Consider the following 144179-nt stretch of genomic DNA (forward strand, 5'->3'; position numbering starts at 1 on the left):
GGAGCAGTCACAGATGCCTAAAAAAACAATAATAAGAACAAATAACCTTGTTCTTACTATGGGAATTATGATCTCCTTTTTGTTATGGAAGTGTTATGGACAGTAAAATGATACAGTTAATGACTAGTAAGTGAAAAATCAAAACCTCTTGAGCAAGAGCTTGGGTGTTAGCTTGCTATCATTTGGTTGCTAGCTCGCTCTGTCGCTTGTAGATGCTCTTCTAAGGCTCTGTGATGGTTGGGACTTAGATGGATAACACCGACGCTTTATAGGCACTAGATATGTAGTTCCTTGTGTGTCATTTTATTAACATTGTGTGTCATTGTATTGCCTGAAGTCTGTGTGTTTTGTCATCTGATCTGTTTTAATATCACATTTGATTTGTGTTCTGCAGGCTGTGTGACCTGAACAGCTCTAACTAGGGAGATTTCCAGGGCTTGCAGCAGCTTAGGAAGACCGTGATTTGGTGTATTTTTATTCGCCTGACTCAAGGATATATATATATATATATATATATATATATATATATACTGTTATTTTTTTGTTCATTTTCGACATAAAAATCTTTTGCAGCTAAAGCAAGACTCCTCATAAAATCACAGACATCTCAGATTGCTGTAATATACTAGAGTGAAAAGCTTCCTTTCTGAGAGTTTACTCTCCAAATCACTTCAGCAAGTCCCTCAGAAACATAACATATTAACAGTCCACCGGTTTCAACCTTATTAGTGAAAGAAATTCCAGTAACTACAAAGTTGGCCAGCACAAAAAAAATGTAATTATTTTGAAACTCTTTATTAATAATCCTCTAGCAGCTAAAGGACACAGATTTGAAAAAGTTTTCATCCTGTTATAAATGATCGTTCTTAGTAAATGAGCAATCCCATGACTCCAACGTTAAACTATGTTGCACAGCTGGATCTGGAGCACCTCTGCGTCTTCTTGCCAGCTTAGCCTAGCATCTGCCCTTCATGCTTCTGAACAAGCGCTCTGAATCCCTGGCTGTAAATGATGACAGATTGTTTTCATCTAACACATGACTGCAGTGATTCTCCGAAAAACATTATCTTGGATCTTCGCAAACGGCGGATTCACCGAGCTAGGGCTGCTCGGAAACTTTCAAGGTGATTTAGAGTTCATGTAAATTTGACAGCACAAATATTAGGGTTGGGTTTATGGAACACTTCAGTGTTTTGCTTTGGGTTTTGGGTTTTTTTTTTTTGTTTTTTTTTTTCAATCTAATATCAGTCTGTAGTCTGTGTGTGATTTGCATGAAAATGAATTTCACTGGCGGTCGATGGGGTTAGTCACAGTATCACATTATTGTAGAAATCATTTATTGGGTTGACAATTAGAGAGATTTTTTCATTTAGCTCTAACTCTGTAGAGGCATTTATACAGTAGTTCATCCATTATAGAGAATTTGTGTTTAATTTTTTTTACAGGTAAACATGGAAGTGCTTCTGTTTCCACCTGCACATTAAACCTTCTGGAAAATATCAAACAAAACCATATATACTATTTTTTAACTATATATACTGTATACATTCTCTATTGTCTGTCTCATCTGAAGATTGTGTTACAAGGTAATTGTTGAGATGCTGTATTTGCTGGTTAAGTCTCTGGGTTGCTGATTAGAAGATCAGGGTTCAAGCCTCAGCACCACCAAGCTGCCACTGTTGGACCCTTGAGCAAGGTCCTCAACCCCTCCTGCTCCAGGGGTGCTGCATCATAGCTGACCCTGCACTCTGACCCTAAACATCCAAGGATGGGATATGCAGAAGTAAGAATTTCACTATGCAGTAATGTATATGTGACAAAAAGGCCACTTAACTGCTTAACATCTTATATTTAAGGGGGCAGTGGTAGCTCAAGTGGTTAAGGCTCTGGGTTGTTGAGAGGAAGATCGGCGTTCAAGCCCCAGCACCGCCAAGCTGCTGGGTAATTGAGCAAGGACCTTAACCCTCTCTGCTCCAGGGGCGCTGCATCATAGCTCCTGTGCTCTGACCCCAATTTCCTTAGCTGGTATATACGAATAAATCTCTGCTGTAATGTATGTGTAGCGATAATAATAATAAAAAAGGAATTTATTGTAAACACATTTCAAGTAAATAGTTCTTCTGTTCTTATCTCAGCACTATTCCTTTAAAGGTCCTGACATCAATTCACGTATTGATTAATGTAATTGATTAATCAATTGATGAATGTGTTTATGGAGGTAAGGGAAGTGGAAGCTTGATGGCTAAAACGTCAGACTTCTGATTTAAAGGTGAGTTCAAAATCCCTGAAGCACCAAGCTGCCACTCCTCAGCCCTTGATCAAAGCCCTTAACCCTCAACTGCTCAGCTGTATAAATGAGATAAATGCACGCTGCTCTGGATAAGGATGCCTGCCAAATGCTTTAAGAAAATAAAATGCAAATGTGGCAAATTAAAGGACAAACCACTAAGACAAGTGTTGTCATGTTTTAGTAAGATCTTATTTTACAAATTGCTGGTGCTGAATGAGTGGATGAGTGGGCGGTCATCCTGGAAGAGACCACACCCACCAGAGTAGAAGTACATGATGCATCAGAGGATACAGGTGATCATTCAGAGGACTTTTGTATTCATTTGTGAGAGAAAAGTTAGGCTGAAACTGATGCAAATGCAGATGGAGAGAGAGAGAGAGAAGCAAATAAATCCAAATCTAAGGCAAAACAACAGGCAAAGATCAGGTGATGTACAAAAGACATATTATGGGCAAATTCAAAAGAGCAAAACCCAGAGTGAGAACAAAAACAGAAAAACAACTCTGGATCAAAAGGCATTGCAAGTTCAGGTAAGCGTCAATTTGCAGCCAGATTAGGTCTCTTTATGAAGGCTGTGTGTCTGTACGGATATTAGGAACAGGTTTGCAGATTAAAAGTCCTTTAACTGAGAGTTTTAGTGTTCTGGAAAATGTAGTCCAGAGCGGCCATGTGTGTAGGCAGTGGCATGTTATGGAAAACAATTTGTTTGCTGACAATTTGCAGTGAGACTTCGCTATAAGGGGATGTGTGGACTCAAACCATACCAGCTAAGGCTCATCGACTAACGCCGGACCCGTCTGGTCCGATCTCACAGAAGAGCTCCTGTAGCACAAATTGCAGAAAAGGTTAATGCCGGCTGTGATAGAAAGGTGTCAGAACACACAGTGCATCACAGCTTGGTGCGTACGAGGCTGTGTAATTACAGACCCGTCCACTGCGGAAAGAAGAAGCAAGTGAGCATCAGAACTGGATCATGGAGTGATGGAAGAAGGTGGCCTGGTGTGAGAAACCATGCTTTCTTTTAGATCATGCTCTGACACAAAATATATTGTTAAATATTGTTTTAGCCCATGTACACCCTTTCATGGTAACGATATTCCCTGATGGCAGTGGCCTCTTTCAATCTGACCGAGCATCTGTGGGATGTGCTGGACAGACGAGTCCGGTCCATGGAGGCTCATCCTCACGACTTACAGGACATTAAGGATCTGCTGCTAATGAGTGCCAGAGAGGTGTGTCAGTGAGGTCTTGTGGAGTCCATGCCTCCGTGGTTTTAATATTATGGCTTAACAGTTTATATACTTTTCTTAATTCTCTTATATCACTGCTGCTCTGAGGTAGTAATTTAAGCGAGTTTAAGTAAGTAACAATGTAGCATGTAATTGCTTGTTATTTGCATTTTATCCGCAATATCTATGCAGATAAAGTTACTTAATGCACCTGGAAGCACTAAAGAAGCCTGGCCTAGTCATCTATGGCACACTCATGATTTTGATATACATGGCTCAGTAATGAAAACCACATCTAATAAAAAAAAACAAAGAGAAGAAGAAAAGAAAAGAAAACCACATTATTCAAGTCTTGCTGAGGCTTGTTATATCTCCGTGATGAGACATGAAGAGGTTTCGCTTACTCAGCGACTCCGTGAGACCTCCTACATTCATAAATATTCACATTCTACAGTAAGGCTCTGGCTTCAAACTACAAACGAGCGCCTAATGCACTCCATTACCCAGAAGTCCACACGAGAAGCAGGTCCGTGTCAATGAATCCGTGTCTCTAATTGGTCCTGGGTGTGAGCGCGTGTCATGGGCCAACGTGGGTTACTGAAGCTGTTATTGGTCGAGATGTGTTTGAGTGTAGCCAATCAGAAAGGGGCTGGGATACTGAGCGAGGTGACGAAAAGGTGGTGTGTTAAGGTCGCATGTTGTAAATGGGGTTTTGGGGGGAAAAATGGGTATTTTTAGGAGTTCACTTTTTTATGGGGGGGTGAAAACGCAAGGGCGTGGGTGGGTTGCACGTGAAATGCTTTAAGTACAGGTTTTCTGTATGGGGCTGCAGGCTTGTGACGTTGTGGTTAGGGAAAGATCAATGAGGAACCGTAGTGGTCGACCTTAAAAGCAGCTTTCGCTCTTCGCCAAGTTAATGTCAAGCCTACAGGCGCAATAATGCAGCCCGGGGTCTGCTGCTGGGAAGCCTAGTGGATCATCTGCTGACCTGCTGTTTCTCTCTCTCTCTCTCTCTCTATATATATATATATATATACATAATCTCACTCCTGCGTCTTTACTCTAGTTACATTTCCGCTCACTTTAACTACACCCGCACTTTTTTTGCCACTCCGTCAGCTCACAGTAGTGTGTGTGTGTGTGTGCGCGCGTGTGGGTGGGTGGTTGGCGGCGGTGCGCGTGCAGGTCAGTGATGTTTACGTTTTCATAGCACGGGCGGCGGAGACACGGAGCGCGCGCGCGCGCAGCGAGGCTACGGACGCACGGGCAGAGAGTTAAACACACACGCACGCACGCACTCAAGCGCGCGCGCAAATCTCGATCAGGCGACACCGCGAGGCGGCGCGTAACCGACACCAACACCGACACCACCACCACCGAGACGAGAAGAGAGTGAGTGAGTGTGTGTGTGTGTGTGTGTGCGTGCGCCTTGTTTTTGTTTTCGCGTGCTTTCGAGGAACGCGCGTGACGTTCGTTCGCGCCATTTGGGAGCGGAGAAGCGAAGGAGCGTTTCCGGTCTTGGGACGCGTCGGCTGAGAAGTGCGCACATCATGTACCCGCATGGAAGACCGCAGGTGAGTGATTATTAGTGCCAAAACCAAACTGTCTGATGACTTTGCGACTGGTTTTTTTTCGCAGTGCACGGGGAAAAAAAAAACCCGTTGGGTTACGACGAGGTTAAGGGCAAGAGGTTAAAGAGAAGGAATGTAAAGGTCAAGGTCAGGGTTAAAGGTCGGATTAAGGGGTTAATATTCGCGTCACTGTGGTTCGAACTCATGCACTTCACCAGGGGTTGAACCGATCTGATCCTACAGCATGCACCGACTCGATCCGACACAAGTCTGATCTTTTTTTCTTAGAGGAAAGGGTCCTACACTGTAGCTTTCCTTGTCGCTGGGGTGGTACCCTTATTTTTTTTGTTGCCTTGATATTTCATAAATCTACTGTGTATCCACAGGGGAAGGAGGAGTTTAGTGAAAGGTCAGATCTTTGATCAGCATCTGAATACCTTTTCTTGTGTCTGAAATGCTATCCTTATCTTAGGTGCATTTACTTGGAAATGTGTGTGTGTGTGTGTGTGTAATATATATAGTGTAGCTTTCTAAAAGATCCAAGGCACCGTGTTTAAGACCATACTTGCCTTTTGAGAGGAAGCACCTCATGCACTGTTCTGGCTAAAGAAACTACGCTTGAGGGTACCGATTTGGTACCTTGTTTGATGTACAGTATGGCGTAAAGGTGTGTGATGTATGCTGATGCATGACAGATAAACATAAACACACACATAAGGCGCACACAGCTTGCCTTATTAGCCATGAGGTGCACCAGTAGAAAATTTATACCCCCTGACTGGTTAATGCACCCGAGCTCATTAGCCTTGATGATTTTTTGTTATCTTTGGTCCCCTTGAGGCGCTCGTCCACTCACGGACATTAGGATCCTTTTCACTTTTACCTCAGTACAGCACGCCTGTGCCTCTGATTTCACATAAAGTCAGCATCAGTAGCTTGGCTTGTTTACTGTATCAGGTATCATATAGATATGGGAAAACCTGGTGTTAATGCATCTCTAACTATAATATATTACTGTAAGTACAGGCACAAGTGATAGCAGTAGTACTAATGCAGCCGTCTCGTGTGTGTGTGTGTGTGTGTGTGTGTGTTTGTGTTTAAAAGGACAATGTGTGTATGAGTGCTGTTTTAAGAAAACCTGATATGGTTTATGTGTCTTAATATTTGGATGATGTCAGTGAGCCAGCAGAGGGGGTGTTGCATGAAAAGTGACAGATTGTGTAGGTATCCATGGAGAAAATGAGTGTGTGTACATGTGTGTGTTCATGTGTGTATGTGTGTGTGTGTGTGTGTGTGTGTGTGTGTGGCAATAACTGCATATGGATCCAGGCCACTTCATTCTCCATCGCAAATGTCATGTTATATTACCTTCAAAGGGAAACACGATATTACACACACACACACACATTCACACTCTGCCAAAGCTGTACTTATGATGGCATGTTATTACAGGCCTACAGAGACATGCAGATCAAACAGGTGTGTGTGTGTGTGTGTGTGTTTGTGTATGCACAAGTGTGAGAGAGGGAAAGAGAATGAGAGATTATAATCTGAGAGCTCTGTTGCTCTGTAAATATGATGTGGAGGTGTTGGGTGTACACACACAGGTGTGTTTGTGGCACTGTGGGTGTTGTGTGTGCATAAATACTTACTGCCTCATGCTATTCCTATTGTCATGTGCATGTTTAATACATGTGGAATCTTTTATTTATACTGGCTTATCATACTGTTTTAAAATAGACTCCCTGCAAAAAAAAGTCACCTGCATACAGCTTATGCAATCTAGAGCAAAAAAAAAAAAAACAAGTACACAAAGCATACCTGCTGGTCCAAAAAAAGAGTAGACACTTACATCATTTTTTTCCTGAGACTTTCAGTGGTATGATTTGACATTTCGATAGAAATGCATTTTTAATGGATGGAAAATAATGGATTTAAATGATCCCCTCAGTTGCTTCAGAAATGTTAGAAAAGTACCTCCAGTAATTGGGACTACTTAATAACAATAATAATAATAATAATAATAATAATAATAATAATATAATAATAATAATAATAATAAGAAGAAGAAGAAAAACAACAATAATAATAATTATTATTATTATTATTATTTTTATTTATTTATTTATTTATTTATTTATTTATTTATTTATTTATTTATTTATTTATTTATTATTCTCCAGGCATATCCTCCAGGGTTCTCTGGCAGTCACAATAAACAATTTTAAGTAACAAATAAAACACACCAGGTCCCTAAGTGTGTTTTTTTTTTTATTCCTCTTATACCACAACCTTTGGTAATCATAATTTAAAAACAAAATTAAGACACCATAGACCATTTATACTTGCATTGAATATTATGGAACATCCATAAAGCATGTTATTTCCATGTTCATCATTGCAGATTTCTTTGTCACACTTAATACAAGATTAATAATACAAGTTAATAAAAGAAACAATTGGTGAAATACTGACACTGGAGACTCCTTCCATAAATATTAAATATCCATCTTTATACAGACAAGAAATCTTTATCTTTATCAGAAAGCTAATTATATCAACCGTGATATGCTTTCTTTGTTAAATAACACGTTTCTAATACAAGAGAGTCTTTTCTGTAAAAGAGATGTTACTGTAGGAAGGCTGAAAGAGATTTGTGTTGGTCAAGAGCTGTTGCTTGACCATTCCGCTTCAAGAATTTAACAGCACTCTGGTTTAGAAAACATTAACGCCTTTTGTGGGAATTCTTTTCACTGAGCAGACTGGGTATAATGTGAAGCACTGTTAAAAAGGGTGTTTTTTTTTTTTACCAGCATCACAAAATATAAAAGCCAGTAGTGTGTGATGCAGGTTGTGAATCACGAGTTAACCAGAAGCCCTGGTTGTAATGACCAGACTAAACTGTTTTCCATTTCCATAGTCTTGGAAAAAAATCTCTCTAAATCCCTGACTAGAAACGAACTTGACATCTTCTCTACATCCACCAGGAAGGATGTTGTAATAAACAGAGACCACACTAGGTAACTCTTGGACAGTGAAGAGCTCGAACCCTATCATGTGATCTCAGCTCAATCTAATTTAATTCCCTCTAGTGTATTTAATCTGCAGGATAGTCATTTCAGTCCTGCGGCTGTTATAAAAGGGAAGAGGTAATAGAGATGAGGTCATCACGGTTAAGAGCAGGCCGAGCCGGAGGTTCACACACCGCAAAGTGTGTGTGTGTGTGTGTGTGTGTGTGTGTTTGTTAATACCTACAGTGGGCACGGAGATCACAACACTGAGTGTGTGTACAGTGTACAGTAGTACATCCATGGAGGATGCTTAGAGTTTTGAGCCGTGTATACGTGTATAAATATGTAAAAAATATGTCGTAAAAAAGCAGCATAAACGTTTGAAGAAGATGTGGACAGAAATGTCGCTGTGGCTTTAGGTAAAGACTAATAGTATGTTTTTAATACAGTGCTTATAGCTACAGTTATATAACACTACGCTATTTTCATTTAAAGCAGCAGGTTCATTAAACATATATAAATGAATTAAAGGGGAAAGGGCATAAACACACACACACACACCAATGACCAATTAATTCAGGTGTCATGGTTTGTTAGCCAATTGGAAGCAAGCGGGTGGAGCTATGGTGTGTTAAAAATGGAGTAGCTGCTATTTATTACATGGTGCTCACATCTGACATTTGTCTTGCTGTCTGAAAACAAAGAAAGGGTGAATGGATTGAGCAATCACAGTTTACTCGCATCACAACACAAGCGAAAAGCATTTCAGCGTTGTCCAGAGATTGAGAGTTGAAATGCTGACCATTTCACTGAAATACTTTTCCAGCAGTGAAGCGAGTAAAACTGACTGTGGGAGGAACGGTGTACACTCTGAACCTGTCCATCACAGCGAGACTACCCGATTTTGGGGCGTCTGTGAGCACTTGTATGCGGAAGAGAGCTGATAAGCGCTTTCCTCTGAGTGTTACACTGTCCTGTGATGCAGCAGGAGCAGCAGTTGGCTGGTGGGTGGGAATTAACAAGTGACCAAATCAGGGATCGAGTGTTCTCTAGTTGTCTCTTGATAACAATCTTGGCTTTTAATTTGCTTCATTTTTGTGCACATTTGTGTGGTATAACTCTATTACAAATTACAGTATTAACTGCCTTTTCCTTTTTTTTGTCAGAGTCCTCTTACTTATTTCTCTCATCCTGACTTGGTGATTGTTGTATACTAAACCTGTATGTTACTCCAATAATATCCTGTACGTAAACAAAACTACTTCATCCAGCTACTAGCTCAATTCTGTACTGAATTTCTTATGCACAAAAATAAGATCAAGCGGTCACTAAACACGAATCAGATACGACACATGACATAATTAACAGAATAAATCCAATGACTGGCAAAGCTTATTCAATACAAGAGCATGCAAATGACAAATCTTAGCACAAATGTGCCGGTATAAAATAGAAATGAGGATTTAGTCGATATGAAACACTGTCCTGGTGTCTGATGGCGTGAAAGATTTGATGGCGTGAAAAGGACAGAAAAATTTAGAAAGCATTTTAAAAAAAAAGTATATTCTGTCAGCTAGCTTGTTATTTCTATCATATCTCTAAAATATCTATAAATTGAACTATATCTCATGTCATTATGAAAATGTCACGGCACACACACACACACACACAAACACACTGGTCCTTAAAGAAACAAGAGGCATGTGTGTTCTTATGTGTCATAAAGGATAAATGGTTTGTATTGTGCCCTGTGTGTGTGTGTGTGTGTGTGACAGAGAGAGAGAGAGAGAGAGAAAGAGAAAGAGAGAGAAAGAGGGAGACGCTCTCTTAGTATGTAGTACATTAGTTACATGGATGTGCATGTGATTTTGAATGTTTAGCTAGTTTACTACACTGATGCTAAACACTTGCTGCTTAGCATGTGCCCAGTGTGACTACTCTGACAACGTTCTAGCTAGTTCTAGTTAGGCTACGCTAACCTGAGCATGCTAGGAAAATGTAGCTAGCGAACATTCAAAGTTAGCTTGATAATAGGAATTTCCGTAGATCATGGAAACTTGTGGTGATGTTTGCAAACGTGGAAAGTGTCTGCTTTTGTCTGGGAATCCCATACGCTTCACCTTTAGCCACTCTAATGGCTATTTTTGTAGCCTGAATTTGAATCTTTGACCCCCAAAACCCCCCCAAAATGTGTAAAAATGAAAATATTTTATGATGTTTTTCAGATGCTACAGTTTTGTTTTGTCTCAGTTTGAGTCAAATCAAGTAAAAGAAAATGGCTATTTTAGGATTTGAGTGTGATTAAAATTTCTTTTCTTTTCTTTTGAGGAGTTGTGAATGTGTTTAAAGACAAATCTTCGCCCTAGCACGAACCATCTGTTCTGTGTTTAAAGTGCATACTTTCAGTGTTCATCACTAAATCAGCACTGTGGCCTTTACACTGCATTAAAACACAGAGCACGTGCGCACACACACACATACACACACACACACACGAAACGAGTCCACAAAAACAAAACAACAAAAAGTCCTTCGCGACATTATTTCATATGCTGAAATGACACTCATGATGTGTAGGGTATAATAATAAAAGGAATTCATATACTGACTTCCTAATAACCGCAAAGACGTCTGGACGTTCGTGTGTTACGTGGTGTTTATCATTTCCACTGCAACTTGCTTTGTAGCCAACGTTTAATAAAAAAGGCGTACAGAGGCGACACTGAGACCCCGCTCAGCTGCGGTATTAACATCCATCTCGGTGCGATGTGATGACAAGTGGCTCGCTCTAACACAAGTGTGAAAGGGGTTTCGAAGACACGTCGTGTTCCAGTCCCTCAAACGACATTCAGGGCTTGTCCGAGATGTATATAGACACGTACCCTTCCTAGCCTGAACAGGAAATTTTTCTCAGCTTTATTTTTGGTTTGTCTTTAATTTTTTTAAACACTTTAAACACACAAATACTGGGGAATTGAGATGGGTTTAAAATCACTGTACATGTACACTGTATAGGGGATGATAGTAGGGTACATGATGGTAAGCTAGAACCTACAGAGTACATAGTATCTGCAAGGTAGGAAGTCTTTGACATACAAATGCTGAAAAAAGCAAGTGTAAGTAAAGAGCTTTATTTAACCCACTTCTTCCAGTATCTATCTATCTATCTATCTGTCTGTCTGTCTGTCTGTCTGTCTGTCTGTCTGTCTGTCTGTCTGTCTGTCTGTGTATCTGTCTGTTTACTTAACTATGTCTTTCTGTTTATCTTTTTTTGTTTGTATACAATAAACATCTATCTATCTATCTATCTATCTATCTATCTATCTATCTATCTATCTATCTATCTATCTATCTATCTATCTATCTATCTATCTATCTATCTATCTATCTATCTATGCATAATTACTTGAAATGGGGATTATCTATTAGGAGACATTTAGTCAACATTAGCTAGCAGGAGTCTCCAGTGCCAGTGTTCTGTATTTTATAAATTTCAGTTATTCAGTAATAAGCTGCATTTATTTACTTATTTATTATCTGCTCAAGAGAGAAAAAATTACAGGCTGCTAAAGGAGTATCACTATTCTACTATTACTATAAGTGAAAACGGGAACAAATTTGGCAGGTTGTTGTGATATAAGAGGAATAAAACACTACAGGATTTGGTGTTACAGGAACATAACCACATTCTTGGCATTAACAGTATCTTCAGTTTGCGTTGGTTCACAGCACACCTTCATGTCATGGATTTATTTTGTATAACAGCATGCCCTGTCATGTTTTATTGCTTCAGGTCAGGTTAGATCATGTAAGCTACCCGGATATAAAGATTTAAAGTAAAAGTAAAAGTATTTATGAATGTCACTGACTTCGGTCCCTGGAGGAACGGGATGGTCCGCTGTGGCGACCGCCGAAAAAACAGGGAGCAGCCAAGAGAATCAGAATCAGGTTTAATAGCCAAGTATGGTTTTACACAAACGAGGAATTTGGTGTCGGCTGTTCGTGACACTCAGAAATATGGATATAAAATAATTACACTATACATTTAATTTACAAACAATGCTATTCAGAAAAATGTCACATTATACAGATTATGAGACAAAGAGAAAAATAAATATATATGAATGGCACTGTTTTGCTTTTTCTTACTTGAGAACCTTTTTATGTGATCTCACACCCATTTTTGGTTCTAAAGCCTCTCTCACTCTGAGTCTGTTTACCTAACTATCTGTCTTTCTGTTTATCTTTTCTGTTTGCATAGAGTAAACATCTATCTATCTATCTATCTATCTATCTATCTATCTATCTATCTATCTATCTATCTATCTATCTATCTATCTATCTATCTATCTATCTATCTATCTATCTATCTATCTATCTATCTATCTTGTCCCTCTGTCTGTCTGTTTATCTCTATATAAGGACTAAACATCATGCTAACATTTCCATGTAGGCACAGCCGTATGTCCTATAAGGAATTAGAAATGCTTTTATAATCACAAAAAGTTGAAATATCTGCACATTGTTCCTGTGTTTTTCCTGTGTTGCCTTGCTAGATACATTTTTTTTTTCAGCCAATCAGAGCAAGCCTGGAGCCTGAAACGCTTGTTACAACCAGTGAAAATAGAGAGTAGGAGGGACCACCGGTTAGCTGAAGAACTAGTGACTGTTTGCTAGTGACTCTTTTTTTTTTTTTAAGAAATGAAAAATAAAAATAATAAAAAATTAATTAATACAATTTTTTGTGTGAAACATGATCATATATATATATATATATATATATATATATATATATATATATATATATAATATTTTTATTATTTATTTTTATCATTTATTTAATGGCTTCCTACACAACAGGAAAGCTTGGATAATTCACTTTTAATTATTCTATAAATGTCTTAACAGATATTTTGCTAAAATATTGTGTATCTCCTTTTCGAAACCCATCTCTTGTAAGATTGGTTGCTGCTGTATCTGTGGCCCGTGTAGTGAATATTTCAGCAGCGCCTTATTCACGGCCCTGTGATCCACCCGCCCCCCTTTCTCTCTTTCTCTCCCATCTCGCTCTCTCTCTCTCTCTCTCTCTCTCTCTCTCTCTCTCTCTCTCTCTCTCCTGACACAGTAAAACATTGAGATAGATGGCTGTATTCCTGCAGGATGGCAGTGTGTGCAGTAGCCTGGCCGATAATGCAGTGCTTTGTCATACTGTCTGTAGCGTGTGTGTAATGACCTCTTATTTTTCAGCAGCTGTATCTCCACCACGCTGCCTGCACAGCTGCTCCCAGCCTAAACTACGCACTCTTCACCCCCATTACTCTTTATTTTATCAGGATTATGTACACACGCTATCTTTGTATTAAAGGTTACCTGGCACAGCAAGGCAGGACGTCATGTTACACCGCTTTTTTCTTCACTCAGAAGGAAATGGGTATTTGCCAGCGGCTGTTCTCGGTCACATATTAGTTTACATAACGCTAGAAGAATAAGAGCTGAAATCTGAAGGTAAAAAGTTAATGCTGGGCTATATCTCTGATATCGACTGGTGGATATGAGGCTGCCTAGAAATGAATAAAGGCTGCTTGAGCAAGCATGAGCAATCCATCTGGTGTCCACAAGCTTTCCTTCATGAGGCGTGATCGTGTTGGATGACGTGCCTCGGCGGTAGGGTATAGGACCGCAGGCCTGTGTGCTAGCATGTGAGGAGTTTCATGAAACAAAGCATTTACTGTTCAGGCTGAGATTTTGCAAGCGCCGTTATTCGCAATCCAGAGCGAATAGAATAAAGCAGTATTTATGGATGGAAAAGGGAATTTGTCCTGCACAGACAAGAGCCTTGGCAAGTTCAGCATGAGTTTGTAGACAAAATTAGGCTGTGCCACATAAAATACACTCCTAATATCAATCAAGTGTGCACTAAATACTGTGCTGAAATGTCTAATCATATGTCCTATTATGAGATATTATGTATTATTAAATTGCTTCTGTATAAAAATAATCCATTTGCATTGTGTGTGTATTTAGAAATATACTTAAACATACTTAAGTCACAAAAGAGCTTCCTTATATAGTTATACACACTCACTATATAGAGTATAAACATAACATTGAGACAAAATTATACGGAATTCTACACCGTCTTACAATTTGAAATGTTATTATAATATGGATTCATACTGTATATATCTATGTAAGATCATATTCAAGTGTAACACTGGACTTCTCTATAGTTTTCTCTATAGTTGTGTGTTCTTACTCATTCCTGTAGCACATCTCTTATTCTGGTCTTTTTTCGACCTCATTCTTGTAGGTGAACTAGAGCTATTTGTAGACTGGTACCAGTAAGATTAGAAATGGGTCTGCTGTCCTTTTTCCAGTCATTCAGACATAATATGAGTGTCTTGGATTTAATGTTTGTGTTTGATTGGTCTTAGGCTCCGTTGGTGCCGGGCCATGCGGGCATGAAGTTCACAGTTCTGGAGACGTTGGACCATATCAAAGAGGAGTTCCAGCTCTTCCAGGCTCAGTACCACAGGTGAGGATAACGGTTAAGACTGCGGTCCGAATCTGAGTGCGATTATTTCTGGTTTTAGACTGTCAAACCCTGGTGCACTTGCGTTCGTCTTGCATCATGGGGAACACAACACGACTCAGATTTTTTGTTCTTTTATTATTTTGCCGGTGTGCAGAAAGTCTGATCACGTCTATCTTCTTGCTTGTTTTCAAGTGTGTTGTGGAAATCATAAAAAACACACACGCAGGTTACTTTACTTCCTGAACCTGAAGTTGCATTTATGTTCATACGAATAACAGCTCAGTTCCAGTGCAACTGAATTCACGCTACCTCCAACAGGAAGTCTCGGGTTCGGTACCTCGGCACGCTTCCGGCTCCACATTCCCAGTGAACTGTCCGAGTGAACCGTGCTCTGTTTTAGACTCAGCAGTCAGTGTCAAAGCCTACTTACATCTATATGTTTGCTTTTTGGCACTTTCCCTGTAAAGTTTTTAACAATTTCTAGAATATTCTATTCAGAGATTATTATTTTTTTCAGTGACACAAAAAGAGAAACCTAAGTTAGAGTTTTCTGTTTTTCTCTCAGTCTGAAGTTGGAATGTGAGAAATTGGCCACGGAGAAGACGGAGATGCACAGGCATTACATCATGGTGAGTGCCCTGTTTTGTTTTTGTTTTTTGTTTTGTTTTTTTATGGCAGATTACTCCTAAATGCAGTTTGGAGAGGAAGTCAATAAAAGACTGAAAGCCAATTGAGAAAACGTAGGGCTTCCTTCATTTCCCCTCGTCTCTTTCCACATGGAATAGTCCATGTTATAGGGGTGTACAGTTGGTTATTAATAAATGATGCAGTTTCATTTCTGGTTCTACTTTATAAATCATTAGCGAGCTCATTAGGCACGGTTTCCTCGAAAAAACAGCAGTTAATTTATCTTTGTCACGCAAGCTGAGTAGTTCATTTCATTCGGATTGGAATCAGCACCGGAGCCTGTTTTTACAATCACCTAATTATCTACCTTCACTTCTGTTTTCCGCCCTAGTACTACGAGATGTCGTATGGGCTGAATATCGAGATGCAGAAGCAGGTAAGAAACCCGTAACCTGAGTTATGAGCTCTTTCTTCGAAGACTTAATGCTGTTTTCTGTAACCAACAGGAACAGCAAGCTGAATGTGAATCAGAGTTGACACATTATTATGCAGGGAACATCACATGATAAAGTGATCAATAAAAATGCTAACATAACTCATTAAATGCCAGACTGACTGAATTTATTGCTATAACAGAGGTGGAAAATTAGACAGTATAAACTGTTGTGTCTCAAACCTTTACGTAAATCCTCACAAAAGCACACAGAAAAACCATATGGTGTTATTACTAAACTGCTGTTATAGGAAAATAACTTCACCTTGGAGTCATTATTTTCCAATAATTGCACATCCCAAATTGTGCCTCTCACCTTTTACAATTCAGCGACTTGATACCAATTGTAATTTTCAAACGTTTTAATGAGCACCGTGTCACATTTAGTTTTTAACCTTTTTATTAGTTGCATTTAATGTTGTATAACCTCTGAGAAACAAGTTTCTTCCTGTTATCACTTATGTTATAGCAGCTATAAATAGAAGTTGCTTCATCACCCACTTTATTTAGGGATAAAAACAAATAAATTTAAATCTAATTTTTTGTCTAATATTAATCTTGAACTTTTTATCGGATATTAATCTTTAACTTTTTGTCGAATATTAATCTTGAACCTTTTGTCTAATATTAATCTTGAATTTTTTTTGTCAAATATTAATCTTAAACTTTTTGTCTAATATTTATCTTGAACTTTTTGTCTAATGTTAATCTTGATTTTTTTGTCAAATATTAATCTTGAACTTTTTATCGGATATTAATCTTGAACTTTTTGTCTAATATTAATCTTGAACCTTTTGTCTAATATTAATCTTGAATTTTTTGTCAAATATTAATCTTAAACTTTTTGTCTAATATTTATCTTGAACTTTTTGTCTAATATTTATCTTGAACTTTTTGTTTTATATTTCTTATGTTCTGTAAAGCTGCTTTGAGACAAAGCTCTACACAAATACAATTGAAGAGAATTTCTCTAAAAAAAAAAAAAAGAAGCAGATTGTCATGTTACTGAGAAACTTTAATAGATATAACGTCTGTTTTGATTTTCCCCTAGTGGAAAATGTGTTACAAAAACACTGGAGACTTACACATCCATGCATCCATCCATTTTCTATAGAGCTTATACTACACAGGGTCACCGGAAGACTCTCTCCCCTATCTGGATGAGATATCAGACAGCCCATGTCTTAGGACTGCAGGAGGAAGCCATAGAACCCAGAGGAAACCCCTGAAACATGGGGAGAACTTAGGGAGGAGGCAGGAATCAAACCCTCAACCCTGGAGGTGTGAGGCAAATGTGATAACCGACATGTTTTATATGGGAAAAAAAACCCCTGCATATTATTTACTTTGGAACGAGGGGGCAAGGGGCAAGATGCCTTTATTATCGCCACACATACATTACAGCACAGTTCTTGTCTTTGCATATCCTGAGCTGAGGAAGTTGGGGTCAGGGCGCTGGGCCAGCTATGATGCAGCACCCCTGGAGCTGGGGGGTTAAGGGCCTTGCTCAATTGCCCAGCAGTGGAGCTTGTTGGTGCTGGGACTTGAACCCCGATCCTCCAATCAACAACCCAGAGCCTTATTGATTGTATGGAACATCCACTATTCTTGACATGCTTTGGAAAATTATGAAATATAATCCTATCATTAGGACGAAGTCACTGCTGTGTCATATTTACGCTGCAGAAAATTAGAGCATGTCTTAAATATTAGAAGCCATTTTATACTAATATGCAATAATATTAATGATGAGTATATACCAGACAAAAAAATGCTGCTGATAATGATGATGCTATGCCTCCCCAAAAAACTCTCATTGTCTTATTTTATTACGAAATAATATTTTATTGTTGGAGTATATAGTTATATAGTGAGTATATAGTTTTATTTTACTATAGTTATTTTACTATAGTTATTTACTTTTTATTTTACTCTTTATTTTACTATAGTTACTATAGTATATAGTTTTATTTTACTAAATAAAACTAAACACAAAACACTTGTATGTTTTAGATGCTATTAAACCTGAAATCTGACTTTGATAACATTTTAATTTCTTAAGTTCCTGAACAGAATTTTTCATGATTTTAGGATATCAAATAAATATTTTTCGCACCAGGTTTCGGTTATGAACACCAAAATGTTATCGATCTCTTTTAAAATAACTTTAAAACTGTAATAGTACATCAGTATTACAGTATTAGGCTGCAGACCGCTTACTCCATAGATTGTGCTTTATAAGGAGCACAGATAAGATTCCTTCATCATTCCTCATCATCAGGCTCATAAACCTTTCACCTATATCATGTGTCTACTTAAATAGACTCAAAATTGTTATTGAACACTTTGAGTAACACTGTTCAGAGTTTTTTTGGATTGGGGTTTTTATTTCTCCCAAAAGCTGTGAGATTGTGTGTGTGTGTGTACATACGTAAATACACACCACGTACATACACACATGCAAAGTAGGCTAATCCTGATAAGACCTCTGGTGCTGTTCTCCTTTTCTTTTTTTCTTTTTTTTAGGCCAGTCGGGTTTTAGAGTTTACTGTAAAACGAGCTGACACCGTTAAAGTAGCACTAATACCACAGCGTACTTGGATTCTCCATTCTGATTGGTCAGAAGGTGTTCATTCATTTTCTATAACAGCAGCTCCGACTATAGCTCTTTCTGTAAGTCGACTCACTCGTCCATATTAATCCGATCATTTCCATGTTTCCATAGCAACAGCTTACACCCGGGACAGGCCACATAAACAGGTGTTTGTTTGTTTGTTTTTTGGAATGAATCTCCGGCGTCAGAGGTAACGCTGTGATGAGTTTTGTGACACAGGAATGTCTTAGCAGTTCTTTGGTAAACATCAGCTGCAATTTTTTGGCATTTTAGCTTCAGGTAAAGGAAAATTTGGTTAGTTTATAGCCTGGGAGGCAACAGGAAGTAACTTTGTTCCACTATCTTTTCTCCGAATGTAACTATATAGTGATAAAAATAAATATTAGTCAGTCATTTAAATGAGAGTTGACTAATTGCTGTGGAATAAGGAACTAAAACCTGTCTGGACACGTTGTCTTTAATTCCTTAAACAAATGAGCATGTCAGTCACCGCTTGAGGGTAGCAAAGATATTTTTGGACCTTAAAAGCTTGTTGTGCTTTAAATATTTGCATATATGACGCAGTATTCCTTCTCCAGAAAGACATGAAACACAGACTGGAGCAGGAGCTGTACTGGCTGCCCTCGATTGTCATGTTTAATATGTCCTCTGCTGCTTGATAGGATTTTCTCTGAGCTGTGTGTGTGTGTGTGTATGTGTGTGTGTATGTGTGTGTGTGTGGGTGCATGCGTGTTTCCCTGCAGGCGGAGATTGTGAAGCGGCTCAGCGCTATATGCACTCAGATTATCCCTCTCCTGTCCCAAGAGGTGAGCGAAATTAATGGCACACACACACACACAGACACACACACACACAGCCTTTCACCACCCAACATTAAAGTGTTACTTACTACAGAAGGCCCTTATTCTTCCTCTCACAGCTATTTAGACATTAATTATTTACAACAGAGGTGGTCATCAACACAGCCTAATCTCCCATCCCTTTCATCTATCAATATTTTATACAGCTTTTTTTTTTTTTTTTTACCAAGCAAACAGAGAGCATGCTGGGGATGTTTGAGCCATAATACCCTAAATGAGTCCGGTAGGAGCAATAACAGGAAATAAGCTTGTTTGGCTGAACTGAGCCAAATAGACAGCATTTCTAAAGTGATGTGTCCACTACAGACTTGCTCACTGGATGGCTTGTGTATTAATTAAAGCTTTAAAGATTCCAGCAGTTCAAACTGGCCCAGTGGACTTTATGTTTATGGTGCAGCTGTACCAATACAAACGAGCAAAAACCCAGCGTATATAGACTAATAAAGACGTTACATCATGCACATTTATTTGCGTTATAAACATTAGAACATTAGTGACGGACCAAAATGGGTAATTTTTTTTGGATTTGTTGCATAAATTGTGGGTTTGTATGCTTTGGAACATTTTATTAAAAATCACAACACCAAAAAAAAAAATTATAATGTAATTGTAAAAAAAATATAATTAATTTTTTATTTGCTTGAATTCCACAATTTAAAAAAAATAAAAAAATATTATAAAATATTTTTAACCCATACATTCACCAAGCTGACAATAAATAAATAAAATTTTACATTTTATTAAATGATAGTATCTTGAATATGTAGTCGAATTGATCCAATATTTCTCATTATGAGCTGACGATAAAACAGATACACTTAGTGAGACGCTTTCAGACATTTATTCTCATTTCAAGCTTCTCGTTCTCACTGACCTGTTAAATCAGCGATTGTTTTTCCCAGCGTCCCGACGTGTCAGCACATGAATTTTCTTGTGTACTGTGTGTTTTTTCTCCATCCTGTCATCCTTCTCTGTGCCGGTCCCAGGAAATGAGGCGTGGCCTCTCACACTTTTTTTTTTTTTCCTAATAAAATCAAACACTGTATTAAACTGTTATATGTGTCTTTTATATCAATGATACAAGACCTCTCAGAAAGATAAAAAGTACTCAGACAACTACACCTATCTAAGTGAATAGATAAGGCTATGATAGATAAGAGATAATGTGATTGTTTTCTTTTATACCCTTTTGCTGGAAAGATTTAAAGTGGATCTTTTTATAATTTTGTAGCATCAGCACCAGGTGGCTCAAGCTGTTGAAAGATCCAAGCATGTGAGCATGGCTGACCTAAATGCTATCATAGGGGTGAGTATGTGGATTTTTTCCACTTTCACCTCACTAATCGCACATTATTACAGCACTAACATGACCAGACACTAGCATTACACTGTGTACGTCCTATCATTATGTTCTCACTACAATTTCACAATTTCTGCATTCTCTATGACTTTACATTCTTAGCATCGCTATTACATAGATCCCATTCACACGCACGTTATAACTATCGGGTATATCGGTTATTTGAGCCGTTAGTGACTTCTTTCTTCGCCTGCCTCTTTAGCAACAGCAGCTCCAGCACCTGTCCCATCATGCTCCAGGCTTCCCCCTGACGCCACACCAGTCAGGCTTGTCTCTCGGAGCAGGAGTCGGTCTCATGGCCCTCCCGGGGGCGTTCCCCTTCCCTCCACATCTGGTGCCTAAAGACGACGTCGCTCACCCCGAATCTGTGGATCCTAGAGGTACGAAAGAAATATCTTTTCAAAACTCTGTTTAGGCTTCACTTTGTGTGTCTTGATGATTAGATTGAGATTACAATATAAAAACAGAAGTGTAGTGTAAATGCACTAAGATAGGTGACATCTTCCCCTGCTTGTGCTCTCTGTAGCCAAACGTGTGTTCTGAGATGATTTTCTGCACACACCGGTAAAAGAGAGCTAATTTGAGCTACTGAATCTTTCCCCTCAGCTAGAAATATCACCTCTTACATCAACAAGTTTTCTGTCCACAAAACCTACTCCTAATTTTTCTGCCTAAAGTCTAGAGACTGTATGCTGCCTGAAAATCCCAGGAGATCAGAAGTTTCTGAAAGACTCAAACCACCCCATCTGGCACCAATAGCCATGCCACTGAGAACAAATCTTTTCTAAAGTTTAATGTGGACACTGAAGCGCTTGCTCTGTATCTTCATGGGTTTTTTTTTTTGCATTGTAGTGCTTCCACATGATTGGCTGATAAGCCGGGATAATTGCATGAATGTGTAGATTTACAGGTGGCAACAAAGTGATAGCGGTGGATAGCGAGTGCGTATGGATACTGTATTTGGGGGTGAAGTCAATGGAAACTCCCATAATGACTTGGGATTGATAAACATGCTGCAGGAGGGAGGGAGTTCTTCCAAATTGTTTGTAGGAAGCAGTTCTATAATGTTTAGATTTGTTTTATACAATTTTTCAAACACAACACAGCAACCAGAATTGAATCTGTCTCAGCAGAGATGACTTAAAAAAGTGTAAATGCTGTAAAAGTAGAAAAATCCGATACAACATTCAGGACCAGGTGTGAACAGAATCAGAATTTAGTCGGCTATTGTCAGAAAAAATAATGCTTAATGCTTCAATGATTGACATTTTAATAAAGTGTTTTCAGTGTTGTGAAACTGGATCATAAACGACTCCTACTCCAGTGTTTCACTACGACATGACGTGACTGTATTGCTGAATAACTCTTTTTTATTTTTATTTCTTTATTCTTCTAGATGGTGCTCCGAACAGGGTGAGTACATACCATAGTCATGTATATCAGTCAGGGTTGGAAATGAATAGGGGCTCGGGGCAAAAAAAAAAGGCCCACTGAAAATGACCAAAACACTCCAGATATTTTAAATGTATGAGCAGAAAAATAACCAGTAATAAATTCCTATTTTTTATTAGCAACATTTAGTATCGCGGATAATTCACTCCATATTTCTGAAATCTCTGCACGTCCGTCTGCGTACTGTGACTCACGAGGTTGGGTGCAACAAAAATAAATAATAGAAATGATAATAAAGATTTTAACCTACTCAAAAATGCCCTCATGAAACTAATAAATGCCTCTGAGAATCAACTCCAGAGAGCGAATAGGATGCGTCACTTTCAGACCCTGATATCAATATGAGCAGATGAGTGACTAACATTAGAGAAATTTTATAATAATCTGTCACGTAAATTGTTTCATCTACTGCAGGCGAGTCTTATTGATTTTGTGTTCTATGCATATGAGGAGCTGCTGCTGGGCTGAGTCCGATGTCTCACAGGATCATCAGTCAGGGGGATAAATGGAGTTTGTGTAGCTTTAGTGTTCAGTGCAGCATAAAGCTGCTTGTTTATTTCTCTCCGGTTTCCCATTGGCTAGTACAGTGAAGTGCTGAACATGCTGCAGGCGCTCGTGTGTTATATATCTTACTGCAGAGCAAGCACACCAAACTTTATTATTAGTATAGTTTAATACATAATTATACGTATTCCGTAGTATAATTATCAACACAGTGTTTGTCAGTAATGATGATATAACGCTGACAAATCCTGTGTCATATCCTGGTATAATTAGCTAAGGAATAACACACGCCAGGACATTATACGGAATTAATCAGCGATGGTGCGGCCGACACGAAGAGTTACCGTTACCACCCTGAACTTGATTGTTTTTTTAATGGCATCACATCCTGAAGCCATTTGTCAACCATTCACTAATGAACGTGATGTACTTCTTTTAAAAATCCATTTATAGTTTCATTTAATGTTGTGGAACGTCGATGAAACAAGTGCCTGTTATGGCTTACATTACAGCATAAGTAGCTATAAAGCTATAAACACCAGCATTTTATTTCTCTTTCTTGAAGTTAATAAGACAAAAACATAAAGCTTGTCATGTTATCGGACGAAAATACAAAGCCCAATGTCTGAAAGACGCTCCCTCTTCACAAAACGTACGTTTGCAGAATTATCCCTGTTACAAAGCACTAAAACCGGAGACTCCTTCTAAAAAATACTAAACATATTAACATTTACGCAGGTATTTTTAATCCACCGCACATCTACGTCAACATATTAGATAATGTATGAGATCTGAATTGAACTATGAACATTGTAGGCGGAGCTACCCTCAGGCTTTCCGGGCCAATCAGAGTTGAGAATTCAACAGTGCTAAACAACACTATTTTACACCATTCAAGAATATATTTACTTCATTTATTCTATAGTGTATATATATATATGTATCTGGTATAGTAAGTTCCAAAAATATTGGCACCCTTTCTTAAAATTACTGTAATAAAAGAAAACAATTCATTTAAAAGCATTCATTTCTTTGAGAGAATTGTCTGACTTTTATTTCATCTCAGTTATATTTGTGTAGCGCATTGTCACACAGTATATTTATAGAATTATATGAATTTAGGATACAGATTATAAAATTTTAATTTACCCCTAATGAGAAAGGCAGAGGTGACGGTGGTGAGGGAAAAAAAACTCCCTGATGCCAAACATTGCGAGGAACCAGGCCCAAAAGGAAACCTCATCACACCAGATAGTGTGATTTATAAATAACTGTGTACTATATAGTGCAGTCATAACCAGTGACACCAGGAAATTCATCCCAGTTGAAGTTGCACTGACGGAGAGTCGACTTTTTACGTGTGTCAATTTTCTCATTGACACACGTTCCATATGAGACATGCTCCATATAAGTTTCCATTTGGCTTATGTGGTGTTTAATGTGTATCGGTGCTCTATGTTTGACAGAGTTTTGCAGAATCGGCTGCAGTGAGTCAGTCTGTGGGTCAGAGGCTGCCTCTGCCTCTAGGCTGCTCAGCCGAGTCTGCGACAGAAAGCAAGAGAAGCAGTGCAGAAGGAAAACCTCGAGTTCCCACACCCCGGGTACGGCGCTCGCTCTTACACACAAGCTCACATACAACAAACACTGTGTCATATCCTGGGCTGATTGACTCATACTTTTTCTTAATTAGATCCTGTACATGGGAAAGCAGCTTTTTTAAAGGAACAGTATGACCTCATATGTAAACAGTGAAGTGAGTTTAGTGTGCCATGTCTGCACTGGAGCTACAGGAGGTTATTGTACACTGTAGAAATACTTATACATGGACCTCAAATGAAATATTTAAACATTAATCCTTACAGCTCTCAGGTACTTTGTGCTTTGAGAAACTCGGAGCTGTGGGACAAATTGCAAGAGAAAAAAATTTCCAGTTTTCCAAACTGAGAAAAATGTCTGCATTCTTTTCTGATTGCGAATCTCTTTGACGTTTGGTCCATTTCATAAAGCTCACAGTTAGTCATATGAACCACATTACAAGCCTGTGAGACATCACCGAAGAACTGACGGTTAAAGTCGATTTCCCCCGAAAATTGGGGGCGAGGCAGACGTTTTACAGGCGTAGCGTCTGCATTATTTCTGTCATTGTCAGCACAGGAATAACACAACGTTTATTACGCATCATGGAGCGCTAATGTCTTCCATACACTTCGCTGTTCCATACGCTTGACCTTTTCCCACTAATAAAACACAAAGTTATAAATTACACTCAGGTATAGACAGATTATATTGCTGTTTATTCCTTTTTTTCATCAAAACATGATTATGAGACTGCTCCTGCACACACACTATGTCGTTTGACTGAAAATCTTTGCAGGTAGTGACAGATTCCTTTAAAAAATAGTGTGTTAGAGATGTCATGGAGTCTGGAAAACTTTTTGCCCTGATTAATCAAGCATTCATGTCCGCAAAATGACTTTCTACGACTTCAAACATGACAAAATGTTATTAAATGAAACAACACAACGAAGTATGCGAGATTCGACGAGATACCAATGAAATATTAAAATGTAATTTTAAATTGTAATAGCATTGTATTAGCTATGCAACGAGATCCTCTGCAGAGAATATTACAGCTTCCTTGCAAGCATGCCTTTGGAATACTGATGACGCATACCAGTGAGACGGGGCATGGATAGTGGGGGGAGAAAAAGCTGTGGATGGTAGTGTATAGAGTAGCGTTTTCTACCGAGTGCCATGGAGATTTTTAGAGAAAACAAGTTCATCTAGAGGGCTAGTGTGTAACACTGAAGTAGCCTGAGCTTGTAAGTCTGTGTGGGATGTTCTCTGTGTGTCTATATGGGTTTCCTCAACCCTCTCAAAAACATATCAGTAGGTGGATTGAGTAGTCTGAATTGCCCCGAGGTGCGAGCGTGTGTGTGTGTGCATTTTGCGCTACCATGGCCTGGTGTTCCGTCCAGGGTGTATTCCTCCATCGTGCCCAGTGTTCCTGGGATAGACTCCAGATTCACCACCACCACCACCAACCCCGACCAGGATAAAGCTCTTACTGAAGACGAATGAATGAACACATTGAGTTTCAGTGCAGATAAATGTCACTAGACAGAAATAAATCCGATTCCGGGGCACTGCCGTTCCTTATATAGACATATACAGGCTGATGATGAAAGAGGAAGATAATTGATGACATTTCGCTTTTTTCCTCTAGGACAGAGATGTGGAAAAAAATGAGGACAGTTTGAAACGGGACAGCACTAAAGAGGTACGGCCTAATTATTCTGTTCCTGCCTCTTCCTCCATGGCCCTGGCCTAACGTCAACATCGTGTCTATAATTATAAGCCCCAGTCAGGACATGCTTGAATTACCAGCTTTTCACAAGTAGGAGCAGAAAAGTAATACGGCTGCTACAAGGAAGATTTAAAATAGCAAGTTTGCAACCACAAATCCAGTTTCCCAGAACCATATTATCCATAATCTGGTGCTTTAACTGCCATTGTGGAATCACTCTGAACCAGGAAAAGATTTACAACAGTCTGGATTTAAGGCAGTATATATTTATTTAATTATTTATTTATTTTGCATTTTGTCAGTTACATAATATCTACATACCGATTCTTTGTCCTATTGCATTTACATTTACGCCATTTGGCAGACACCCTTATCCAGAGCGACTTATATTTTATCTCATTTTATACAGCTGAGCAATTGAGGGTTAAGCTTGGTGATCCTGGGACTCGAACTCCAATCAGTAGTCCAATATATTAACCATTAAGCTACAACATCCCCACATTATCGACTTCTAAGATGTCCCACTAACTCATGTCACTCTGTGATTTTTCTATCAATACAAAATATCCAAATATTAACTGTCCAAAAAGACGTGTCTTGGCATCTCTAAATTGTCTGTAGACACACTGTTTTCTGTTAGAATCTCGTTCAGTGTTCCCCTGCCTTTCCCTGAGACCCTATGTAGGATAAATGCTACAGAAAATGTTATTGAATAATGATGCGCTACGCAAATGACATATAATCATTCTCTTCTTAATATGGCTCGTCTCCTGTTTATTGGCCTTGGAAGAAGAGTGTGTCTCCAACAGCAGGGTCTCCCAGGTCTGCCGATGGGAATGGCGTGGACAGCCGAAATTCGTCCAGAGACGTCCGATCGCCTTCCTCTGGCTTCCCGCACACGCACACACCCAACCAGCACAAGAGTCCCCCTCAGGTACACACTACACGTTTCCTAGGCATATAGAAAGAATACAGCACTGTAGCTGATATATGGTGTACAATATGCACATATGTGAGATATGTGCTTTCCTGCAGAGCAAGGAAAAGCTGTCAGCGTAGACAAGCGGCTTTGTTAAACCCTGCTGCAGTGGGGAAGTGGGTGGAGGGATAGATGGGATTAGTGGGGTCTTTTTTCATGGATTTTTTCAGTACACTGGTAAACTGAACAGTCATTTCATCCAGTAATAAAAATCTCATTTTAGTAACTGGAAGTGTTTAAGGTTTAAGGTTTTGCAAATCATACCTTCTGTCTGGAGGTGAAAAGAAGAGGACTTTACCATAGGACATTTGAACATCCTAGGCTGAGTGCCAGTCGACACTGATGTCTCTCCCTGATGGGAGGAACACGCAAGTTTAAATAAAACCTCTGACAAGAATATTGGAAAAGCCTAGGCTTGCACGTCGATGGAAACCTCGGAGCTGATGGTATAACTGTTTTATAAATAGACTATAAAAGCCTTCGACTTAGAAACGTCATTTTACGGCGAAAGCTTGAACTGAAGCTAAAGTAAATAACATTAGAACAATGATATATTGCCTGTCTAACGTTAAAGAAGGTTATTATTATTATCTTTTGGAGTCAAGTCAAGTCAAGAAGCTTTTATTGTCATTTCAACCACATATAGTTGACGCAGTACATAGTGAAATGAAACAACGTTTATCCAGGACCCATACAACATATAATTACAAACAGAACAACACAGAGCTAGGGACAGAAAGTTTGTCCTAGCTACATAAAGTGCAACCAGGTGCAAACAGTGCAAAGGCAAAACAGTGCGGAAACAGGAAGTAGGGGAAAAAAACCCAACAACACAAGACAGGACACGTAGCGCCGAAAAGAACATGTGCAATGAAATAAAATGGAATGTGATGTGCGAACTTGAGAAACTGTAAAAACCAGTTATCTAATAACATATATGTTTGTAACACATATAGCAGCATAACAAATAAGGTACAGGTTTCGTAAGGAGTTAAAAGAATTTCCGTCCTTTTTCATAGAAGAGCAGCGGATTAAGGTAATAGAGTTGTATAATTTAGTCCAAACAAACAAACCTAGAAATAAATAAATAAATCAATCAGTCATTATTCTATAAAATAAATTCAAGAAATAAAAAAAAAGTAAAACATTGCAGAGAAAAAGTTTTTTTTTAAATAAACTTTAATAAACTAAAAGTTTATCATTTTATAAGGAGTATACGTAATACTTATTTTCTAATAAGTCCACAAGATAGGTTTAATTGTAGGATTAATTAATATTTATTAGTTAATGCTGGAGGACACAACATCTACAACAACGCCTGTACTTCTACTGGTTAGAAGTTCCTGCTATCACTTCCATTATAGCAGCTATCATATATTTCCTTTGTTGAATTAAAAAAAAAAAAAAAAAATTTCAATATTAAAAAGAAAACATAAAACCTCTCATCACAGATATCAACATTTCAACAAATCGATAAATCCCACACAGTTTAGATGAGTTTCTATATGCTGTCCTATCTCCTGAATATGTCGTTACTATAGAAACGATACTGTCCTATAGAAAACAATGAACACTTTCCGACCAATCAAAATTCAGCAGCCGTGTTATAGAATACTTGTATATGTACTGATGTATAAATCTGATTCGTACGATTCTACAGGTTTCCCACCCGTGCCTCCTGGCTGAACTTTCAGCTTTCAACCCGGCTTTAAATTTGCCTAAAAAATTTGCAAACGATTTGAATAGAGACCTTGTTGCTGTTTTAAGTACAAAAAAAAACCAAAACAACAACCCGAGTATTAGCATCGAGTTTAAAAGATACTGACGCATTCAGTAGTAAGGTCATTTCCATTTTTTTTGCAAACACTTCCTGTATTTTTATTATTTTTATTTTTATTTTCCAGGAGAAAGCGCGCTCTCGTTCTCCATCTCCGTCACGTGACGCTCCGTCTCCTGCGCCTCCTCCTCCTCCGCCTCCTCCTGCTTGTCCTCTGTCCTCCCCAGCATGCGCTCCCTCTCCTCCTGTCCAGCACTAGGTGAGATACACCTACACTCTCCACAGTCAACACATGTCCTTTTTGTTTATTTGCTTATAAAGTATAGTAAAATATTACAGGCATTATCTATGAATTTATACTACAATATTACACATCATAATAGACACACTCGATACATATTTATTCATTAACCATCTGTTTATTTATTTTTCTTTTGCAATTTGAATCATATCTGGATTATATGCCTACTTGTAACAGTATGGATCATTGCTCCGTGTATAAGAGTACACCCTTTGTATAAGATAAACCTAAAGATATTTATAGCCACAAGACATCATTTTTTTCCCACAGGTGTACCTTCACTTTCAAATGTAATAAAATGATTATTTTATATTAATGTATTATTTGTTAAAGCATGTAAAAATACAATACCAGTGTAAACGTTTGCATTACCCTCCATGAATGCCCATGCTTTGCCCAGAAGCCTCCTTTAAACCTTTCTTATCTTCCGAAGAGCTTTTAGATTCTCTCAGGTGTAATATTCAGGCCAACTGTAGTCTTACAACCTGTTTGTCACACAGTCCCTGCTTTAAGTCAGGTTTGGGGACTGAGAGGGTGGTGACAAAACTGGAAAAACAAACGAAATCAAATCGGTTGTTTCCGCTGAAAAACAAGAAGGTGTACAAACTTTTGCACTGCTGTAATGTTATTGCCATTAGCCAGATCTAAATCAAATAAATGACTCTTTCTATTTGTTTCTAAAACTCTCTAAATCTTTCATGACAACGTTCCTCCTTAATAAAAACGTGATAGTTTTCCACATTGCCTCGAGTCACTCTTATTCATATTGTAGTATATAACCAGTTTGTATGTAAAAACAAAAAAAGAAAGAAAGAAAAGTTTCTTTTCGGTTGAATCCAGCCTCGTCTTCAGAACGCGAGTTTCATGCTTGTCCTGAATAGAAATGAAACGCCGATACTGTCATCGTGCAGCTCGATGAAAAGCGTGACACGTTTGTCTTGCCGTCCTCGCAGGACCCCACTCCGTTTCATGGAGTGAGACGGGTGGGTGATGAAGTGGCCCTCCCACGCCCACCCACCAAAACCCAGCACACACCGGCTCCGTCCCATAGTGCAACGGGGTCGAGGACCAGGTGCCTTGCCAGGGTTGTGCATTTGTCCACCGAGTCTTGGAGCTGTACACAATCTGCGTCCACTTCACTGCAGGGCCATGCCAGCGGCACAGCTTAACACGCCAATCAATCAGCTGTTACAGTGATTGACAGGTCTATCAGCCAATCAGGCAGCTGGAGTGCTGTGGCAAAGCTGCGCATTTTGGTGAGTGGCTATTGAGAATTTCTTCACAATTATACAGGATTATGATATACTGAGGCTCCATATAAATAATATCATACTGTCATTTTATAAGTTTTGGATTTGTTTCTGTATTTCAGCAGTACGCAAGTGAGAACAAGTCCTGTTGACCCTTGCTAACCATGGGAAACTTAAAACCTAGCAAGACACAGAAATTGACTGAGACCCTTTAACAACTCCCAGATAAACACCAACCTTTAAGACTGTTGTGTGGATCGTCAAAAGCCGAGGAAGGTGACCTTTATATTGTCTTTTATACTCTCAGTTTATGCACTGGGAACGCGTCATTTCTGCATTTCTCACAGCTACATGTGCACGAGTACATATGTCTACTGCTGGAGAGAGCTACAGTGACTGGAGGACACAATGACCGTTCAGGGTCAATCTAGCTTAAGCACCCTAAAGAGACTGTAATTTTATATTATATTGTCGTTTTTTTTTGTTAACATCAGAAAGCATCCATATCTGCGTAGTTTATCTATCACTCTTGCACAAGCCACTCACTCTGTAAGCAGTATTTTCAAGCTGTTCCTTCAGCTGGTCATCTGGAGCCGCCTTCTACAGCAGCCGGGAACGAAGAATTCCCCAAATGATCATCTTCAGTTTACATTCAGATGATCCAAGAACTGTAATAAAGAGAGCAATGTTCAGAATGCTGTCATAACACACACACACACACACACACACACACACATACTGCCATTCTTAACTCCTGGACTATGAAATATTTGTGCTGTTAGGCTGAGTTTCAGAGAATAAAAACAGAGAGCAGTGAGAATGAATTTGAGGAGGAATCGGAGCCGGAGCTCATATTTTAAACAAGACGACCATCTCAAGTCGGGATTTCTTTTTTTTGTAAAAACACATTCTAGTATTAACTTTTTCAATCTTAATACAGTAAAGACAGAGAGCCACTATTACTGCATTGCATTTGGCTCTTTTTCCATCACAAGGGCGTATCAGCAGGAAGGCCATATGAGGCAAATATTTTCTACCCTTGATAGATCAAATTGAACATTCCAGACGATATAATATAATAATTTTCCAGTGAAATATGATCCCTATTCCGTTTTTCTTCGCAATTTTTATTGGAAGGTGTTTACTAAACACTATCCCAAACAGTATTAACTCCGAAAATGTATCCCTAGGTTAAATCTAATTTATGACCCTATAGAACACACAGAGTCCAAGACATATTACATGACTGTAGGGATCAACAACATTATTTCTTGGACATCGGTTGAAATTTTTCATTCAGTTGCTGGGCTTTTTGGAGGCAGTATATCACTGAGTGTAAAGATTCATATCTGTGCACCGGTCTCTGTATTTGTGATACAGCTGAACTGATTCAAAACAAGTTGGTGCTTGTGACTGAATCATGTGCATGACTTTTTTTTCTTTTTTCTTTTTCTTTATTACTATTATTCAGAAATATTAAATGACTTTCCTTTTTACATTGTGTTTATCTCTTGTGCTCTTTTTGGTCTCCTAATAAATAGACATACATCTGGATTGCATGTTTTCTATGACTTACTGACCTGTGTTCCTTGCTGTCCTCTGCACATAGGTACAGAAACACACACAGATTTGTTACGTCATGTGTTTGAATTCCTAGTTGACATTTTTAGGACAGAATTTATGATTCTGTTGCTTGTCCTTATGTAAAACTGTCTTCTTAGTGTATTGATACCTAGATTCTTTCAAAATGTTAAATGTAGACCGTCTCTACACTGATCAGGCATAACATTATGACTGCTGCCAGGTGAAGTGAATAACACTGATTATCTCATCATGGCACCTGTTAGTGGGTGGGATATATTAGGCAGCAAGTCCTCAAAGTTGATGTGTTAGAAGCAGGAAAAATGAGCAAGTGTAAGGATTTGAGCGAGTTTGACAAAGGGCCAAATTCTGATGGCTAGACGACTGGATCAGAGCATCTCCAAAACTGCAGCTCTTGTGGGGTGTTCCCGGTCTGCAGTGGTCAGTATCCATCAAAAGTGGTCCAAGGAAGGAAGGAACTGTGGTGAACCGACGACAGGATAATGGGCGGCCAGGGCTCATTGATGGACGTGGGGAGCGAAGGCTGGCCTGTGTGATCCGATCTAACAGACGAGCTACTGTTGCTCAAATTGCTGAAGAAGTTAATGCTGGTTCTGATAGAAAGGTGCCAGAATACACAGTCAGGGCTGTTTTGGCAACAAAAGAGGGACCAACACAATATTAAGCAGTTGACTATAATGTTATGCCTGATCGGAGAAATGCTCGACACAACATTTAATGATGGGTATGTGCTAATGGTGGAAAGAACTCCATAGCAAATCGACACTATTCGGTGTACCATCAGCAGTGCTACAGTTCATGGTTATTCAGGAAAAAAACAGCTACAAGGCAGTAAAGAAGCACATGTAAGTGAAATAAACCCGAGAGTTTTTTGAATCTAGGACGAAAGGCTTAGCCTTATCACAGTGTTTGTGGCCATCATGTTTATTGTGACGGTTTGTCCACTAGGGGGCAGTCGTGTCCAAGCCAGCGTTTCTATTTTCCACATTGCTTTTGGGGCCCAGTGTAACCTGATCATGTCTGATTCATCCTTAACCAAAAAAAAAAAATCTAACACGTGTTGAATCAGCTGAATTACACGGAAAATCGTTAACTCTGGCCTTCTGTCTTCTGCCACAGCATGGCAAAGTCAACACTCATGGAAATTATTGCTAGAACCAGCAGAGCAACTACACAGCGGTCCACATAATACAAATCTATCCTTGAAATGACTTTATAAAACTGTAAATGTGACAAAAACTTCCCAAAAAGTTATTGTTTGCTTTGTTTTAAAATGGAAACCAACCCTATTGGGTATAGAAAACATGGCATGTCCTTCACATAAGGCGGCTATACAATCCACTTCTCAGCAAACTACGTTAACCGTTTATAACCAGATTCAAGAACAGGAACAGAGATATTCTAAGGTCAAAAACGTCCATCTGAAATGAACAGACACTTTCACTTCTAATATCTGAATTAAAGAAGGCTTTTTTTCCCACAAGACTTTCACGTCATGCTACTGTTACTACTAGTGCAGGCAGATGTTAGTCATTTTTTTGTTTAACAGCAGATCAGCTATAATTAGCCATTTATTTCTATTAATACCCTAGTTCTGAATATAGTGTGGTTTCTACATTTATGAGGATTTATATAGCAGCTGCGCTTTAGAATAGACTACAACTAATAGAAATAAATCACAAGCAGAATTTTTTAAATAAATTAAATAAGTTTAAACTGCGCTAATAATAACTGGCAAGTAGTTTTACATGAATATAAAATGAATAAAAATAAATGAGTTGAAAATTTATATTTAGATTTGGAATTGTTATTACAGCAAAGCTTTCTATAGAGACCCTTATTTATTTATTTTTTTAAGGAGCCTCCGGTGTTAGTTTTATTGTATTGGTTGTATTAATAATAACATGACAAGTATTTATTTATTTGTTTATTAATTCATTCATTTATTCTCTAGAGGATTGAGACTGACGAGGCAATGGCTAAGGAAATCGCTAGCATTAGCTAACACTAGCTGGAGCTAGCTCTCACAACAATAAATCTAACTACAATGGTTAATTGTTTATAATGAAATGACAAATGATAATCCTAGGCATATTGCTGAGGAACTTATTTGGCATGCTGTTATTGGAAAATAATCACATTCAGGGATGATTCACAGCTCTACAGGTTGGTTCTTTGCTAAATTAACCTTTGCTAAGTTTAATACACACATACTCCACATAAAAACAAATAAAGGGAATAAAGGAAGTCATTGTGACAAAGATTACACCTTTATGCTTTAAAAACTGAATTTTTTCCCCCGTCTAATTTGTATTAATGCTCTCATGTCATGAGCATTGCTTGTTCATCTATTCACGCGTTTTCTATACCCGCTTTATTCCTAATTAGGGTCACGGGGATCTGCTGAAGCCTTTCCCAGCACACATGGGGACGAAAGACAGGGGTACACCCTGGACAGGTCGCCAGTCCATCACAGGGCCACACATATTGACAGACAACCACACACTATGGGCAATTTATAATCACCAATCAATCTAATGTACATGTTTTTGAACTGTGGGAGGAAACCAGAGTAAACCCATGCAGGCAACATGCAAACTCCACACAGGAAGGCCTGTTCAACCCTGGGATTCAAACCTAGGACCTTCTTGCTGTGAGGCAACAGTGCTAACTGAGTGCTGCTCATTCCATTTCAACAATAAAACCAATTAGCATGAGCTAACAGCTTATACCACTAGCCTTGACTGCGTCGCTTTCTGAATAATAGCCGCATATTTTCTTACAATGCAAGTTCATACTCAGGCATCCAGCTTTTCATCCAGTCTAAAATGTTTTCTCAGTCATCATTCCTGCCATGTTTAGACTGTTTCAGCAACAGCTTCGATTTTACTGGGGCAAGACAACGCTACTAATGATGACAGTAAAATTATTTAAAAGGCTTACAGTATAGGTTTCTGTCCAGTGAATCGAGTGAAGTAAGCCCATAATGAGTCGACAGCACACGGTCACCCACAGCTCTGAAACTAGAAAATCTGCCTTATTTTTCCTCTATTCCTCCAACATTGCGTGAAAAACAAGGTCGCTGAGGTGCACATGCATTGTAGATGGATGTATGGACTTTATCCACTCCATAATCCTGTCTTTCCCTCTTCTAAAAGTTGCACGATTTCTTCTAAATGAAATGATTCGGTATATCTTAGACAAATCATCTTTGTCTTTCTTTGCAGAAATGCATTGGATTTCTTTCCTATTTTTGCTGCAAGGAAGGAAAAAAAGACCTTGTTGGCCACACAATATTGTAAGTGGCAGCTCCAACTTAGAGCCTTAACCCTCGCTGCTCCAGGAATACAGTATCATGGTTTATCCATGTGATTAGCCTCATAAAACGTCCTTACAAAATGGGATATGCAAAGAAAAGGATTTCACTGTACTGTAATGTACATGTGGCAAAGCCTTCTTCTTCTTCTTCTTCGCAGTCGTCTTCTTCTTCACAAGCCAATTGTGGTGTAAAAAACCTTAACATTAACTGTCTTGCCTGCTTCTTCTCCTCTACTGAAAAGCGTTTTAACAGCATTAGCATGGGGCAGTATAATACCTGCCCCAGTAATCCTCAAAAAGTGTTTATTGTAGTTGGAACTTGTGGACACTACATGCAATAATACCTCCACGGATCTAAACACGCCCATGATTGCACACCACCTAGAAATACAGACAAATCAGCAGAGCTATTATCTGTCAAAAAAGGAACATCATTAAGCGTCAAATCACTCAACAGAGGTAAAATTTCACCAGAAAGCAGAGTTGTGGAAAAAGTCAGCACCAAGATAGTTAATGGGTAAAATTTTGTTTTTTATTAATCTACAGTAGTTAAAGACATAAACACTTAAAAAAAAAATACATATAGAAAAACGTGTGCAATAATTTTAAGCCATACAATCAAAAGCTTTGGGAAAGTCAGAGTGCAGGCCACAGTATAGGACAGAACAACATTAAAACTCACCTGCTGCAGATGCTGGCTTCAAGCATCCGCATACACATGAATTCAGAGGCCAAATTAGAAATTAATGAACTGAATTCACCCAAAAAATGAATCCAGGGAATCACTCACACTGTGCCATGACTATAAATGTTAGAAATGCAGTTTTGGGATCAGACAGACAAGAGATACAGATAGATTAGTTACAGATAGGTACATTAGAAATATGTGTATTCATGTCATCAAGTTCAATCATTATTTCTCCAGCTTTATTGATACAGCATTACTGATCTGAGCGTCACACTAACGGAGCTATTTCACAAATCTTTATTCAGTTGGATTTTATTGTCAACCTGAAATGGTCAGGCTGTTGCTCTTGGGTTTGGAGGTATTCTTACATGAAAAACAAGGGCTCAGAGCTCAAAAATTAGCGTACATATTAACCGAGAACTACAGGGTTTGTGCAGGCATTAAAACAAACAAAACGTAGATTATACAAAACTATTCGCTGGGATTTTATACACTGCTGCAAACTGAAGCTGACTGAAAAAGGCACGACTTTTCGGAATTTAATTTAGTACACGAATAAAATAAAAGATGCATTGCAGTAGGGGAGCTCTACCCCGCATTGGGGCCTGCTCTATTTTAAGGCCTTTGGCTTTCAGCAGCTACACCAGACGAACACAGAGAGGCTCTGTTTGTTGGGAGAAAAACTGGGGAAAAAAATAAATAAAAAAATCACCTCATGCTCGGTAAAAAAATCTCGCAAGCTAAGCAACATTGCAGAAATGCACAGCTCAGAGCAGCGCGTCGTAGCGTAAATAACGGGATTAATCCGAATCTGTGAACGTGACACAAATTCACACGGAGCCTGTAGATATTTCTGTTGGCGGGATAGATCCAACATTTGCGATGTGAGAATATTGCATTTAAAAAACCAATCTGAAGGTGATTTCATTATTTGTCGTGTAAGAGTGCAAAATAATACACCGTATATGCTTACACATAAACCCTAATTCGTTTCGACTCTTCGAGAGCTTTGGCTTTTAACAAGTCGCGTCCTGATTAGATTTTGCTCCGATCTTATCATTATGTGCTGTAAGTCCTGACGTGTGGCTCTTTATAAAAATGATGGAGATCCACATTCCGAGAAAAGGACTGGAAAGGTACGAGTCTCACGTCTAGATTGAAAAGAGCACGTATTATGTGCATACACTGAGGGAGGAAAGAATAAATCATATGCTGTGACCATTAACAAATCCTAACCATGTGCCTCGGGCAGTTTTTCCAAGAGCTGAAGCTTTTTGCTGCAGCGGGAACGTGCGCCAGATACACGTGAGACCCGTCATGAGGTCCACTCCCAAAGCAGTCATACTAGAAATAACTATTTTTTGAATGCAGCATCACAGGTCCTTACTAATCCAGACAAAGACCACTAGAGTACTGAAGGCCAGTCTGTTCTGAGAGCAGTGAGGGAAAAAAAATGTCACGTCCTTAAGCGTACATTTATTTAATCTTATTTTTTACACTTTTTGTGATTATATAAAACTCCTCTTGTCCCTAAATTCACATAAAAAAAGCAGTAGGAAAAAGTAATAAGTTTGCAAATATGCAATAGTTAGCTAGTGGTATTTGGTGATGTTAGATAATATCATTTATATATATATATATATATATATATATATATATATATATATATATATATATATATATATAAAGTCTTTTTTTTTTTTTTTTAAAAATGTAAAAATTAGTCACATTATGCAGTCCACCTTGTGTTTTCTTCTTTTTTTTTTTTATACAAGGAAAAACACTACTGCCATTCACCAGGAGGGTCATAACTATAAAAATCAACCACCACAGGATATATTTTCATTAAAACTAATTTTAAAAAATTTAAAAACAATGGCAACTTGGACTGTCTCGTCACCACCACATAGTGGATGAGGGATTTGAACTCGACCTCGGGCGTTTTCAGTGGCACGGCTTCTTGAAATTTGACGGACCGACCCCCGACCTTTGCGCTTGACTTTTGAAGTCGTTTCCATTTAAGTCTCGTGCGTTGGAATTCAAAAATAAAAAATCAACTTTGATCGTTTTTAAGATTTGAAGATCATGTGCTTTAAGTTCTAAAACATGATTTATGTAATTAGTTTAAAGTATAAATATAGCAGACCCTCGACAGAAAGGACAAAATATAGGGATACTATATGATGCCACTCACACACACACACACACACACACACACACACACACACACACACACACACACGAATATAAAGGAGAGATTATCCACGTGTGGAGGCGAGTCTGTAGTCAGTGTCACTCAGCTTTAGTGGCTACAGTAGCTGCACTGATGCCTCTGGGATGCAGATGTGGGGGAATTAGTGAGCAGCACTGCAGCCTGTCCAGTGGTTATATATACTTATATACACTTTCTGGGTTTGGCGTGATAACGGTACACATCGGCCTCAAGGCTGCAAGTCTCTCATACAGTCCCAGAAATGCAATTGTGATTCCTCTCTTGGTCGACTAGCTGCAGGCTCGGTTTGCGCTCCAATTCGTCGCCGTCCGTCATGTTGGGGTGCTGTTGGCGCGGAAGCCGTTCCTTGAAAAAATCCGAGACATAGCGCACCTGCCGGGGCATGTGGTGCTAGGTTATTCGACACATTTGGACAGCATTTTGAACAGAATGCGAATGTTTTGAGTCAAAACTTACGTTAAGCACGGCGATGAGCGCCCCCTGCAGGAGACCCACGAGCACGTCGCTCCAGTGGTGTTTGTAATCGGACACTCGCGTGTATCCGACGTAAATCGCGAAGGCGACCAAAAAGAACTGGATTGTTGGTCGGAGAAGACGTGCCCATTTGAATGCCATGCGTGCCTGCACGTATAACTAGAGAGAGAAAGATGAACAATAAGTGATTGGATAATAAGAAACACTCCTCTTCCAAACCTAAAAACTGTATCATCATCATCATCATCATCATCATCATCCCAGATACAGCTTCTAATAGTTATTAAACACCAAGCTATTGGGGGAAATGGCTTGTGTACTTTTCCAGGAAATGATTTTTTAAATGATTTCAGCATAAAGTATTATTTGGAAAGTATTATGTTTTAAGGAAGGCTGCCAGGTTTATTTAGCATAAAAAGTACCGCCGTGGCTAAAGAGACCCTCTGAGGATGTTTATGAGTAATTCCATAGAAACGTATTTCCAGGAATCCAGCTTTAACACAGCAAATCCTCAGCATCCAGTGGCTTGTGTGGGTGTGAAAAACTTTACAGTTTTTTCTTTACACTTTTATTAGCGTCCTGTTTGAACAGGACAAAAATGCCTCTTAGAGGAAAAACAAAAAGAGAAAGCTTTATATCAGACACATCTCCGATTCTGATCAATTATTATTATTAGTGCTCATGCGTGACGTTTTCAATGGGACTGCTGTTGTGAAACAGTTCGAGGGAAAGCGTTCTGGGATGGTTTCGCGTAAAAATAACTTTCAGTCTCTTGGGACGCGAACGTTGCCAAGTACGGGGGTTGTTAATCGTGTGCATCCAAAAGAACATGAAATTCTGTCTGTGTGCATTGCTGGAATGATGAAGTGAGACAGAAACAACTTACAGCCAAAAACAGCATGCAGTACATCCCAAAGGACGAGTGGCCAGAGTAGAAGGACAACCTGGAGAAAGCAGAATTGTTAGCAATGTTTATCTAATTCATTAGATGAAATGCATAAAGTTTAGCAACACCACTGATGAAAGATGGCTTTGCAACAACTACACTGATTTCAGCCTTCAGCAGATCTTACCTATGCACAAATGTATATTCTAGGCTAGAGAATGTGATGTGCATAAATATAGTAGCTGACTGATATGGTAAAAATAGATTTCTGTAGAACAAACAGAATGAGAAAGGTCAAATCCTACAATCACACGAGCGAGACGAAACAGGAAGTGAGAACTAAAGCTGACACTACAAAAGATACACACACAGGAAGTCAGGTCAACAACAGCATGACCTTCAGCCCTGGCCTTCCTGTCTCTGGGAGCCGTACCTGGATTCGGTGACGTTGTTCATGTTTCCCGTGCAGTTAATTACAGGCATGTAGCCCTTGCACACGGTCGGCGCGCACACGGCCATGAAGTTGGGTCGCGGACGTCCGATGGTGAATTTGGCCATTTCTGTAAGAGACTGGCTCACACAAGCGCCGAACAGGAACGTGCCCACGACTTTGTAGAGCGCTGCGGCGTACTGGTTGAAGTCGGAGTTGGAGTAGAGGCGCTTGCTGTAGACCAGGTAGGCTTCTCCTGTGGTAATCTGTACAGAGAGATAAAGAAAATAAACGGGAATGAATCGAAGCAAATGTGTGACGGATAGCATCATTGTCTTGGAGGACTTCAATCAGATCCTGAAAATATCATGGTGTAAAGGAAATAAACATGAAGCCATCAATTGACCGGATGTCTCGTTGAAGTATTTTACATACAAAATGGATTCAGGAACATTCAGACGGGTGACAAATTAATAGAAAATCCCAACATAACATGTCATATCTCCACAAGCAGTCAATTCGGCAAAAATCAGGTGGGGAAAATTTGAGGATTTGGGTCAATCACCTCAATCAGGATAAAGGGATCCAAAGGGATGGACAAAACAGCATTCTTTCAAGGGATATTCCCTTAAATGGTGTTTTGATGATGGTGACTGAAAGGTCACTCCAAAATCTTTTGTAGATGTTTCATTTGGTTGGGATCTGATGAGTCTGAAGGCCATATCATGTGATTAACATCATTTTCATACATCCTCATCAAACCATTCAATCAGCTCTGGATGGGGGCGGAGTCATGCTGGAAGAAACCACTCCTCTCAGTATAGTATATAAATATGAAATATGAGTGAGTGTCAGCAAAATTCCTAACAAAGCCTCTGTCTGCTTTCTTTAACTAGTTGTCTGTAAAATAAAAGTCATTTCTGGGGATCATGTGACTGAAAATATCAGGCGCAGACTCACAATGATGATGGTGCAGGTGATGGTGACGGCAGCCATCATGCCGTGTGAGATGGTGTCGGTCTTGTACGGGTAACGGATGCTCTCGTCGTCGCAGTACACGCCTCGAATGTACGGCGTGAACATGATGGTCATGATGATGAACGGCATCGCCGCTGAACGACAGAGAAAGACAGATGATGCGGTTATTGCAAGCAAGCAAGGTGCGGCAAAAAACATTAAGCTTAATTTAGGTATCATAACTTAGCTATAATAAGGATCGTCTGTGCCAATACTTTTGATTACGAAACCGTCTGGACTGATACTAATAGTGTCATGTGATGTGCTGTTAAACACATCTGGAATTAAGTATCAGGAAACGAATCCAAATCAAGTCTTCAGTGTATAGGAGAAGAGAGAAAAATAAATAAATAAAATAAAAAGCTAACCCGCTGTCGTTCCAATACTTTTGGAGGGTTTTCCTTTTTTTTTTTATAGACAAAATGATTTAGATTCTAAATCTGAGCCTTGTTCAGTAGAGGAAGATTTATAGATCAGCTATAACATCAGCATCACACAAACATTTGGAGAGCATTTGAACGGTTGGATTATTCCCATCCAATCTTAAACAGGTTCATATTGTGTGTTATAAAGCAGATATAAAATGTTTGACTAAAGAGCAAAAACGTCACCAACCACAGACAAATCCTCACTCCTACAGTCCACACCGGAGCTGATAACACACTCCATATTCCTTTATCTTCAGTCGAGTCACCAAGCCGAAAGCATTTACGAATTGTAAACACGCCCACAGGTTCAATATCTGTAATCTGGGCTTCCTGGTTAAGTCCTTAATAGATGTTCAATACGCAATGTCTAAAACTGCTGTCTTATCTTCTGCTTGCTTTGTAAATCCTTTCCTTTTACAAAACAACTTCATCCGTCTGTGTGTCTCCGAGCTGCTCCTGTGTGCTAGAGATCAAGAGCTTAATCATCACGGACACTCCCGAAGGATCGCCCGGTCCCTGTCCTTACTTTTTAACTAATTATTTAATGTTGTGGAATGTCTGCGAGGTTACGAAAGTTCATTCCTCTTCTCACTTTATGCTTAACCTAGAGCAGTTCATTCACCTTTCGTTTCCTTTATCGTGAACAAAAGACTGTCATTGTTCTGTTACACAGAAACCGGAGATCCATATGAGGAAAAGAACGAAAAAAGAAAAAAAGGAAATATTTCAATTCCTGCTGAAACTGGAGACTCCTTCCTTCCCATACAGGTTCAATAAAATAGATAGAAAGCCCTCTTGTTACTATAGAAAACGATAGAGCATTAACGTGACGTAAACTGTGATTTCCAGCTACTCGGTTATAGACGACAAGACTTCAAGAACACTGTGGGATGCTAAAGACTAATCCCCAGCGTCTGTGGTGATATTATGCTGATTCGTGCTTATTCTCAGTAAAGATATCTTACCCCGGTCCTAAATTTGATGCCAAGTTTGGTTCCTGGAAAACCAGAAGCATGTGATTACTTGCGCTTTAAGCGGAAAAATTTTTCCAGTTTAATCGGTTCAAATGGGCTGGTGTGTGTGTGTGTTGCAGGAGGTGGTATGATCATCTCTTCCAAAGAAAAAATAATCATACATTAAAGCATGCAGGCATGTAACAGCATACAAATACTGAATAAACTACTGAATCCACGTACCTGGACACCTGGGTCATGTAGCAACAACTAAACAACTCGTACACCAAACAAAGACCTGGTGGATATTTAAAGCTTACAAAGCCAAAAGAGAAGAAGTCAGGAAATCTGGCTACGCTCCAGAGTCCATAACCACCCACCGTGATGGTGGGAAATACGCTCATTGTGGGCCGAGCGGGTGACGATAAACCTGTCTCGCTAAATGAGGTCTGGAACAATGAAGGAGTTCTCAGGAGTTGTTTCAGGAAATCGTTAAACTTCAAAAAGGACGGGGAGTCTATACGATCTCGTGCGTAACGGGATGTTTACAAAGACGTGATTAATACGTGACTCAGAGACGCACGGAGACATCCAGCCACGTCGGCACGTCCAGTAAAATCGTGCAGGTCCAGAGCTGGTGATGGTGTCGTCTCAGGCACTTTCACTGTGGCATGGTTGCTGATTGGTGTGTTTTCTGCAGATTTGGACATGTCTTGTGACATCACCACAACACACATTCAGCCAAAGCCATTTTGGTCTTCACTGGTAGTAGAATAATCTAGAAGAATCCCGAGTTTGTGATTTCGATAGCTTGGGTAGTTTTCCACCAAAATCTTGAACAATTTTGAATAAAAAGCACTTTTGGCTGCACCAGTCACACAAAAGCTCTGAAATCCTAGATGAACTGGTCTCCCTGTCACCTTGAACCTTGAACCAGTCTCCTCTGATCTCTCAAGGTGCTTCGGAATCAGGTCTCTGCTGGAATTTTCTGACACGATGTGTTTACTCAAAATGGTGAAACAGGCTGAAACACCTTGATGATGAGAGACATCAGAGGAGACTGGTTTAAGGTGACAGAAAGACCAGTTCATCAAGGATTTTAGAGCTGTTGTGTGATCGCTGCCACCAAAAGTGCTTTTTATTTTCATTCACAGTTTTGGTGGAAAACTACTAAACTACAACAGGATTGTTTTTCTAGATTATTCTATTACTTATTTCAGGTGGTGGCTCAAGAAGTTAAGGCTCTGGGTTGTTGATGGGAAGATCAGGGTTCAATCCCCAGCACTGCCATGCTGCCACCGATGGGCCCTTGAGTAAGGCCCCCAACCCACCTTGCTCCATGGCTGACCCTGCTCTCTGACCCCAACCCCCAAGGATGGGATATGAGACGAAAGAATTTCACTGTGTATGTACAGGTGACAAATAAAGTCTACTACTTAACCAGCGAAGACACACGTCATTACTTTCTATAACATCTGTACTCTGGAATCGAAGATGGCTTCGACTGAAGGCGTGATGTGATGATGTCACAAAACATCAGAAAGCTTCTCCGAATATCATGCCTTCATGTCTGTCTCTAAAGCAGAAAAATCACAAAATCCTGGAGGGACTGGAAGACTCTTTACAAACGTGATGAGCAGAAAAGCATGTCAATGCATGCGTTTAGTCCTCTGACATCACAGCACAGCAATTCACAGGCATGAAAATGAAAAAAAAAACCCAAATATGATTTAATGTGGTGTAATGGGAACGTCCACAAAACAAGTTAATTCCTGTTATCATTACGTTACATAACAGTCAACAGAATCTTCCCCCCCCCCTCTATTAATAAACAAGCAAAGCTTGCCGTACTGCCGAGAAACTCCAAAACTCTCCGTCCTGAAGTCTTTCCCAGGTTGGAAAAAATAAAGGAACAGGTTTACGTCTGACACCTATAAACACTCGTTCACTCACCAGACTCTTTTTTCCCCCCCTCTGTCTTAAAGGTAAGAAAGCTTTACAACAGGAAAACCAGCCTGTCAGGTTAGTGAGGAAGGAGAGAGTTGGAAAACTACAAGAAACAGCTTTATCTCAGACGGATATAAAGTACCAACACTGGAGATTCCTTCCAAACTCCTTATAGAAAATTCACCACATCAGCAATGACTCACAATTATTACATCATGTGGAAGTGAATGAACTGTTTATGAATCCAAACCTTCTAAACATCAGATTAGAGAATTTAACAAGACTAATTAAAAATGTTTAACTTCTGTACTGAGTTTTGGCAAATTAAGGGAAAACTTGACACACACAAACAGACACACACACAGACATGCACATACAAAGACACACACACACAGACATGCACACACACACACACACACACAGACAAGCACACACACACACAGACAAGCACACACACACACAGATACGAGCACACACATACAGACACACACAAACAATCAGACACGTACACACACAGACAGGCACACACACAGACAGGCACACACATACAAAGACACGCACACACACACACACAGAGACATGCACACACACACAGACATACACAGAGACACACACGTCCATCCAACAGTTTCTGAGGTTTCTGATCCAAGAGAAGCATTCCTCACTGATGCGAAACCCAGAAAGCAGAAACAGCCGAGTTGCTGCAGAACTGAGAGATCCATCCTACACCATCTGTGATACTACAAGAGCACACACAGACACACACACGCCCTTGTACCTTCATAACAAAAATGACTCCAACTCACTTTTGGCGTAATAGCTGACGAGGTGGTCACTTAAACTCTGACAAACCAAGGACACAAACTAGGTCGTGTTAATTAATCAGCGCGACTTAAGATAACAGGATTTTAACCAAAACGGTTCCAGATGTGCTTTTTACAAAAAACAAACACACTCCCCAATTTAACGGCTGGTTACGCAGGTGGTGTCGATCCCGAGGCTTTAGGGAGGACGGCATTAAACTGACCGCTAGATTCTGAGGCAGATCCGCATCATTAAGTTCTCATAGACAGAATGTTTACCTCGGAAATCACATTTAAGTAAACATGCCAGACTCCATCACAGGGTCCAGAGATGTCCATGGCGTTGCACCTGGCTGATGCAGGAAAATGCTGCACAGCCTGGTGCTCTTCAAAACCCTAATGTGTGATGTCATGCATGAAGGCCACAGTAGCTTCATTGTGCCATCAGGAAACGTGTGTCTATGTTGGCGGGTTCGCGTCTCAGTCTCCGCCTCGGTTTAACAGACAAGCGAAAACTTTGGGATGTCTGGAGCAAACTGGCACTTTTCTCATACACACTGTGTAAAAGCTGACCGCGGCCTTTTCCTGGCATTAACCTTGGCCGCTAAAACAGTTTCATTTCAAAGCTACAGACGGTCACACACCAAAAGGTGGAGAAACCCAAACATTCCAAGATGCTGTACGCACTCTCTCCCCCCCCTCCTTTTCCATGTCTGTAAGGCTTGCATGGCTAAACCATGGCTTGCATCCCTCCTCCCTCAGGACATTTGGAAGATGGGAACGCTAAAGGGTTTCAAAAACAAGACAGCGTTGCGGGAAATTCTGCCTGGGGGATAGTCAGGAAAGAGAACAGAGTTATTCTGAGGCAGGTTTGGAGAGAGAGGGGGAAAGATGATATCAGAGATGATGGATGTTTTTGGAAAAGGAGAGAGGGTCATGTACCAGTGTAATAATAAACATGTACAAAAAGTTTGGGATATCGCAAGATGGTTTAGCGCGGCAAAGTAAATCCGTCAGGAAATGAGTGTGCCGGGTTCGTGGGAAACGTCCACTTCCTCCTTTGAATGTGTAGCAAGAAGGGAAATTTTTTATTTGTAAATTTTTATCAAACTTTTATTTCTTTTTCTGAGCAACATTCTTCAGAAAGTGTGTGCATGTCAGAGAGAGAGAGAGAGAGAGAGAGAGAAAGAGAGAGAGAAAGAGAAAGAGAGAGATGGTATATTACACTATTGGTATATTAACACACACACATACCCCAGTATGTCCTAGTTGTTTAATAATTGGGTATATCTTACACACACACAGAAATATGTCCTAGTTGTTTAATAATTGTGTATATCTTACACACACACACAAATATGTCCTAGTTGTTTAATAATTGTGTATATCTTACACACACACACACACACACACACAAATATGTCCTAGTTGTTTAATAATTGGGTATATCTTACACACCACACACACACACATACACACACACACATACAAATATGGTCTAGTTGTTTAATAATTGGGTATATCTTACACACACACACACACACACAAATATGTCCTAGTTGTTTAATAATTGTGTATATCTTACACACACACACACACACACACACAAATATGTCCTAGTTGTTTAATAATTGGGTATATCTTACACACCACACACACACACATACACACACACACATACAAATATGGTCTAGTTGTTTAATAATTGTGTATATCTTACACACACACACACACACACAAATATGTCCTAGTTGTTTAATAATTGGGTATATCTTACACACACCCACACACACAAATATGGTCTAGTTGTTTAATAATTGGGTACATCTTACACACACCCACACACACAAATATGGTCTAGTTGTTTAATAATTGGGTATATCTTACACACACACACACACACACAAATATGGTCTAGTTGTTTAATAATTGGGTATATCTTACACACACACACACACACACACAAATATGGTCTAGTTGTTTAATAATTGGGTATATCTTACACACACACACACACACACACACACACACAAATATGGTCTAGTTGTTTAATAATTGGGTATATCTTACACACACACACACACACACACACAAATATGGTCTAGTTGTTTAATAATTGGGTATATCTTACACACACACACAAATATGGTCTAGTTGTTTAATAATTGGGTATATCTTACACACACACACACACACAAATATGGTCTAGTTGTTTAATAATTGGGTATATCTTACACACACACACACACACACAAATATGGTCTAGTTGTTTAATAATTGGGTATATCTTACACACACACACACACACACACACACACAAATATGGTCTAGTTGTTTAATAATTGGGTATATCTTACACACACACACACACACACACACACACACACAAATATGGTCAAGTTGTTTAATAATTGGGTATATCTTACACACACCCACACACACACAAATATGGTCTAGTTGTTTAATAATTGGGTATATCTTACACACACACACACACACAAATATGGTCTAGTTGTTTAATAATTGGGTATATCTTACACACACACACACACACACAAATATGGTCTAGTTGTTTAATAATTGGGTATATCTTACACACACACACACACACACACACAAATATGGTCTAGTTGTTTAATAATTGGGTATATCTTACACACACACACACACACAAATATGGTCTAGTTGTTTAATAATTGGGTATATCTTACACACACACACACACACACACACACACACAAATATGGTCTAGTTGTTTAATAATTGGGTATATCTTACACACACACACACACACACACACACACAAATATGGTCTAGTTGTTTAATAATTGGGTATATCTTACACACACACACAAATATGGTCTAGTTGTTTAATAATTGGGTATATCTTACACACACCCACACACACACAAATATGGTCTAGTTGTTTAATAATTGGGTATATCTTACACACACACACACACACAAATATGGTCTAGTTGTTTAATAATTGGGTATATCTTACACACACACACACACACAAATATGGTCTAGTTGTTTAATAATTGGGTATATCTTACACACACACACACACACACACACACACACAAATATGGTCTAGTTGTTTAATAATTGGGTATATCTTACACACCCACACACACACAAATATGGTCAAGTTGTTTAATAATTGGGTATATCTTACACACACCCACACACACACAAATATGGTCTAGTTGTTTAATAATTGGGTATATCTTACACACACACACAAATATGGTCTAGTTGTTTAATAATTGGGTATATCTTACACACACACACACACACACACACACACACACACACAAATATGGTCTAGTTGTTTAATAATTGGGTATATCTTACACACACACACACACACACACACACACACACACACAAATATGGTCTAGTTGTTTAATAATTGGGTATATCTTACACACACACACACACACAAATATGGTCTAGTTGTTTAATAATTGGGTATATCTTACACACACACACACACACACACAAATATGGTCTAGTTGTTTAATAATTGGGTATATCTTACACACACAAACCACGTGTGAGTTTCTTCACTGTTCACCCGAGAGACTCCAAATCCTTTGTGATTAAACGAGATGTGTCTCTCTCTCTCTCTCTTTTTTGTTCACGTACACAAAAGTGTGGTGTGATCGCTGCTTAATAACGACCAGTTTTTCTACTTTTATCTTCTGCTAGCTCACAAGGATAAGGCCTGGTGAAATCACAGGCCAAAGTTCAGCCACATGAAGTGAAAGTAACCAGTAACTGTAGACGGAGTGACCTGATCACCTGAAAGCTCAAATCTGTGGCACAGAAGCGCGGCTTGTGGTGGGGAATCTGTCGTCTGAATGAAAATCACTCGAGAAAAATCAGCTACAGAATTTTACAAATCCAGCTCTCAAAGACCTCCTTTAAAACACACTATAATGCAGTGTAAAGCAATACAGGGACAATTAAAGGCAGAAACATATTAAATATTTACATTTACGGCATACGCTCTCAGCCAAAGCGACACAAGATACAATTTATCTCATTTTATACAGATGAGCAATTGAGGGTTAAGGGCCTCGCTCAGGGGCCCAGCAATGGCAGCTTGGTGGACCCGGGATTCGGACTCACAACCTTCCGAGCACTAGTCCAACACCTTAACCACTAAGCTACCACATCACCATATGGAGCGATTTGAAATATATATGACGTGTGTACAGAGTTTCAAGCTATTTGCTACTGTGTCTTCATTATTCCAATGAGATATTAGCTATTACCTACAGTGCTGACTTCACAAGATGACGTCGCTAGTGCGGTTCCAGCACTGTTGAATAGCAGAAACTGAACTCGAGGCAAAGTAATACCTCTCTGGAATTGCTCCTAGCTCCTAAAAACCAAAGAGCAGCTGCTTCTCTTGCTTCCTTGTCCTGCGCAGTTCACAGCCAGAAGCAAAAAGTTCTCAAGATTCAAAGATTAAAGAAGGCAATGAAGCCCTAAGAGGGGTTTTTCTGGAGAAGAGTCTCGGCTCAGCTAGGGAGCGATCTACAAGATGATGTGTTGAAGCTGATCTGTTGGAGAAGAGTTGACCAGACTAGAGGACTAAAGTGCTGCCGCATCTCACAGAATTTCATTACAAAATAAATCTCAGAAGCTCATATTAATTAAAAAATAATAAATAAGGGGGCAGTGGTGGCTCAAGTGGTATAATATTGTGTATATAAAGTGTGGGTTGTTGATCAGAGGATCGGGGTTCAAGCCACAGCACCACTGTTGGGCAACTGACCAAGGACCTTAACCCTCTCTGCTCCAGGGGTGCTGTATCATAGCTGCCCCTGTGCTTTGACCCCAAAATCCTCAGCTGGGATATGTGTAGAAAAGAATTCCACTGTGCTAAAATGTATGTGTGGCAATAATAAAGGCTTCATGCCCTCAGTTCTTCTAAAAATGATTACGTTTTTTTATATATATATAAATCAAGATTTGTTCCCCCAAAATAGGTTTAAATGTTTTATTTTGTGTCTTTTCATAATAGAAAAACTGACCTATATACACATTATGATGTCAAAGTCTATTTTGTGTCCACTTCTGGCTCAGCAATGCCAAATTAGAACCAAACTGGAAAAGCCCTGCTATCTTTCACCATCTCGTTCCCTCAAACACTCGCACACGGCAGATGGAACGCAGGCCATGGCTGGAGGTTATTATCGTGATGAGTGATAGGGAGCTCAGCCAACGTCCTCTTTGTGTCCATTTGAGCAAAGATACGAGCTGATGGAACAAAAAACACCCATTGTCTCCTAAGCCACATGTAGTCTCATGAAGTGCTAATGAGGTTTCAATCGGGATGCCTTTCCAAAGAAAAGAAAAAAAAAAAAGAAACAGGCCAGAACTCACAACTGGATATACCGCACTTCCTCGTGGCCTTTGACTCCGAGCTGCTTTCCCATGGCCCGAAAAAGTAGAAGCGAGGAATTATTCATGCTATGTGTCCTTTCCAAACCTTGACACTGCCAAAATATACACAATATCACAAGCATATCAGTATGTAACAGCTGCCAGAGAGATTCCCCCCAAAACGGCCCACTGCTGAGGTATCAAAGTCCACAAGGCAACTGTGTTTGTCTTTAACCCCACAGCTGAAAGCAAACGACTTTCACAAACACAGCTTGGTCTAAACTTCTCAAGTCCAAGTCTCACCATAGCGTCATTTCCAATGTGTTAAACTCAGTGCTGCCTCTGGAAAGACACCTTTCCCAGGCCCTTTCAAGGAGATAAACTCAGGGGTCCAGTGTAATCTTTCAACAGGCTTCTCCAGTAGCCAAGCTATTCCAGATATGAACCATAGATAGGAAGGAAGGAAAGACACACGATGAGGGCAGGAAGAAAGATTTATGCCAGTGTGGCTTACCACTTTCCATTCCAACTTCCACACGAATATAAACCCTTTTCATTACGGTGAATTTTTAAGCACTAGTGTCAATGATTTTGGACAGAATTTATCTTCGGTGCCAAAGCTGAATAAAGTGGAACCTCGGCATATGAATGCCCTCCCTTATGAATTGAAATGTTGCAAGAAATTTGCACCGGCATACTAAGCATTTTCGGCATACAAAGAACCCAATCGATCACCGACTAAGTTCCACGTATGTCCAGGAGTCAACCGATGCAAGGTTATGATTTTTTTTTCAGTCAGGGAAAGCTCTTTCAAAAGAATCAACCCACGATGCCAACATTGCCTTCAGCATGTGTTCAAAAGCTACGTTATTTTTGGCACGTTTTTTTTTTGTTAACAGATTGGTGGTGTGGGTGGTCTGTTCTATTTTTAGCCCAAGCTTGGTGGCATGACTTCCTGTGAGGACCCTTGACATGGAATGCTTGGCTTGGGTCAGTTCTTTGTAAGCAGCCATACAGTTTACATGTGATTCGTATTGGTCATATTGGTAATATTTTTGTGTGGCTGGAACGGATTCTCTGTATTTATATTATGGGAAAATTCATTTCTCAATACAAATGTTACCTAAACACCTCAAGATCTCGCCTCAATGCATATGATTAACTTCCACTGTATTTATGGCACTAAAAACAGTATTTGTTATCGGAATTGATTACAAATCCTGTTCTTGACTTCTGCTCTTGCTACAAATCCTAAAAGTTTCCTTGTACGTGTTTTTTTTAGTCAGAAATACCAAAAGCGAAAATTTTCCTGAACCGAGCCTCTAAACTATTTGACTTTCACACAAGAATGTAAAACTCTGGCTCCTGTTTCATTACTTCGCACCCTTCTGCTGCTTTATAGGAACAGACCGTTTCCTTCTTCGGCGAGATTTTTCACTGGTGAAGAAAGTCAAAGAAAGCATCCAGGAGGTCCGATTGCAAAACGTGTCTCTCTGAGATGTTGTATTTTATACAGATTTTTTTTAATCAAACAAAACAGCCCTGGTTAAATGTTTTGTGTGAGAGTACTTATCACGGCCCCCCTTTCACGCTTTCGGTTTAATGATTAAGTTGACATAAACCAGGTTGGAATAATTCGGAGAATTTCCGGGATGAGGTGTGCAATCAGAAACTGATATGTTAGAGGAAAAGACAAGAGACAACAAAGCTGTAAGGACAGGAGAGTCAGTTTTCTCAGCGTTTTCATCTGATCAAGCCATCTTTCAACACGCGTTAATATTTATACATGTGTACCGTAATACAACGTAAAAAAAAAGAAGCATTTTCTGCACGAGTATGAGTTATCACTTAAAAAAATACAACATCGCAGTCAGTGCCAGTGTTTCAATCGGCTCCCAAGCTCCCTAGGTCATAAATAAGTACATCAGCACTGGTAAGGACCCAAGTTCACACACTACACACTGGGATACCGATGACCAAATTTCTGGCAGAACATCAGCACTGGCACTGAAGGCATATACGCCCTCCTTTATGCTGCTTAAACCATCACTTCCAAATCTACAATGTGATTTTCTTTTAAAATGGGCAAATTATAAGCAGAGAAATAATCAAATAAATCAAAGTAAAAAAAAAAAAAAAAAAAAAAAAAATTCTAAGGAACAAATCTGCAGACATCTCAGTGAACAGAGATTCTAATAAAATGTATTAATAATTCTAATAAATTCTAATAGCATTTTTAAGTGATTTCTTTTCTCGTTTAAAAAATTATTAAAAATTAAAGAGGATTTTAAACAAAAAAAAAAGGTTTTGTTGATGCGAAAAGAAACCTTGATAAATGTCTCAAAATAATGTATTTATATCTGTAAAAATAATAATAAATATTTATAAAAAATTCTGTGTATGTATCCCAGTGTAATTATTAGAATACAAGGAAAAAGAAATTAAAAGACATTATTTATTATTATTTATTCCAAATCTCTTGTAAGTCTCACTACTGGCTTGTGGTATTTACTTGGCTAGCAAAAGATGTAAGGAAAAGCTAATATTTATAGATTATGCAGTTGGGTTTTCTGTTGTTTTTTTGTGTGTCATTAACGCTGTAAAAGCATTCGTACCCTCCATGGAAAAAACACCCGGGTAACAAACCCCTGCTTTATGTGTCTAACCCAAAGACATGTCTGTATAATTTAAACTCACCCTTGTTCGGTGAGTGGAATGATGGGATTGACATCACCATGGATACAAACAATGCTGCCTTCAAACCAGGCCAAACTACCAAGCAATGTCGAAATTTCTTTTGCTGTTTTGAGAGAAATCTGAGAACAGTGATGAGTGGTATAGAGCAGTCCAGTTCCACTGACCAGAAATCTGGACGAAGGTTTAACTCTTGAACGGAAAAGCCAGAGGCGATGAAGACGAGGAAGGAAAATCTCCCTGACATGGCATGAGGAAGAATTCTTAAAAATCACCGAGGAAACTATTGTCTTCTGGGTGACATCCGAAAGTAGGACTGCACTTCTTTCAGATTTCGGCAGAAGACCCTATGTATAAATCTACTGGTCAAATTATCCATTAACGCATAAGTAACATAAGCATAAACTGGTTTAGATACAGGATGATGCATTGCGTCAAAGAGGGAGTCACAACTGAGTAAATTGTCCAAGCACTGAAGCATCAGGATGAACATCAAGGACCAAATGATCATATATAAGAGCACTGCTTTAACTCTGCCTATTTGTTTACACTGCTAAAGTACTTAAAAATAGCACTAGCATTATTAAATTCAATATGCACCTTAAGGCTTTCAATAAATTCAAGGAAGGAGAAGAACGTCTCCTTTGTTCGTAACAAAAATAACTCGAATGTATGACTTTCTTTTTGCAACACAAAGACCCCTCGATCCTTTTTAAAGAACATGAATGACTCCCGGGCTTTCCTCCCATAAAGAGCAAGAACAGAAGGGATGTATAAACTTTGAGACAAAAGCGTGATCAAGGCTAAAAAAACACAAAGCACAGTGATAAATGCTGGGAAAAGAAAAGACCTCGCTCTGAATCGCACTCATTCTCAGTCCTTTCAGACCACTTCCTTTCCGTACAGGAGAAGCGCTTCCGAGAAAGACTTAACATTTAAAACTCACAAGCTTCTCCAGTTCAAAGCTTAGTCCTTAAGTGACCGTGTTAGCTGAAGAAGACAAAAGAGAAAATGCCAAATGCATTCTTGGTTATCGAGGGGTCATGTGGACACGAGGGGGATGCAACGATATCGAGCAACATGCTGACTGGGTTTTATTTTGAGATTGCTCAGCTGCACATTGAACTGAGGGCTGATCTTCTGACTTCAACCTGGTGCTTTAGTGCTGCTGGGGACGATCCCACAGTCACACTTTTCCCAAAAACAGTTTATATCCGTGTCTCATTCTCACTTCAGACTACTGGAAACTTGTATCTAAGAACTGCTGCTGTAATCATAATGACTCTCCTGTGTTCATCCCAGGACTCTTATATCACACACTTGAAATCACCGATCAGGCATAACATTATGAGCACTCCCAGGTGAAGTGAAGAACATTGATTATCTCATCATGGCACCTGTTAGTGAGTGGGATATATTAGGCAGCAAGTCCTCAAAGTTGATGTGTTAGAAGCAGGAAAAATGAGCAAGCGTAAGGATTTGAGCGAGTTTGACAAGGGCCAAATTGTGATGGCTAGACCACTGGATCAGAGCATCTCCAAAACTGCAGCTCTTGTGGGGTGTTCCCGGTCTGCAGTGGTCAGTATCTATCAAAAGTGGTCCAAGGTGGTGAACTGGTGACAGGGTCATGGACGGCCAAGACTCACCGATGCACGTGGGGAGCGAAGGCTGGCCCGCGTGATCCGATCCAACACACGAGCTACTGTTGCTCAAATTGCTGAGGAAGTTAATGCTGATTCTGATAGAAAGGTGTCAGAATACACAGTGCATGACGGGTCAGGGCTGTTTTGTCAGCAAAAGGGGAACCAACACAACATTAGGCAGGTGGTCATAATGTTATGCGTGGTTCCCCTGAGTCACTGTAAACTCCGGACAAACAGAATCCTGGGTTATCTTCTTTCACCTTTCACACTGCTCATACTTTACCCAGGGTTAACCTCAAGTAAATCTCGGCTATAAATAATCTGACGTTTCACCATCTACCTTCCTAAACCCTTTGTTAAAGTTCTTATCTGCTGAGTCAACAATCTTGACTGACTAAACAGTCACAATTTGCAGAAATGTTTCCAGCACTACGGCATCAGGATGAATATCACAGACCAGCACGACCTGTTAGAGTAAACAGAGTACTTTAAATAAATGTCTTGTCTCAGACTTTCATATCAGAGAAAAACATGTTTGACATTTGGCTGATCTCTAAAATTTACCAAAAAAAGGACAGGTCTGCGGTTCTGCACCAGGGCAGATATTGTTATCGTCCACAGCTTTGTAAAGCTTTTTGGCCTTTTTGTCAGATCACTGTGTTACTTTTGACTGTCCGTCCAGTTTGTCCTGAACAGACCTTTCTCAGCACTGTTTAAAAAAAGGAGATCGGTTGTCTCTCTTTTTGCCTCAGTTGAAGCATTTGACATTATTTTTCTCTAAAATGCTGCAAATACTGTTTACACAACACACAGGGTTTCTGTGACAGTACAAAGTATGTGATATAAGGCACATGCTGTTTAGTTTCTGCTTGAAAGAGCCAGCGTAACACAGAAGAGGATGAATATGACATTTGGAGAAATGCTGGTTCTATTATATGCAGCCCGAAGTTGCAGAAGCTGTCAGAGCTGGTTGAACAGGTGAAGCTAATCGGTCAGGACAAAGCTACCATGGTGCATGAAATACGGACTATTGTTAGAGTTCAGAGGGGAAAAAAATCCACTTCAGGGCTGTTTCATAAAGGTAAAGGTTAAAGAAGAAGATGACAGAGACAGGAGAACAAAAAATGAAGTTTGTGCTTAAAAATGAAATGACTTTTGAAATGACATTCAGTATATCACGCAACAGCCAATATAATATTGTTAAAATTATATAAAGGCATAATGCCTGGATTTAAAGAAAATAGAATAACTAAAATTACAGGGCTGCCAGTTTAGCTGTAATTTATTCTTGAAATGACTATTAACTTTCTCATTTTTCAATTTTCAGACAACAAAAAGTTTTATTTTTATATTTTATATACAGAAAAATGCCTTATTGTCCTTATTTCATTTGTCTATTTTAAATTAATTTAATTAATTTTTTATTTATATTCATTTATTAAATTAATGAAGATGATGATTTTTTATTATTTATTTATTTATATATATATATATATATATATATTATATATATATATATATATATATATATATATATATATATATATATATATTATTCTCTGATAACCTCAAACAGCTTCACTGGATGGAATCTGCTAGAATCAATTAATTAATCAATAAATATTATTTGAAATGAGGGTCAGAAGCAGCAGCTGGAACTTCTCCTTTCTGCACATGTGACTCGTGTTAAACTGTTATTGACCAGAGTCTGTGCTGCAAAATACTTCCTTCGAAATGCTGACCAATTGAATAAACTGATGTGAAAAGCTGATGACCTTCCATCGCGTTTCGGTGGATGAAGTGTCTCGGTGGTTAAAGGGCACGCATTTGCAGCTGTTAGTCTTTTAAGGAGGAAGCTGTGCTGTCAGACTGGGGATGAGTTAAGGGTGAGAACGAGCTCGGCTGGACGATGGAGCAACACGTACTTACAGCGCCAGACACAGGACACGGAGCTGAGAAGCTCATAAATATGGTTCGGCGAGAGGAGGAAAAAAAATGGGAGAAGGGAGGGGAAGGGAGAGAGAGAGAGAAAGGGGCTGATGAAAGATAAAATTGGATTGTTTTGTCTTTGTATATGCATATTTATTTAGGCAAAAGAAATATAAACAGCTGACTAAAGATAAAAACAATCCTCCTTAAGAGACAGAGAAAGAGAGAGAGAGAGAGAAGCTGAATAATGATAAATAAAACTGCCTTTTTTGTACTACTGTGTATGTGCGTGACACAAAAGTAGAGAGTGAAGTAGAGAGAGAGACAAAAAGCTGACTCAAGATGAATAAAATTGTCTTGTTCTCTGTAAAAAAAAAAAAAAGAGAGAGACAAAAAGCTGACTAAATGTAGATAGAATTGTCTTTTTTTTCCTTTTCAGCTGTCTTTTCTTTTCTGTTTTGAAATATGTGTGTGTGTGTTAGTGGGTGTGGGTGAACGAAAGAGAGAGAGACAGAGAGAGAGAGAGAGAGACAGAGAGACAGAGAGAGAGAGAGGCAATGAAAAATAGATAAATTTGCCTTTTTTGTCCTAATGTGTGTGTGGGTGTGAGAGAGAGACAGAAAGAGAATGCTGACAAAAAGAGAAATAGAATAGCCTAGTGTGTGTGTGTGTGTGTGTGTGTGTGTGTGTGTGTGTGTAATGAACAAGCTGTGAAATCTAACCAGTCTACTTCCAGAGGCCTGTGCTATTTCAAATTCACTGTTATCTCTTAATCACCATGTTCACTCTTCTACTCCTCCATCTCACTGCATCATATTTCCCTTCACATATTTTTCATCTTCGTTTTTAAATTCTTAAACCGTTTCCTCCTGAACCCCCCCCCCACACACACACACACACACTTCAGTCTCCCAGAGTTCCCGTGTTCACCTGCACATCTCTCCATCTCAGCACAGCTGTACACACAGAGCAGTAACACACACACACACATCTCACACACACAAGCCTCTAAAGGTTTGTGCCCACCTCTATTCATGAAAACAGACATTTTTTAAAATAAATAATAAAACCACGTAAAATTAAGGGGGAAAAAAAAAGAAAAGAAAATGACAAAAATGAGGGTCGGGCCAAGATCTGATTGTGGTGGAGAATGAGCAAAGAAAACCCAAACAAACAAACAAACAAACAAACAAATAAATAAATAAATGCATAGATGAATGAATAAATTAATTAACTAACAAATAAATAAATGAATGAACGAATAAATAAATAAATTAATTATTTAACACATTTTGTCAATGTCTAAGCCAAGAACATTCTGTGTAGATACAATCATCAATCAAAACATATACACACACGCAAAGACAGACACACACGCACACAGACATACACATACACACAGACAGACACACCCACCCATAAACACACCCACAAACATGCGAGAGACTAATCCAATGAAATGCTGACAATGTAAATGGTCCTCTGCTTTTTGGGCGTTGGAGAAAATGCTGAAGTCTGGACAAACAAACGTGAACTAAACACACACACACACAGCCTGAAAGGTAATTGTCTGAGAAACTGACCCTGGAGATTAGGGACAATGTAAAAGCCTTCAGGTGACAGAGGTGTGAAGCAGTGCAGGCTGGGAATTCACAGAGGGTTTTTGCTACAGTATTTTGGATGGAATCCGCTCGAACACAGTAAAGGCTGTTTGTCAGAAAGCCGCTCACACACCTGAGCGTGTTTTGTTACTAGGACATGGATTATGCAGGGATGTCGAGTGTTACACTGGATAATCAGAAGTGATTTGCATGGCGCAGGTCATCGTATCATGTAAATATAATGTAAATATCAGCTACAACTTCCATTATTAATGTCTGCCACTGCCGCTAATAGAAGAGCTTGTTTTAATCTCTTGTTTTTAGAATTATAATCGAATTATTAACACTGTATTAACAACTACGGAGCGACGCAGTGACCAAGAAACAGTTACACAAGTAAGCGATATTCTTGATGAAGATTTTCTTAAGGATTCAGACAGATTAACCTCAACCCTAGAACAGTTATTTATAACAAACATACAAACAATTTAATTTCAAGTAAGTTCATAAATCCATCCTTTTTCTGTAGCAATCATCCCCACAAGTCTCTCCCAGACTCAGTGGACGGGTTGCCAAGTCATCACAGGGCACAAATTCACCCCCATTTACTGACTACAGACAATTTAGAGATGCCAATCAGCCTAAAACGCATGTCTTTGGACTGGGGAAATAAACTTATTAGTACCGGGGGAAATCCCTGAAGCATAGGGAACACACACACACACACACACACACACACACACACACAGAAAGCTGAGATAGGAATAAGAGCCCACAACATGTAGATTCAAGGCAAATGTGCTACTAACCACTAAACCTTCAGCAATAAATTTTCTGCGGTCATTACACATGGGCATTAACATCATGATTTCTGCTTGTCTTAGAAAGACTTTATCAAAATGTTTACATGTAGTTAAGGGGGAGAGATATAATAATTTATAATGAATTATATGCAGAACTATTTATAGGTTTGAAAAACAAATGGCCAGAAATATAGTAATATTTTTTTTTATATCTGTTTGTTTATATTTGTAATGTCTACAAAAACATTTATTTATTTATTTAATAAATTTTCTTTTTTCACATATTAATTTCTCTTTTTCACATTTATTTAACTTATTTTTTAAAAATATATATGCAATATTAAAATAAATATAAAAAAATATATATTTTTATGCTGAGATTAAAAATCTACAATTTTTTTATTATTAAAAAAAAGAAAAATCATTTTACATATTTAAAAAAAATATCACCATGAGAAAAGTGTATTGTAACAGCCAGTATGATGATACTGATATTACACTGGCACATCTCCCAGCTCTAAGCATAGTAACTGGTAAGACTGGACAGAGACTTGGTCATTAACAGTCTTCTCGGCGGAGTTACTTGTTCATTGCATGTAATAATTAGTGGATTGACTACATTAAAAGCACGACCATATTATATTACATATTCTATATTATATTGGTTTGTAAACAAAGCTTTAATGGCCATTTTTAAACTTCTCTTATCCTCAGTGACATGCAGGATTTAATCCTTAGCTAGAGTTACGATTAATATTCAAAAACTCACTCCGGCTTAAAATCTGTAGTCAGATATCAGATGATCGACACAGTAGACTGACCAATATGGTTATTTAGAAACACCTCTTAAGGAAGAATACACACTACAGGACATACTGTAATGAAAAAATAAAATCAACAACATGGGGATGTAAAGCCGCCAGAAGCTACTGCTGCTACGCTGAAACATGATTGATTTCTAATAAATAATTTTTCTGCTACGCTGAAAAATGATTGATTTCTAATAATATCTCTAAAAAAAATAAATACTTTGTGTTAGTCCTTTAACATCTCAGAAATCTGCAAAGTTTTTAATAATTAAAGAATTAGTTTACAGTTATATGCTATGAAATGTTCCACAAGGCACGTTAATTCTGGTTATCACTTGCGCTAGAGCAGCTATAGATAGTCCTTCAATCACCAGGCTCTGTTTCAAAGACAAAAACAAACAAACAAACAAACAAACAAACACGGAAATAGCAAATAGTGGAAAATGTACCACTGGGGACTCCTTCCATCGATGTAAATATTCAATAAAGACTTATCTCTTTACAGAATGCTTTACTACGTCAACATTTTCTTTAGATAAAGAACGTGTTTTGTAATCTGTTTCTAATAAGCTTTAGGTTAGGTGGAGCTTCTGTTTGTGAATGGTGTAAAGTCCCTGTGAACGACTTATAAATAAATCAAATTAAATTCTGAACTAATTAAAATGCTACAAAGCCTTTTTACAGCTCTGTAAGTTAGGAGTCAGTTCTTATGTTCACCAAAACTCATTTGCACACAGACAGACAGACAGACAGAATGAGCCACTTGCGAGCAAACAAGCAGTTTCCATGTGCAGGGACAATAAATCTTGTCAATGCTTCAACTTTCCTGTCAGAAAAACCCTCACAATGTGAGACACAAAAGAAATCGCTGAAGTGATTATTACACTAATGGCCTTCTTTGGGAAGACACATTCACACACGCAATGGGAGCATTCACGAGCTAATTGATATGTTTAAGAGGTACATATATATATATACACCTCTTTTTAATCATGCCTTTAATTATTTTTTGGGTTGGCAGCACCATGAATAATCAGATCAAAAATACTGTATGGCTAAAAGGGGAAGCAAATCAAACCTTAACCAGTGAATAAGGCTGGTAATAAAGTTCATTCCAACTGGTCATCATGAAGAGTTTCGCAGTTTTAGAATAAAAACAAAAAACATCACTTTTGGGATCCTTCTTCTGTCGAATACATGTACAATAAATACATTTATATAAATAAATCAGAGCTCATTTTTTCCCACCACAACTGCAATCTGTATAAATGTTTATTACACGCCACTGTAACCGGTGCCTTTCCCTCCATACCGTACACACCAAGCTAAAAAGCCAGACACAAATATTTGTTTGCGTTTGAGCAGACAGGTACATCCGAATACCCTCAAAGACCTTTCTCCGATGCACACGCATGAACGGTTTGGACTAAACAGAGTGTGTGTTGATTTATGCATGGTTCAAAAACTGGTGAAATTGAACAGCAGAGTGAAACTCTAAACCATGCAATCACTTATGCAAGTCGTAACAAGCCTACAAGCCTATCTGGTTTATGTGTTTTGTGAAACACACACACACACGTAAATGGAGGAATGTAAAGAAGTACACTTATTCGAGGCAGTTTTACTTCAGACTTCAACCATCCACCTTGTGTAAATGTTTTTTTTTGGGCAAACTGGACAAAAAAACGATTGACCAGATTTCTTTTTATCTTAGGGTGCCAATTCTTTTACCCTTTTCTAATGCCTAGATTTATTTCTTTTAATTTATGGGTCTGTTCTCAGATTGACTTAAAAAGTCCTTAATATGAAACTTCTGATTTTAACTGTGTGCGCGTGTGTGTGTTTCAAGTTGTATACGGATCTATACGCTCATCTCCAGCTTGATGATGAACTTTTATAAAGGAATCAGAAAGAGGTTTGTTGTAAGCGGTTAGATTACCAGGCCAACAAAACAGAACAGTGGGAGAAAGTTTCTGGAATCTGGAGCGATTTAGAAGAGATAAATGACAAAGGATGTGACATGGCCATTTATGTTAGGATCAACAGCAGAGTAAGATAAGTAAAGAGGAGATGCAGACGACTGGAAGTCTGGAATGTGCAAATTTTTGAAATGCAAATTTCATCAAATACACTGTATGTGAGAATTGATATACAGGGCTTTTTACACTGCGATGAGCTCCGGGTAGAGACATGTTTCACATGTGATTAAGACGTACCACTTTTTTTCACACGGGGTTTGAAACCCTGCTCTGAAGCTGGGGTAGCATGTCTTTTGCACAGGCATCCAAGCAACAGACACCTAGGAACAGACACCAAAGCAAGAGACATCCAAGCAACAGACACCTAGGCAGCAGACGCCCAAGCTGCAGTCATAAGGAACAGACACCCAAGTAGCAGACATACAAGCAGCAGTCATCAGGAACAGATAACTAAGCAACAGACCACTAGGAACAGGCACCCGAGAACATGCACCCAAGCAACAGTCATCAGGAACAGACACCCAAGCAGCAGACACCCAAGCAACAGTCACCCAAGCAGCAGACACCCAAGCAGCAGACACCCAAGCAGCAGACACCCAAGCAGCAGACACCCAAGCAGCAGACACCCAAGCAGCAGACACCAAAGCAGCAGACACCAGGATCAGTCACCCAAGCATCAGACACCCAGGAACAGACACCAAAGCATCAGACACCCAGGAACAGACACCCAAGCAGCAGACACCCAGGCAACAGACACCCAAGCAGCAGACACCCAGGCAACAGACACCCAGGCAACAGACACCCAGGCAACAGACACCCAGGCAACAGACACCCAGGCATCAGACACCCAGGCATCAGACACCCAGGCATCAGACACCCAAGCATCAGACACCCAAGCAACAGACACCAGGATCAGACACCCAAGCATCAGACACCCAGGAACAGACACCCAAGCAGCAGACACCAAAGCATCAGACACCCAGGAACAGACACCCAAGCAGCAGACACCCAGGCAACAGACACCCAGGCAACAGACATCCAGGCAACAGACACCCAGGCATCAGACACCCAGGCATCAGACACCCAGGCATCAGACACCCAGGCATCAGACACCCAGGTATCAGACACCCAGGCATCAGACACCCAGGCATCAGACACCCAAGCAACAGACACCAGGATCAGACACCCAAGCATCAGACACCCAGGCATCAGACACCCAAGCAACAGACACCAGGATCAGACACCCAAGCATCAGACACCCAGGAACAGACACCCAAGCAACAGACACCCAGGAACAGACACCCAGGAACAGACACCCAAGCAACAGACACCCAAGCAACAGACACCAGGATCAGACACCCAATCAGAAACCATCTCATATCATGTGAAACCCAGGATGTAGCAACACTTAACAAAAACAGCTTGATAGAGTCAGACAGTAAAACACTGAACATTATCGAAGTGCAAACTATCGCAAAGGGGAAATATGGGACACTGAAAAATGAGTGGAATTTGGAGATCAGTGAACGCCAGATTATGAATCGTTAAACCCGGGTAAAGTATAAGCAGTGTGAAATGTGGAACAAGATAACCCAGGGTTACTTTTACAATCACCCATGGGGAATTATTATCCTGTGAAAAGCACTAGTATGTATCCACTCAAGCCAAGAAGACCCGCCTACTTTCCTGGAAAAGGACCCGCCTACTTTCCTGGAAAAGGACCAACCACATGTCAGCAAAGATTCTGAGATATTAGGTATCGCTGCTATATCTCCGAAATGCCACTAAAAAGTTTCAAGCTCCGTAATACATTCAACGTCGACTCATTGTGTTGCGTTTTTCAAATAGTTTTGATGCAAACTGTGGATAGCATCAAGATCCTGAAGCTTGTAGCCAGAAAGGTGCACAAATATAACAGCCTCCCAGATGCGCCATAACCTGACTGTCTATCCGACCTTACACTTATTTTTGCGGCAAAATACTATTTCAGATGCTTTAAATAAATCAAAAAACCTAGACGTCTTCCATGTTTTGAGTGTAAAAAAATTGGGGACATATTCCAGCACTGGTGGAACACCGGCTTGATCATACTGTGGGTTTTGGGCACTGAAACCTGAAACCGGTTCCTGGTTCCCATGTTTCATTTCAACCTTTTATAGGGGTCCATGAGGGCATGCAAAGATACCATCTGAGCTTCTCTTCAGCTTTTGTATTGTGTAAAACACCAAATACACATGCTTCGGTGAAAATGGTTTAGATCTCGTGATACGAGTAAGGATTGGAGTGTGGGTAATGAAATAAACTAATTGCTTGGATCAAATGCTTACACTAGAGACGTTGGCTCATCAGTGACAAATCGGACTGTGAAACGTGACAGAACAGGAGGCAGGATAACTCGAGCATGAAATACTTTCTAGATCCTAAGACTTGATGTTGCTGTCGATGAAGGCTCTGGTAAATTCCGGGTACTGGTTTTGGACATTTTATTATTGGGGATTCTCACCCTGGTTCATTGTTCAGAACAAACCTTCTATATAACTCAGCTGTTTAACAGTGAATTATCTATAATGTCAATTTTAATTGGTTGATAAGAAAAATTTGTAGTGAAATATTAGAAGCAACATGATGCATAGCTGCAAAGTAGTCAAATACACACATACTCTACACACTGTATAGTGCAGTAGTAATGTCCAGGAAGTATTGTATTGTTCACCTTATTGCATCTCTCCCGTTGCTACCCAACATTTCATGGACTAGGCAACCTCAGTGGTCACTATTGTAGTACTTTGGTCTCTATCCGCAAGGAGACATAAAACTCTAGTTGTGTATAGTAGCTTTTTATCCAGTCAAACATGAAGCAGAGCATTGGACCTGGAGACAGGAACAAATCAATGACTGCATACATTGTTTACAGTTTTCTCTTTTTCGTATCTTAATTTAAACCCATGTCTTGGTAGGAGTGTACAATTGAACTGCAGCACAAGAATTTGACTGTGCATGGATGCTTAAAGCACTCTTTACATAGACAACGATAAACTCGCAACCCACCATTTCTACAGATCTGTAGTACGCTAGACGCTTTTGTGATATGCATCAGACTGGAGTCAATTCACACCCACAAAAATGCTTAGCCTGCTTGAACCCACATCTTGAACCACTATCTGTTTTAGGTGACATAAAAATGTGGTCCTTTTTGTTGGGCTGCACGTTTAATTGCTCGAACAATCCTCAATCGATTTTGGAGACAGCTTAGCTTATTTTGGCTGAAAGATATACTGAAAGAATTATGTAAGCTTATTGGGAAGTGATCAACAACGGGGCGGTCAGACAGGTAGTACGGTTTTGGAGGTTTTGTGGAATGTCAGTGATGTAACGTACATGATAGCAGCTACAAAAAAAGACGTCGCCATTTTTCGTAAAATCGTCACGTAACAAGTTCAAGGGCACTAATATATACCTATTCTAGTATCTAAACTATTCACCAAGCAGAAGCGATCGCTTGACAGCACTACGATCAATAAATGTGTGGCAAGATGTACAAAAAAATGCTGTTTTTTCTATTCGTATTTCATACATTCCTCAAGAGCTGTAGCTTAGCTTCCTTAATAGGTTCTACATGGAAAGTTTTCTCAATGTAAAACACAGTATTCAACCTCAAAACAGTGAACATCTTTAGATTCGTAGGCATTAGAAACTTCTAGAATGGCGACTGCTTATTGAAAACACACACACACACACACACAATATAATAAAACGTGTGTTCTTCTGTTCCAACACACCCACTGTAACCTGATGAAGGGTTAGATGAACTGATAAGTTGAGATAGAAAAGGAAATGTAAAATGCCTTAAGAGTCCAGGCCATAGCATGTTGAAAGTACTGACCTACACACAATTTCAGTGTCCTACATTTATCCCGACAGTGAATCCGTGTTATTATATACAAACCCGCTGCCAGTTTACATCTGTCTGTACCAACTGTACTGCACTTTACCCCGTATGTTACAATCACATTTCTTTCTACCTTCAATAGACACGTCGATTGTACTGAGTCACACCTGTGTGCCATGTCTCCAGGTGTTGTGTGGTGAATGAGTAAGTCAATAGCTATCCTCATGCTGTTTTTATATGCGCTGTGCAGTGCAAATGTTTGAAAACCAACAAGACTTTCTGTGTTTTAAGCCGAATTTTACGATTGCTACTTGCAACACTAATCCCAGTGAACGATCCCAATTAAGTCTTGTATAGATTCTGTACCAGTAACGATCTCTGTTTCAGGCTATGTTGACGAAGACCCTGTGATTAAAGAATAATTGCATCCCAACCTCCGCCGTCACGGATTCTTTAAAGTGGGCTTGTGGTAATAGGGACAGATTTGTTTAGTGCATTTGTGTTGTTTACATTTACATCATGCATAATCCTAGGCCCTCCTTCTATTGGTGGATGAGTGTGTTAGCAGAATACACTCTTGAGAATTTTATATCAAATTCCCAGACACTGTCAGGACACTGGTCTTTGGTCATCGACACTAAATCGGTCAATGCACTATGCACGATGTCATCGAAGACCATCGATTTCTATTTCATGACCTGAAAATGTATAACGTTCATTTCTTATGGGTGCACAAACTTTCGCATTCAACTCTCTCTTCTAATTCTGCCAGATTTTTTTTTTTTTGTTCAGTTTTCTTTAGAGCATATGAACACTTTCTTTCGGTCCTGTCGAACAACATTTCTGCAGATTTTATCAGATTTGAAGGGTTGATCTTTTGCACAATTATTCAGCCACAATTTGTTTTCCTCACTTCAAATCTGCCCCCCCCCTTTTATTGGGAGACAAACTGTGCATGTTCTCTGCAAACAGAAACCACAAGGAATGTAAATATCTGGACTTGGTGAGAAAGTTAAACCGAATTAATTGTCTCCAGGAAAAACAATAGAGTAGGTTGGTAAACATATGGAGTGTCTCTGAGGAAGTCTAGACTAGACTATACACAATATAAGGACTAAATAGCTTCAGGTTCCTAAATTGGGAGATTTTGCAGACTGTTTTGCATAAACACCCTCTGAATGTTTATAATATTATTTCAAAATGTCTACTTCGTCTGTAAACACAGCTGAAGCAAGCTAAAGTGCTGTTAATTCACTACTTTTACTTGTATAACCTCCTATATTGACACCATGACACTAGCGTACTAAATAGTATGTGAAGTGTGTTAAAGTAGCACGCGCTGATTGGAGGAATGTTGTGTCTTTAGCATACTAGTTAGTAGACTAGTATGCTGCTTGGGACGAGGCCCTTATCAGTTAGACTTACCGATTATCACACACAGAACATCCACGAGGATAAAGATCTTCTTTTTCTTTAAGTCCATCATGTTGAACTCGTGTGTGTGTGTGTGTGTGTGTGTGTGTGTCAGTGTGTTAAATGTCGAGGTCAGGTAAATACGAGGTCCACGTTGGGAAGACTGCAAACTCGAAGTGCGAGTTCTTCCGGATCCTCTGCTCCTTTGTACCTGTGACGGCACTGATTTCTGTCCAAGGTGTTCCTCGGGAAAACACGGAACTCTTCAGCTACGGAAGATAAAAGTTCATGAAGGCTGCATGTGAGGAGAAAGTGTGAGTTGACATGAAGAGATGAGGAGAGATGTTAGTGTCCTGCGGTGAGACGGAACAGCGAGGGAAAAACAGCTAAACTCCTCTCTCTCTCACACACACAGATACACACTCCGAGTTAAGCTTCACCTTCCACTGACTGAGCTCAGTAAAACTGCACCCGGGTCTACACTCCCTCCTGGTGACGTCACGATCCCTGCCCCGCGTCCTCGCGCGCGCGCGCGCACACACACACACACACACACACAGACTTTATGCAGTTCACATTTACATTAATACACTTTCTAATACACAATTTCTTTGCTCTCTCTCTCTCTCTCTCTCTCTCTCTCTCTCTCTCTCTCTCACGCACACACACACACACACACTTTCCCTAGTTCACATTTACATTAATACACTTTCTAATACACAATTTCTTTGCTCTCTCTCTCTCTCTCTCTCTCTCTCTCACGCACACACACACACACACACTTTCCCTAGTTCACATTTACATTAATACACTTTCTAATACACAATTTCTTTGCTCTCTCTCTCTCTCTCTCTCTCTCTCTCACGCACACACACACACACACACACACTTTCCCTAGTTCACATTTGCATTAATACACTTTCTAATACACAATTTCTTTGCTCTCTCTCTCTCTCTCTCTCCCTCTCTCTCTCTCACGCACACACACACACACGCACACACACACACACACACACACTTTCCCTAGTTCACATTTGCATTAATACACTTTCTCATACACACTTTCTTTACTCTCTCTCTCTCTCTTTCACACACACACACACACACACTCACTTTCTGTAGTTCACATTTGCATTAATACACTTTCTCATACACACTTTTTTTTACTCACTCTCTCTCTCTCTCTCTCTCTCTCTCTCTCTCTCTCTCTCTTTCACACACACACACACACACTTACTTTCTGTAGTTCACATTTGCATTAATACACTTTCTCATACACACTTTTTTTACTCACTCTCTCTCTCTCTCTCTCTCTCTTTCACACACACACACACACACACACACTTACTTTCTGTAGTTCACATTTGCATTAGTACACTTTCTCATACACACTTTTTTTTACTCTCTCTCTCTCTCTCTCTCTCTCTCTCTCTCTCTCTCACACACACACACACACACACACATTCCATAGTTTACATTTACATTAATACACTTTCTAATACACAATTTCTTTGCTCTCTCTTACTCTCTCTCTCTCTCTCTCTCTCTCTCTCTCTCTCATACACACACACATACATACACATTCAAACACACTCTGCAATTCAGTTCAGTTCATGTCAGTGTGTATGCCTGCCACAACAAACTATGGTACAGTGGCAAAGTTTCACATTAAAGATAATAATAATAATAATAATAATAATAATAATAATAATAATAATAATAAACAGAATTAGAACATGGGGCACAGTGGTTTAGTGGTTAGCATGCTTGCCTCACACATCCAGGGTTGGGGGCTTGATTTCCGTGTGTGTTTGTCCTCGTGCTTCGGGATTTTCCCCTTCCAGTCCAAAGACATGCATTGTAGGCAGATTGGCATCTCTAAATGGTCAGTAGTGTGTGAAGGGGTGTGGGTGTGAGTATGTATGAGATTGTGCCCTGCGATGGGTTGGTGCCCCGTCCAGGGTGTCCTACTGGAACAGACTCCTGGCTCTCTGCAAGCCTGTACATATGGGATACAAAAACTGAACGGATGGATGGATAAGAAGAAGAATTAAACAGACAGTTTTTATTCAAGATTCAAGATTCAAGAGGCTTTATTGTCATTTCAACCACATATAGCTGACGCAGAACATAGTGAAATGAAACAACGTTTCTCCAGGACCCTGGTGCTACAGAAACATACAACATAAAGATCAAATACAAAAAACAACACAGAGCTAGGACCAAAGTTTTGTCCTAGCCACATAAAGTGCAAAGTGTGCAACTAGGTGCAAACAGTGCAAAGACAAGACAGTGCAAAAACAATAGGTACAAAAAGACAACACAAAAACAGGACACTTAGCGCCGAAAAAGAACATGTGTAATGAAATGTAAAAATGAAATGGAATAAAAATGAAATGATGTACAGTGTGAGAAACAGTAGAAAAACCAGGTACTATTAACATATACAGTATGATTGTGACACATATATATATATATATATATAGTGGCCTTACAACATGTAATGTGCAAAAATACAGTAGCAGCAGTTGAGGTACTGCAAATAGAAATAGATATGAACATAAATATAAACATAGCAGCATAATGAAATATTAACAGGGTTGAGGAAGTGCAACCTCATGGTTTTAACATTGTTTTAACAAGGTTAGTAATAGATAGATAGATAGATAGATAGATAGATAGATAGATAGATAGATAGATAGATAGATAGATAGATAGATAGATAGATAGATAGATAGATAGATAGATAGATTCAATTCAGTTTGCTTCAGTTTAGTGTGCTTTACTGGCATGTGAAGATAAATAGCTAATGTTTGATTGACAGAATGTAACAGTGAAGAAGAAGAGGAAGAAGAAGAAGTTATACTTATGAATGTTTTTTTAAACAAATAAAATAAACTGCATAAACTACAACAGTAAAGAAAAGTAGATATTGTAAATACTGTCAAAGTGCTTTTTTATGATGGATAAAATATGACTGGAATATCCCATGAATACATTTGGTTGGATCCCACAAGGAAAAACACCTTTTTCATGTCAATTCTATAAAACTTGATTTTTTAAATTCAGGAATGTTTTGTTGGCATATCCTCTGTTTTTCAGCCTGCCAGGATTGTGTGTGTTCACTTCACCGTGGTTAATGACAGACCCTGTACACACTGGTCCGTGTGCTTCTCAGTGTTCAGTTATATACTGTGTTCAGGTAGTCTGTCTTTCTAGGGCTAAATGTAATTAATAAATAAATAAATAAATAAATAAGACTTTATTTCTCATATAAACATTACTGAATTTTATATAATATACATTTTAGAATTAGAATTTATCTGAATTTTACACAAGTTGGTGTGTTTCCCAATCAGTGTTGTATTGTTGCTGTCATTTGATTGATTTGCGAGTGAGTGACACACCCACACACCCACCCACACACACACACACCCACACAAGTCTGACGTAGTCTGACCATTCAGAAAAAAGCTGATCAAAAGCAAAAATTCAACCCTGAAACAATTAAGAGACCATTAATCACTGTAAACACCTCAAAGGCTAATTACTGCATACTTTACATTACGTGAGAAAGAAATAAAATGCTTCAGTGTTTTACGCAAAGAAAGTTCACATGGACGAGTGAAGGGAATATATAAATATTATTTTGGGGTATGTGGTTAAAACACACATTTTGGTTTGCTGACTTATAATTTGCCCAAAAAAAAGGAAAAAAGAGACAGAATTTCACAGAAAAGCAGAATTACTGCATTTGTATATTTCTTCCAGCAAATTAGTCACAGCAAGTTTAGTCACATCACTGATGCGGATAAATGTATATTATACAGGAGCTACATTTTCCTTGTGTAAATTACACGTAACTTTGACCTTAGAATATGTTTTGGTCTGACGATGGAGCCACGTTTTCCACTCAGTGAGGTTAAAGGAAATGCTTCAATATTATTATATTAGTTGAAAAAGACTTAATGAAATATTATTCATAATATTTCATTAGAGGATGAAAAATAGCAAATAAAATCAGTTCTATGCAAAAAAAACCCTATATATTTATATATATATATTGCATAGAATATATATAAATATATATATTTGCATAGAAATTGTATTTGCTATTTTTAATCCTCTAATGAAATATTATTAATAATATTTTTATTAAAAATTAATAAAATACGATTAATATTAAACATATTAAAATATTATAATATTAATTAACCAATAAGAAACATTAATATTTTAATAAAAATATTTATGAATTTATTTATTTATTTATTTATTTATATATATATATATATATATATATATATATATATATATATATATATATATATATAATGTAATAAAATGATAATATATATAATGTAGCATTTTTATAACACAGCATAACACTGAATGTGTAACTCTTATAGAAAAGAACGGTCACTCTAACTTGTCACTCCTTGTAACTTTTGGCTGTGTTGTGGCTCCAGTCAGAGAGGATGGACGTGTGTGGGACACAAGGGCCGCGGCACGTCTGTCCAAACAAAGAAGGACTCTGTCAGGAATTCCAGGCACAGGAAAAGATGATGAACTTTGCTTTTCCTTGCACTTGTTTATCTGCCTCCCTCGACTCACTCGGCTTCTTTACTCAAACACAAAACCACTGTTTCCATTCTAAGTATTTCGTTTTCCAGGCATTCTCTGACACGTTCATGTAAAATGGAAAGAAAACAAACCCAAAACAATAACATACAGCTAGGGGTGTAGCAACTGAGATCTTTTTTTTTTATTAACTCTGATTTATTAGTGCTTGGAATTAGACTTGTCCGATGCATTGGAGTCACTAAATATGGTCTCATAAAAGAGTTCTTCTGTCATGACATAAAGTAATGCCTTGACATGATGTAACCTCTTCTAGGAAACAAAATATTTGCCTTTGAAAAGGATTGTTTTCTTCTTGCCTTGGTCTCAAACACCTTGAAACACCAACGTGTCTAGTCCTGGTCTTGGACTCAACAAGGTCGGTTCTGATTACAGCTCTACATACAACATGCTTTTAGAAGCAATAGCAACCCTGATCTCACTAAACAACAGTAAAAATATCTGCTAAGATTCATAGTTTATATGACTTCGCGGATGTCTTGGCCCTTAACATGCAGGCGGTGGGGGGGTATAGGAATATTTGAACAGTGACACAAATGTGAATGTAAATGTGTGTGATGTGGACAGGAAACTGGTTCTGTTCCTGTTTGCTAACACACATAGGAGAAAGACAACAGGGAATGATAATAAACTAAACCAGAAGTTTAGAGAAAACAGAGGAAAGGACAAACAAAAAAGAAACCTTACCTAACTGAACATTAGTGCTAAGGATATCACCTGCCCACCAGTTTGTCAGATAAAATGGCTTTTCTTACAGAACAAAGATATTTTCAGCGGCTGCTTCTGGGAATCTACTTCCACAAGGACTTGGATGGTGGTTTATGCATTTTCTTTTCTTCTCCAAAGACCATTCATTTTCCATCCAAAGCATTTCCCCTCAAACCTTTGCCCTGTACATGGGCATGGTTAAAACATTCAAAACGAATTTTCCATTAATTTGTACAGTATGCCTGTGTATCCTGTTCGAGAGGTGAAGCCTTACCACTTGTCACCACTAGGCGGCAGTAGAATTTGCATTGCATTATTAAGGGCAAGAAGAAAAATAAACACCGATGAGGAGTGATGATTATGATTCTTTCTTTCTTTCTTTCTTTCTTTCTTTCTTTCTTTCTTTCTTTCTTTCTTTCTTTCTTTCTTTCACACTCAGTGTGAGAGTGAGTGAATGAGTGAGTGAGAGTGTGAGTGAATGAATGAGTGAGTGAGTGAGTGAGAGAGTAAGTAAATGAGTGAGGGAGAGAGTGAGTGAGTGAGAGCGTGAGTGAATGAGGGAGAGAGTGAGTGAGTGAGAGAGTAAGTAAATGAGTAAATGAGTGAGGGAGAGAGTGAGTGAGTGAGAGCGTGAGTGAATGAGGGAGAGAGGGAGTTAGTGTGAGTGAGGGAGTGAGAGAGTGAGAGCGTGATTGAATGAGTGAGTGACCGAGGGAGTGAGTGAGAGAGAGTGAGGGAGAGAGGGAATTAGTGAGAGTGTGAGTGAGTGAGGGAGAGAGGGAGTTAGTGAGAGTGTGAGTGAGGGAGAGCGTGATTGAATGAGTGAGGGAGCGAGTGAGTGAGAGAGAGTGAGGGAGGGAGGGAGTTAGTGGGAGTGTGAGTGAGTGAGGGAGGGAGTTAGTGAGAGTGTGAGTGAGGGAGTGAGAGAGTGAGAGTGTGATTGAATGAGTGAGAGAGGGAGTTAGTGAGAGTGTGAGTGAGGGAGAGAGGGAGTTAGTGAGAGTGTGAGTGAGGGAGAGAGGGAGTTTGTGAGAGTGTGAGTGAGGGAGAGAGGGAGTTAGTGAGAGTGTGAGTGAGGGAGAGAGGGAGTTTGTGAGAGTGTGAGTGAGGGAGAGAGGGAGTTAGTGAGAGTGTGAGTGAGTGAGAGAGGGAGTTAGTGAGAGTGTGAGTGAGTGAGAGAGGGAGTTAGTGAGAGTGTGAGTGAGGGAGAGAGGGAGTTTGTGAGAGTGTGAGTGAGGGAGAGAGGGAGTTAGTGAGAGTGTGAGTGAGGGAGAGAGGGAGTTTGTGAGAGTGTGAGTGAGGGAGAGAGGGAGTTAGTGAGAGTGTGAGTGAGGGAGAGAGGGAGTTAGTGAGAGTGTGAGTGAGGGAGAGAGGGAGTTAGTGAGAGTGTGAGTGAGGGAGAGAGGGAGTTAGTGAGAGTGTGAGTGAGGGAGAGAGGGAGTTAGTGAGAGTGTGAGTGAGGGAGAGAGGGAGTTAGTGAGAGTGTGAGTGAGGGAGAGAGGGAGTTAGTGAGAGTGTGAGTGAGGGAGAGAGGGAGTTTGTGAGAGTGTGAGTGAGGGAGTGAGTGAGTGAGTGAGAGAGTAAGTAAATGAGAGAGGGAGTTAGTGAGAGTGTGAGTGAGGGAGAGAGGGAGTTTGTGAGAGTGTGAGTGAGGGAGAGAGGGAGTTTGTGAGAGTGTGAGTGAGTGAGGGAGGGAGAGAGTGAGAGCGTGATTGAATGAGTGAGAGAGAGTGAGCTAATGAGTTAGAAAGAGAGTGAGTGAGTGAGTGAGTGAGTGAGAGAGAGTGAGCGAGTGAATGAGTGATTCAGTGAGTGAGTGAGTGAATTATTGAGTGAGTGAGTGAGTGAGTGAGTGAGAGAGGGAGTAAGTGAGTGAGAGCATGAGTGAGAGAATAAGTGAGTGAATGAGTGAGTGAGAAAGTGAGTAAATGAATGAGTGAGTGATAGAGTGAGTGAGTGAGTGAGTGAGAAAGTGAGTGAGTGAGTGAGTGAGAGAGTGAGTGAGTGAGTGAGAAAGTGAGCAAATGAATGAGTGAGTGAGAGTGAGTGAGTGAGTGAATGAGTGAGTGAGTGAGAGAGTGAGTGAGAAAGTGAGTAAATGAATGAGTGAGTGAGAGTGAGTAAATGAATGAGTGAGTGAGAAAGTGAGTAAATGAATGAGTGAGTGATAGAGTGAGTGAGAGAGTGAGAAAGTGAGTAAATGAATGAGTGAGGGAGAGAGTGAGAGCGTGATTGAATGAGTGAGAGAGAGTGAGCTAATGAGTGAGAAAGAGAGTGAGTGAGAGAGAGTGAGCGAGCGAATGAGTGATTCAGTGAGTGAGTGAGTGAGAGAGGGAGTAAGTGAGTGAGAGCATGAGTGAGAGAATAAGTGAGTGAATGAGTGAGTGAGAAAGTGAGTAAATGAATGAGTGAGTGAGTGAGAAAGTGAGTAAATGAATGAGTGATAGAGTGAGTGAGTGAGTGAGAAAGTGAGTAAATGAATGAGTGAGTGAGTGAGTGAGTGAGAAAGTGAGTAAATGAATGAGTGAGTGAGTGAGAGAGAGAGAGAGAGAGAGTGAGTGAGTGAGTGAGTGAGTGAGTGAGTAAGTGAGTGAGAGCATGAGTGAGAGAATAAGTGAGTGAATGAGTGAGTGAGAAAGTGAGTAAATGAATGAGTGAGTGAGTGAGTGAGAAAGTGAGTAAATGAATGAGTGAGTGAGTGAGTGAGAAAGTGAGTAAATGAATGAGTGAGTGAGTGAGAAAGTGAGTAAATGAATGAGTGAGTGAGTGAGAGAGAGAGAGAGAGAGTGAGTGAGTGAGTGAGTAAGTGAGTGAGAGAGTGAGTGAGTGAGAAAGTGAGCAAATGAATGAGTGAGTGAGTGAGAGAGTGAGTGAGTGAGTGAGTGATTGAGAGAGTGAGTGAGTGAGAGAGTGAGTGAGAAAGTGAGTAAATGAATGAGTGAGTAAATGAATGAGTGAGTGAGAAAGTGAGTAAATGAATGAGTGAGTGAGAAAGTGAGTAAATGAATGAGTGAGTGAGTGAGTAAATGAATGAGTGAGTAAATGAATGAGTGAGTGAGAAAGTGAGTAAATGAATGAGTGAGTGAGAAAGTGAGTAAATGAATGAGTGAGTGAGAAAGTGAGTAAATGAATGAGTGAGTGAGAGTGAGTGAGAGAGTGAGTGAGTGAGAGAGTGAGAAAGTGAGTAAATGAATGAGTGAGTGAGAAAGTGAGTAAATAAATGAGTGAGAGAGTGAGTGAGTGAGTGAGAAAGTGAGTAAGTGAGTAAGTGAATGAGTGAGTGAGAGAGTGAGTGAGTGAGTGAGAGAGTGAGAAAGTGAGTAAGTGAGTAAGTGAATGAGTGAGTGAGAGAGTGAGTGAGTGAGTGAGTGAGAAAGTGAGTAAATGAATGAGTGAGAGAGTGAGTGAGTGAGAAAGTGAGTAAGTGAATGAGTGAGTGAGAGAGTGAGTGAGTGAGTGAGAGAGTGAGTGAGAAAGTGAGTAAATGAATGAGTGAGAGAGTGAGTGAGTGAGAAAGTGAGTAAATGAATGAGTGAGTGAGTGAGTGAGAGAGTGAGTGAGTGAGAAAGTGAGTAAATGAATGAGTGAGTGAGAGAGTGAATGAGTAATTGAGAGAGTGAGTGAGAGTGAGAGAGTGAGTGAGAGAGTGAGTGAGAGTGAGTGAGAGTGAGTGAGAGAGTGAGTGAGTGAGTGAGAGTGAGAGAGTGAGTGAGTGAGAAAGTGAGTAAATGAATGAGTGAGTGAGTGAGAGAGTGAGTGAGTGAGAAAGTGAGTAAATGAATGAGTGAGTGAGAGAGTGAATGAGTAATTGAGAGAGTGAGTGAGAGTGAGAGAGTGAGTGAGTGAGAGTGAGAGAGTGAGTGAGTGAGAGTGAGAGAGTGAGTGAGTGAGAGTGAGAGAGTGAGTGAGAGTGAGAGAGTGAGTGAGAGTGAGAGAGTGAGTGAGAGAGTGAGGAACAAACCAAACAGCCTGGAACAGATCTTCAGTGAACACAAATGATACCTAAAGCCTATACACCTGATTCCATAGGGTGAACATTCATAGCAAGATCATAACTAAATGAAATGTTTTTATGGAAACGTATCTCTTATCTGTTTTATTACTCTGAATAGAAATACAGTGACAATAAATCATATTAATTTTACAGAAAGTCACAGAAATACAGAAAGTCCATCTTTCACATAAATCTATCTTCACTGAACTGTTCTGTTTGTATTTTTAAATAAATAAATAAATTTTTTCTATATAAAATCTAGTACTACACAACACACAATCATACAAAGTCATACTGTAGGGAAAGATTACACATTCACACATATACAGCATTTGTAAATTAACCTGATATTTTAAAAAACAAAACTTCAATGACTTAAATGAAGATCCATGTAATTCTTGTACAATTCTTGTTCCTGTATAGAAACGGTAGTGATTATGCAACAGATGACAGATTTCAGTATTTTATGTGCATTCCATAGGGCAGTTACCTCAAGTGGGTTTTATGCTGTGTGTGTTTTTTCTCAAAAGTCATAGACACGAAAAGGAAGTTCATTGTTCAGCCATCGGTCTTGTCCTCACGGGATGAGGTCACAGTGATCATCATGACACGCTCGGTCAGTCAGTACAGAGAAGCCTTAAATTTTATTTTATTTTATTTTTTACATTTCTTTGAGACCCGAAAAAACAAAATGCGCAAATAGGAATGTAGCAACAAGCATGAACAAGTTCAGTGCTTCAAGATAACTCTGCTACCAGAGAGCAGTCATATTCTTTACCTCGAAAAATTCAGACCAGCTCCAGAGATCATACTTTTATCATGATGCAAAAATAAAGATATATGTAACACACATCACACGATAGCACAACAGAAAGGGTACAATATGGACACAAATTCGTATTCACACATACATACACACACACACACACACCTTGGACTAGCATCACAAGCTCCAGGAGGCTGTTTGACTGGCAGTGCAGACAACCAATCAAAAAAAGTTGGCAATCATACATATATTAAACCACCATTCACCATAAAATCAACCATAACAACCACCATAAATCATAAATCACCATATCAACTCTCCATTCTGATTGGTTGTTCGTTTTCTATAACAGCAGCTCGGACAGTAGAGCCACGTTTCTATTAATGCCCTTGTTTTAATACAATATTCTTATATATATATATATATATTAACAGAAAATTCACCAGGATTTGCAAAGCAGTCACTCATATTCACATAAAAGGTTAACAGTGAAAAGCAAAACCCTGTTTAATGATCATGAAAGCAGACTTGCAGTTTTTTTTGCCACAAGGAAAGGCATACAGCAAGCTGAATAAAGAAAGAGAGAGAGAGAGAGAGAGAGAGAGATAAAGAGGGGAGGAGAGGGAGAGAGAGGGGGGAGAGAGAGAAAGTGAGTGAGTGAGAGAGAGAGAGGGGAGAGAGAGAGAGAGAGAGAGAGAGAGAGAAAGAGAGAGGGAGGGAGACAAAGTGAGTGAGTGAGAGAGAGAGAAAGTGAGTGAGTGAGAGAGAGAGAGGGAGAGAGAGGGGAGAGAGAGAGAAAGAGAGAGGGAGGGAGAGAAAGTGAGTGAGAGAGAGAGAGAGAGAGAGAGAGGAGAGAGAGTGAGTGAGAGAGAGAGAGAGATAAAGAGGGAAGAAGAGGGATACAGAGACAAAGAGAGACAGAGAGAGAGAGAGAGGGAGGGAGAGAAAGTGAGAGAGAGAGAGAGATAAAGAGGGAAGAAGAGGGATACAGAGACAAAGAGAGACAGAGAGAGAGAGAGGGAGGGAGAGAAAGTGAGAGAGAGAGAGAGAGAAAGAGAGAAAAAGAGAGAGAGAGGGAGAGAGAGAGAGAGAAAGAGAGACAAAGTGAGTGAGAGAGAGAGAAATGTGAAAGAAAAAGAGAGAGAAAGGGAGAGAGAGAGAGAGAGAAAGAGAGACAAAGTGAGTGAGAGAGAGAGAAATGTGAAAGAAAAAGAGAGAGAAAGAGAGAGAGAGAGAGATCCTGGCGAGGGAACAGCTGCTAATAACATAAACCAACTTATTAATAAATAAAAAAAGTACGTAATTCATTCAATAATTTAAAAAAATGCCATTTTTTTTTTAAAGAAAAGTGTGCGAAAATGTGCGTTTACAATATTTTCAGCCAAAACGTAACCTTTCCCATGTTCTAGCAGTGAAAACGAGTAAACTGAACACATCATGTACACTTGTTTCTGAACATCTATTTGATATTTAAAAAAAAAAAGAGATCACTGAGGTAGAAAAAGTCCTGGTTTCGTTTCAGTCCTTGTTTGTGCGTAATTGCAAGAAGCACACATATATTTCAATTAGTCTTCATATAATCCATAAAGAATAAGATCTGTTCTTCCTTCTGACATCCGTCATCTTAATGTAAATCTGGATTTAGTAAAAAAAATAAATAAATAAAAAAATCAACATTCATTTCAGCACCTATATGAAGCATAAACACTGAAATAATACACACACACACACACACACAAGGCCTGGGCTCTTGACTTCAACAGGCGTTTAAAAACACACACACAAAATGAGGTGAGATTTTTAGCTGTAGCATGATGATACATGATGTGTTTTGCCACTCAGCATTGTGACGAATGGCCTCTTGATGTCTCCTGCTACACCTTGTTCAATACACACCAGTCCCTGATAGTTAAGAATAGCATGCATTATTGGTGTATCAACTAAAACACACACCTGGAAGTGTGTCACGTTCACCCCTGCGACGTCATTAGTGCTGCTTCTGTACCTAAAACTGTAAATGAAGCGGACATTCTTCGGGACCCAGCGGCTTGTACACTTCCTCTACTTCAAAATCGGGACAAGATTTTTGATAGCTAATCTGTAGATTGTTGTAGATGCACGACTTCAATCCGGAGACAGAATTCTTTTCACGGAGTCTGTTCATGAAATCCGCTTCGGAATGGGAAGTCAATGGAACGGGTAGATAACTCGTAGAGATGTGAATGTAACCACGAACCCCCTTTTTTGGCATGCAGCTACTCTGACGGAGGAAGTCGGCCGCTGAGTTCACCGTCACATAATCAGCGTAAGCTGGAGAAGGCTCAGGGATGGGAAGATAACTCGCAGAAACATGGCTGCAGCAACTGGAGTCCAGTCTTGATTGAAAATGATTACTTTTATGGATGAGATTCGTCGAATTCTCCACCGCCGTTCTAAAGTCGATATACGAATCAGCGACTGGGAGATAACTGGTAGATACATGCGTGTAGCAATAGGTCTTTAATCTGGACACAGTGCTCCTTCTGTAGATAAGATCGTCCGGCTCCAGCGTGTCCACTCTGTGACAGGACTTGGAAAGTGGTGGACAGTCACAAGATACACGGGTCGCAAAACCGGACTCTAATCTTTCGTAACTGGAATCTAATCCTGGCATAACGTTGCTTTCACAGAAAATGGAATCCCCTGGAGATTTTCCCAGGTCAGGAACTTCTGGACAACTGGAAGATACAAAGTGACAGCACTGTGGTGTTTCCATGAAGGCGTTCTGATAGCTGAGGTCAGTGGTCAGCTCTTCATTGAGCTCTTGAGCATTTGGTTCGCCGATGGTTTGCTCAGTCACTCGTAAAACTTGTTTACAGACTTGTCTTTTACTTGTTTGCTGGCTGAAAGCCGACTGGAGCTCACTGTCCAGAAGATGGTGGGAACCGTGATGGCCTGTTAGTACTCCTCCCATGTAGACAGGCTCAATGAGAGTGGGAGAGTCCACAATTGGTAGCTTATGCTACAGGATAGAAAGAGAAAGAGAGAGATAGAGAGAGAGAGAAAATTGGTGTTAATTCTTCATTTATCAGGATCATTGGCAATTTATATTCATGTCTATCAATCTACTTTCTGTAGCGCTTATCCGACAAAGGGTCTCAGGGATCCCAGGGAGACTCAGGACACCTTGGACAGGGTGCGAACTGATCATACACTACAGAACATTCCCACACACACTATAGAGATGAAAATCTGCCTACAACGCATGTCTTTAGACTGGGCACAAGGTGAACATGCAAAATCCACACAGGACAAAATGAAACCCCCAACCCCAGAGATGCAAGGCAAACCTACTTACCACTAAGCCACCCTTAAGGGGTAAGCAGCAAGCGATTATACTAGAAAAACTGTATCTCATTTTTGTTAATTTCTACGTATCACCATGGTATTATAGTCTCTTTTTTTGGTATTATAGTCTAAATTTAGTATTTAGTATCTGCTGTTACCTGATGTGGAGAGACAGGAGGCCAGGTGGACAGGCTGCTCTTAGATGGGTCAGGGACGTCTGGACAGAGACGCTGCTGAATCCTGATAGAAAAACAACACAGTGCATTCTCAATAAAATGAAGCCTATTTCCATTTAATCCTGTTTATATATGTATTTCTCCTACTGGTTTGAGATTTAAATAGGAAACTAAAGCAATTTCTAGGTTCTAGGTTAAAAAAAAATCTGTCAACCTGAATATACACTACATTGCCAAAAGTTTTGGGACTTGAATTCGGGTGTTGTTTTTCAGGGTTTGGGATTTGCCCCTTTGTTTTGAGTGAAATGAATTCTTAATGCTTCAGCATACATTTTAAACAATTTCATGCTCCCAACTTTGTGGGAACAGTTTGGGGATGACCCCTTCCTGTTCCAACATGACTGCACACCAGTGCACAAAGCAAGGTCCATAAAGTCATGGATGAGTGAGTTTGGTGTGGAGGAACTTGACTGGCCTGCACAGGGTCCTGACCTCAACTCCATACAACATTCATGTGCATGTTCCAAAACTTTTGCTAATATAATCAGCAAAAATGATAAGCTTCATAAAATGTTAAAAAAGTGTTTAATGGAATCTACATTTACATTTCAAAGTTACTGATTTACCTTTCAGCCTGGCTGAGCATAATGATCACAATCAGCAAACTTCCTGTAGTGCACAACACTATGGCCATCACTGGTATGTGAACACTACCTGTACAAACACACACACACACACATCATTTCACAATGGAGCCGTGCAATGATGAGGGACAGGTGAGAGATATTGTATTTTTTTGACTGAAAACAACTTGCCTACAGTCACAGTGACCCATGGGCTCTCAGCGCCCCCTGCCAGTGTTTGAGCCTTCACACACACAGCATACTGTCCAGGAGACAGACCATTTAGAGAAAAGTGCTCAGCATCAGCACTTAGCACTCGGGCTGCAAAACAATAATAGAGGACTAACGTCACGCACTTTTACACTCATATACATATTCATTTAGACTGAATCAATATTAGGGTTTACGGTCTGAACGTTTTTCTGCTCAAATCCACTAAAAACTGAAATTTTCGTGTACAAAGGATGTACAATTGACAAAGGAAAATACTTACATTTCACTTTGCCATTGTATTTATACATGACAGTGTAGTTTTGGATGAAGCCACGCAGTTTCTCCAGAGGAACAGGCTTCCACTTCAGATTCACATCACTGCTTGATGTCTGTAGCACTTCCAGCTTTGGGCCAGCAGAGGGCGCTGACACACACACACACACACACACACACACACACACACACACACACACACAAACACACACACACACACACAACAATATTAACATCTGGGAGGTGACAGGAAAACTGTGTGGAAAAATATAAGTGCTGATATTTTTTTATTTTTGGAAATTATTAATTTTGAAATTTTGCAGCGAATTAGACACTAAACGATCCACGTCTGAAACATGCATAATAATAATAATAATAATAATAATAATAATAATAATAATAAAAGACAGATTATTCTCTATGTTAAGTTCTGAGTAATGAACTAAATAAACAAACAAACATTGGACCACGCTTCTTAAGCTTAAAGACAATCATTTGTATTCGTCACTTTACTGCAAAATGATATAGTTTGCATAGAATGAGGAAAATTTCAATTACAATATCACTGAAATAGCAGCTCTGTGTCACAGAAGTACACAGAAAATGAATAGTCGCCTGATGATATGTCACCTATGCAAAGGAAATGTTTTACATGAAATTTTAATGCTTGTTTAAATGTAAATCGATTTCATTTGCGGTATTTGGCAGACGCCCTTATCCCTGAGCGACTTAAATTTATTTCATTTATACAATTGTGGGTTAAGGACCTTGCTCAGACGCCCAGCAGTAGCAACTTTGGTGGACCTGGGATTGAAACTCACAACCTTCTGAGCACTAGTTCAACACCTTAAACACTAAGCTACTTCTTCCCCTGATCCATTTGTGCTGCGTTAAAAGATGGTTTATTCACCTATAATATATAGTTATGGGGATCTACTGATCGAAAGGTTGTGAAAATTCCAGGACCACTAAGCAAGGCCCCTAACCCCTAAGCTGTATAAAATGACTTAAGTCACTCTGGATAAGCGCATCTGCCAAATGCCAGAAATATAATGTGTGATTCAGTACCCAGTTATCTGACACAAAATCTGACTCAGTATCTATTTTGAACACTGTGGCTAACGTTGACATTTTGGTCCAAGAAGTATTTTATGGTGGTTAAAATTCCTGCTTGTTGGTGGTTCAGTGATGGAACAATGGACAAAATTCGACTGAACCACCACGATGGCTGATGTTACCTGGTTAGAGTTTTTTCTCTGCTTTACATCTTTGCCATTCATTCTGCACTGTGACATTTATTTACTTTCATTTCCGCCCCCTAGTGGACGCCTACAACAATCAGCCATAACATTAAAACCACCTGCCTGATATTATATTGTATTATAGCTGCCAAAACAGCTCTGAGCCTGTTATACACTGTGTGCTCTATCACAGCCAGCATTAACCTTTTCAGCATTTTGTGTTACTGTATCTCTTCTGTGGGATCAGACCAGAAACTCTAGCCTTTCCTCCCTATATACATCAGTCTTGGGTCCACATGACCATGTTGCTGGGTCACTGGTTGTCCTTCCTCGGGCATCATTTGCTATCTACTAACAACTGCATATGGGGAACACCAAACAAGATCTGCCTTGCAAAACACAGAGTTCAATCCTCACCAAATACAAGCACTGGTTTGGAAAACCCTTTATTATCATCTTAAATGTTTTGTTTTAAATCCTTATTCAGTTTAGTGTATTTTTAGGACTAAGTCTCTAGTATTAATAGGGAAGTATTCGTATTACTTCTCTCTTGTTCATGATCATTACCACACTAGCACTAGGCCTGTGGAGTCATAGACATGATGAAACACTTCAATGTAGCAACATATTTAAAGCCAAACAATCAGATTATATACTAATTATAAGAACATGCATTTTTAACGCTTGCTGAATATCAGTGATGCTGTATAGACTGTCAGATGAAGCAGGATGAGTTGCAAATGACAGATAGCTCACACTTTCTTTTCAGCTTTTACTCTCAAAGACATAATGTTCTCTTTCTTAATCTCAATCCTGTGTTGTGCAAGCATCATGCATGGCTATACAAACCTCCTTGTCTGGTGAAGGCAATAGCAAATCTTGCAGCGCCGGCTGTGTTATTATGAAGAACCCGAACAGAGACATTATACGGGATCTCAGGTTGCACTCCTTCTAAAACACACATATGCAAATCAGACACGGTTTTTCAGCTCCATATGAAGACAATTCAGAACCAAATGTATACTGCAGTGAATTACACACCTGTAATAATAAAGCTTGTTTCAAAGCCGCTCAGGATTTTCCACTGCAAACCAACCACTGTGCTGTTTGGTACTGGAAACCACTCAACCACATAGCTGGACTCTGATTGGTTCACCATCGCTTTCCATTCCACCTTCAGCTGGAAGTCATCCAGAGCATTGACACTGATGCTTTCAGGGGGTCGGAGCTCTATTTTGAAGATATTTATCATGCTTCTTAAAAACTTGGCTAGGTAACTCATTCAGTGGTTCGATGATTCATGCCAAGTCTGTGCCACAAGTGTCATGAGTCACGCAGGTGTTCGTGTTGGTAAGCTAAGCAATTCTTCCCAAATATCAAGCACCGTGCCCACCTTTTATTACGTGAAGGATGTGTTTGTGTTGGCATGTTTAAATGAAGAAAAAGTTGTTTAAACTTTGAATCGAATACGTCGGAATTTCCATATAAAGCTCGGATGAATAGACGTAAATGACAATAAGCTTGGATGAGCAGAATCATTTCTCAACAACAACAATAAAAAAAGTATTATTATTATTATTATTATTATTACTCTTAAATTTTAAAAGTCTTAAGATCTACAACATTGTACTTGAAAAATACTGAAGGTTAAGAGTAATAATAATAATAATAATAATAATAATACTTTATTGTTGTTGTTGAGAAATGATTCTGCTCATCCAAGCTTATTGTCATTTACGTCTATTCATCCAAACTTTACGTGATATATTCGATTCAATTGATTCGATTGACTTTGAATACTTTTGCTTTATTTAAACATGCCAACACAAACAAATCCTTCACGTAATAAAAGGTGGGCACGGTGCTTGATATTTGGGAAGAATTGCTAAGCTTAGCAAAGCAAGCAGAAACACTATAACATTTGTAAAAAAAAAACAAACAAACAAAAAAACACCATATTTCATTATACATCAGTTTAGATAAGTGCCATTCCAAGAGTGCTGATATTTAGTAAGAGCACGGTACACTTCACTGTTTTACTAACTGCCTGTCTTTTCAAACTGGTGAGCAAAAGTTAGCTTTAGCGAGTATCCTGTGCCTTTTGTCCTGCTTCCGAAATTCAACTGCACTGACAGCCACTGATACAGACTTTAAATGTTTAATGGCACAGTACACAGTGAGCTTCATTTGCAGATATTCTGCTGGCTATTTGCAAGTATTTGCTCTCCTCCAGCCAATTTACATTAAATTTACCTTTCCTCACATCTCCTGCGCTTGTTCACACTAATTTTAGCTCATCTGCACGTGCCTGAGCCACATTAGCAGAGTAATGCCTATGCAGCGTGATGACTGGTGTTATTTTGCTTGTTTGTTTGTTTTTTACATAAATGACACAAAAGAAAGTTCAGTAAAAGTCACCTGACAGAAGCATACAATTTAAGATTTAAGTTTTAAGACAAAATAAATATTCCAATTACCAATTTCCACCAACAGGGAGCTGATTTCTTTATCCATTATTATATAGCAGAACATTATGTTAAAACTCTCTGAGATCCTTTTTAAATATAAAAAGAGCATGGCCATGACTGACCTGCGTCCTTGTCTCCAGGTATGTGTATGTGCGCTGATGGTGACGTCCCGGCCGAGTTAGAAGCAGTCAGATTACAGTTACAGGCACGAGCAGTGACCGAAAGGATGCAAGAAGTGTTGGAAAAATCCAGATGACCGCAATCCCAGGAGGACGAGTCCAGTTCATTCCAGCACGATGCGGTATAGCGCAGGATTACGCCATTAGTGTGTGGCCACTGGAGGGGCTGAGGCAGAAGAGAAGCTAGTGGTAAACTTTAATGAAAACCACTCTGATTTGCTGCACAGCTCTCATTTCTGTAAACACTGCCAAGCCAAATGGTTTGCTGAAACCAAAACGTGTAATTTCGCGGGCAGTTTCGGCTACACTGCCCGAAAAATAAAAACAGACCTTCAAACCCAATTCAGAAATGAGCAGAAGACTGTATGGTATATGTATATTTGTTGAAAAATCATCAGACCAGTTCAGTTTTCATGCGTTAGGAAAACACACATACACACACACACACACACACACACACACACACTGCATACATACAATATTGCACTACTGTCACTAATTCTAGCTGTAGTATAAATAAGAAAAATGGCAAAAAAATGGTATAATGGTATATTGATGCACTCATTATTCTTTTAAGTTTCCCGATACAGGACAAGCTGATGTTTTATTTATTTTAGAGAGAGAGAGAGAGAGAGAGAAATAGAAATGCTGGTGTTCAGAGCTGCTATAAAGTAATAAAAGGAACGATCTTCTTACTATAAAACAGTTAAAAATCACTCAAATTTTCTTAATTAATACATTTTTGGCAGACAGCAGCGGTATCATCAGCACAGCATACATTGGGCCACGTTGTTACATGTCCTAAATTGTTTTTGTCTAACAGCAGTGTGTTCTGTGTGTTAAACTTTACACACTAATTTATTCTTTATGTCAAAAACACGCAGTATGTATTAATTTAGTACAGTTGTTTTTTTGGGTTTTTTTTTTTCTTTCTAAAACACACTGAATACATATATATATGCATAAAAACAGGAAAGGAAACAATAAAAGAGGAAGGGATGTGGTCACTGTATTATGAAACAAACCACAGTGGAGGAGAAATGAATAAAAAAAAAAGAAATAAAGGCACTTGGAAAGAAAGGCTAGAAGTAAACATCCATACACATGATATGTTTAACAAATCTGCTCACAATCCCTGCTGATACCGCAAGATTGTCAAAAAAAGGAACACAGTGATAGCGAAAAAGTATGAGTAAAAATAAAATCATAAGATATCCTACCCACAATCCTTACTGATACTGAAAATTAGTCAAATCTTATTCAAAAACAAGTCCCAGTTCATCTTTGTTCAGTTCGTTACACTTTACTGAAGCTTCATATGACCAGGCCATGGCACTAAAACCAAGAAACATTCAGAGATCAGAACGTTTTTTCGACAGAAATGCCACTGATGCAGTAAAAAGGAGGAAAAAACACACAGCTCTTCGTTTTCTGCACCCACCGCTATGCATCATGGGGCCTGTTTCCTGATGTCTCACCTCATATTCATGTTTCCTTCTGAAACTGACTGAGCAATAATAATAATAATAATAATAATAATAATAATAATAATAATAATAATAATAATAATAATAATGCCAATTATCAACTCAGATTAATGAAATACAGCTCTGCACCCGGCCTCATTAAAACATGAGGAGAGAGGTGTTATTATTCATGGGAGGCTCTAAAGAGATGAGGCAACTGCACAGGTAATTACGCCTATATGAAATAATCAGCTATCTTATTTACAGCGCTCATAATATTGGGTAACAAGAGGGGATAGTTCCATTAAATAGCAAAGAAAAGATTCTCAACTCTTTGGTTCTCTCCAAGTGCCAGAGTTTGGCATGGATTGTCAGTGATGGTGTATGGTTTACATCCAAGTGCTTCATTTAATTTCATAACTCGTTATGATTTCACAGCACACACTTGCTTCGATTCTGTCCCTCATTCATTGCCTCATCAAGCTATAACATGCCAAAGCGGTTTTGAGTGACGGAAGTGGTTTACAAAGTTTCCACAAACTATCAACACACTCAGGAAGTCTAAAATAACACTTGAAAAAAAAAAAAGAAAAAGAAGCTTGCCATGCTTTTTCGATGCCTTGTCTGCTCACACGCGATTACATGATTATGTGATTACATTTCTATCCAAAACTGTGCTATTTTATCACATTTAGTTCAGTTTCACTGCAGTAGAAGATCGTAGCAAGTGAATATGCACTCACTACCCAATGTATTGGGTATCTAATCTATCTATTTAATCAGCCAATAACGTGTGTGAAAAATAAAAAAGCATCCCGTGAGGGTCTGCAGGCTGAAACTCCGTATCGATGAGACAGATCTGACTGGAAGTCTACAGAATGTCTTAACACTCTTTACAACTGTGGTAAGCAGAAAAGCATCTCAGAACACGCAACACGTCGAACACTGAGGTGGATGAGCTACAACAGGAGAGGATCCACTTTTATCAGGATCTGAGGCAGGTACACAGACTCAACAAACTGGACAGATGAAGCCTAGTTTTCGCACCATTCTGTGTAAACTCTAGAGACTGTTGTGTGTGAATATCAGCAGTTTCTGAAATACTCAATGTTCATTCTGACCAAATATAAATGAGAATGAGGTATAATTAGAAATGCTAGATATATTTGCCGATATTAAAGCTGGGTAGTGATTATAATATAAGATTACCTTCCACAGCAAGGTGATACGTCTCTTTCCGCTCCTGTCTACCGGCTGGATGTGTCTCCAAAGCGCGGGGGCGGCTCCTGGTGCTGAGAGATCCAAATAAACACACCGCTTATCATTATCTCTCTTTAAACCTACACCACACACCTGGTTTGATCTCTTTAATACCCCTCTATCTGTTCCTCACCTGCCTCTGCTGTGGTGGCTTCCGCATATTCACTCCAGGAACTCCAGTGATGCTTCGCTCTCAAGTCCTGAGCACGAACCCTGACCAAGTGCTTGGTTCCTGGATATAAGCCACACATGTCCATCTGCCAGTCATGAAGAAAAGCAGTCACTTTGGGGAAGTGGGCCTAAAAATAAACAGCAAAGTTTAGGACTCTTGTAAGCACATGCGTTGATGTTTTCTTTTTCTGTATGTAAGTGGGAGGCATTAATTAGATGAAGAGACAGCAGTTAGGGAGGTTTACCTACACAAATATAATCAGCTAGATTAATTAAGCGCTCGTCTTATTGGTTCTTGACTTATGGGTTGAACAGGTGCACAGAGACGCTTTAACTTTTCTCTAAGTTAGATAAGCAAATTATCTACAGCTTGCATAAGAAATATTATTCGATAGTGTGACTCAGATGAGAATTGAACAGCAGCCTTTTTTTTTAGAAGAAGCCTTTGTTTGCCACTTATACTTGTTTATAATTGTTTACTTTGCATATCCCAGCTTGTTAGGAGTCAGAGTAAAGGGACACATTGCCCCCGGGGCAGAGAGCTTTATTGGAAAGGGTCTTGTTCAGCGCAGCGTGGCAGAGCTAGTGCTTGAACCCCCACCCTTCTGATGACTAACCCAGAACCTTAGAAGCTGTGTTTAAGGCAGTAAGTTTCACTGTCACTGTATGCTATCCAACCACAAACCACCAAAAGCATCTCCACTTAAGTGGCTATATCCAATAAGACCAACAATCTAAGATAAGCGATGAGATGATCAAGCTTCAAGTTTACAACCCTACTCTAGAAGCCTGGACTTAATGTAACTTTTGTATTTGTCTGTAACTTTTCTGAAGGAGACCTGCACATATCACATAAAGTTTGGGTTTTGCATTTCTACCCCACCGCAAGAACCAGAAGCATTACGTTACATAACAGATGTGATGCAAAGCAAGTGGCATTTCAGCACATCAGTTACACCACACAGTTGCTGAGATTGCTGAAGACGGTGTTCTTTAAAGGTGGTTCATTGCTAGCTTAAATAAAAGCAAAGAGCTCTATTCAGACTTAAGTACAAACAGTTAAGAGCTAATACTAAAATCAGACATTTCCATATTCATAAAGTAGAATTTAAAAGAGAGAGTTTACAAGCTGATTACAAACTGAACAACTATCATGAAAAAGCCTGGATCGTCAGGCACAAAAGTTTTTACACTGATAATGGCCCTTAGGCGGACAAGTCTCTCAGACCTGATATCCTTAGTGTATCTTTTACATAGCTGACAGGGGGTCACCGTCCTGAGTTGGGCAAGGACATGAAGTGACCTCCTCAGCTGAGCACAGAGGCTATGTCCTTGGTGAAGTAGGAAAGTGGAGCGATGTCTACTTTGGAGCCAGAGCAGAGCAGGAAGACAAAGCAATGGCATTGTTGAGCTGTAATGGTGTTCTCTATCGGGCAGGAGGATGACCTCGGTACACAAACGAGGCAAAGCCACATCTGAAATGGTGCAGGGAGTGTAGGATACAGCTCCAGTCATGGTAGGACTCCTCTAACTTGTATGTATTTGGTCAATCTGAGCCCACAACTGCTGCTACTGCCATTTGTGCACACTTCATACTATATACATGTTGCACATGTTTTTTGTGCTATGTGTCCTGTACTGTCTTGTGTTGTTTTTTTTGTATTTTCTGTTTCTGCACTGTTTGCACCTGGTTGCACACGTTAAACTTTATGTAGCTAAGACAAACTTTCTGTCCCTAGCTCTGTGTTGTTGTTTCTGTTCTGTAGTTATATGTTGTCTTTGTAGCACCAGGGTCCTGGAGAAAACGTTGTTTCATTTTACTATTTCCTGTGTCAGCTTTATGTGGTTGAAATGACAAAAAAGCTTCTTGACTTGACTTGACAAGCACCGAAAATGAAACCTAATTCATCCATGGTAGGTCAAGCTTTCCGTCATGTAACTTGTAGAGGCAATGGGCGCAATTACAGAAGTAAAGGGCAGCCAGAGAACTAACACAGGAACCAGAACTACAACTAGGCAAAAACATTCAAGAGTGTGGAAGCCACAGACACAACAATGCACATAGTGTATCTGCGCTAATCAGGGTGAAATGAGACACAGATGCAAGTGACAGAAAACAGGTGATGTGCTCGGGCTGATGGGTAACATAGTTCAGCACCCATGTCTGGCATTATCATGTCACACCGTTTGATTTTATTACACCACTCAGACTTTTTGGATAAGAGTCTAGCAGTGTGTCTATCAGTTTTTCAATTCTTTCTTGCATAAACATTGTCGATCCATCAAATGTTGAAGGCATCTCCTGTGCACAGCCAAATTTTGGTTGGATTCAGGTCTAGGCTCTGGTACAGCAGTTTCATCTTCTTTTGGTTAAACCATTTATCAGTAAGCATTATGTGTTCAAGCATATTTACCTTTTTTGAAGCCATTGTCAAGGTGCTATTTAAAAAAAAAACCCCATGGAGATTGTTTCATTCAAAACAACAAAAGGTGTGAAAGGTGTTTGCAGGTGAACAGGAATTCCCCAGAAATTCACCTAAACTCTGAATACACATCACTACTGACATTTTATTTTCAAACTGATCTTCATTTTTCCTACTGAACAAATGCCTACTGTGTGTTCTTACCTGCTGAGGAGTGCGGTACTCTATCTGCAAAACACGAAGGCTCGTCTCAGATTGGACATATTCAGATCGGGGCTCTTTCCACTCCAGCTTTAGACAAGTGGCATTTTCTGGTAGAGCAGCGAGCGCTGTGATTTGCGGTGCATACAGCTTAACTGCACAAAATTAAAGTGATAAGAGACAAATCATCTTTTGGTAAATACACTATTAATCACCTCTCTTAGCCTAACAGTACATACTGTGGAAAATCTGCAAATGACTGCATCATGGGGTGAAAAATGACACTCTGAAAGTCACTTAAAACCTAAAGATTAATCCGAGATAAGATTAGTCTGCACACAGGTGGGTGTAATGCTGGGTGTGAAGCTAGCATGAATGATGTGTCAGACATGGTGGGTGAAACGTAACAGGACAAACAAAAGACAGACAAAAAAGCATAAAATCAAAGCTAAAAAGAAAGTTACGACGGCTTAATACCTTGGTTAATCCCGTTGAAGCAGTCGGTTGGTAAACTGGTGGATGTGGAGGAAATGAACATCAGCACATCCACACAGAAGCAATGAGACACCGATCCAATTTTCACAGAGCACTGGGTGGCTGTGGTATTACAGGAGTCGGTGGAGATTTTTTTATTCATACAATTGGACCTGAAATAATAATAATAATAAAAAAAAAAACAGAGCTACATAATAAGATCACGCTATAAATATATACACTCACTCATTTTTACAATTTCTCCAGAAAATGATAGTGGTAATCTGACTAGCTATATGACTAGCTATATTTTTCAATTAGCTTCCAAAAAAAAAGAAAGTAGTGAGGCAATGACTGTTTGCTGTTATAACGCTAGTGACTTGTTTCTTAGACACCCCAAAATCTATTTATCAATGAATAAAAAAAGCATGAGAGTTTATTTTTAGTGAATAGAATGGTGTAATAAAAAGGGTGTAAGAGGAATAAAACACTGCAGCACATGCATGGAAAATAGTCAGCTTTTTGGCATGGGAACAACTCCACTACGTTTCACCTAGCATGACACTGTAACAGTGTTTTATTGCTAACTTACTTTGTGTTTAATTCAATTATTTGACGAATAAGACGCAATTCTCAAATTATGCTCAAGATGTGATCTTGGTCTGCTTTTAAAAATATATCATCACGTTGACGAAGATCACATTAAATTCGATGAACTGTAGACAAGTTCATTGTGGTGTACTGTATCAAAGACAAGACACTCCTTCTACCTGAACAGATTGCATGTTTTCATTTGGTTGCAGAATGCTGCAGAACCAGATTTCCGACTATTCTTCTATATCATGTGTGCCAAAATTGAGCTGGACAAGTTTCACGTGAGTTTGGCACAAACCAAAACCAGTCCAACACTCTACACCGTGAAGCTAATTTTGGTATCATGTATAAAATGTAAAGCTCTCACACATTACGAAAGCTGTGAAATGAAATCATTTCATGGATATGGGGGAACTTATGGGTTCTTACGTGGTAACCTGCATCATATATCTGACGTTCTCTGAATTGGGGGCAGTCCAATAACAGGTGATGTTCGCATGCTCCAGGAGTTCACAGCCTGTAATTCGGGGCTCTGTAGAAGAGACTGGATAAAGGAGAGAGAAAAAAACAAATCACACACCAATATACATGACAAATCAGGATCTTAGAAGTATATTCTGTGAGGTTAACATATTAAGCCATACCGTTTTGACTGTGAAAAAGTTTTTAACTGCGAAATTTTGGTGTAAAACATATACGGTATATACGGTAGCATATCGATAACATTCTTATATAAATCCAAGGTTTGGACACTTTCTAGACAATTTGTGTTGTTTATCTATGTATTGTATACACAGCACGTTTATAATGGATATATTAATAATAAAAGGATGATGTTTACTCATTTCTAAGCTCGATAGCTTCTCGAAGGAGCCTGTTAGAAAAGTAGTTTTTAAAATAGTTCCATGTTTAATGAGGTTTTTCTCAGAAAGGGAAACACTGTTCTGAGGTCCTGATCCACCAAAAACGTTAATATCCAAAATTCCAGAAACGACAAATTATTTATTTTTTGTTATTTTTTTTTATCAAGGGATATTGATCTGTAATTAATCAACATGTGGTTTTAGGAATTAAGGAGTCGATCTGTTTATCTTTCTTTTGACATTCTCACAAAAAAAAAGAGTGTATCCTAAAAGCTTTTCTTGTTTGTTTTTCCGAGGACCATTAAACGTAATAAGCAAACAACAACAACAGCGGCTTTCTCTATATTATGAGCTGCTAATCATCTAAAGCACCCCAGAAGTCCACTTTGCTCTCTAAGCATGCACATAAGGATTGTGCAACATTTTATGAAGCAACACAGAGAGCTGTGATTTCTTACCTGTCAAGAAAAGCATGGAGATCCTGCATATCCAGGAGAAAAGAGTAGTGCAGGTGTGCTTCTTTCTCTCCATTCCACCTCTAGGTGTGTGTGTTGTCTTCTCTCTCTTCTTCATGTGCTGCCCAAAGAGAATAAAAGATGAGCTGAAGCATTGAAAAAAGAAAATGTTTGACAGAATGATGGATCAAAAGAAAAGACTTCACACTTAAACCCACACATAGCAAATCGCCCAATAAGTTTTCTTGTCACTTTTGCAGAAGCATGAATCACGACTCGAAGACTGAAACAGACATCTCCAAAAAAGTGTAATCTTCCCGGTCACAGTCACAGAGGGCAGGAAGGGGGGGGGGGCAAGTGTTAAGGGGGGGCAAGTGTTAAGCTGAAAGCCTCATGGTACTCGGATGCAAGGTGATCTGCCCACGCTGCTGTTTCTCGTCCAGTAGACTAATTTCTCTGCAGTTTTCCACGACTTCTTCACAGACAGGTCTCAAGTCCCTAACGTGCGTCATCTACTCCTAATCTGTATATTAATCACTTCTTTCTCATTTGCATATCAAAACATTACCTAAAGAAGAGAAATGGGTTTCAAAAAGAAAAAAATAATCATTTTTGTTCGTAAGCTTATTATAAGCGCTGTATCTATGGGGTGTATGAAGGCTTATGCAGTATGTACTTATTTATAATGTTTACATTCCGTGCAGAGAGAGAGAAGGGGAGGGGAGATATTTGCATACCGATCCGTGATTGGTCAGTCATGATCCAGAAATGATTCGCGCGTGTCGATCAAGGTTGCCAGCTGCTGATTAGAGTTGCCAGGTCCACGTTTTTTAATCGGAGATGCGGTTTATGATGATCATGATCGCCGGAAGCTGTCGCAATCTTGAGATGGGCTTGAACAGGAAACGTGGCACGCACATGCCATACGCGACACCGTTGCCCAACTTATTTGCTTTAAAGTTATGAAGGCGAAAAACGGAGAAGTGGATGTCCAATAACATACTATGACGAGGTGGTGCTTGCGTGCAAAAATCCCCCATGTATGGAGAGCTTTGGGAGACCATGTATATAGAATGATATAGTTTATTTACTACAAATATATGTTAATAGTGGTGATGTGATGTTCTTTCTGCGTTAAAACATGTTACTATATATATACTGTAATATGTTACTAAACATATACTTTTGTATATAGTTTTATAATTATTAGTATAACACTTATGTAACACATTTAGAATGCTGCTTCTTTATCCATCTTTATTGGCAACTCTGCTGCCAGAAAATTGTAATAATTTAGATTAGAAATTAAAGTATTAATTTATAATACTTTTTTACATTGTACATTACATAAAGTATTTATTTATTTATTTTCATTCATTCATTGTCTATACCCGCTTATTCCTAGGACTCCTAGGGTCACAGGGGTCTGCTGGAGCCTATCCCAGCACACATAGGGCGAATGGCAGGGGTACACCCTGGACAGGTCGCCAGTCCATCGCAGGGCCATACATAGACGAACAACCACACACACTCATATGGGCAATTTAGAATTACCAATCAACCTAATGTACATGTCTTTGGACTGTGGGAGGAAACCGGAGTACCCGGAGTAAACCCATACAGGCACAGGGAGAACATGCAAACTCCACACAGAAAGGCCCCAGTCTGTTCGACCCCGGGATTTGAACCCAGGACCTTCATGCTGTGAGGCAAAAGTGAACAACTACAGTATGTCAAGTAGCGCTGGCTCTCAGCCAGTTTCCTTTTTTTTCTTAAACTGGACAAAATTCACATGTTTCATGACTCTTACTCTAACATTACCATACTCTGCATTATGTAAGCAATTAAGTAACGATGGACAGGATAAACAGTGGATGACAAATTGTGCATTACTATTAACCTACATGGTACGCGTATCTGATAAAATGGACAGTGAGTAAAATTTGAATATAATATGCCTTTGACATACACGAACTGATAAGACTCATACATAAAACAAAGCAGCTGATACTGAAGAAATACTGGCATCATTTTTTCTACAGAAACAGAGAAACAGGAAAAGACCAATAGATAGGGGAATAACCTTTTTTGTGCTGCAACCAGTTTTTTAAGCTTATATGGTTCTTTCAGTCCTTGAACTTTAGCCTATATGTTGCCTAATTGCTATATTTATATATACATATATATATAGCCGTGATATGGTTAAGAAAAGAATTCCACTGTGCTGTAATGTATATAAAAGCATCATGTACTGAGTTCTTCTTCTTCTTGTACTTTAGCCTATATGTTGCCTAATTGCCTAATTGATACGATTATCTCTCTCTCTCTCTCTCTCTCTATATATATATATATATATATATACATACATATATATATATATATATATACACTATATTGCCAAAAGTATTCGCTCACCTGCCTTGACTCGCATATGAACTTAAGTCACATCCCATTCCTAATCCATAGGGTTCAATATGACGTCGGTCCACCCTTTGCAGCTATAACAGCTTCAACTCTTCTGGGAAGGCTGTCCACAAGGTTTAGGAGTGTGTTTATGGGAATTTTTGACCATTCTTCCAGAAGCGCATTTGTGAGGTCACACACTGATGTTGGACGAGAAGGTCTGGCTCTCAGTCTCCGCTCTAATTCATCCCAAAGGTGTTCTATCGGGTTGAGGTCAGGACTCTGTGCAGGCCAGTCAAGTTCATCCACACCAGACTCTGTCATCCATGTCTTTTTGGACCTTGCTTTGTGCACTGGTGCACAGTCATGTGGAAGAGGAAGGGGGCAGGTCCAAACTGTTCCCACAAAGTTGGGAGCATGGAATTGTCCAAAATGTCTTGGTATGCTGAAGCATTCAGAGTTCCTTTCACTGGAACTAAGGGGCCAAGCCCAGCTCCTGAAAAACAACCCCACACCATAATCCCCCCTCTACCAAACTTTACACTTGGCACAATGCAGTCAGACAAGTACCGTTCTCCTGGCAACCGCCAAACCCAGACTCGTCCATCAGATTGCCAGATGGAGAAGCGCGATTCGTCACTCCAGAGAACGCGTCTCCACTGCTCTAGAGTCCAGTGGCGGCGTGCTTTACACCACTGCATCCGACGCTTTGCATTGCACTTGGTGATGTATGGCTTGGATGCAGCTGCTCGGCCATGGAAACCCATTCCATGAAGCTCTCTGCGCACTGTTCTTGAGCTAGTCTGAAGGCCACATGAAGTTTGGAGGTCTGTAGCGATTGACTCTGCAGAAAGTTGGCGACCTCTTCGCACTATGCGCCTCAGCATCCACTGACCCCGCTCCGTCAGTTTACGTGGCCTACCACTTCGTGGCTGAGTTGCTGTCGTTCCCAAACACTTCCACGTTCTTATAATATAGCTGACAGTTGACTGTGGAATATTTAGGAGTGAGGAAATTTCACGACTGGATTTGTTGCACAGGTGGCATCCTATCACAGTTCCACGCTGGAATTCACTGAGCTCCTGAGAGTGACCCATTCTTTCACAAATGTTTGTAAAAACAGTCTGCATGCCTAGGTGCTTGATTTTATACACCTGTGGCCATGGAAGTGATTGGAACACCTGATTCTGATTATTTGGATGGGTGAGCGAATACTTTTGGCAATATAGTGTATATATATATATATATATATATATATATATATATATATATATATATATATATATATATATATATATATATATATATATATATATATATATATAAATATATAAAAAAGCCGATCCATGAATCAACCAATAAATTTTCTGGTTCAATTAGAATTTAAACAGTCCTCTTTAACATGCTGTTCACATTTTGACATCATGAGACCAAGAGGACACCTAACAATTGATCAACAGTACCTCGCAATTGCGAGGCTTCAAACAGGATGTTCTCAGAGGGAAGTGGTCACTGAGCTTAGAGCGTCACAGAGTGTCATCAGCAGGTTGCAACAGAGATGCAGAGAGACTGGAAGAGTCACAGAAAGGTATAGAAGTGGATGTCCTTTGGCCACATCCCACATTGATGACCGCTTCATTGTGAACAGTGCCCTGCGGAACCGGATGATGAATGCCACTCAACTCCAGGCACATTTAAGGGAGGTGAGAGGCACCCAAGTGTCACTTCAGACCATTCAAAACCATTTACATCAGTGTAGTCTACATGCTAGATGACCTGCAAGGGTACCTGACCACACCACCAGGCACAGGCGTCAGGCCAGGAAGCATGAAGGACCAGTGGGCCTCAGTGCTGTTCTCTGATGAAAGTCGATTCACGTTGAGCAGAAATGATGGCCGCCAACGATGTTGGAGACGTCAAGTAGAGTGCTATGCATCAGCCACTGTTGTTACCAGACGAGCCTTTGGTGGTGGTGGTGTTACAGTCTGGGCAGGTGTGTCTACTCAATACAGAACTGCCCTACATCTTGTGAATGGTACAATGACAAGCCAATACTACCTGAATAACATCATTCATCCAGTCATTGTGCCCCTGCATGAACAACACAGGCCTAGTTTCATCTTCATGGACGACAATGCTCCAGCTCATCGAGGTCGCATCTTTAGGGAACGGCTGCTGGAGGCTGGGGTACCTCAAATGGAGAGGCCTGCACTTTCTCCAGACCTGAATCCCATAGAAAACCTATGGGATCAGCTGAGTCGCTGTGTAGAGGCTCGTAACCCTGCACCCCAGAACCTCAATGACCTGAGGGCCGCCCTTCAAGAAGAGTGGAATGCCATGCCTCAGCAGACAAAAAGTCGACTCGTGAATAGCATGAGACATCGTTGTCAAGCTGTAATTGATGGTCAAGGGCACATGACAAATTACTGAGACATTGACATTTTTAGTTGTGGTATACCCACCTCTGTTGTTGGCTTTCAACTACATGATTAATAACAGTAAAAATCAGGAAAGCACTAACACACCTTAGAGAGATATTTGACTACATGCATATTCACATGTTCCCTTTAATTTAATTATATGGTGCTATATCTGTTATTCATTTTCTGTAATCACTGCTTGTGCATGCCTACGAATCAAGTGATTTTTTTTGTTTCCAAGCTCAGGCCAAGTATTCTAACAAAGAAATATGATTGTACACATCAAACTGTAATGTTGTTGTTTCATTCATTTGGCATCACTTTTGACATTTTGTTTCAGAGTGCTGGCACAGTGATCTAAGAAAATGTGGTGTGGTTATTCTACTTTTCACAATATCTGGTTCGCTGTCATAGAATGGGAGCAAACCCAGGTGTGAGTGCCATTAATTTACATCACATTTGGGCTTTTGTCAAGCTAGTCCTTGTGAGTCTTGCACCTGAGGCAATTATGATTTTTGAGCCCACAGATTTGTTGTAACAGCCTTGAGATCCAAAAGGCTTTATGTCCACCTGGCCCTTCGTTTTAAACACTGGCCATTATTAAACAGGATATGACAATTCAATATCAAGTTGATAAGAACCAAAAATGAAAAAATGCTCCAAGTTAGTAAAAAGAATCGAAATGATGGCTTAGAAAATTCGTAATAAATTTCATATACTTAATGGATTTTGATAACTCTCCCAAATTACAAGCACCCTCCAGAGCTTTAAGTAGGCTTGGATAGTTAGCTAATAACAAGTTTCTGTTGATAGTGTGGGAATTTTGAATCTGTTTTTGTATGAGTGGGATGTACAGAGAGCTGGACAGAGAAAAAGGACTAAAGCACCGCTGCATCAATCACTTTAGGTAGAGATGAAGTGAGGGTTAAAGCTATAAATCTTTCAGCACAGAAAATATCAGAAAAAAACTTATACAAAATAAATCTTGAAGATCACATCCATCCATCCATCCATCCATCCATCCATCCATCTATCTATCCATTCATCCGTCCATCCATCCATCTATCTATCCATTCATCCGTCCATCCATCCATCTATCTATCTATCTATCTATCTATCTATCTATCTATCTATCTATCTATCTATCTATCTATCTATCTATCTATCTATCTATCCATTCATCTATCTATCTATCTATCTATCTGAATGTCTGTCTATCTATCTATCTATCTATCTATCTATCTATCTATCTATCTATCTATCTATCTATCTATCTATCTATCTATCTATCTATCTATCTATCCATTCATCCATCCATCTATTCATCCATCCATCCATTTATTCATCCATCTTCTGTATCTCTGATCTTACGCAAGGTCATGGGGATCCTGGAGCCTATCCCAGCAGACTCTGGGCACAAGACAGGTGACATCATTGACAGGTTCCAAAATCACATTTTAACTGTAATGATTATTATGGAGTTTGCTCAGCATGGATTTTTGCTCTGGGGCTGGTCTTAATTTTTGTCCTCCAGCAAGTGGTCAGATATAAATGTTATAAATGGTATACTTCAAAAATGTGTTTACTGTTTCTCCATAAATAAACTTAAAAGGTATTCATTCACTCAAAAGATCACTTACAATGTGCACACCATTTTAGTGTATCTTTCAGGTCAAGTATTTTGCCGTTAACTTTATTGAAAGAGATTAGGATGGATATGTCACACTTACAATTACAGAGGAGCAAATCCATAGTCTTCATTTGATTCTACTTTTCATGAACTGATGACCATATCATTTTGCATAAAAGCCTAGATGAGACTGGAAAGATTGCAAGCAATTAATGAATAGTGCCCTTCGAGGAGCAGTTCTTGTCTGAAGAAAAAAGCATCTCTTACTCACTCGCCTTACTCTGAATAGTAACGAGTCATTAGTGTATATAAATCTACAGTACCAATTCATATCACGCTAGACGTTGATGTTAGAGATGCTTAAGTAACTAATGAATATGAAGAGTGAATGAGCTGGTTGTGACATTTCATACATTTATTGCACTTTTAATAATATAACTGAGAGAGAGATGACATGGGCTAATATATTTATTGCATAGATTTTTCACACATGGTTACACTCATCTTGGGCTGATTTCGTCCTGCACCTCCGTGCTGGAGGCAGTGATAGTTCCTGTATTCTTGGAGATGCGGTAGCAGCACGAGCAGCCGAGCTCACTTCGTACGGGTCGAAGCCCTCGAAAAGAGGTTTGCGGGGCTTTGGTCCCGCCAGCATCTGTAGCCTCTCACTGGCTATAGCCTTCAGGACTGACTTTGGCATGGTTGATGACGCAGGTCGTTCTGGACGATATAGAGGATGGTCCTTTTTAGGAACTAACAGAAAACAGGAGAAATTAAAATTATCGATAAAAAAATTTGAGAAGTCAGCAGGGTGAGTTGATAAGTTGGTGCACTGTCCAAATGTCAGTGTTTTTTCTGTTCATGTGTGGTAAAAAAAACCCTCTCAAATCTGAAGTGAGCATGATTCACGACTTTCAGAAATAACAGAAATACAACTTCGCATTTTTGTGTAATAAAATTTTGCTCGGGATGAATGTTTGAAAGGCTATTTTTATAGCGAGTAGAGGAGAGAAAATGCTACTTTAGGTACAGTCCTGGGTTAAGTTTAGATATTATCACTGTTGGCACACATCAGATTAGGGAAATTTGTCACAAAGGCCTTGGGGTATGTTGTCATATGTGTCATATGTCAAATTTACCTTAGTATATAAACTTGACATATAGAACTTGGAAATAAAAATACTATACAGTATATTGGTATCAGTTACTGGATTTCTGATTCATTCTTGTTGTAAATTAAACACTACATAATAATGTATCATATACAGTATATTATTATCTGATATACAGTATATTTACTAACCATATCCATGTGTACAAGGCCTCAGTGTTGCTTTGAATAAAAATAATTAGGTTTGGAGTTTTGAACAAGAAAAAGTTCCAGTGTGACAACTTTCCCGCAGATGAGGCAAACGGTCATGAGTCCACACCCTCTAATTAACTTTCTTTTATTATCTGCATAATAAGATTAGCTGAGTAATCATAGATTTGAATCAAACATGTAACAAAAACATGTGAAAATGTGTCTGAAGCTTTATTCTATCATTCAACATTTACATTATGAAATTTAGTTCAGAGTAATATATCACTCACTGTAAGAGAATGTGAAATATGTGGCAACATGCCAGGCATCTACCTCTATTTTACCGAAAAAAGCTCCACTCGTAACATTACCAAGTCTTAAACACACAAAGCGTGTGAATTAGAGTCATAGTTTAACATTGGTGTCATATGTAGTGTCAATTTAGATGTTTAATAAAACGAAAGAACTTTCAGGAAATAGAACGATCAGGTGTTAAATAATGATAACTCACGAGCCAGGAGGTGTATACGGGAAGAAGGCTTGGCTTGTGGAGTCAAATAGCTATCAGTGCTGTTGAGTGATGAACTCTGTGCCACTCTTGTCTGTTTAGGATGAGCTAGCTGGCAGATCCGAGCACTCGCTTTAGCCTTAGCTCTTACTCCTATACTGAACTGTGAGGGGGAGAGGGGGAGAGAGAGAGAGAGAGAGAGAGATCATCATCAAAAACAATTCAAATTACATTTATTAATGTATTAAATATTCAGACTCACTGTTTACTGAGAAACCACGCAGAGCCTTATAAAACAAAACGTGACTTGAGCTTATGTCCTTAAGTGCAGACAGGAGAATTTTATTAAAGCGTTTAATAGTGTTTTTATTAAAAGTAATCGATGCATGCCAGCAGGCAAACAGGAATACACACACACACACACACTCCAAATGAGGCAGCAGTCTAGCGTTTTGTTTTGTGGAGATGGGAGCAAACCAGAGATTCTGGAGGAAACCCATACAGGTATGGGAAGAACCTGGTTTCTGGGGCTGGAATGGAAATTGCCTCTGTTGTACCAGTGTTTTATCCGGTCGTGTCCAAGGTAAAAACTACGCCAAAGATTAAGCCTACATGGCCTTCACTGGGGCAGAGAACAAAAACAACAGAAGACAAAGGCATTATCTTGTGATCTCTGTAGGCCCACCTGGAGCCACACTGAGCACTCTGCCTGCATTTCCATCCATGCAAATATAAAGTCAGTGACTGGAAAAGAGAGCTGTGACTTGTGGGCTGAACACACACTGGAATTTGCTTATACCAACATCCACACTGTATTGTAGGCTGCACCATATTCCCATTTTGCCTACCTGAACCACATCTGCTATGTTAATATCAGCATATAAACCATCGTTCAAACGTGCCAAGCTGGCTCTGAACCAAGTGACAAATTACGCTGGAAAGGAGCACCTCAGAGCAAGGAGGCTGCTACATAAGGTGGCTTAGTAACAAGTGCACACATGATGGTACTATCTTCAAGACCATTGCTGCTGACAACCCTGAGTAATTTTTCTTTAGATCAGATAAGGCATTCTCTAAGAGAGACAGAATTTACCACTCCTAAGCCATAAATGTCAAGCATATAAAAAAATAATAAATCTATGACCACATCCTGGACAAGAGTGGCATATAGCCCCAAAAGCGCACACTTCTTAATCTCTCAATCTGGAACATTCAGAGGTTTCGACTCACAACAGTCAGAGGCTAATATAATTTGCAGTATTTTGTTCAGCCTCTTCATTGTCCTGGGTAATTATTGTGTTCTGTGCTATTGTAAGGAACTACTGGGACAATTCATGGCCAGACCACCGGAGGGGGTGCTGGCGGGTGGATTGTTATTCCTTGTTGTGTATCATGTGATCATGTCGTGTGTATTGTCACCTGTTTCTCGTCGCTCCTAATGTATAATCATTATTCATACCCGTCCTTTTGTATCTGTCTTTGTCAGTCATTACTGTATGTTGCGTGTTTGGTTCAAGACGTGTTTATTTTGTATTACGTTGATGTGATCTTATGTTAAGTGCTTTATGTTTAATTTGGTTTGGTAGTATTTTGGTTTATTTATTGTGTCTGGATTTTTGTATTATTGTGCTTTGACTGGAAATACATGAAATTAAAAGTGAAAAAAAAAAATCTAAATAAAAGCATGTAAGTCATTACAACAGTTTCTACAAATAAATGCAAATAAACAATTTATTATCTAATTGGAATAAAAACATTGGAAAATGCATTTAATAAAATGCGTCCCCACCCCTCATTCTCTCTCTCGCTCTCTCTCTCTCTCTCGCTCTCTCTCTCTCTCTCTCTCTCTTTATCTATTTTGAGTTGGTTGTACTGCACAAAATATATGCATATAATGTAAAAAATTTAAATTACGACTCGAGTTAGTTGTTCTTCCCGTAAATATATATATATATATATATATACAGTGAGGGAAAAAATGATTTGATCCCCTGCTGATTTTGTACGTTTGCCCACTGACAAAGAAATGATCAGTCTGTAATTTTAATGGTAGGTTTATCTGAACAGTGGGAGACAGAATAACAACAAAAAAATCCAGAAAAACACATTTCAAAAAAGTTCTACATTGATTTGTATTTTATTGAGTGAAATAAGTATTTGACCCCTTTGCAAAACATGACTTAGTACTTGGTGGCAAACCCTTGTTGGCAATCACAGACGTCAGACATTTCTTGTAGTTGGCCATCAGGTTTGCACACATCTCACATCTCGAGGAATTTGGGCCCACTCCTCTTTGCATCCACGACCCATTTTCAATGCCCTGGCTGAGGGAAGGAGGTTCTCACTCAAGATTTGACGGTACATGGCTCCGTCCATCATCCCTTTGATGCGGTGAGGTTGTCCTGTCCCCTTAGCAGAAAAACACCCCCAAAGCATAATGATTCCACCTCCAGGTTTGACGGTGGGGATGGTCTTCTTGGAGACATAGGCAGCATTCCTCCTCCTCCAAACATGGCGAGTTGAGTTGATGCCAAAGAGCTGGATTTTGCTCTCATTTGACCACATGACCTCTGAATCATTCAGATGTTCACTGGTGAACTTCAGATGAGCCTGTACATGTGCTTTCTTTAGCAGGGGGACCTTGAGGGCGCTACTGGATTTCAGTCTTTCACAGCGTAGTGTGTTACCAATTGTTTTCTAGGTGACTATGGTCCCAGCTGCCTTGAGACCATTGACAAAATCTTCCAGTGTAATTTTGGGCTGATTCCTCGCCGTTCTCATGATCATTGTAACTCCATGAGGTGAGATCTTGCATGGAGCCCCAGACCGAGGAAGACTGACAGTCCTTTTGTGTTTCTTCCATTTGGGAATAATCGCACCAACTGTTGTCACCTTCTCACCAAGCTGCTTGGCGATGGTCTTGTAGCTCATTCCAGCCTTGTGTAGGTCTACAATCTTGTCCCTGACATCCACGGACAGCTCTTTGGTCTTGACCATGATAGAGAGTTTGGAATCTGATTGATTGCTTCCTTCTGTGGACAGGTGTCTTTCATACAGGTAATGAGCTGAGATTAAGAGCACTCCCCGAGAGTGCTCCTACTGTAATCTCAACTCCTTACCTGTATGAAGACACCTGGGAGCCAGAAATCTTTCTGATTGATAGGGGATCAAATACTTATTTCACTCATTAAAATGCAAATCAATGTAGAACTTTTCTGAAATGCATTTTTCTGGATTTTTTTGTTGTTATTCTGCCTCACTGTTCAAATACACCTACCATTAAAATTACAGGCTCATCATTTCTTTGTCAGTGGGCAAATGTACAAAATCAGCAGGGGATCAAATAATTTTTTCCCTCACTATATATATATATATAACATTATGAGCACTGACAGGTGAATAGCACTGATTATCTCCTCATCATGGCACCTGTTAGTGGGTGGGATATATTAGGCAGCAAGTGAACATTTTGTGCTCAAAGTTGATGTTGAAGTTGAAAAATGGGCAAGCGTAAGAATTTGAGCGAGTTTGACAAGGGCCAAATTGTGATGGCTAGATGACTGGATCAGAGCATCTCCAAAACTGCAGCTCTTGTGGGGTGTTCCCAGTCTGCAGTGGTCAGTATCTATCAAAAGTGGTCCAAGGAAGGAAAAGTAGTCAAACAGTGACAGGGTCATGGACGGCCAAGGCTCATTGATGCATGTAGGGAGCAAGGACTGAACCGTGTGATCTGATCCAACAGACGAGCTACTGTTGCTCAATTTGCTGCAGAAGTTAATGCTCTGCTAGAAAGTTGTCCAAAAACACAGCGCATCGCAGCTTGTTGCATATGGGGCTTAATAGCTGCAGACCAATCAGGGTGCCCATGCTGACCCCTGTGCACCACCGAAAGACCCAACAATGGCCAGGTGAACTGGACACAAAGAGCACTGAAAGAAGGTGGCCTGGTCTGATGAATCACGTTTTCTTTTACATCACGTGGACGGCCAGGTGCGTGTGCATCACTTAACAGGGGAATACATGGCACCATGATGTGCTATGGGAAGCAGAGGCAGTGTCATGCTTTGGACAATGTTCTGCTGGGAAACCTTGGGTCCTGCCATCTATGTGGATGTTATTTTTGCTTGGAAACGGTATTCCCTGATAGCTGTGGCCTCTTCAGCAGGATAATGCGCTGTGCCACAAAGCAAAAATAGTTCAGAAATGGTTTTATGATGAGCACAACAAGTTTGAGGTGTTGACTTGGCCTCCAAATTCCCCAGATCTCAATCCAATCGAGCATCTGTGGGATGTGTTGGACAAACAAGTCCGATCCATGGAGGCCCCACCTTGCAACTTACAGGACCTAAAAAATACCTTCAGGGATCTAGTGGAGTCCATGTCTTGATGGGTCAGGGCTGTTTTGGCAGCAAAAGGGGGACCAACACAATATTAGGCAGGTGGTCATAATGTTATGCCTGATCAGTATATATATATATATATATATATATATATATATATATATATATATACAGATATATATATATATATATATATATATATATATATATATATATATATATATAAATACATATATATATATACATATATATATTTTTTTTCAGGCAGTGTTTTAAGTTTGGCTACTAGTTTTTGTTCATGCTTATATTATATGCCTACAGGGAGTACAACAAATTAAACAACGTAATTCAAACAACAGATAACCTGCATACAACAACAGCTTATAATTGTGTGAGCAGGATCAAAAACACCGCCCACATACATGTATAGCTGAGACCAGTTATGAACTGGAGTGATAAGGAACTGTCAAAACCATAATTCAGATCATACTGACAGCGCTGCCATTTCTACCTCTTGGAGATATAACCGAATATGAATACATTTAGATTGAACAGATTAACATGAGTGAATGTGGTGCACTGTTCTTTTTTCTGTCATCAGTGGTTTCTCCAGTAGCCTGATGGAATCACTACCCACTTTAGCTCCACAGAATAAAATACAGCTATATTTCTTATACATTAAGTTTGTCCCAAAGATCCAGCTTTCCATACCACTCACACAATCCACACACTGCAAACAGGGCAGCATATCTGGGCGGTATTCTCCCAAAAATATGAATCATTTGAAAGAAATATTCACTTGTGCATTCATTGTTTGTGTTTTGTCCTTATGTAAATGAATCGATTTTGTTTTTACGTAGTTGAAAGGCTGATTAACTTCCGTTGTCAGTTTTATTAAAAACAAAATATCTTCTTCTTCAGTGTTCCCTTCAGACCTACATGCATGCATGTGTAGGGTTTGAGGGCACATGCATGCATGTTGTCAAAGCTAGAACACCTGAATGCTAGTGCCAGAGGGGATTCTTGCTGAACTCTCACGCAACTTTATTAACAAGTAAATAGAGATGCCATCGTGCTCCCCCCCACCCTCCGTTTATAGCCTGGGGTGCCACACAGACTGGAGTTCCCCTTCTGAGCACACATTTTCTTAACGTGAGAAGCACCTTGCCAAAATATTACAAAAAAGTTTCTGGTTAGGAAATCACAGGCTTCATATTTTTATTAATATACCTTTAGAACATCATTTATTTATGAACATCATTTATATAAGCCAGTTTTGTTTTTCCACTCTACTTTATAGATGTGAAGTTACTTAACTTAAGAGTAATGTTGCTGTTCTCATCCATTCACTAGGTAAACATTACAGCATGCTACATACAGATCCTGGATGGTGTTTGGGATGGTAACATGCCAGGGGCAACATTGTGCTTAAAATGAAAAGCGTGTGGTTTGTTTGTGCGTTGCTGCCTTTTCCCACAATACTGCTTATTAGTTGCCACCTGTTACCCCACCTGAAACAGCTTGTTTTTTAGCAACAGACACTATAAATCCTCATCAAAGATGAAACTAATATTGGCTATAAGTCTTAAAAAAGAGCCCTTGAAATGATTAATTAATGTTACTTAATGTAACGCTCAAAGCAAATGCAAAAGAGAATAAAATCTATTTCTTTTCAGCCTTGTATAACTTTATGAGCTATTGTGTTTAGACATTAATATCCGGTCTGAGAATAATATAAACAGCAATCGGAGCTAATTAAAATGGCACAAAAAAAAAAAAAATCAGTAATAAACCTAGTGGAAAAGTTCTGCATCGTATATTAGAGCTCTTAGGCATCTTCCTTCTCAGCTGCATGCTTTATCTTAAAGACTTTGGCTGTGTCTAATTACAGCACATGTGTAAATAAAATGTTTAGTTTACAAGCTGACCTTTCCTTGAAAGAAAAAACAGCAGTTAAAACTGGAAAAAAAATATAAGGAATCTAAAAAGAAAACTGATCACTGTTGGAATTAAATGGGTTTAAAAAATGTCTTGCATATTACATGGTGTTCCAAAGCTTATAGGCGAAGAGACTGTGCAACTTACAGATATACTTCAACTTATTTAAACTTAATTTAATTAAAAAAAATAAATACAGTAAAAAATACAAACATAAATAAATGTAATAAATAAAAAACAGTGGAGGGTCTTATGGTGTTCTCCATTTGTATAATAATAATAATTATTATTATTATTATAAGTATTGTTGTTGTTGTTGTTGTTGCTGTTATTATTATTATTATTATTATTATTATTATTATTATTATTATTATTATGCACATATTAATTAGCCATTGATATTTAAACATTTTTAAGTCATTTTTTTTAGATCTTGTGGAGTAATTAAAATAGCAGTAGCACAGCAATATTTGTGTTGTTCCAGCAATGTTTTTTTGGATCCTGAATTGGGAAGTGAAAAGACAAAATACTGCGTGAATAGAGAGGTGTAAAGCTCTGTGAGGACTCACTGTGGGCAATAGGTGGCGATCAGGTTGCCAACCGACTGCAGGCTGACGGGGTCGAGCGAGTGAACACACTCTTTCAGAGGGATGAGCCTTTAACGCAGATGCGCTCACTTTCCACTCAGGTGACTCTCTAAGAGAAAGAGAAAGAAAGAGAGAGAGAGAGAGAGAGAGAGAGAGAGAGATCTAAAACCCCCATGTCTCTTTTAAATGTTAAGAAGACTACATTTTTTTTGTGAATTGTTTATGTGTTCAGATGCTCGACATTTAATAGTTAAAGCGGATCTCATATGATGGAGTTAACACAATTAATTCATGGAAAAATAAACAAATTCACAATATTGTACTGATTTCTACTGTAAATCTGTCCTAAAAATCCATTCAAAAGTAGTTTACTCTATTGTGTTAAAGAATGTATTCACACCACTTCTGAAGAGAGAGAGAGAGAGAGAGAGAGAGAGAGATCGAGAGAGATCGAGAGAGAGATCTAAACCACCACATGGTCTTTAGAAATGTTTACGGGATGACGAGTACAACAGTGTTTTTATTGGCTTGAAAGCGGATCTTTTTGAGTGTACAGATGTGAGAAAGCTGGAGAGTTTTCTAGAAGAAAACAGGACACTTTAATGAAAGTAGAAACTTCACTTTAAACCAAAAGCTCAGAATTTAATCATAAAATAAATCTAGCTGTCAGTTCTGGATTTTTCCTTTCAATTCCTTCCTTTTTGTGTCCTTTTAAATGCTAAAATTGAAAGCAAAATATTGTTTTTTACTATCACTAGCCAATGAATAACATGTTCGGATATGCACAGGAAATGCATGGTCTTGACACGAAACAAAAAAGAATCGTCAGTCTATAGACGTATTGCATTTTAATGCAGCAAAACCTGTTGAATATTATAGTCAAATTTTTATTATAGACAAATGAACAAAATCCAAAAGGTGGCACACAGTCTAGACGGTCACAGGCCACCAGATGACAAGTGTGCAACCCTCAATGCACATGAGCCCTGCAGCATATATCATTTTCATGACCCCACCCATTGCTTTCTATTCACTTTTTCTTTCCTCTTCCTTAAAACATAGAGACCGTTTCTCCCCTCAAACTGTATTCCTGTTTAACAACTACCTTCACAGAAACAGCTGTTATTATTACCACGAGTGCTAAAGCTCCTTCGACATACTAATGATTGGTCATGAAATATGCAAATACATAATTATAGTTATAATATTGTGTGCTGTTCTGACTGTACCTACTGTGTAAGCTGTGGGTGCTGCTGCTGCACAAAACACAGCACTGACTCTTTTATTTCATTTTTATCTGATTAGCAGAAGGAGTTGATTCCTTTCCTGTAACAGGGATCCTGTGTATAGTTCTAAAGTTTATATTTCTAATACGTCATCCTTTTTACGGTTACAGCTCATTCACCGGGCTGCTACATAAATAATGTAAACCCAAGCAAAAAACAAAAAAAAAACTTACTATTATATAACAAGGTTGTATGGTTGACATGGACAGGAAGGAGTCATAGAAGGAGTCTCTAGTGTAGTGTAACAGTTTTCTGGTAACATCACACTCATTTTCCTATTCCTCTCCTTAGCACCTGAAATCCATCCAAAGTGATCCTATTTTAGGTTCAAATGAATTAGTTTTAATTCTGTTGTGCCGTCACGCACTACACAGTATATAGTTACCTGTTGTCCTCATAGCGAGTGCTAATCTTTCTCCTCTCTGACAGCTGGGAAGAACGTGATGTGAGCTCTGCAGAGAGACACAGACATTTAAAACACACACTGCAACCATTATTTGCACTAATAATCTGTCTAAAGATAATTTCCCAGATGCGGACTTCATTTAATGAGGCTTCTAAAGTGAAAACCAGCCGTTTTAAGCCTGTAGGTTGTGTTTAATTGAGCTGGGAAAAGTGGCACATGAACCTACTTAATGTAATTAGAACCTTTCTTCTATATGACTTTTAAATGAACAATTGACAAATAGTTTCAATCCAGTATAGCGTCGTATAGCATTCATGTCTTAAATGAAACTTTTTATATAAATAAATAAATAAATAAATAAATATTTAATAATCTTAAATATATTTTTTTTACCAAAGGCAGAGGAGCATTTTGATTTCACTGGAAGCTCATCCAACCAGTATACAGAGGGCCTGGAAATACATGAGAGACAGTTACAGACATACAATCACAAGCCACTTTAATAGGAACATCTGTACACCCGCTTGTTTATGCAATTAGCAAATCAGCCAATCATGTAGCAGCAGCACAATGTATAAATGAATGCAGATACAGGTTAAGAGCTTCGGTCAATGTCCAAAATGTGATCTCAGTGACTTGAAACAGGTTGGTTTGAGTATTTTAGAAAATGCTGATTGACACAATAGTCTATTACACAGAATAGTGAGAAAAGAAACATATAGTGGTTGGCAGTTTTACAGACAGACATGCCTGGTTACTGAGCAAGGATTAGAGGAGAATGACAAGACTGTTTAGAGCTCACAGTAACTCAGATAATCACTCTTTACAGCCATGGTGAGCAGAAAAGCAACAGCCATATCGTGTAGATAGGCTCATCAACACTGGACAGTTCAACACTGGATAAAGATTGGATCAGTATACACTGGGATTCTGCTGATTACAGTGTAATTATCTGAGTGTGACAGATGGTAAACACCAGGGCTGTAAAGCTGCTTTCATACATTTTTTCTTTTCTTTTCAACTGCAAGGACACTGTATATATGCGCTCTGAACATCTTTCCCATCTCTACTCATTGTTAATAGCTCATCAGTGAGCACTGTCACGTAATTGGGAGATGAATGCATTTTTATGGCAGTTGGAAAATTCCATCTACTCCAGGCTATACTGGTGCAATACTACACTGCCAATATAGATCGGAAACTGCAAACCACTATCAAGATCGCTGTGAAAATCATCGGCTGCTGTCGAGCAAACAGGAAAAATAATAGGAAGCAGAGTTTAGAATGACCGTAGTGTAGTGTGAAAAGCTTTAATAAAAACATTATTTTCAATATTCCAGTGTTGCAATATACATTGACCAGGCATAACATTATGACCACCTTAATATTGTGTTGGTCCCCCTTTTGCTGCCAAAACAGCCCAGGCCCGTCATGCAACGTGTTCTGACACCTTTCTATCAGAACCAGCATTAACTTCTTCAGCAATCTGAGCAACAGTAGCTCGTCTGTTGGATCGGATCACACGGGCCAGCCTTCACTCCACATATGCATCAGTGAGCCTTGGCTGCCCATGACCCTGTCGGCGGTTCACCACTGTTCCTTCCTTGGACCACTTTTGATAGATACTGACCACTGCAGACCGGGAACACCCCACAAGAGCTGCAGTTCTGGAGATGCTCTGATCCAGTGGTCTAGCCATCACAATTTGGCCCTTGTCAAACTCAAGCTCAAATCCTTACTCTTGCCCATTTTTCCTGCTTCTAACATCAACTTTGAGGACAAAATGTTCACTTGCTGCCTAATATATCCCACCCACTAACAGGTGCCATGATGAGGAGATAATCAGTGTTATTCACTTCACCTGTTAGTGGTCATAATGTTATTGCTGATCTGATGTAAGGTCCCACATGCCATATCAACAACCTAGCCATAAACTCCAGGAAATTCTCTGTAGACCTCTACGATCAAACTGTGTTGGCACATAGATCTAGGCTATGAAACCATTTGAATGTTTTCAGGAGCACAGTGGCCTCCATCTTTGTGAAATACAAGTTTGGAAACAATAGGACCAAACTCAGTCAACAACTCTGGTTGTGAACTCGGTCAGAGGGGTCACGAGAAGAACATCAGAAGTCCCCCACATAATGTTGTATGTCATAATGTTATGCATGATCGGTGTAACTAAAACTAAGAAACTGGCTAATGAACTCAGGTCTCACAAGGAGCATATGTTGATTTTCTGTCTCTGAAGGAGAAAATAAGCTCCTCCTCCTAAGCAGGGTTGTTACAGCAAGTGTAAAAGCACCATAAGACCGTTCAGGGAATCCTACCTGTCAGGGAATTTGAGTAGGTTGGGTTTAGGCTGGGCGAGATGCTCGAGTCGTGATGCCATTGAACAGCCGGAGGTGTGCTAAAAGACAGGTGAAGTTCACAAAGACATGGTGTTTTAACGTGGATCTTCAGAGCTGAGAATACTCGAAACAAGCAGGAGCACGAGTACCTTGTGGGTTTATTGAAGCTGATATATCAAAGCATATGGGAGGAATGCAACAAACTACATGTAGTCTCATTACAGCACTAAAGTGCATGATTCACCCTAACAGAACTTTTTAAGTATAATCAAATCACTAGTATAGAAAAACCAGCTGTAAGCTAATTGAAAGTCTTTAGAAGGTTTCATGATTACATTTCATAATTTAAATGATTCAGATTTAATGACGAGTTAACGTGTAATTTTCGTGATCACTACTTCTACTTTCACACAAGACAATTATTACTCAGATCATTTTCGGTGTGCTTGTACTCTTTTCCCCACTTGCAGTTTATAACTACATCAGTCTATCAACTATATCAATCTGTAATATTTACACTCATCTAATTCTAACGGTGTGGTTTCTGGTTGCTTGTTTCTTTGTGACTTATCCCAATTAATGCAGTCAGGTCTATAAAATAAGCCTGTATGAGTAATCCAGGACTCTCGAAATCAACATTGCATTCTCAAGTCTGTCAATGTGTCTCTTCAACTTTGCTAGCTGCAGTAGTCACTGTCTTAAGAGAAAAGTTGGGATTTAGCTTACTGTTAACCTAGAAAAGACACCTAGTCTGCTGTAACAGACCTCAAATCATGCCTGCATGAATCAAATCCTGAGTCTCCTGAGTTTGGTCATCTTAAGGAATCAATTGACCATTAGAAGAAAACTGTTATCTACTCAGCTGAATAATGGGATTACATTCGTTTCGTGAGAATGCAAATTCGTTCAGAGTTCAATTATCCTCAAATTCATTCAAATATAGAACTTCATAATCTTTGGAGCACAACACAATGCCCCAACCCCACACACACACCTTGTTTTTAAGAAATATTTTTAATAACAGTGATTTGTTTTTGTTAATGGTAAGAAAGCCTAATCTAGAAAGCATTTCAAAAAATGTCCCCCCTAAATTTATATATAACAAAGGACTGAAAGAAATATTTGCTAAGATGAACTTATTATGAGATTTTTAAGCCAGGATCAAATTATTCACCTAGTCGACCTACTCCTTTCGTCAGGAATCGAGCAGTAATCATTAATGCGATTCCACTTATGACCAGCAGGTGGCAGTAAAACACAACCTGCAAATAAACTTGGCTCAGGTTTCATTTCCCTCCTGGCTTTTCACAAACACAATAAGATGAAAAATGAAGAAAAAAAACACCCTATACTTTATTTTATTTTATTGTTATTATTATTTTTCAATAACTGGTAATATACATGACATAGCACATAAACTACTATGGGCTAGCATAGACAAAATGAAGGAAAATAAACGGTCTGTTTAATCCTAGTGTAACGTGACCTCGAATTAACCGTGTAAAATGTTTACAGATGTAAAGTTTAATTCCCTTTTTCCGTCACCCCACTTTCCTTCTCTTTTCTTCTCTTTTATGCAGAAAGTTTCTGTATGACTTACCTGTCTCTGTATGACTTGCTAACGGTGGGGTCTCTCGGTTACTATGGTAACAAAGTGACGCGCGCAGGAAGTGAAGCTTCCGTTAATTCCAATAAACCTGTGTGTTTATTACAGTTAATTACTAGCGCCGACTTAGAAATGGTGTGATTGACATCATATCGAATCTAACACGAACATCCCTTTTCACCCCTTGTTCAGTAAACTATTTTGTGTTGGGTAAAGAAAATTAAAAAAAAAAAAAAAAAAAATTACGATTTCTTAGTGTGATCTGAATAATCAGCTAGTTTCAGTGGCGTCACTATTGACGTGTTTATAATACTATGCTGCAAGGGGTGCAAAGGAGCAATAAAGCCATGAGGTTCAGGCATTCAGAGGGGCTTTCTTGTAGTCTGCACACTGAGAGGTATATGATTAGGGTAGGTGGGGTAGGGGAGGTCCGGGGTGTATATCCCTGAACAGCCCTGACACTGATAAAATGCCAGATGAAATCTGAACATTTACCTAAAGCCACTAGGCCAAAGGTCTTAAGGAAACAGTTGAACACAGTCTTGGTATCTGTTGTTCATTGCAAGCAGCTAATTTGATTTTTGTCGTATACAATACTGCAAATATATTTGTATTTGTGTTTCCTCTCGAAGCATCTACCCCAAAATATGATTATCTTACAAAATACTCCAGATTCCTTGGATATTTTCCCACCATCTATGGCCTAATACATTCTCCTCAATAAATTAAACATCGGGCATAACATTATGAGCAGTGACAGGTGAAGTGAATAACACTCATGGCACCTGTTAGTGGGTGGGATATATTAGGCAGCAAGTGAACATTTTGTCCTCAAAGTTGATGTGTTAGAAGCAGCAAAAAAATGGGCGAGTGTAAGGATTTGAGCGAGTTTGACAAGGGCCAAATTGTGATGGCTAGACGACTGGATCAGAACATCTCCAAAACTGCAGCTCTTGTGGGGGTGTTCCCGGTCTGCAGTGGTCAGTATCTATCAAAACTGTCCTTTAAATGGACTTAAAGGATCTGCTGTTAACATCTTGGTGCCAGATACCACAGCACACCTTCAGGGATCTAGTGGAGTCCATGCTTCGACAGGTCAGGGCTGTTTTGGCAGCAAAAGGGGGACCGACACAATGTTAGGCAGGTGGTCATAATCATATAGAAAGCAGCTCAGCAGCCTTTTATACAAAGATCATTTTTATTAGTGGAACTAATCTCCAAAATCTCCAAAATACAATGGACAAATATCAACAGGGAAAAGAACAACATACAACACATGTTTATATGACATTGGGCCAACACAAGTTGCCAGATCAGATTCAGTGCACCTTGGGAATGACTGGGAAAGTCTGTGGAACTGGACTGGAATGCTGAACACTATACATTAAAAAGATTATTCCCCACATTGAACATCAGAATTGGGTAAAATTTAGTGACTAAGATCATGGCATAGTAGTTATAGAAGATGGTCTTGTTTTTGAGTTTTTCAGAAACTGCTGATCTCCTGGGATTTTCATGCACAGCAGGCTCTACAGTTTATACAGAATTGAGAAGAAAAGAAAAAGAAAACATCCTGCAGGCAGAAAGGCCTTGTTGATGAGAGAAACAGGGAAGACAGGGAAGGGTACAGGGACAGGGAAGGGTATAGTCATTCAAATAACCACTGGTAGGCAGAAAAGCATCTCAAAAGAGCTAGAAACAGACATCTGAGGCACAGATACAGTAGGTACAGACTCTAGGACCAGGCAAGACCAGGCAATTGTTTCCTCATTTTAATGTTTGATGTGAATAACCTAAGCTCCTGGCCTGTATCTACATAATTTTATGTGTTGTGCTGCTGCCACGTGATTGGCTGATTGGATAATTGCTTGAATGGGGTAGAGGTCTTCCTATTAAAGTGTACAGGGAGTGATCCATCATTGATCTTTGACTTCTATCATAAATACTTTTATTACTTTCTCTGTATATCACAGCAATCTGTATATGAGCTGAAACACTTGACATATCCTCCTAGAAGACCTAAACAGCAAGAAATCCGAAAGCACTGGCGTTGGATAATTAATCAGTCCAATTATTTTAATATTGAGAGTTAAGATGGCTTTAAATGGTAGCACATTGAAAGTCAATCTCTCATGTAATGTAAGATATAATACATCATTTATTTCAATTCAGGTTTCCTGCACCGGATCGAGACTGGATGCTACTGTTGCCATAGTAACCACAGCCGCTTCCATGGGTATTTTGGAGTTTTCTGTGACCCGTCACTGATGAAATGTTCCTGCTCTTTGTGCTTCAGTGCACTCTACATTTCACACCTGCTCTCCCACAGCAGGCAGCCAACACATACACACACACACACACACACACACACACATGCTGAATTATACAACCACACCCATGCTTTAGCATACCTCTGTAAAAACCAGCTTCCATGATACTGTAATTCTTTTTTCTCTCACTTTCCATTTTGACTCATGAAGGCATTCTGGATTACAAATCCCAGGACACAATCATGGACACAATGACCGCAGAACAATACTAGGATGTCACATGTATAAACAATTAATGTTTGGGTAGCCTGGGAGAAAGCAGGCGCTCTCTTCAGCGTACTAAAAATCCACACACTTCTCTCCATCGCTCAAACACACCCCGTTAGCTCCGAACACGGAATCAGGTACTCATGGGAGTCGTGACCTATTTTTCTGTATGCATTGTTTGCAGGAACAGCCTTTGCTTGTGCTTAGAAAGAAACAGAGCTAGATTTGTGAACATCGAAGCGCTGAATCTTAGGTATGATTGTGGGGGACAAAAAATGATAATGCAGACTTTATTTTTAAAAAAAAGCTTATTTTATTCAAAAGAACCAAGTACAGAAAGTCAGTAAAAGTAGTCATCATAATCAAGCACAACTACAGTGTAGTTCTCTAATATTACACTCTGCAACAGAGTAGATCTTGTGATAATGCTAGCGTGTGCCATAGGTCTAATAGCTTAAAGGTATACTCCAGTGTTTTGTTTTAAAAACCTAACCTTCTTTTATTGCATCTGTAGCCTATGTGTAATTGCCATGACATAGAACAGAACAGTGGAGTCAAAGCTAACCTGTAATGGATGTCTAAGGGCAGTTGATTTGTGTAAAATACCTTCGTCTGGGACGTTTGACCGAGTGCATCACTCCGTCTGTCTGTAGTGACCAGTGCCAACTTCATATTGGTTCTTTCATGAGGGGGAATAATTTGAAACAAAAATAAATTACCAAAGTAATTTGCTTTTGTTAAGTAAACAGAAATCTGCCATTTATACAGTAAGAACAGCAACTATGGCATGAAAGGAGCTTTACTATTAGAGTGTAATCAATACAGTTCAATGGCTGCCCTTAGACTTCTATTCTATGTTCTGTGCTTCAGTTATTCTGGTCTATAATAATGGCACATTCTACACATGCAGTAGAGATTAGGTTTAAAAACACTGATCTATCCCTTTATCCAGCTGAGGACTTGTGCAATCTGTGATTGAAATATGGAAATTCATCTCAGTCAATGAAATGTGCTACAGGTATAAATATTGAATTTCTACAAAGGATTTTGTCAGCATTTTTTTTTTTTTTTACTTGTTCAGTCTGAAGCCTGGACACAAAATATATCACCACCAAAAACACATCAAACTCCTCTGTGAAATGTAGGCTTCGGCTGTAACCTATGTTTAAAACACGATCAAAACGAGGCTTGGTTTCACCCGACGGGAAACGGCGTCGGATAAGACGGGAGTGAATAATACTCAAGGTGAATCTCATAATGGTGTATCTGTACACATACCCTTATCAGCGATCTATTGCTCCTATTTACAAAGAAATTCGACTTGAATGTAAACCGTACAATCACAGGAAAAACAAAGGAAGTGTTACTGGTGTTCATGTGTTCAGTAGTTTCTAACAGTGTAAGTGTGACCTTTCGAGCTGTGAACGGTAACCTCTGATGAAGCGCAGCCCTGGGGGAACGCTGGCTTCCTTTCTCCTGCCGAAGAGGATAAAAAAAAAAAGGTTGACGTACAGAGGACGTGTGCTACCGCGTGTTCTCAACTCTGGAGAGGTGAAGATTTCTCTTGCAATTTTCACCTCTCTCTAAAGTTGCGCCTGAGTCAGTGCTTCCGCCGCACACAGCAATGTGTTGAGCTGTGGCAGGGAAAGACATTCCACACGTTCCACAGCTGTTGCCTGGTTTCCTTTAACAGTAAGCCTTGTTAGCCCATTAACAGACTCCACAGGGGCAGCAAAAACTCCAAAAGACAGATGAAATATTGTCATTCTGATGATAGTATATAAGCAACTTGTTTTAGCCAAGCTTGATTTATATCAAGATCTTCTATAAATGATGGGGATGCATCAATGCCACTTTTCCAGAGAATAAGTACAGGCTCATCGATACAATAGTGATGGTGACATTTACACATTTATCTCAGCAGACGCCCTTATCCAGAGTGACTTAATTTATGTCATTTTATACAACTGAGCAATTGAGGACTGTTCGGGGGACCAGCTGCTTGATGGACCTAGGATTTTAACTCACAACCTTCTAATTAGGAGTCAAACACCTTAACCACTAAGATACCACCTCCCCTGATATGAGTGTCTGGCTGTCAGAAGTGATGGGTTTTACATATGGTGTTAAAACAGGATCATTAATATGGAACACGAGGCAGGTCTGAGTGCGCAAAGCAGCATCAGCGGGTGTGCTCATTAAAAATACCGTGAATTGCAGAAGAGCAGGTGCAAAGAAACCATGAGTATCTTAGTGGTTGCTGAACTGATCTGCATGGGCACTTCCATGCTGCACACTTGTGTGTGTGTGTCTATGTACATACATGTATATATTGCTGTTCTTTTGCTCTAAGACACTGTTTAAACACCACAAGATACTTTATCAGGTTCAGTTGTCCGTCTGTTCCGTGTTGCCAGTTGTTAAAAATCTCCCGACTGCTCTCGTTTTGTACACTAGGCTCATGTTATACAGTATCACATGGTATCAGAGCACTTATGAGTACAAGTATCAGTATTGATGCATCCCTAATTACTGATATCTTAATATTCATTTATCAGGTTATGTTTTTGTCTACAGCAGAGTTAGGGAAGGTACAGTACAAGGATCTACAGCTCGATGGTATGTAGGATATTCTGGGATTAGTGTGTCAGTCCAGCCAAGGCGTTTCTAATAGAGGACAGCAGAAATGAAGAGTTCATAATTCCATTGTTCATGGAAACTCTCTTCTAGTGTTGAGGCCATTCCAAAGATAACCTAATGGAGTATTTGTTGTAAAGGTAAGCAATGCACTGTATGGAAGTCATTCTATGAAACAGTTTTGTGTATAGTCACAAAGGGAGGTGTGTAGTGTCAATGTATTCAAATAACCTACAGCATCGTTTCAGCCATCACATTAATATTCATTTCAATTCCAGCCTGCAGCTTAGCGACACTCCAAACTGTGACTCGGAGCAGATTCAAACCGGTTCATGAAAGATCATTGGCAGCCATTATTAAAATCCACACATAAAACTACACACTTCATCAAATACAAAGCGCTACTGCAAGCTGATCAAGATTAGACCCTGAGTGTATGAACATGTGAGTGGGTGTGTGAGTGTGTCTGACCTAAGCAAAAAGAAGTCCAGGTCTTTGTGTGTGTGTGTGTGTGTGTGTGTGTGTGTGTGTGTGTGTGTGCGTGGGCCAGTGTGTAGCTGTGCATGTTCTCAGAGTGTCTGGACCACCACAGGGAAGAGCAGAGAGAGGTGTTCTGCACCCCGGATGGGGAGCTTGTGGGTGGTGTAATAGTGGATGACCTCTGGAATTGTGTCGAAGGGGGGACTGTTCTCGCCGAGGATGTACTTCCCATCACGCGACTGAGAGAACTTCATATGCATGAAGCCGTGACAGCTCCTAAAGAGACACACCAAAACAAAAAAACACCAACTGGTGAATAATTAAACAGCAAACACAAAAAACAGATGGAGGAGAGAGTCAGAGGAAAAATTTAAAAAACAATGAGGAACAGATGCAAGGCTGACAAGACCTCGCCCCGTAGGCTCATCTCTAAAAATAATCTGTGTGGAATTTGCCTGCAGTTATAAGCAATCGGTTCAGGTGTAAAGTGCTGACTAAGGAAAACAGAAACGTGTGCAAACACGCTTTGAAAAAAAATTTACATAGCTGTTATATAAACATATGAATAAGGAGATGGCTAACATTTAAGCAAATTGCAGACAGTGAGAGGAATTGAGATTCTGAATGTTGGTGCTCATGAGGAGTAGCTTTACAGGATTATCCCTCTCCTGGTGTGTTGACGGCATGGGGAGAGGGAGTGCAGAAGATCGGGGGGGGAGGAGAGAAAAACAGAAAGCAAGGTCAAACGGAGGAAAAAGGAGGGTGGGTAGAAGAAGACAGGGATGGATAGAAAAAAAAATGCTTAACACTAATGATTTTATACACTTAATCTTACTGGGTTATCCAGGGGTCATACAGCTGCTTTTTGTTTTCAAGGATAAGATTGATTTTTACATGGCAACCAGGCACTGAGAATAATGTTATCTCTGAGCTATGTCTGATTAAACTAAGACAGTGAACACTGAGAGTGAGCTTTAAATTAGTGTGTACAGCTCTGGAAAAAAATAAGAGACCATTGCAAAAATAATCAGTTTCTTATGTTTTTTTTCTTCCAGGTTCATGTATAGGTGAGATGAACAGTTTTGTTTCATTTTTTTGTGAAGTGCTGACAATATTTCTCCTAAATTCAAAATATAACTATTGTTATTTCGAGTGTATATTTAAAGGAAATGACAACACATCGTAATAACCCGAGATCATGCAGTATTTGCAGACCTTTAATAACTCAAATAAAACAAAATGCAAATAATTTGTAAACAAATTGTTAATGCTTTGGCTAAATAACATTAAGAAATCAGTATTTGGTGGAATTTGCATGCGTTTTGGCTCCATGCTTTTGGGGAACTTTATACCACTCTTTTTTGCAAAAAAGCAAACATCTCAGCTTTGCTTGATGGTTTGTGACCATCCATCTTCCTCTTGATGACAATCCAGAGGTTTTCGAATAGGATCTGGAGATTGGGCAGTGGTCTCTAATTTTTAATCCAGAGCTGTACATATATAGTAGAACACTTATGTCATGCAACAGCACAGATGTGTCATACGTCATTATATGTCAACTTAGACAAAAAAGTCGTCCGACATCAACGTCAATAAATACAGAGAGAAAAAAGGAGAAAATGTAAAACTGTAATAGACCGTGTCGACATGATCTGAATCTTTTTACCCTTTGTTGAGAGCTTGAGGTTGGGTTTCTCTGCTTGAGCTGTGTCTCAAACTGTGTACTACCATACTAAACAGTACTGCACTACCCCATTGCTGTCATTACTATTTAGGCATACTGTACACTGTAAGCTTGGCACACAGCCATTCATAAAGTATGCAGCACAACCCACATTCCGAAATATTCTTGCAGCATTATTTTTATTTTTTTAAGAAAAGGTTAAAATTCCAGTCTGTAGCTGGAAAAAAAAATTCTTAAATACACGTGTGGGAACCTTGGTTGTCAAAAACAAACGAACAAAAACAACACTAGTTAAAAGCCATCTAGATAAGAGTAGACAAGTAGATAACGTAGGGTCTTTGGATAAGATTAATGATGGTATTATCATACTCATGATCAGTGGACCATAATTATAGCGTTTATGTCTGAGCATAAAAATGCTTTAGTGATAAAAAAGGATGTGCTTCTTTTAATACAGCTGACCTGACGGTCAGTGAACTGACACGGTTTCTCCCAGTTCTACCTGCTAATAAACTTAAAAACATTCATCTGTCAGAGACTACTAATTATGGCACAGTCTGGTGTCAAGAGAAGAACTGCACTCAAGATGTGTCATTTTTCTACCCCCCCCCGCCCATTACTGATGGTACCCTGTGACTGTGGCTTCAGCATCCGTCAGTCTGTATCCTCAATATCATCCATCATGCATATCTAATGTGTGTTGGCCACACATTAACTGGTCACCTTGGACCACAGCTTCTACATAAAACCCTAAGGTACCACTAAATTAGCACAGAACATCTGAGGAACCTAAGCAGCTTTGAAGACATGCTAAAATGGCAGTGCACAATAAAGTACAAAGCAGGGCTTTAGATGAAAGGGCTCCAGATGCTCTTGCCATGTAGTGCTTTGTGAACATCTGGATAGGATTAACTGGTGATTTAGTAGATATGTGTTGATTAACCAGGAATAACACCAGGGGTCTAAGACTTCATGAGTGAATCAATAGAGAAACAAAGACGGCACGAAAAAGACAAAGCTGGCTATTACAGTGAGCATTAAGCACATTAATTGACTGAGTGGGAATATGAGTATGTAACTCTAGCATCTAAAAGGCTGTATATTAGGAGATTTATGAGCATGCCTCTAGCATTACTGTAGTACGAGATGGATGCACACTAAGATGTGTGCTATCTAAAATGAATGTGGAGGAAAATAAAAATAAAGAGATTACCTGAGGGAGAGAGAGTAGTCGTTTCTGCTTGTCTGACTGTTTCTCACCAGGTAACTGCACTCTTTACACAGTGTCAGCAGACTCTCAGCATCGGAGCGTGTCAATGCACCGTGGTACCACCTACAACACACAGACATGTACATTGCAGCCTTAGTTTGGATATCTTACTGAATAATTCTGATGCAAAAACATAAAATAAAAAGCGTGCTGTTTTCCTGAACAAATTATACCAGTAATACAAACAGAAATAATTGCATGTATTTTCAGATCAATGCAAATCTCAAATATTGTTGTGAAAATTCAAAAATTTTAGTCTAGACTAATTATTAGAACTAAAATAGTCAAATTTTAGAAACAAGTCACCCTTTAACGATGCACCGACCAAGCATAAAATTATGACCACCTGCCTAATATTGTGTTGGTCCCCATTTTGCTGCCAAAGCAGCCCTGACCCGTCATGCACTGTGTATTCTGACACATTTCTATCAGTGGTCTCGCCATCACAATTTGGTCCTTGTCAAACTCGCTCAAATCCTTACGCTTGCCCATTTTTCCTGCTTTTAACACATCTTTGAGGACAAAATGTTCCTTCCCACTAACAGGTGCCATGATGAGGAGATAATCAAATGTTATTCATCTCGCCTGTCACTGGTCATAATGTTATGCCTGATCAGTGTATATATAAATAGAATACAACAACACTCCAAGTCTAAGCACCTCCTGTTTTAATTAAAAATTCACAAACCACAACGTTAAAGCATAATTATAAGCATGGCAGAGTCGTAGCCTACTACTGATGAATGAATAAATAATCACAAGTGTTTCTTTTCCCTTGAGACACGGCTTTAGACACACAGTCAGTCACCATGGGAGGAGATAAAGAAACCTAACTGTGGTAATACATACACTTGTTGTTCCAGAGGTAACACAGGGTCCACCCTCTCCCCCAGGATGGTGTGGTGGTCACTGGGTTTGCGCAGACTGGTGGCCTTGCTGGATGGCGGACTGGTTCTGGACGTTCCAGTTCTCCTGTGCTTGTCCGTGTGGGGAAGTGTGGAGCGCTCCCATTCCCCACCATCGAATTGTACTAAAAACACACAGACAAAACAAACCCACCATGTTCGTCCAAGTCAGAAAAAAAACAGACATGTTCAGTTCCTTCAATAGAAAAATGCAAGTTAAGCGGCAATTTCATGACCAAGTAAAGGCATGATGAACACAGGAATGAAGACTACACTGTATTTTATAACAGCAGCAATCAAGACTAATGAACTCTATTATTTTTGATGGATGATCATGTCATCTTTCGCTCTCTCTCATTATAGCTGTTGTTCTTCCTCAGGGCTAAATGGGATGTTCATCTATTCTGACTGACAGTCTATCAGTCAAACTGTATCTGTGTTTTACTTTTAAAACCCTTCTGGCCTCTCTCCTCATTTCTCTCTCTCTCTCTCGCTCACACAGTCTTTAAATTTTCTCTTTCTTTTTTTCTTAAAAAAAAACAAAACGGCACATTCTATCTCCTACTCATCCCCTACTTATTTGAACATCACTGAAACACATGTAACGCATCAATGTTTATTTTTTATATGATGTAGCTGAAACACAACAGGCCATTCCTACCAATTCTATTTAGTTTTATAAATCACTAGATGTTAAATGATTAAGTGTTGTGATTACACATTAATCCAAGAAATGGTGCAGTAACTCTCAGTCCATGAACAGAGCATTCGTACTGCAAAGTCCTTGGACAAGCCCCTTCCTGATCCTGCTGTGACTCATGGCCCTGGAGAACCTTCAGACTGACTCAACACTGATCTGACAGACACATTGTGCCTGCTTTCTGAGCTGAGGGCAGAAGAGCATGCATGGTACTGGTATCTGACCATGTGTCAGACGGTGCTTAGCCAGATTTATTAAGAGCTGTTATGTTTTGGCACGATACTGGCACACTTGCTGTTGCTGTGTCGCATGCTTACTACACCCGAGAGATATGTGGCATGTTAACATCAAGCGATTTTATTGCAAAATAGTTTTGAATATCAAGCTACTTGCACTTGTCGATTTAACCTCCACAGGATGTTCGTAAATAGTGTTATGTGATGGGGGGAAAAAAAAGAGAGCTGCACCTACACGGGATACATGTAAAATTATATAGGGTTTTGATTCACAGGTCCCTTGTATGGCAGAGCTCACCAGCTAATGCCTTAGAGATATTTTCCTTCTTCCACTCCCAGGGCTGGTCATATTCATCTGCAGGTCTCTCATCATCCTGGGGCAATCTACTCTCCCTCTCATCATCCGGGAGACCGGTTCTGTAGTTGCCACGTTCTTCGTATGGGCTGTCGTAGAGCTGCGGGCTCCCCCGAGAGACGGTGCGGCCGTGCTCGGAGATGTGCTGCAGCTCTGCAGGGAAACATAAACCAGTTCATTGGCTTTAAGAATGCCTTTGGGAAATGCGTTTCTTATTAACAGGATGATGTAAACTACCACGACTGACTTAGGCTACAATACATTTTAAATCTACACCTTTTATGCACAATCATCTTTATTTTATTTGAGGCAATAAAGAAACTGTTTAGTAAAAAAAAGTCTATAAATATTACAACAAAACATAACTAATCATTCTTCTAAAGATTTTGTGGAGAATCAGGACTTTCAGAAGCTGTACTGCATTGACAAAAAATCCACTTCAACAACAAAAAAAACAGTTTACAATAGGAAAATCAATATGATTCGATCGATTAGACACCAATTTACAAAAGAAAAGTCTTTCTTCTCAGAATTAACCTGACAACTTGCCAACTTGCTGCAAAAAGCCTTAAATGCACAATTCAAACCTTTACAGCCAACTGAGATAGCCAGTGTTCTCGTAACTCGTGTCTCCCACAGCACCGATTAGTCTCTCCTGAGTAAATGCTTTTTTCCGATAATGCATTTTTGTGCTTGAAATGGCTCCCAGTGTCCCTCCCTGTGCTCTCTGTATAGTTTACACACCTTAGGGCATGCGAAATAGTGAAAGCATCTCACCCGTGATGACTCTCTGGGCCTCGAATGGCTCCATGTAGCTGCTGCTGTTTTCTATGGAACCGGACTCCCAGCCGAGATGGACTCGTGGGTCTGGACGGGCATCGAATGGGTCTGAATAATCAGTGTCTCCCACTGCTGGAGCAGATGGAACAACCTAGGGGAAGCAAGAGAGAAGCAAAGGGAGAGGTTAAGCACTGTCTGCAGACAAAAGATTGATGGGGGAACAGAAGACTATGGGGGTGGGGGTTAAGCGCTGCCTCAGGGTGGCTGATCAACACAAAAGGTAAAAAGAAAAATGCTGTCCTCTGTCTTGGTACTTACACTGCCGTTAACTGGAATTAAAATACCACAATGACTAGGAATACGAGGAGTGCAGCGGCACTGTTAAGTACAGATTACTAACAAAAGAAAAAATAGGAGAGAGATTGATCAGTGTCAAGTGTTTCATGCTGATGTGCTGCTCCAGCGTTCACATTTGCATGATTAATGCTTCTAGGGGTTTACAAGCTCTTTACGTACCTAAGCCTTGTTTTGACCGTCATATCCATAGCAATCTGGTCCCCTTTGGGCGATGTTCATGCAGCTCATGAAAGCTCACGCCCAGTTTTTCATACTTTTTAAATGCTGTGCTTGTTTTAGTGAGTCTACCCTTGCTGCTCATCATTCTCTGCTTCTGCTCTAACAATTCAGCCATGCCTTAGTTCTGATATGCCAGTAAACAGCCTTAGAGAGTAGGTCATTACATGTCTGACTTTACAACCAGCAACGATGCTGCATCGTCTCAAATCAAAACAACAGGCTCATTTGCTACTTTGTGATGAAGGTTTCCCTTCTCACAACTACTAAAGCAAATCCTACTAGGGAGAATTTTTTTTTTTTACTGTGCTGTAGGACCTAGCAATAAGACATAATTTTGATTTCACCGCAATAAACTTTATTAACTTTACCAGAGGCAGCAGATTAGATGTTAAAGATCTGTATTGGAATCTCAGATAATCTAATCTAAAAAGTTTTAATTGTACGTGTGCCCTTTTCAGTATTTTTTTATTTTTAAATGAAAGTAACTAACTTTTCCATCAGCCTGATTAAACCATGCTGGTGGGAGCATCATATTGTAGGGATGCTATTCATTAGCAGGAACTGGGAAACAGGTCAGGGCCTTTTAGGGAAAGAGTGATGGTAATAAATAAAGAGCAATCCTCTAAGTAAACCTATTCCAGTCCGAGAGACTTGAAACTTATTTTCCAATAGGACAGCGACCCTAAGAACAGCTGGAGCTGAGGACCCCTTCCCCTTGACCCCTATAAGAATTCCATGGTTGGGGGTGGGGCCAAGTTTTCTTTCGTTGTAGTTCCAAAGTTATAAGCTTTAATTAAACACAGCAACTTGTCTTGGTTATGCTGATCTTAAACGTTACAATAATTCATGTCAAATTTATATTAAAATCAAGTTGTCCAACCAGGGTAATGATTATAAATTGCAGGGCCTTTGGGCTGACGAGGGGAAAATTGCACACTCTGTTCTAATGTATAAGCAAAACGAGAGTGATTAAGTTTGGGGGGGCGTGGGCAGAAAGATTTAGTACAGCTTGCAAAATTTAAAACAAATCACCCTCTCAGCCTCAATATATCACTACCTTCTAAAGGATAACGACCAAGCAACTCACCATATTGTCAAACTCTCACTATGAAACTGTTCTCACGGTCACTAGATACTAGCCATGGGTCATACATTCAGTCTGGTCAGATTCAAAAGCAAAACAGGAGCCGCGACCTCTAGGTTTTGAAATCAACACGTCTAGCATGTATCTGATCCAACAGAGCCCTTGGACGTATATAAATCCAAACAGCAATGCCAGTTTAAATATATGTGGAGCAAAAACAATTCAGGAAATTCATGTGAGAATGGAATAAAATGAAAACTGAGCTATAAATAAAATGCTATTCCCCTCCTTCCACCCAATCACCCTGGGAAGACCATGGTGGTGGTAGCATCATGTAGTAGAGATGCTTTTCATGAGCATAAACTGGGAAATGGGTCAAGCATGGGGGCAAGCTGGATAGAGCCCAAATCCAGAGCACTCCTAAAAAATGTTCCAGCATGAGGCCACATTTCCACCACAGGAACTTTTTCAGGAACACTGAAAAGTAATTTCATTTAAATGACTCCTTCAGTGTAGGTTTCTATCTGCAGATCAAGAATTACCAGAGGAGAGCTTGCCATATTGGTCACAAGTTTAATAGAATAACTCCAGAATGTTTTGAAGGAGGGACCCTTTAAGCTTAACTAACGAAATGATTACTAAACCAGAGGTGGCACAGAATGACACCAAAGGCAAACATTTTCATAGGCAAAAACGTTTCTAGTGCCTTGTCATTCACAGCAAGAGGCAAAAAAAAAAAAGGCACAAAGAGCGAGCCTGCTTTGTGTGTGTTTGGAGCTGGGGGAGAACAAAAATGTGGACATGAATGGGGACAGTCATGGCTGTATTGTGGCAGTGCAAGTCAGGAACTCGTCCAGGAATCGAGTAGTTCTTGTTTAGTTAAAGTACCCTTTAAGGTCTGAAAATAAAAGGGTTCGACAAGTTTGTTTGAAGTGTGCCTCAAGATCATGCTGTGGACCATGAAAACATTCTCTTACTCTTTATACTCATCTGCATAAAAACACAACAGTGAAATAGACATTTTAGTTAACTGCAGGAAGTATACGTTTGTTAGCATTGGGACTTGATGAATATAGCTCTCTACACTGTTTTATGATAAGGTTTACATGGAATAGACAAAAATTAATTGTGTCTCAAGCATAAATCCCAATTCATAGCATTCTCGATCAAGCAGCCCAGTGAGAAAATAATAAAAGCTCTGACTAAGCAATAATCTTCAGGCATACAGCCAGACACAACACAGCCTGAGCTTCCACGATCAGAGGAAATGCACTGCTGCAGGCTTTTACATCGTGTCTGTTACTAAGCACCTGTTTAAGTGCATGATAAATGTAATTTATAAGCTACATTAAGGCCGAGCTTCAACCTTAATAGCTTTAGTGCACTACCATTAGGCTGATGTATACTTTTGCCCAGGCCATTTTTCACTGAGGAAACTTTCAAAGTACCTCTGCGCTGTCCAATAGGCTGCACAAGGTCAGTCGAAGCAGTGTGATAAATAAGAAAATAAAGGACATACAGGGACATGAGGCTCCTCGAACGAGACGATGCCCAGTGGGACCTTGCAGCGGTTGAATTCCTGAGATTCCACTTTTATCAGTCTGTGCTTAGGAGACACGATCTTGACCTCCATGCCATTGGGAAGAACCGTTCCGAATGCAGGGAATGGGTCAGAGGTACCCAAGCCATTATTCGCTCGGTTCGAGGGTTCATATGGGTCTTCAAAGTCCAGCTCCTTCTGGGCACGGTATGCACGAAGTATCTCGCTCTCTGTGTAATCAGGCTTGGGCGGCTGCGGCGGTCCTTTCCTGCTGCCAAAATTCAAGTAATCTTTCAACCACTTTGCCATGGGTCTGTGCAGAGAGAGAGAGAGAGAGAGAGAGAGAGATTTTTCCAGAGAGTTGTCATCATTTCTACAGGTTAATCACTATGTATTTTTCACATACTTTCTAGTTTATTTCACAGCGCATACTTGTGTTGAAACTGCTGGTATATGTCCAGATAAAGGCTTGTAAAGTCTTGTGTGGCAGTATGAAGGAATAAAACACGACCGGGCGTGCTGCACATAAATCAAAGATGAGGTGATGTGAAGCAGAGGGCTGTTACCACTCTGAAAATGATTATTTCCCAATATTGGCCATTGTCCTGAGGTGCTTTATTCTTCATATACCACAGCAATTTGTCAATTCCAACAACTGTGTGTGTGTTTTTTTTAGTTAGTTCATTCCTTCAACAGCTTCTCTTTATTTTTCACAGACACATAAAGAGCTTGTCATGTTACAGCTTTACCTCACAAGGTTACAAAAACACCAACACGTGAGACGAAAAGAGTTTAATAATCGTCTCCTATCAAGAACTCATCATTTCAACATCGTTTTCATTAAATGTCGAGTGTTTACCGTTGAAGAACGTATGCGTATACAGACAGAAAAAATAAAAATATATGTTAGGACAAAGACATTCATATAAACCTTGCAGCCTGAAACTATTGTCTGCGCTGCGGTATATGAAATAAAAGGAAAACTAGGGTGGTGTAAAATGAATTATTTTCCAGTAACAGCTCAATCATGTTTTGTTCCTTATACAACTGTAGCCTGATTTATCCCCGAGGGTTTTATTCCTCTTATATCACGACAAATTTTTTTTTACTGGTTATAAGTTTTTAATTTATTAGGAAATGATGTGACCTAGTGGCTACTGTTATAGAAAATGAATAAACATCTCCTGACCAATCAGAATCGAGCATGCAACAGCGCTGTGGGAGAAATTTGCATAAAACACAGCTTGCAAATTTCATGAAGAGAAAAGAACCATGTTGTGTAATTCTGTCCTGAACTATAAACCACGAACAATTGACTTTTTAATAATAATAATAATTATAATAATAATAATAATGAAAATAAGAAACAAATCGATCCGAAATGAACCAGACACTGTATATAAACACTGATTTCTCCTCACAAAGCTTGAGTCCTTATCATATGGTTTGATGATCATCAATGGTCAATACCTTTAATGTGTCCGATACATGGATGCCTCAGAACGTCAAACTCCTTCACTTTGTGCTGGTCTATAAGTTATAAAAGAAGGAACAAGGAAAAGAAACTTAGCAAACTATATTGACTTAAAGCCACGAAGGACTACGCCTCCACAGCTCAGCCCAACCCTGTGCATTCTTTCCTTATCGCTATTATGTGTGCATGTTATTTTTCCTTTGACGTTTACTGGATATTTCTTGCCTATATTTTTCCTAAACAGTTAAACAAATCTATACATATATGCATTAGCTAGCAGGCAGAAAGTTTCTCACTGAGTGTTATTAACGCTGCTAGTCTGCTAGGCTAGCCAAACAACTTGGATGTACCTTGACCTGTAATAACAACCATGACCAGAATACCCAACCTTTCCATTGAAAATTTCCTAACCAGTTGAAATTGTTAGAAAAATATCACTCGTAATTTATACTCGTAATATATACACATATTTATCTGTCCAGCAAGCTTGTTAGCAAATAACGTTACATTATTCTCACAGGACCCTCCGTACTAGCCAGCAACAAGCTAGCAGTGGGCACTATTCCTCGAAAGAAATACAAAGACGAAAAACGAGACACAAAAAAATATATAGAGAGAGGGTTTAATAAAGTAATGAACAAATACAGGATATATATTCTACAGATAAAATGTTATTTATTAAACAGTTACAATTAGCAAGCTCGCTTCCAAAATCTAGCGCGAGTCCGCTATTGTGGAAAGGTAGACCTTCCCCCCAGCCTACAATTAGACTACCGTTAGATTTGTGATAAAGACACGGATACTTCATTTACTTACCAGCGATGAATAAAAAAAAAAAATATATATATATATATATATATATATGGAAAAAAAACCTATAAATTAAACATTTTTGAGTGAACTCTGGTATCCATCTATCCGGAGAAGATGAGCGTCTGCCTCTGGTTTAATGAGTAACGCGTTATGGCAGGCAGCTGCTTAACTCCAATAGGCAGGGACTTGTAGGAAAGCCCACAGGCTCGCTTTTGTTCTGAACTGTGTGGCATCTGATAAAATATTCATCACGTTTTCCCAATTTTATGACTTTTATGACTTGCCCATTCCCTTTGTGGGTAGGAAAATAAATGGTATGCGGTGGCGAGGAAATTTCTAATTCCCTAAAGATATACCGCACACTTTTAATAGCTATATAATTTAACACCATCCAGGGCTTTAAGGATCTGAGTGAGTCCAAGTACTAGCACTAGTCTTGAACAGATATCTATATTGTCCTAAAAATAGTACCTTTTCTTTTCACCCTGGGTTACGTCCAACAAGTGGACACCCTTTTGTACCCTTTAATGTGCATTTGCACCAGAAAACTTTGATCTAGTGCATCTTATATTTCATTTCATTCAATTCAATTCGTCCTCATGGTTTGGGTTATGATGGATACAGAGCCTATTTCCAGAAATATTGGGCTTGAGATGAGACTACACCCTAGATACAAACAACTGGCACCTACAGGCAATTTAGCATATGCAATCCACCCCCGGGGGTATGTTTTTGGGAGGTGGGATTAAACCTGAGAACCCAGAGAAAACCCACGCAGAGAGTCCATGTTGAGTAAGGTCGAATAAATCATAATGGATTTTGAGATTTATACAGAATCATAATCTTCTTGTGCAATACACACATCAAATAAAATGTGTTATGCAACAAAGAGGACAGACTGATCTGGTATTAACCTTTGAGACGTGGGATATTTCCACAGAAGACGGCGCTGTGTCAGGAACGAAAAGTGGTGACATTAAGACTCTAGGGGAATACCTAGAGATTTTGTAATGAATTATTGACATGAACATTTATGCACAGGGCAGATGCTTTTATCCAAAGTGACTAAGCATACAGCTGAGCAGGTCAGGGGTAAGGACCTTGCTTAAAGCTCCATGGTATCCCTGGGATTTGAATGCTGATCAATACATCAGGAAGGTCACCCAAGTGTTAATATTCACTGCTCAGAAGCTGAAACACGGGCTAGACATGTGAGAAAGGCTGTCTATACTTTAATATGAGATGTATATTTTTCCACAATATCATCATGTACAATGACATTTCCAGGAGCACCATTGGAAGTCAATCTAAAATCCATGTGTCTGTGAACGTATTTCTTGAGACTGTCCTTGCACAGTTCAAATCAGACATGGTTTCCATCACCATGATTGGACTAGTCGGAGTTGCTGTCGTCGCTGTCCGAGTACGCCCCCAGCAGGCTGAGAGAGGAACCATTCTGAACTGTAGCTGTTTGGCTGCTGCTTGCAGTGGCTTTCGCTTTGGCAGGATTTGGATCTGAATAGTAGAGGGAGTGGGAAAAAGAATAGGGGAAGAGACACTGGCATAAATTAAGAGTAATTATTAAATGCTTCACAACAGTGTGATGCTGGGAGGTGTATATTTAAAGCAGTGGTTTTCAAAGTGGGGCCTGGTGACTGCCAGAGATTCGTGAAACATACCCTAGGGGCTGCTAGTGTTTTGTTTTTGGCTACTGTGGTGGAAATAACAACCCACCATTATCAAAGCTGTAATCTGAATTACTGAGCTTTTACAGTTATTATCCTGATTGAGTGGTCATATGAATGGAATGGGTTTGAATTCAATTCAATCTTTAATTTAGACCTAATGTGTTCTGTCAGTGGAAATTTAAAGGATAGAAAATACTCTATGGTTACAAAGCATAAACAGAATATTACTGTACAAAATGGATTGGGTTAAAAAATTAAAATCTGTACTTAGAGGATCCATTTTTGAGTAGCCCTTGATTAATACAATTTTGATTTTCAGAAAATACATATAAAATCTGTTTTAAAAATACACATGCACATGATTCTGTCTCAAATAGGTGCTTTGACATAAAAATTCGAAATCTAATGAGCTCACATCGCACAAAAAATACAGTTTTCTGTCAAGACTTTCCGTCAATAAACTACCTTGACGGACCACTCGCCTTTAAAATGCAGGAAAGTGGACAGAATCTATGTGGATATCTACAGAGTACTGAGTCATTTTGGCCAGTGTAAAGTCAAATTACAATTTAAACAGGAATGTTTCAAACTATATAAAAGATTTTAAGAATACATTCTTTCTTTTCATATACAGTAGGTTTTGTTTGTCCAAAAAGTTGTGGACACCTGACCATCACCCATATGTGGTTATGTTGCCACAAAGTGTATAGAATATCTTTGTACATTGTAGCTTTAAGATTTCTATTCACAGCAAAATAGAGGCTCAAACCTGTAAAGGAAAACGAGTGTCCTGCACAGAGCTCTGACCTCAAACCCTACTGAACACCTTTTGGATAAACTTGGAACACCGACCGCACCCCAGATCTCCTCGCCTGACATCAGTGCCTGATCTCACTAATGCTTTTGTGGCTGAATAAGCACAAATCCCCACAGCCAAACTATTAAATCTAGTGGAAGGCCTTCCCAGAAGAGTGGAGCTTATTATTAACAGCAAAGCAGACTATGCCTATGGAATGGGATGTTCAAGAAACACATGGGTGTGATGGTAGTGTCCACATACTTTTGGCCATATGCATTAAGACAGCAAATTTTCCCTGTACAAAACAGCAGTTATTAGAATGAAAAAAAGATGTTAGGGCTGCCTACATTTTTGGTAGTAGTAATAATAATAATAATAATAATAAATCAGATGCTCATAATAAAGACATTAACTGTATGTGTAGCTGTAATTTTACTTCCACTATAGTTCTCTCGCAACATTTCATGCTTTCATGTGATTAAAAAAAATTGTGGAGACTCTACCAGTCTGAGCTCCAGCTGTGGGCTGCTGTGCTGTAACTGTTGCTGCAGGCTTCCTCCTCACTACAAGTGACCCTAGCGCACTTCTTCCTCCTAACCCGCCCACGCTCTTTTCCCAGCTCTCCACTTTCTGCCGCTTTACTCCAGACGAAGTGGCACCCTGTGGAGACAGAGGAAAGGTACATAATGACATGAGTCAGTAAGACAGAAATTGAAAGCTGGCTAAAAAACACGTTTTCCACTTCAGTGAAAGCACAATGTACTGAAGTGAAAGGTTAAATCAGCAGGGGGCCAGTAATAAAAAATGACCAGCAATGAAATTATAGGAAAAGAATCAACAATGGGGTGACGCGACACGGCCGAATATTTTATAACAGCGCACCCAGAAGTGTTCTGTGACGGGGGGCAAGGTCGAGTGGTCAAGAGAAGGCGTGTGGAACCTGCAGGTAACCTGTGAGGATATTCCCCCCCCGAGTGGGTGAGTAGAACACAAACAGACAAAAGATAAGGACTCTCCAAAGAGGATGGCAGCATAAGGTCCCTTATGCTGGATAAATTTGGTAAAGAAAATCCAATAGTTTTTCAGATGGTAAATAAGTAGAGATGTTTCTAGGGTCACTTTAATATTATTATAAAGGTTATTTTAATAGCTTATGTTATTATAGTGAAGAAATCATGATGTGAAAATAACTGCAAGTGCATTTGGAAGTTAAGTTTTAGGCTTGGCCTCTGTACCTTCGTATCCATTTCTCTGTCTGTAGTCAGGATGTCTGTGGGGTTCTCAGCAGAGTGTCTTTTCTCCTGCTCTTTTCCGTTTTCTTGCTCCTGATCAGAATCAGAGTCAGAGTCCCTAAGCCTTTTCACCAAGGCCCTCTCCAGCATTTCACTAAAGGGGAGATACACATAGAGAAACAGAGAGAGAGAGAGAGAGAGATCATTTTATGGTTGGTACACCAATGATAGATATCTCAAAAATAAGTATATCTATGCATTTATCTTATACACACTTAGTTTCTCTCTCATCCTCCTCCTGCTCTCTCTCCTTCTGTCTCTTCTCCAGCTCCCTGTACTGCTGCAGCATGGACTCAAAGTCCACCTGAGCCTGCCGCTGATTCAGCTCCTTCAGTTCCTGCAGGTTCTCCAGAACTTCCATCTCCAGCTTCGAGTCCCTTGTGCGGTTCTCCAAAACCTTGGAAAAAACATCGGAGCATTTAGGCAGGTGAAAAATTCTCTGCATCTAAATTTGGGGGAAAATTAACTAGATGCCCAGGAATTGAGTGGTACTGTTAGCAGAAGTGACACTCGTATCCCTCATCACATCTGGTCTACTGTGGAAAAACTAATTGACTTAAAATACTGGATTTGAAGGACTACGTGCCAAATTTGCGCAGCAATGATGAGACAGTCTGCCAGGGGCATTATTCAACGTTACCTTCATAGGATTATTTAACTCCTCCTCCTCTCTCTCCAACTGGATTTTCTTCTCTTCTTCTTCGAGCAGCTTCTCAGCTTGAAAGTTTCGTGTCGCACCATGTTCCATAGCGTAATCAGTGTTTTCTGGGTCGGTCTGGTTGAGGAAAGAAGACAAAGGAAATGAAGAACATTGCATAATATCTGGCTCAAAAGAATTCATCCGTCTACTGAAATATTAGCTGTGCGAATAACAGAGGCTAATGATAACAAGACCGATCAGAATTGGCACCGTGAACAAATTACCTTAAACGTTATTTCCGCCAGACACCTTGTGCATTTGATATAAAATCGGAAGATGGGCAGCCCCAGATACAGCTCATTCTGTACCGTCTCTTTGCGAGCATTAAACTTCTTCCCTTTGTAAATGTACTCTCCACATGTCTTACACCTGAAAGAAACATATCATTTAGGATTATAACCATCTCTACACACACACACCACATGGTGCCAGTGCAGTATATTAATGCAGGAATAGACAGAAACTTATACATATATCAAGACACCTACCTCATGTTAAACGGTGCCATCAATCTAACCACATACTGACGATCTTTAGGCAGTTTCAGTTTAGGGATTTTGGATGGATCAAAATCCGGGGGGTAGTATTTCTAGAAAAAAGAGAAAAAAAATAAAAGTGAAACTTTGTTTAATAGGTTTTGAAATACAGTTTTCATTTTTTTTTTTCTAAAACTAACCATTTAACCAAAGAAAACATCCCTTTTTATAATTAACATCTGATCTTCAAAGTTTATTTATTTAATTTTTTAGTAATAAAATAATTTCATTTGATTTTTTTTTTTTAGGTTCCGTGTTCTTTCATGGACATGTTGGTCTATTTACATTACCCACAATGCCATTTGACCACAGTCCATGCTTCTACAGTGTGTGACTGATGCAGCAGAGCTTTAGACCATTAGTCTGTCCAGCTCTGATCAGGTCAGCCATCAAAACTTCATCTTTCATGCTGATACCACCAAGATACTTGCCTCTCATAGTCCATGCCTCTACAGTGTGTGACTGATGCAGCAGAGCTTTAGACCATTTGTCTGTCCAGCTCTGATCAGGTTAATCAGGTCAGCCATCAAAACTTTTATCTTTCATGCTGATACCACCACGACACTTGCATCTCATAAACTGGCCAAGAAGAGTTTCCTCATCATGGTTGTGTTGCATTCTGGGATTTGGAACCCAACACATGCTGGATCCATTGTTTCTACAATTGTCTTGTAATATTTGGCATTTATCAGATATGTTTAAGATACTACACTAGCCATGTCCCCCCTGTGACGTCATCACGGGACGCAAACGCTAACATCTCGCAGGAATATTAAAAAATACAGGACCAACCAACACCTTAGCACTGGAATCACAACACACTCCACAAATATAAATATATTAAAATGTGTTTCAGGGTAGAGTTTTACTTTGCTAGCTAGCTACACGTCTTCTTGCTAGCTAGCCGGCTAAATTAAGCTAACAGAATAGCTAACAGATAATACAAAAAAATATATAGGATTAAAAGCTTTTTCTAGCTTTAGCAGCCAGCATGACGATTTTTTTTTCTCAACAAAGCAATGAAGATATGATTTAAGTAACTTACGTTTAAGACTTTTCTTTCCGACATGTTTGGCTCTGTTTAATACACAGGAACTCAATAATAAAGATTCCGACTTGGGCCGCGTTTCAAATCGCAGTCTGATCCCTACTTAAGTGCACTTCTCTCTGTTTATTATCATAAGGTTTTCGCGTTCTATAAAGTGTACTAAAAGCTTTAATTAAGGAGATTTGGGATTCAGTCTCACTTCCGCCACATTCTTACTCGCCTACAGATGTTATATATAACGCCTTGAATTTGGTTATGAGTGCCACCTATTGGAGGGGAAGGGAATAGCAAGGATAGTTTGTGTGCTTGGTAAGAGTCAGAAGAGGGGGCAATTACACCACTATGCTTGTTCTTTGCCTATTATACCCCAAAACCATGAGTATTAATATGGACTTGGTTCCCACCCCACTCTTCTGGGAATTCTGTCTATTAATGTGGCTGTGGGGATTTGAGCTCAATCCCACACAAGAGCATTAGTGAGATCAGGTGATGTTGGGTGAGATGGCATGGAGCACAGTAGGTGTTTCAGTTCACTTTAGAGGTGTTCAGTGGGGTTAATGTCAGAGCTCCATGCATGTCACTCAAGTTCTTCCACTCCAACCGTGCCTTCATGGAGCTCACTTTGTGCACAGAGGCATTGTCATGCAGGAACAGGTTCAAGCCTTTTAGTTCCACTGAAGGGAAACTTAAATGTACACTATATTGCCAAAAGTTTTGGGACACCACTCCAAATCATTGAATTCATGGGGGTTGGGCTTGGCCCCTTAGTTCCAGTGAAAGGAACTCTTAATGCTTCAGCTTCATACCAAGACATTTTGGACAATTTCATGTTCCCAACTTTGTGGGAACAGTTTGGGGATGACCCCTTCCTGTTCCAACATGACTGTACACCAGTGCACAAAGCAAGGTCCATAAAGACATGGATGAGTGAGTTTGGTGTGGAGGAACTGGACTGGCCTGCACAGAGTCCTGACCTCAACCTGATAGAAAACCTGTAGGATGAATTAGAGCGGAGACCGCGAGCCAGGCCTTCTCGTCCAACATCAGTGCCTGACCTCACAAATGCACTTCTAGTGGAATGGTCAACAAATTTCCCATAAACACACTCCTAAACCTTGTAGAAAGCCTTCCCAGAAGAGTTGAAGCTGTTATAGCTGCAAAGGGCGGGACAACTCCATATTACATTCATGTGCATGTAAAGGCAGATGTCCCAAAACTTTTGGCAATATAGTGTATCTCATATATATAGACATTCTGTACAGGTGTGTGCTTCCAAATATGTTTAAGGAAGAACCACACATGGGTGTGATGGTCAGGCGTCCACAAACCTGTGGCCATGAGTATGATTAGGATTCTTTTATCCATTCTCATCACCTCTCTTTACATTAGTAAGTTAAGACAGAAGTGAAACAAAGTCTATAGAGTATGACTACTTGTAATAACAAATTAAACAAAAATAAGAGTTTAAATATAGGCTCTATAATAATGTTACGATCTGGGGGAAAAAATAAATGCTGGCCTATGTTAAGTGTTGTTAAAATCTGAAATATGATAAAAACGCTGTTTTAAATCTGGATGTTCATATTGCATGAATAGAGCAACTATATATTTTCATTTTAATAATATATTTTTTTAATACACAATATACTCTGTGAATGACAGGAATGTAATAATAAATGCAATCTTCATTATACACCCATACTCTTTTCCCAAAATGTTTGAGATACAGATATAACCTGAGATAATTTAAGAGAGTACGTGCTGGATAATATGGGCTATTTCTATATTATTAATGAAACGATCTGACGGAAAAATGGGAGACTCTGTTCTCTGTGTATAAATCCTCTACATTAGCTCAGTGTGCCTCAGTGTCTCAGCGCGCAGCTCCACATCCACGCGCATTTCCCTCCCTCCCACCACACACACACACACACATACACATGCGCGCGCGCGCACGCGGACGAACACATCTCTGTTTGTGCAAAATAACATCTTCGGGGGAAAAAACAACAGCTATGCATCTGTTTTTGTCTGCCACAAATGTGTACCGGTGCATTTTGAAGCCTGGATAACGACAAACAAACAGAAAATAATCCATGCGTAAAAACGCGCGCTTCACTTTGCTGCGTCCATCCGGAGATCTCGGTGTGGATTTAGTCCAATTTAGAGCAACGATTTGTTTTCACTCGGCCGGGATCAAAACATTTCAAATCAGTTATTATTCAACATAAATGAATGTGGTTTGGGCTTTGGAAAGGAAACGAGATCATGCAAAAGCTGAAGAACCGGGACATGAGGATAGCTGTGATGATCAGAGTTTACATGTGAGTTAAACTTTCACTCAATTGCTTTATCTAATTGAAGTTCAGGCTGAGAATAAACGACACAGACATGTCTAGTGTCAAGTCTAGTAGTTGGATGGTGCAAGGCCATTGAATGTACTGGGTGAAGCACTTGAATCTTATTCATAAAGGTTTGTTTAATTATTTGGTGTGAACATTGTGTATGAACATGATAAACCTTTATTCATTCATTCATTCATTCATTCATTCATTCATTCATTCATTCATTTATTTATTTATTTATTTATTTATTTATTTATTTATTACTATTGTTATTATTTTAAAAATATTATTTATTTGTTATATTTATTTTTATTTTACAAACAACAAACATTTTTTTTATGGTACATTTGCTTTAACCCACATAGAGGAATTTTCTACATTTCTCTATTTCAAATATGTTTAAAAGATCCAATACACAAAAAACAGGGTTAAAATAATAGTAATAATAAAAGAATAAAATAGTTTCAGATACAGAGAAACTATGAAAATCAGGAAAAAAGAAACACGTTTCGTGCATTTTTTTTTAAATTATTATTGTGGGAAATACTATTTCCTTGTTGTGCACACGCATAGTTGGTATACAAAAAAATGATCTGCTCCATAAAACCACCTTCAAATCTTTTGTACTAAATAAATGAATACTGTGCAGGTCTCTTATAATAGTCGTGGTTCTGTTTTTCATAGCCACAATGGCTGCAATATTATTTAATACTCTAAAAATGTGATACAAATATGTGACATTATCTTGGTGCTGGTGGAAGGGTGCACAATCTGGCAACCACATGAACTATCCTGGGTTCCCCACAGCATGAGCATCACATTGAACATGCTCTCTCTCTCTTAACATCTATTAAGATGATCTTTGGGTTTGCATTGATTTTGGGAAACCCACCCCTGTTATCTGAGTATGGGGCAGCATGATGCCCACCCCAATGGGCAGCTATTAGCACTTGTTTCAGTTCCCATATATTTCCTGTAATAACTTAATGGATTTCATACATCATCTAAATCAATGAAACATCAGCTTCAGTACAGTTTCAATCACTGATCAATCAAAATATGTCAAGTATTCAATATGTATGAGAACATTTTGAAGATTCATTTGCTAAATGGCTGATAGAAATGTCCAGGCTATTCTCCTCCACCTGCCCCTCTGGATTAGCTAGCCAGTGCATAGTGTGCTTTTCAGCAGAATCTATGACCTCTACAGAAAACCTCTTACTGCTGGGATTATCTCCTCTTCTAGTTTCTTTCATTAATATGGCTCAGGGTTTGTCAGTGATCAGCAAAATTGTCAACTGATCAACGACAAGTCACCTGACAAACTCAGTACTGAATATTCCATTCAGGCATCTGGTTGATATTGGTGTAGCGAGACTGTAGCGCAGCTGTTGCGCAACTAATATGCTTCATGAAGGCGACCTAGAGGGAACGCTAGTACAGATGAAGATAAAGTCAAACAGATTAAGGGAAGTGGGGCAAACTTCACACACAGCGTTCACAAAAGCAGAGAGGGATCAGTAACTAATGCACAAAAATCCCCTAACTAAGCAGGCACTGATTTTCTCAAAATAGAAGGATTTGGAGATTTTAAAATGTTTAACAGTCATAGAGATGCAGCAGCAGGTACACACACACACACACACACACAGAGAGTTGAAACTGAATTTTTTTGTACAATCAGATACTCAGACACTAGATATGTACTGTATACCTTTTTGTTTTTATTCATTTATTTGGTTAAATATATTTTACACTATATATCACAAAGGTTTATAAATCATAAGTATAATCATATCTAACAGAATATTTGGATTCATTACACAGGACAGAAAGCACTTTATCCACAGGTTTCACATTAAAAACCAGCTTGGTTTTAAACTGTAACGCAGACACGGCTGCAGTCCTTAATCTCTTAACCAAGGTGCTCATCTGTCCTACTGTCTGGGAGACGTCTGGATATTGGTTGTTGTTCCTGGTCTCTGAGTGAAGTCTTTACTACCTTCCATTGTCTCTCTGTGTTAAAAGAAGAGACGAATCAGCAATCAGAACAAAGTACCCACTACACACACATTCATGTCTAGTTAAGTTAGTAAAATATCCATAATGTCAGATTCAACACTGGTGCACCGACTGCCCACTAAATTGACCAGGCTTATATAATAGTATTAGGAATTAATCACATTTAAAAAAAAAAAAAGAGAGAGAGAGAGAGAGAGAGAGAGAGAGAGATGAAATCTGATGGAGTTTGGAGAACTAGTAGGAGAATGGTGAGTGGGCAGAGGAACAGAAAGGTCAGTGTAGTTCTTTTCACTCTCAATGATGGGGCTCTTACTCATCCTTTACCTGCTCTACCTATTTGTACGTAATGCACTAATGCACTCTATAAACCATTTGCAATAAAAGGTGGAAAAAGAGCTTCCAGGAACCCACTGCTGGGGAACATCTGTATGGAAGGAATTAGATCAGCACGTCTGAGAGAAAAGTTTTTGGTTGAATAATCTTAAGATTAATTAAAGATATGAACCACTTCCTATAAGGGTAGTGAAGTGATTTTGATATGAACTCTATAAGAAAACGCCAGAGAAGGACAGCACAGCAAAGCTACTCTGTCGAAAAATATAGATCCATACACTAGGACGTTTGTTGTTTCTGTAGGGAATGTGGCATGACCTTAGCCACGCTAAGATAACATAATATATCTTGACCTTTGGTGTTTGCTATTCTGTGATATTCAAGACTGTGATATATTCCTTATATCGCTGCTGTGACTTTCACTCAGTGCTCATTTGCGTAGTTTCTTATTAAGTTATCTTTAAATTATTTTTAATTTGATTTTTTACTTTCTTATTGTCTAAATTCATGTCTAAATTCATTCCCACAAGTTTGTTCATTTTAGCAAGTTTTTTTTATTGTATTGAACTATGGGCCAAACACAAGTATTCTTATTAAATTGTTTATAATAATAATAATAATAATAATAATAATAATAATAATAATAATAATTATTATTATTATTATTATTATTATTATGCTTGGCCCATAGCTGTTGTTTTTGTTTTTATTTTATTGTTATTGTTTTTATTATTATTATTATTATTATTATTATTATTATTATTATTATTATTATTATTATTATTCCACTTCTTCTTTTTGTTATTATGATTACTTTGACATTGAAGTCTATGGCAGTATTGCAGTATGCCTCTCAAGCATTCTAGCACCAAGTTCACTGGATACATGAGCTTCATTTGTGCCTTAGGTTCCATAAATATTCACACATCAGCCTTGTGTTCATTTGCAGCTTGCTACTAAAAAATGGAAGTGAGGCAATATCTCAGCACTGGCTCGAAACTGTATATTGCCATCAGTTTTATTCCATCTTGGGAACAACTGCTTATAGTCTCAGTGCCTTTAGGTCTTCCTCTGTCTGTTAAGAGGTGGGGGCCAGAAAGTGCTTGGCCCCTTATTTGCTGCTTGAAGCTATATTTTTTATGTGTATTTTTTTTAGGTGACCTAATGATTGGTTTATTAAAAATAAAAAACTTTACAGAAATGTTTGCATCCTTTAATTAAATGGATTGTTTGACTGGGTGACTGTGGATGGTGTCAGTGAGCTTGACTGCAGATATTATGATGACATCATGCACTGAGGACCATTGTGGTTATATTCTGTAAATTTGGTGGACGTGGAATGACAAAGTAGCTGTGTTTCTCCTTCACTTACAGACAGCATTTTCATTCACTTTTGGCATTTCTAAAACGAAGCCTGCCAACCTCCCTATTCAGAGAGGCTAAATGTAATTTAAACCATCCCCTAACAAGCAATCTTTAAAACAATGTATGCTTTATATGCTGTCCATAGATGAGAGTAAATTCCACTGGACAATCAGGATGAAAAGATGGCGGCCATACTGCTACCAGCGGGTTCTGATGGCTTGCGCCTGTTCACTCTCGAATCCCTGTTGGGCATTGAGCACAGGATTGCAGAAGAGCAGGCCAAGAACTCCAAGGATTCCCCAGAATCCTGTGCGAAAGCAGACCGTCCTAAAGCCCGAGCAGACCTGGAAGCTGGGAAAGTGCTTCCTCGAATCTTCGGGGACATTCCTGCAGGACTGGTAGGAGTCCCACTGGAAGACATTGACCCTTTTTACTTCAACAATCAAAAGGTGAGTTCAAGCTAGTTATTAAAGTCTCCCTTACTGTTATGTGTTCACATTTGTAATGAAAACGTTGCAAACTGTTTTGGTTTGTTTTTCTCTTGCTAGACCTTCATAGTGCTCAATAAAGGGAAGGCCATCTTC

The 144179-nt window shown here is 39.3% G+C and overlaps 7 protein-coding genes and 1 long non-coding RNA gene across 13 annotated transcripts in view; 2 read left to right on the forward strand and 6 right to left on the reverse strand.

The window, feature by feature from the left end:
• The first annotated feature begins 4475 nt into the window (after positions 1-4475).
• On the forward strand, positions 4476-31655 carry tle2c (TLE family member 2, transcriptional corepressor c). 4 transcript variants are annotated; one of them, XM_058418810.1, is made up of 14 exons: positions 4476-5093; positions 14536-14636; positions 15202-15265; positions 15655-15699; positions 19114-19176; positions 20462-20536; positions 20793-20970; positions 21987-22003; positions 24013-24147; positions 25773-25826; positions 26647-26787; positions 28737-28868; positions 29864-30166; positions 30283-31655. In XM_058418810.1, exons 1-12 carry the CDS (start codon positions 5070-5072, stop codon positions 28866-28868), a joined length of 1029 nt encoding a protein of 342 aa, XP_058274793.1. In that variant the 5' UTR covers positions 4476-5069; the 3' UTR covers positions 29864-30166; positions 30283-31655. The 4 variants fall into 4 exon arrangements, with proteins under 4 accessions (XP_058274793.1, XP_058274794.1, XP_058274791.1 ...); XM_058418808.1 differs by having other exon boundaries at positions 4479-5093; positions 26644-26787; XM_058418809.1 differs by having other exon boundaries at positions 4479-5093; positions 26644-26787; positions 30286-31655.
• A 3935-nt stretch (positions 31656-35590) lies between these two features.
• Positions 35591-67564, reverse strand: plpp2a (phospholipid phosphatase 2a). The gene is made up of 6 exons (XM_058418730.1): positions 67115-67564; positions 40752-40903; positions 39795-40057; positions 39362-39419; positions 38458-38634; positions 35591-38373 (listed from the first exon to the last, which is right to left on the reverse strand). Exons 1-6 carry the CDS (start codon positions 67173-67175, stop codon positions 38227-38229), a joined length of 858 nt encoding a protein of 285 aa, XP_058274713.1. The 5' UTR covers positions 67176-67564; the 3' UTR covers positions 35591-38226.
• A 9085-nt stretch (positions 67565-76649) lies between these two features.
• On the reverse strand, positions 76650-94281 carry LOC131370567 (interleukin-31 receptor subunit alpha). Of its 2 annotated transcripts, XR_009207433.1 has the most exons (16): positions 93837-94281; positions 93622-93739; positions 92730-92844; positions 91710-91879; positions 91236-91387; positions 88571-88736; positions 88387-88469; positions 85655-85877; positions 84106-84294; positions 83914-84015; positions 81831-81974; positions 81530-81658; positions 81341-81428; positions 80697-80778; positions 79165-80212; positions 76650-78846 (listed from the first exon to the last, which is right to left on the reverse strand). XR_009207433.1 is itself a non-coding variant. In XM_058417919.1 (15 exons), the coding sequence occupies exons 2-15, from the start codon at positions 93734-93736 to the stop codon at positions 79217-79219; spliced, it is 2754 nt and encodes a 917-aa protein (XP_058273902.1). In that variant the 5' UTR covers positions 93737-93739; positions 93837-94281; the 3' UTR covers positions 76650-79216. The 2 variants fall into 2 exon arrangements, 1 of the variants encoding a protein (XP_058273902.1); XM_058417919.1 differs by having other exon boundaries at positions 76650-80212.
• Positions 94282-100133: 5852 nt separating this feature from the next.
• On the reverse strand, positions 100134-114427 carry spmap2 (sperm microtubule associated protein 2). Its single transcript, XM_058418905.1, has 7 exons — positions 114391-114427; positions 112770-112849; positions 110833-110891; positions 110419-110485; positions 108730-108856; positions 101886-102045; positions 100134-100824 (listed from the first exon to the last, which is right to left on the reverse strand). The coding sequence occupies exons 2-7, from the start codon at positions 112829-112831 to the stop codon at positions 100556-100558; spliced, it is 744 nt and encodes a 247-aa protein (XP_058274888.1). The 5' UTR covers positions 112832-112849; positions 114391-114427; the 3' UTR covers positions 100134-100555.
• A 2799-nt stretch (positions 114428-117226) lies between these two features.
• shda (Src homology 2 domain containing transforming protein D, a) lies at positions 117227-131614 on the reverse strand. Its single transcript, XM_058418514.1, has 8 exons — positions 131471-131614; positions 130651-130710; positions 129160-129493; positions 125978-126131; positions 125144-125353; positions 123854-124034; positions 122948-123067; positions 117227-120326 (listed from the first exon to the last, which is right to left on the reverse strand). The coding sequence occupies exons 3-8, from the start codon at positions 129487-129489 to the stop codon at positions 120140-120142; spliced, it is 1182 nt and encodes a 393-aa protein (XP_058274497.1). The 5' UTR covers positions 129490-129493; positions 130651-130710; positions 131471-131614; the 3' UTR covers positions 117227-120139.
• yju2 (YJU2 splicing factor homolog) lies at positions 131258-137759 on the reverse strand. Its single transcript, XM_058418515.1, has 8 exons — positions 137528-137759; positions 136435-136535; positions 136171-136315; positions 135887-136021; positions 135462-135643; positions 135190-135340; positions 134458-134614; positions 131258-132982 (listed from the first exon to the last, which is right to left on the reverse strand). Exons 1-8 carry the CDS (start codon positions 137549-137551, stop codon positions 132861-132863), a joined length of 1017 nt encoding a protein of 338 aa, XP_058274498.1. The 5' UTR covers positions 137552-137759; the 3' UTR covers positions 131258-132860.
• A 1747-nt stretch (positions 137760-139506) lies between these two features.
• scn12aa (sodium channel, voltage gated, type XII, alpha a) overlaps positions 139507-144179 on the forward strand; it is a 28878-nt gene continuing 24205 nt past the window's right edge. The window contains exons 1-3 of the mRNA XM_058372810.1: positions 139507-139854; positions 143741-144044; positions 144144-144179. The exon at positions 144144-144179 is cut by the window's right edge and continues 83 nt beyond it. Of these exons, the coding sequence (XP_058228793.1) occupies positions 143778-144044; positions 144144-144179 (303 nt within the window). The 5' untranslated portion in view covers positions 139507-139854; positions 143741-143777. The remainder of the gene's footprint in view (positions 139855-143740; positions 144045-144143) is intronic.
• The window catches only part of LOC131342078 (uncharacterized), a 3569-nt gene continuing 1087 nt past the window's right edge, over positions 141698-144179 (reverse strand). Inside the window, exons 2-3 of one of the 2 annotated variants that reach the window (XR_009202951.1) lie at positions 143797-144005; positions 141698-141891 (exon numbers count right to left, since the gene is read on the reverse strand). This is a non-coding gene — a long non-coding RNA (uncharacterized LOC131342078). Of the gene's footprint in view, positions 141892-143790; positions 144006-144179 lie in introns of both variants that reach the window. The other variant, XR_009202950.1, reaches the window with a different exon arrangement.

This window comes from Hemibagrus wyckioides, linkage group LG20 (assembly GCF_019097595.1).
Source record: "Hemibagrus wyckioides isolate EC202008001 linkage group LG20, SWU_Hwy_1.0, whole genome shotgun sequence".
In the NCBI taxonomy this organism is placed as follows: Eukaryota; Metazoa; Chordata; class Actinopteri; order Siluriformes; family Bagridae; genus Hemibagrus; species Hemibagrus wyckioides.

Coding starts and splice junctions, on each gene's coding strand:
- plpp2a (XM_058418730.1), bottom strand. CDS start 67,175: ATGATGGACTTAAAGAAAAAGAAGATCTTTATCCTCGTGGATGTTCTG. Junction 40,058..40,751: donor TCACCTGCACCATCATCATT/GTGAGTCTGCGC, acceptor CTCTCTGTACAG/ATTACCACAGGAGAAGCCTA. Junction 38,635..39,361: donor ACTGCATGCTGTTTTTGGCT/GTAAGTTGTTTC, acceptor TTCTCTCTCTAG/TTATACGTGCAGGCACGCAT.
- yju2 (XM_058418515.1), bottom strand. CDS start 137,551: ATGTCGGAAAGAAAAGTCTTAAAC. Junction 136,316..136,434: donor ATGGCACCGTTTAACATGAG/GTAGGTGTCTTG, acceptor TGTTTCTTTCAG/GTGTAAGACATGTGGAGAGT. Junction 136,022..136,170: donor TGGCGGAAATAACGTTTAAG/GTAATTTGTTCA, acceptor TTCCTCAACCAG/ACCGACCCAGAAAACACTGA.
- shda (XM_058418514.1), bottom strand. CDS start 129,489: ATGGCAAAGTGGTTGAAAGATTACTTGAATTTTGGCAGCAGGAAAGGA. Junction 126,132..129,159: donor TCGAGGAGCCTCATGTCCCT/GTATGTCCTTTA, acceptor TGCTTCCCCTAG/GTTGTTCCATCTGCTCCAGC. Junction 120,327..122,947: donor GACTACTCTCTCTCCCTCAG/GTAATCTCTTTA, acceptor GTGTCTCTTTAG/GAGCTGTCACGGCTTCATGC.
- LOC131370567 (XM_058417919.1), bottom strand. CDS start 93,736: ATGAAGAAGAGAGAGAAGACAACACACACACCTAGAGGTGGAATGGAG. Junction 84,016..84,105: donor AACAAGCTTTATTATTACAG/GTGTGTAATTCA, acceptor TGTGTGTTTTAG/AAGGAGTGCAACCTGAGATC. Junction 80,213..80,696: donor CTCCTGTCTCTCCACATCAG/GTAACAGCAGAT, acceptor TCTATCCTGTAG/CATAAGCTACCAATTGTGGA.
- tle2c (XM_058418808.1), top strand. CDS start 5,070: ATGTACCCGCATGGAAGACCGCAG. Junction 15,266..15,654: donor TGCACAGGCATTACATCATG/GTGAGTGCCCTG, acceptor TTTCCGCCCTAG/TACTACGAGATGTCGTATGG. Junction 19,177..20,461: donor TCCCTCTCCTGTCCCAAGAG/GTGAGCGAAATT, acceptor ATAATTTTGTAG/CATCAGCACCAGGTGGCTCA.
- spmap2 (XM_058418905.1), bottom strand. CDS start 112,831: ATGGCATCACGACTCGAGCATCTCGCCCAGCCTAAACCCAACCTACTC. Junction 110,892..112,769: donor CTACTCAAATTCCCTGACAG/GTAGGATTCCCT, acceptor ATGTATTTCCAG/GCCCTCTGTATACTGGTTGG. Junction 100,825..101,885: donor CCGTATACACCTCCTGGCTC/GTGAGTTATCAT, acceptor GTTTTCTGTTAG/TTCCTAAAAAGGACCATCCT.